Source organism: Diadema antillarum, unplaced genomic scaffold, assembly GCF_040938485.1.
Source record: "Diadema antillarum isolate AM-2024a unplaced genomic scaffold, OU_Dant_1.0 scf00000133, whole genome shotgun sequence".
Taxonomy (NCBI): domain Eukaryota; kingdom Metazoa; phylum Echinodermata; class Echinoidea; order Diadematoida; family Diadematidae; genus Diadema; species Diadema antillarum.
Window position 1 is genome coordinate 1,789,487 of NW_027271022.1, and position 144,179 is coordinate 1,933,665.

The 144,179-nt window shown below is 37.9% G+C and overlaps 4 protein-coding genes and 1 long non-coding RNA gene across 5 annotated transcripts; 2 read left to right on the plus strand and 3 right to left on the minus strand.

Annotated features, from left to right (window-relative positions):
• Window positions 1-6,405: 6,405 nt before the first annotated feature.
• Window positions 6,406-8,180, minus strand: LOC139720803 (uncharacterized). Its single transcript, XM_071632141.1, has 2 exons — window positions 7,517-8,180; window positions 6,406-7,469 (listed from the first exon to the last, which is right to left on the minus strand). Exons 1-2 carry the CDS (start codon window positions 8,178-8,180, stop codon window positions 6,406-6,408), a joined length of 1,728 nt encoding a protein of 575 aa, XP_071488242.1.
• Window positions 8,181-25,203: 17,023 nt separating this feature from the next.
• On the minus strand, window positions 25,204-36,161 carry LOC139720804 (metal cation symporter ZIP14-like). Its single transcript, XM_071632143.1, has 8 exons — window positions 36,144-36,161; window positions 35,608-35,623; window positions 33,677-33,846; window positions 32,184-32,309; window positions 31,335-31,496; window positions 28,240-28,567; window positions 25,925-26,112; window positions 25,204-25,353 (listed from the first exon to the last, which is right to left on the minus strand). The coding sequence occupies exons 1-8, from the start codon at window positions 36,159-36,161 to the stop codon at window positions 25,204-25,206; spliced, it is 1,158 nt and encodes a 385-aa protein (XP_071488244.1).
• A 5,107-nt stretch (window positions 36,162-41,268) lies between these two features.
• LOC139720769 (uncharacterized) lies at window positions 41,269-42,248 on the plus strand. Its single transcript, XM_071632112.1, has one exon. It carries the CDS (start codon window positions 41,337-41,339, stop codon window positions 42,108-42,110), a length of 774 nt encoding a protein of 257 aa, XP_071488213.1. The 5' UTR covers window positions 41,269-41,336; the 3' UTR covers window positions 42,111-42,248.
• Window positions 42,249-59,065: 16,817 nt separating this feature from the next.
• Window positions 59,066-62,226, plus strand: LOC139720805 (neuronal acetylcholine receptor subunit alpha-5-like). The gene is made up of 4 exons (XM_071632144.1): window positions 59,066-59,106; window positions 59,909-60,630; window positions 61,677-61,786; window positions 62,095-62,226. Exons 1-4 carry the CDS (start codon window positions 59,066-59,068, stop codon window positions 62,224-62,226), a joined length of 1,005 nt encoding a protein of 334 aa, XP_071488245.1.
• Window positions 62,227-79,807: 17,581 nt separating this feature from the next.
• LOC139720770 (uncharacterized) lies at window positions 79,808-82,170 on the minus strand. The gene is made up of 4 exons (XR_011710186.1): window positions 82,014-82,170; window positions 81,412-81,556; window positions 80,541-80,632; window positions 79,808-79,901 (listed from the first exon to the last, which is right to left on the minus strand). It is a non-coding gene; the product is annotated as an uncharacterized lncRNA (long non-coding RNA).
• Window positions 82,171-144,179: the final 62,009 nt, after the last annotated feature.

Consider the following 144,179-nt stretch of genomic DNA (forward strand, 5'->3'; position numbering starts at 1 on the left):
TAGTAGAAAAAAGTCTTTCAGGTTCCTGTGCCATTAGTAAGGACTGGTGTATTGCATAATATAATAACTATCGTCAAACATATAGAGCCCCATTATTGAAGTAGACAACAGAAAAAAAGAAGAAGAAGAAGAAGAAGAAGAAGAAAAAAAAAAACAGTGCCCAATCCCAACAGACTTATATTTGTATCATTATGATAATATGACCGCCGTCACCCACACATCGTCGTTGGTGTCGTGTTAAAGTCACGTGATATCATGACGTCACAAGTAAAAACCCAGATGTAAAATATTTCACCCATGAGTCATAGTAAGAGATTTACACTGAAAAAAATATTATACCAATGACGATAGAGCAATTAGTTAAACTAGCAATCAAGAAGAATTTAATTGGCTTTCAGGTTAATCAAATAAGTTGCTCCATTCTTAAAACTTTATACAGACCGATGTTGAATACCAATCCTTCATCCCTGATCATTAAGGGGTCTGAATATGAGTTACAAAATTATACATTGCGGTAACTACAACAACAGGTTTGTAGCGCCCTTTTAGCAGAAACCAGACAAAAGGAATATTTGAACAGTACAGTAAGGACTACGGTGCAATGACGTTCACGTCATGTGATCCCTCGCTAAGCGCAGCTTTTTTATTTTTTATTTTTGCACACGCTTATAAGTAATACCGTTTAAACCCAGTCGTATATATGCATGTGTGTTCTGTGGGATGCGCTTCCCCAATACTAGTATCTACCTTCTGCATGCACGTCTTGGAAGTGAAAATAGCGTTAGAGGGGTTACAGTTTAATTTTCTTGAAGGTTTTCCATCTTAACTAATGTTGTACGAAGGATATATATGTGGTGATAGTGAAGTATTTGCCAGTATGTAAAGTATGTAACGTTTTTAGAGTTTGCGTAGGATCTAATTTACGTCTGCGAATGTGTTCTGTTGCTAGAGTTTGTTGAATAAGGGACGTAAACAAGAGTGTATTGTTCCCAACAAATAGAGAATACTTATTCATACACTGTCTGTGCTAAGACATACGGAATGAAACACTTCCGGTCTTGACTGAAGTAACAGGGAGCTTTAGATGTGTTGGCGCGGACGTTTTAAGAAAAGCAGCTTTAGATTACGCCGAGACGCAACCTTTAAAAAATAAAATGGCGCCCCCATAGTGATCGGTGCATGGAGTAGCGTGCTCTCTACGTCGTGAATTTAGCGGACGTAACAATAACACAGAACGCGTAGTGAAAACTCAGACGACGCGAGCAGCAGCAGCTGATGAATATATCGACTTTGATACGCGATTGTGAGCATGCTCGTAACAGGTTTTTTTTTTCTTCTTCTCTGAACGTCGCCGTCGGGAAAATCCAAAGTTCCCTAATAATGAATTCATGCTCTTCAAGAAGAAGTTAACCCAGCATCGCGTCCTGTGCTAGCTCTATGACGACTATGGTGATCAAAAAGGGAAGGCCATACATATTGAAACGCTATAATATTACTGCTGGGTTACGTTCGCAATCACATGGCCTGCCCAATGCTGCCGACGCGACGTAATTGTGCAATTGTTCTATTTGAAATAAAGCATTTCTGTATGATATATTATCAGCATTTTTTTCTCATCAATGGAATGGAATTTTGGCTGAAAGATAAGGAAAGACATAAGAAATAGTTCCTAAATATTTTGTCGTATAAGAATAAAGAAGCATAATAAGAGTCGAAAGAGATTAAGAACGTTGATATCATGACACCGAGTTATATTGTGTAAGATGTATCCTAAACGTATCTTTAGCAATGTTTAAACCGATAATATTGAATGAAATGAAAAAAAAAAACACTAGTAGAGACATTCTAAGGATCTAAGGATTGTTGTTAATGAAATATGCGGCACTGTAAACGGTGTATGCAGTTTATACAGCAGTATTCCATAATAATATGTTCGTCAGTGGTACGTAGGAGTATACTTCAGAAATATCTCCTGAATTGCAAATATTACTAATACAGATCATGCTGTCATAAATATGGTTACAGCTCATTATTCCGAAGGTTCGTTGTTCCGAAGGCTCTTTACTCCTAAGATTCGTTATTCCGAAGAGTCATCGTTCCGAATTTCATTTTTCGGATTAACCAATCTTCGGAATAACGAACCTTCGGAATAACGCCACAAATTTTCAGATTAAAGAACCCTTTTTCATTTTCGGATTAACGAACCTCTAGGTAAAGGGAATTGCGTTTTGCGGATCAACGACCCTTCGGAATAACGACCCTTCGGAATAGCGAACCTTCGGAACAACGAAGAGCACCCATAATGATACAAAATGCGTGTCTTTTCACTTGTCTAATTTCTTTAGGCCAAATTTATTGCTTTTAATCCTATTTCTCCTGGTGTGTTGGATTGTTAATCAGATGCGCCAACAGACACATCGCCACAACAGACAGGGCTTGCATGTGCCTCATTGTGGAATGATGTTTGTGTGTTTTATATTGACACTGTATTCTTTGGAATACCCTTCCATCAATCAAGAGTAGTAAGATTTTAAGTCAATTTAAAAGGCTTCATAAAAAATGTATTTTGAGTAAATGTACCTAAACCTACATGTATAAATTATGCATTGATTCCGCCTCTGCCTCTTTTCTTCCCTTTTCATTGTATCTTCCGCCTTTGATTTATCATTTGAATTTTTCTGATTGTTGCTCAGTTGAGATGTAATGATTGTTTATATTGGATCATATCTAGCAAGCATCTTGTGTGCTTTTTTTGATCTCTCCTTTCAAAATGTTATGTTTTGAACTGGAAATAAATGAATGAAAAATTGTGATAATGTTTGTATATATTATACATATATAAACATACACACACATTCATATACATATAAATAGATAAATATATATATATATATATATGTACACACACATATATATATAATATATATATATATATATGTATATATATATACATATTGTTCATAAAGAGAAAAACATCATTTGGTGTCAGGTATGATTTCGTGCAACTTTTTGCAATTTATTTTCTGACTCCATTGCTTATCTCATATAAAGTATAATCATAGAGACTATACACTTGGAATGGTTGTTTCTTGTATACGTACAAGAACATAACAAGAGGTATTCCGTAATATATCAGTCAGGTACATAATATTATCATTATGAGTATTGGAATCTTTCCATTTCAAATCTTCATTATTTTTTCCCTCAAAACATCACCATAGAGTAACTTTTATAGTTTAATACAACAATGAAATAATCATGATAACTCATATTAACCCCCTAGTGATCGATTTGTGTTTAACTTCAAACTATACACAAGACATTTTAGGAATTGTTCAATGATACCATTAACCCAAAAATCAACTAAATTCTTGGACGCTGTTAAAATGACATGCATAACATTTGAATATATCGGTAAAGGGGTTTATTCATGCATGATCCAATTAAAATCAATGCATTTCACTCATTGTCTTGTTTACATCTGTGCAGAGGTCCCACATTACTAGCACTTATAAATATGAAACGTTTAATTTTGATATATGCAACTTTTGCTAGGCTGTAGCTCGTCATATATTTTCGTACTTGCTGTAGCCCTTCTGTTAGTTCCTTTTTGAGGAATATCTCATCTTAATATTGCCATGGGAACTATTATGTTTTTGTTGTTTCTTGTGTTTGTGATGTGATGTAATGTATTTTGTTAGGCAGCTCACCACAAGCTCTGTTTTTTTGAGGTTCTGCCTTCCTTGTACAATTTTATGTATGTGATTCACAACATGAAAAAAGATGGAAAATACATGTTTTACAAACTTAACTAACTTAACTTAAGATTATTCTAACCTTAGACTTCAACTGGATACATGCACTATAAAATTGAAAGAAATAAATAGTTTATTCAATTGAATCTACTTTAGGATATATATTCAATATGCCTTTAATGGATGGAATATGCCCGAATTTGCTGGAGATTACCAAAGTGATAGCAATATATATTCCAAAAAAAAAAATGAAATACGCAGTTCACAAACTAAATCCAAACACCTAATCAATTTCAAAAGTAGAAGAAATGCATGGTATATAAAAAAAATAAATTTCATTACTGATAGTGAACAGCACCCGTAATCAATCGTTATTGGTTTTAGGGGGGGGGGGAATTCTACTAATTAGGTTTCTGTGCAGGTAAATAAAGGCTACAAAACAACTTTCACAAAAAGTGAAAGTTATTACAACATTAATGGACCTTAGTATCAAACGCCTTTGATACTCGGTCCGTTGATCATTTAACTCTGCTCTATAAAATGTTAGATAATTAAGGTATACAAGACCCAGCTTACTCTTAGTTGAAGAGTTACGTTTTTGATAGGCAAAATGTTTTTGTACAAGGTAACGATTCACCCATTTCAGATATCTAACGTGCAGTCCCAAGGCTCAATGTTGCCCCCTACACGATGTAATGTATATAAATGGTGAAATAAACTAATCGTCCATTTTTAATTTCATTACATTTGCGGCTGACACTTCTCCTCTAATTTCCCGTAAGAATCGTAATAACTTTTTTTTTCAGATATTAAAATCGGAATTGTAAATAGAAAAGTCAATTCATCTTGGTTTAAATGCAACAGAATATCGCTGAATATTGGTAAAGCAAATTCCATACATTTTCAAATTACATACTCCAGTGTTCATCGGTCCACAATTTGATTAGGACATAAAGATTGATGGTGTATACTAAGATAAGAGGATTATGCTAATAATTGATAATCTATAAAGCTGGAAAGATAATATTTATGAAATTTTCATGATTAGCCAAAGGAACAGGCCTCTGTGTTGGGGTAAAACGTATTTTGCCTCCAAAATCCAATTCGGTTTTAACACTTTATAGTCCTTTACTATTACCCTAGCAAAAATGTGCTGCGATCTCACATGGGGAAGTTATTGTGTACATCCAAACTGAAAATTATTATTACGATGGAGGAATTGATTGTTCCTGGTTACAAAGCATGGAATTGGAAACAATGCAAGGAGATTTTTAAACCATTTCTGCGGCAATGGGTCAAATGTGCACAAAGTTTGCACATATGCCTATGGACATGAAATAAACGGGACACATAGAGGATTGCAATGCACACCGGCCATGTGCAGCATAGATGGCTTTTGATAATTTTTTGCAAAGAATACACATTCTCTGTTGAGGCTGGATGAACGTGGTTCATTGGAGAAGCTCAGTTGCAAGTCGGTTTCAAGAGGTCAGCAATGACCTTTAACTGTACAGTACTCTCCGCATAATCGGGTAGGCTCTAGCAGCGCGTTTCTTACCTAATTAAGCGGCGTACCCTATTAACAGAAGAATACGTCTCATTAGAATTGACACACACAATGTGTATGCACATAATGCATTGTACACGGCACCAAACGCCAACACTGTATGCTTAACACGCGTGCTTGCACGGAACATTATACTTACACCTTACATTTGCTCAGACACGAGCAAAAATTTACACGCGTGCTTGCACGGCACATTATACTTAAATACCTTACATTTGCTCAGACACGAGTAAAAATTTACACTTTTTTATGGACAAATAATATGTTTTCAGAAAACTTTGTCGTTTGAATATGGACTCCTCGCTATTAAACAAGCAGGCGTTTGCCAAAATGAACACTTCTCTCACGTAGAACGTCGGGTTATTTTCCGAGAAATAACTGGGGGAAAGCAAAATTATGGAGCTGGAGCATGACCTGATTTTCGTTGCAAACTTCTCGTATTGTGATATGTTGTTGCGGAGCAAGGGAGGAACGCAAGTGTGTTCAACTCCTGACTGACTATGTAAATGTGAGTGCCAGCTACATGTGTAATGTTCGTTTACATGTGGCAAGTCGGTACTGGTACACGCATTTTCATGTTTAATCACTCGCAAAAAGATCGGCCTTCTTTGCAAATTAAGCAGAGAATGCGATTAGCCGTGGAAATTTTGACATTCATGGTTTCTTAAAGTATTATATCTGCGATAAAATGTGGGCAGAAATTAGATTAGACGGAAATTATTTACCCGTTTATGCGGAGAGGCAACCCGATTATCAGGAAATTTTAATGTGCATTGGAACTGATTTTGACATTTCTTCCCAAATAAACGGAGTACCCGTTTAAGCAATACCCGATTACGCGGAGAGTACTGTCTAATTAAATGTTTGTTGAACTGTCAACTGACTTCTTCCAGTAGCAAATTCTATTGTTTGACATCAGCCGTCTTTATCTCTCATATTAGAATTAAACATTTGTGTAATGTATTATTGTAATTGATGTTAATGTTTTGGCTATGATATTGGAATTTTTCTATTTTGATATTGTACTATACTTGACGTGAAACAAACTTTAAGATATGGATCTCTGAGAAACTTGCAAAGAGTTTAGAAGGCGTATGCTTTCCGAAAAACAAGAATATTCCTGGCATCACAAGCAATCAATTTACCGCTGTGTGTCAGAATGACGTCAGACATTGCAATGTGATCACGCCTCTTCGTTTTGCTCAGCTCTCCCGACAAATGAAAGGAGGCGACTTCTCTTACAACTCCGCCATCTACCGACATCTGGTCGATCACGCACAGTTCCGTACTCTTGACATAGCAAGAAACGTAGAGGGCGCTTGTCACGGGATCTACCGCAACATTTCGGATGGTCTTGCTGTGTGTGATTTCTCGACGTCCGCCTCGTCCGTCCACTACTAACAGCGTGTTGTCCCACATACCACGATGTGCAACTATATCCCCCGTGGGAAGCACTCCTCTTATTCGGATCTTGTCCTGAATTGTAATCGTGTCGAGGATTTCTCCATCCCTGTGATTCAGGACGTGTATGGTGGACTGACCGGTCTCGGCAACGAGAATCACCCCATGAGGATCGCCTCGATGAACTGCGACATCCACCACTGCAAAGCCCTGTGCCGTGTTGCTCGGTAGAGTGTGTTCCTTCACCAACTGCCACTTCCTGTCGTAGATGCTTACGAGGCTACTGTAACCCGTTGATGCGCCTATTAGACACGATTTTCCGCAAGCAATCTTCTCGTCATCCAGAACTACGCACGATACGATACAATCACCATTTTGACCCTCCGCCACCTTCTCAGTCTTTTTGGTGTTCATGTCAGTGACGTATGTACCTGCATTAGCGAAATCGGAAACAACCACCTCGTCCTCGCTGATGTATCCCACAATTCCAGGGAACTTCACCTCTTGAGGTATTGCTATTGTGTCGGTCAATTCCCAAAGGCCCCAATCGATTCTGCTGTCATGAATATTGTCTCCATTACCTTTTAGAAAACGAACCGTTTGTACAGTGCGCGCTATACTGTCGACCGTGTCCTTCGATGCGCGTTTTTCATGAAAGTCAATCAGTGACGTCATGAGCTTCTGCCCATCGTCTAAAAGTTTCTCATTATCAAGCATCAAATCTTCTGATTGGTGTAGCGCCTCCTCTGTAAAGAGCAGTGTATCTTGCGCCTCTTGTAGAAGATCGTCTAACTTGACGACTGATTTGTCTTGTACGGTAGTTCTTTAAGCGAATCCAACAACTGGCACGACTTTTGTTGGACTAATTCTTGACTTCTCTTTGCGAGGTCACTCAGGTTTTTAAGTTGCAGCTCCAGCTTTTCTTTAATCTTTCGAATCTCATCATCCGCATCCTGAATCAAATCCTGCTCCTCTTTCCATACAGTTTCGCGATCTTTTTGTAAGACATCTTTCACGAAAAGTTTCACTTCCTCAGCTACCGATTCGAAATGTTTCCTAGCGTCGAATATGCTGTCGGTGATATGATCGGCATGCTTCCGCCATGAAACAATCCCGTCTGTCGTCTGATCAGACAAACTGGTTATTTTTTCCTTTCTCTCCATTATGACGTCGTAGAGGTCCATTAGAAAGCATGGAGGTTGGTGGCGGACCGTGATACACGAACTGCAAACGCCTACGTCATGCGAACGACAAAAGAAATCCATGTCTGTCTCGTGTTTCTCGCATCGCAATTTTGTTCGGGACTTCTTTGTCTTATTTGTAGCGCCCTCTACGTTCTTGAAACATATTCGATGGCACAAGTTCTTTTCTTTATTCACATCGAGAATGCCATCCGTTGCTCCTTTGCAGCCAGCGCCTTGGAGAGCGTCCTCTACGTCCCCAAAACCAGATGCCATCTTGAATCGGGAGTGTGAAGTATGGCTGGAAAATTGAAGAAGACAGTCTTAACATGAATGGGTTACGAAAATCATTGATGTTCTTAGATATAGGAAATACAAGCATAACGCCTCCAGGAAAGTTTTATTTTGTTTCTTTTTTATTTCATTGTAATGATAATGATGATGATGATAATAAAGATAACAGTTATGATTACCATCATTATAATACAAATAATAATAATAATTATCATTATTACTATCGTTATCATTGTTATTATCATTATCATTATTATCAATATTACTATTACTTTTATTGAAAAGTTTTCCGGTGGTATGGGGCCCGGGACTCAGTCGGTGAATTGCCGTCAAAGATCCCCTGCCTGGCGGGAAAGTTTGATGTGAAGTCGACGGTGATTGTCAGCTTTAACCGATAGAGGGGCCGCAGCCCCCGCTAGACAAGTTCCCGGGTACCCGGGGGCCGGAGAAGCAATTGACAGGTCTGGCGAAAAATGAACGATTATTTCAATTCGGGAATGGTTTATCAGCATGGTGCTTTTTGGTAAGTTAAGATCAAAATATAAATCTATCTGTACTCTGTGCTACAAGCATGCTGTTCTTGAATTAATTCTTTTCCGTACATAGTAAACCATTGTGTGTTACTGGGGGCACAGTGTAGTTCCAAGCAATTCTTCGTCTGTTTGTTTTTTAGTCCGATCAAACGCACAAGCAACAACTCATCAACATATCACAAGTTTAAATATAAGTATTTATGCAATTTCAGTCACATTGATTTACCTGAATTCCTTATAGATGATAAATATCGTTGTATTGAGTATACAACTTATTGTAAAAGCTAACAATACTACTACAGTTGCCCTCCACGTTGTGTCCAAATGAAAATCTGGAATAAATTCATTCTTCAACTATGTATTTCGCTCTTGTGTAATGGATATTCATATGTGTACAGGCTTTATAGGCAACGTGCTAACAGCAGACGACTGCTTTTAAAGGATTTTCAACAGTGCGCACTTCCTTAGTCCGGAAGTTCTCCGGAAGTTCTTCTTTAGATATCCGCAAGGGAATTGGGTGACCAAAAATATAGTGAGGATACAAAAGTCATCTTCGTTATAATCTAAAACACCAACAAGACCAGTTATAGTGTCTGATAGCGTATTTAGATATGATCAATAATAAACTACATGATGCAATATTATAGATAATGAGTCTGTTGAGAGTAAAAATATGCTTTGTCAGCTTGGGATGACATCAAAAGGTAGAGCGTCTAAAACCTACTTTTAGAAGTTATATTTTGAGTCATGTAGGCAAAGGGTAACCTGAGGCCATATACATCACGTAGTTAAAGGACAAGTTCACCTTAATATACATGTGGACTGAGTGAATGCAGCACACATCAGTGAAAATTTGAGGAGAATCAGACAATCCCTTCAAAAGTTTGCAACCATCGTTGGATGAGAAGACTACTGCAGCTTGTGGTGTTGCATACGTACAATGATATAAAGAAAATATGAAGAAAATTCGACATATTTTCACTTTCTCGCACAATAAGAGAGCACGTGCCTTTCCTGAAGTAAAGGTATGATACCTTCAACGTAATATGCCAGTAGCAAGTCCAGGGAAAACGTACTTTTTTTTTGAAAAAATGAAATTTTCTTCAATTCCCTTAATATTTTTCTGCGTTCAACGCATGTGACATCACAAAGTGCAGAAATCATAACATTTAAGAACGGATTGTCTGATTTTCCTCAAACTTTCACTGATGTGTTCACTGATATTACTGCATTAACAGCAAAGCTTCAAGATAGATGCCTCATTGGTGTCGGTCCATACCCTGCGTAACTATGGAGAGAGAGAGAGAGAGAGAGAGAGAGAGAGGAAAAAAGCCTGGCATATATATAATATTATATACATATATAATATATATATGTATAAAAAAAAAATATATATATATATATATACATATATATAATATATATATATATATATATATATATATATATATATATATATGTGACTGTGCACCTCAAAACGAACATAAAGTCGCACACACTGATTTTGCGTGAGGACTGAAAATAAGTGAAATGGGTCAACCTAGCCGAACTTGACTTTTTCATATTTTCTGAAAGAGAGGGTCTTCTTTTACATTATGCTAAAATTTGGTATCATAAAATGGGCAGGAAAGTGTGTTTTTTAAGCAGTTTTTCTCGAACATTTTTGGTGGAATAGTGTGATTAGGTGTGTCTTTAGAATCCCCTTTTCATTTCTGAAAAACCTTGTCCACACTCTTCACTTTCAACTCTAATAACTTTTGAAAGGATAGTGCTACTGCTTTGAAAGTTGGCATTAATTATGGACAGAATGTGTTAATGAGGCTCGCCTAATTTCAGTTTAATCTAATAATCCCTTCATTGTTGTTACTCTGGTGGTTTACTTCCTGTTTTTTGTCCCATTCATCGCACAGCCAGCACGGTTTGGTAAAGATTAAGCGCTTGAATAGACACTGTACTTCAGAGCCTCTTTTCTCAGTTCACACTTTTCCTGAGTTTGTGCTTTCTTTCCAATATTTAGATAGGTTAGGAGAGTCCATTTGATTTGAGTTATACATCATTTTAAAGCTTAAAGTCTGTTCTATCAGAATATGGTCTTAACTAAAAATTCATGTCTGGCGACTTTTTGTTTGTTTTGAGGTGCAGGGTCACATATATATATATATATATATATATTGTAACGAAATTCGATTTAACCGTTCGATTATAATTTGTCATAATCGATTGTGCCGGCAGCGTAGAAAAGGGGCACTATCGGAACGTTGGGCAAATGCTGTAATGTGGTAGTGCATTATTATGAGTTTTAATATTCATTATTAGATATGTGGTTACTTATTTGTCATGGGCAAGTTTGGGTTATTTAATACCAACTCCGGTTTAGACCGATGATACATGCCGAATTATAGTAACCATGTACAAGAAATACTGTTAAAACGTGTGATCATTGTACGACTTTTGTAACCACACCAACATTGTTAATAATTTGAACGACTACTGCGGATATTTCCTGCGTAACTTACGGTCGTGCAAGATTGCCTCCTCAGTCCGCGATAGGAGGAGAGGCATATAAAGTGGCCGTTGTGTGACATAATCCGCAACAAGTAGCCCGTGTATGATACATTTCTAATGTGTTGTTAATGTTCTCTTAATTATGTAATAAACTGTACATATGTTCCTGAATAGCTGACTTCACTGTGTCTTCTTGAGGTTTCTACCGCAATGCAACAGCGTAGATGGTGGTGGTACGCGTTCCTGAGTTGGAGCGCCTTTCCTGAGAAGACCAACTAGCAAGTCATTGGATTTCGGGTATAATGGTAATGTGACTTGTCGCATAGTACGTGCCCAATCCAAGTTCCAGTCGTCGCCGTTGGATTTCGGGTATAATGGTAATGTGACTTGTCACATAGTCCGTGCCCAATCCAAGTTCCAGTCGTCGCCGTTGGATTTCGGGAATAGTGGTAATGTGACTTGTCGCATATGCCCTGTGCCCAATCCAAGTTCCAGTCGTCGCCTGAGGAAGTTGGTAACGGTGCGATAAAACACTTTACCCTGTGCCATCAACGATACCTGTGCCACCATATGGTTGTGAAAGGTGTCCCACGTTAGCGTGACTGATTTGGTAGCAAAACTTGGTAGCAGCACTTGGTAGCAAGAGTTGGTAGCAGAACTTGGTAGCAAAAGTTGGTAACAAACTAGGCGTACCAATTTAACACCCTCTACAAGTGACGCTTGGGAGTGACATATTTTAAGTGATGCTGAACTTGGTATGTGTGCCGCTTGTGTTGGTGAGCTGCTTCTGACACAACATAATACATGGTAGCGTACAGACTAGTAGCTTTAATAATTTACAGGGATCGTTGTAAACTGCAACAAAACGAACCCCGCCTACTCGGCCATCCTGACACGGCTCGCGGAGACATTTGTGCAAACAGTCAAATACACTCTCTTAATTCACGACGAGAAGGCGAGTTCGTCACAATATATATATATATATATATATATATATATATATATATATATATATATGTATATATATATTGCACGTGGCTGCAGCTTAATTAATTCATAGCAATGTTATGAATTAATGAAGCGATATAATGCATGACTGTTATAAAATCATCCCGCACGGCATTATGGGGTATTGAGATATCGGAATAATATCGTTCATAGAATATATGACGGTCAATTTGTGCTTTCCGGGCATGAATGAGGCAAATTGGAATAAAATGACTCTGAAACGGCAGTTACGAAATTGTGTTATAGGAAGTGATATTAGTGTCAGTGTGTTAAATTTGATTATAGAGATGGATTATCTGTATTTGCAAGATGTTATTCTTGGCAGAATGAGAGCTACATTACATTATTACCACGAATTTGCCTACAGACTTGAAAAGTTTACGTGGTATTTCGATCTGCACAATGTGTCAAAATTGATAACAGCACTCGACGGGAGAAAATTTGTTGACTTGACATGAAAGTCAACCAAATAAAAGCAAAAGAAAATGTGAAATCAATGTCGTCCAGCTGGTAATGCGAGCTTTATTACAGTAAGTTATGAAAACAGTTTAGCTTTGCTCAAAAATCGAATAATACATGTATAATTGTACATATATGTATTATTGTTATTGTATAACATGTATAATGCATAATTATAATTATGTATAACATAATGGCCATCGAACACCACAAATAGTCTTAAAGATTATTTTCTTTCAATTTAAACGAATTGTGCTGAGATACAAACAAATTTTAACACGGCGCATTTAACAAGAACATTCATATCATGACAGTTGCAAATTTCTGGAGAAACAGAGATAAGATTTTGATGCCTAATTATGTGAAAGGATTAATACCGGGAAAAAGTATGATCGACAGTGGTAGGGAATTTTAAGTAGGCCTATACTGTAAGTCATGTAAGTATTTGTTTTTGTGCATGTACGTATGTGTGGTTCTTCAATGTCGAAATACTATTATCAATATGAAAAGACCAACGTGTTCTACTAACAATGAATTGCAAGATATGTTTTCCTTTATGGATTGCAAAAGCCTCGTTGACGTCTTCCACACGTCATTATTGTTTTTGTTTTCTTTATATTTTGTGAGATTCTTTTTTCTGTGGTCAACCACGGAAAGTGTATGTTCAAAATAAACTGTACATGTAACAACTGTGTAACGTAAATTATGAATGACTTTCATGAGGAAATGAGGAAACAAAATCCAACTGAAACTGAAAAGGACTTTGGACTTGTGAAATGAGGAAAAAATTGCATCCTTCACAAAAACACGTGCCATATATACTGCTGTTTTTCTTTTTTTTTAATGTCTAAGATATCCTGGTTGAGACATTTTCTTTTAATGTTACAAAGTTTACATTACTCTTAGACAAGATATGACATGGATACCCAACAAGTATTTTGATATTTTTTGCTTGCTTCTTTTGTTTTGATAAAGATAATAATGATGGAATCTTTCAAGGCGTCGTGTCTGTTACACAGTGATATTCAGGCCTGGCGCAGAGTGGGGAGACCCCTTTTTAACATCGCTACATTAGGAGAGAACCACGACTGGAATGAAAACATAGACGTATTCTGCAACAAAAACAACAACAACAAAAACAACAACAACAAAAACAACAACAACAACAACAGTGGCGGATCCGGGGGGGGGGGGGGGGGGGGGGGGCGCAACCGGCGCACGCCCCCCTTTATTTTTTGTTAAAAACAAAAGAAATAAAAAGAAAAAAATGAAATGAAACCGGAAGTGGCACCAGAAATATTAGTCACGCCCCCCCCCCTCTACAGAATTCCTGGATCCGCCCCTGAACAACAACAAGAGCAGCAGCAACAAACACAAAGCGTTTCGAGTTCTTTCTTGAAAAGAGAGAATGATGGTCTCCATTCTCAGTTTGTTCACAGGCAACGATTTCCAGAGAGATGAACCAGACCTGGAGATCGCTCTGTTTCCCGTTGAATGACGTGTTAGGGAGAATTTGAAGAGCATTAGCAGGGTATAATTAGCGATATATTAAAAGAATTCTGACTTTTTTCTTTCTTCACCAACTTCAATTATACATACAGTGAGGTATTAAGTTACCATCTATATTACTTACTATTAAAGCAGTTTACAGAGGCACATAAAAGAGACAAGATGTTTAAGGTAATGACAATTCGGCATCAGACATAGAAGAAAAGTTGAGCACGGTGAGCGTGGAAACGCCTCTTATCCTGCGTCCAAGCATATCAAATTAATTGAAACGAAAAATATATATTTGAATTCCAATAACCAATGTTCAGGTCGTTAAAGCAATATGTGGCAGTATCTGTGTCATACCACATTATACGAAAGACGAAGGGAAATATTACAAGGAGGGGTTCCAACTGCATAATATGAAATGACACGAAAATATGGTCTCTTGCTTGTAGCACCGTCTCATCGTGTGACCACATCTCCTAACGTCTTGGGCCCAAATCTCATAAATGTCATAGTCATTCTAAACTCGTATCTAATCTTTCCTTGATGAGGAATGTGAACCAGTTCAACCACTGAAAAAAACAAACAAACAAACCATAACATCTGTCCATAAAGATCTAAACATCGATCCCTTTCTGTGTAGCATGTAATGAAATCACACTCTGCCCATAGCGTGATACAAATGTAATATCAACTTCGTTCAAGATATGTAAACTTTTAGGAAGACAGCTTTCTGTATTCACACGATTGATACAAGACAGAATTTCTGTGTTTGTTATTAACTAAGGATTAACGAGCAATGGTAGAAGAAGGATGCCCTTCCGTGTCTGGTTAATGCTGCAAAGTAACCGCAGCTTGTCAAGTAAAAGAAAAGACAAAAATGTTGAAACATGAGAATTGGGAGTTGTATTTGATATCCACTCAAAGTATTCATGGACCAATATTAATGTTTATCAATCTCTCATCAGAGTGAGATTGGCTCGAAAGAAGACAGTACGAAAAGGAGATGTAAAGATATTCTGCGGTCCCGTCACGACTAGTCCACACTGTTGATGTGTGTTTTTTTTTTATCCGCGTTTCTGTGGCGTAACGCCCTTTATTGTCGTTTTTATGTAACCGTTTCGTATTGCTCTGCAAAAAAAATCCAGAACCTATGATGGACTAGGTCACAATGCCGTCTGTTGCGACACGGATTGTCGCCCCTACACGGATTGTCGCCTCCTGCTCGGGGCGACAATCCGTGACGGGCACTGGCGGCACGGATTGTCGCCCCGTCACGGATTGTCGCCTGGCGACAATCCGTGACGCTTGTGCAGTTCCCAGTTTTTGACCTCGAAGGCGACAATCCGTGTTGGCAAAAAATTTGTTGCGACACGGATTGTCGCCCCGTCACGGATTTTCGCCCCGGGCTCGGGGTGGTTCCTCCGTTGTTAAGCTTTGGTGGGATGGGTATGACTGGTAAGTAATATGCGTATGTGTGTGTGTGTGTGTGTGTGTGTGTGTGTGTGTGTGTGTGTATTGTGAGCTGCATGATATGTGATGTGTATTGTGAGCTGCATGATATGTGATGTGTATTGTGAGCTGCATGATATATGATGTGTAATGATTTGTTGTGTGTGTGTGTGTGTGTGTGTGTGTGTGTGTGTGTATGTGTGTGTGTTTGGAGTATAATAATACAATATGTAGAAACTGTGCACGTGTGGTGGTTGGGGTGCTGTTCGTTATTCCGAAGTTTCGCTATTCCGAAGGTTCGTTGTTCCGAAGGGTCCTTAATCCAAAACACGCAAATTCCCTATACCTTGAGGTTCGTTAATCCGAAAATGAAAAAGGGTTCGTTAAACCGAAAATTTGTGGCGTTATTCCGAAGGTTCGTTATTCCGAAGATCGGTTAATCCGAAAATGAAATTCGGAACAATGAACCTTCGGAATAACGAATCTTAGGAATAAAGAGCCTTCGGATTAACGAACCTTCGGAATAACGAGCTGTAACCTTTGTAGTGGTAGGCCTAGTGGTTTGTTTGTCTGTGTGTATACGTGCGCCTGTATGCTTACGTGTGTATGTGGAATATAGTGGCGCTACTGTGGCAATACAAACGCCTTCAGAGTAATATGAGCACGTGTTTAAAGGATTCACACCAGCGTTGATCTAAAAATAGTATGGGTGTGTCAACCAATATCAGCGGTGAGGCGGGCTAGGCGAGAGAGAGACCGAGAGAAAATACATACGAGAGAGGTACCCTCCCCAAATGTTATTTGTCTTTGTTCATTTTTCACTGCAGTCATTTTCTTCCATCAGTCTTATAAACTAGAACGTCCATACCACTATTCTTTGTCCCAGAATAGGTTTGGCATGCTTTATGCATGAGCGAATAATTTCCAAACGCCGTAAAAAAGTTGTCAATCGTTAGTTGATTTTAGCACAAACGAACTGCCTTTGCACACCGCTAATACATACGTAATACAAACAAACACCAGCAAACACTCAAACAAATCCTCATAATGCAAATAAACCAACTCAACACTTTTTTCCTTGGTATTTATTGATTTCATACAAATCATTCATAAATCGATTCATTCTGGGTGTAACATGAACAAAAAAAAAAGTTACAAATGGCAATTCGAAACACAAACAAATCCTTTTGTCAATTCATACCATAAATAATCTCACTTCAACATAGATAACTCGATTATAGACCAACCCTACTAATAATTTCTTCACGAGAAAGTTTTGACATGTAGGGCCCTACCAAACCTATATTTTTTGAATATATTGGTTTGGATCATGTAATACCTTCTTACTTACAAGGGCATATACATTAAAAAAACACAAATACATTACACAATTCTAGAATGAAATCAGTCATAAAAAACCAGACCACCCCCTCCCCTCCCCAACCGAAACAAATCTAGGGCCTACATCTATCCTAAATATTAAATCCTACCAACATCTGTCATACTATTCATAACTATCCTTCTTCAAATCCAATCCCCAACCCACCAACCCCTGATTAAACAAAACCTAAATCATCCCACACCCACATTCACTAACCCAAATACATACATACACACACACACACACACACACACACACACACGAAGGTTCGTTATTCCGAAGTTTCGTTTTTTTCCGAGGCTTCGTTTTTTAATATCCGAAACACACAATTCCCTATACCTAGAGGTTCGTTGATCCAAAAATGAAATTCGGAATAACGAACGTTCGGAATAATGAGCCTTCGGACGAATGAGCCTTCGGACGAATGAGCCTTCGGACGAATGAGCCTTCAGAATAACAAACTTGCAATAACGAAATGTAACCCCCTTCCCACATACCGACGCACACCCGAACCGATACCACATTCCTTCCTGATGAAACGACTTCCCAATGTTGATAAATAAGACATAATGGACCGTATGCAGAAAAGCAGCATCCGCCCGCACGCAAGCTCCACTCCGAATTCATATACAAGTCTGCCAGACAAACTCATCAAATTCAAAGCTGCTGATAAAATCAATATCAACGTTTATGCCAGCAACAGCTTACTAGGTATCCCTCCCCACGCGCAGCTAAAAAACACATACGCAAAAAACTGACATAATAAACACATTCTTCCATCACACACACACACACACACACACACACACACACACACACACACGAAAAAACGGACACTAAATTATCATGTGCACGCGCACATACACACTTCCTTGAAACCTCACCATGACTTTTTACATGGCATGTTTGCATGGATGTAGCCATGTAAGTTATGTGTTAGTATTTCAATGATTATGTCCAGAACGATATTACCCAGCAAAATGTGCTTCGAATGCGGGCGACAATCCGTGCCGCCAGCCCTCGTCACGGATTGTCGCCAGGCGACAATCCGTGACGGGGGCGACAATCCGTGCCGCCAACGCCCGTCACGGATTGTCGCCACGAGCAGGAGGCGACAATCCGTGTAGGGGCGACAATCCGTGTCGCAACAGCCGTCCAATCGATGGTTTATAAGACAATGATAACACCTCTCCATCAAACAGAGATGTGTTTTAAAACATGAGGGAAAGAGAGAGAGACTGATGAGAAAAAAAAACACACACACATTGATTCTCGAAACTCACTTAACACGCAATGTTCTGCATAAGTAAATTCAAATATAAAAGCAAATTCATATCCACAACAATGCACTCCTCGATTTTCTTGTATTCATGATAGACATTCATTTGATTACTTGGTGGTAAAATTCTAATTGTCTTTCAGAGTAATTGACCTAACTGTTTTTTCGTTGTTTTTTTCTCCCTCTCCTCATAATTTTGGTTAACTAATTTTTTGATTTCGTAAAGGATGATGCTATTATATTGATTATATTTTGTTTTTCTTTCCGTTGGAGGTTATACCATTGTCAACATTTTAAAAGAAGTCGCGACATTATCACTGCCCCCCCCCCCCCCAAGGAAAAACGCAGTATCTACATCCAGCTCTATTTCTCAACAACCGAGATATTCACCATTTTATATTTTTGCCAAAGCCCCTGGAAAATAAACTTTTTTGAAAAATTCCTTCACTGTGGAATTTTAGTCTATCTAGCTACCAATTTTCCTGGAAAATATCATTTTGTGTTTTTGTTTTGTTTTTAAGTTATTGATGAAAATGTAGATACTTTGGGGAAACCCCATGCAATTGACTGATTTCCCCAAGGAAAAACGCAGTATCTACAATGGAACGAATTTCCCCAAAGAAAAACGCAGTATCTACAGCGGAATGACTAACCTTCTGTCATAATTATGTATGAATGTAGATCTATACATCATTGTACAAGTATTCATGATGCACCATCCTCAACCTTGGGCCCATTTATGCCCTGATTACAGAGCAGGCTTCATAACATTAACAAATAACAGATCATTCTTGGAACGTTTTGCTTTTTCAGATTGCAGCTCAAACCTAAAAAGTAAAACATTCCCAGACCGATCTAGCTGTAACTTTACACGTTTAATATGAAGCTTGCCACGGCTGTAATGTGGTGCTACATGGCCTAGCCGCTAACTAGCATCTAGATCTAGATCTGTACAGTCTAGGCTAGAGTCTGTCTAGATCTAGAACAAAATAAATTTAAATTAGATGTCTGGACCTAGATCGATCTAGACTAGTGTTTATGTATCGTTTATTCTAGGCTGGCTACGTAGCAGGCTACACGAGTCTACAGCCTTGGGCTAGCTATTATACGTGCATGATACTGACAAAAAAAAAAATAGTCTAACACTTAACGACTTGGTAGAAGGTTTACTCTAGTCTAAGCCCTACACGAGATAGGACTCTTTAATAAAAAAAAAAAATACATCTACGTCTAGATCGAAGTTACATTCGCTCTCTAGGCCTATTCCTTCTGGATCAAACCAAAGTTTTTTTATGTCATGTAAATTTGTAAATTTTTTTTACTTGCAAGTTGTAACGTTAGCATGCAGCATTGAATGCATGCATTTTACGCAACCCAGTCTCAGTAGTGTTAGGGTATAGATAAGAATTAGAATACAACTTATTTTAAACTGTCTCTATTTTGTCCATTTACCTATTTTTCACATAATCTACAGTGTATTGTCAGCTATTTAGACCCTCTAATTTTAAGACAGTATGGTGGAGTAGATAATTAGGATTTAGAATTAGACCTAGACTTTTGACTAAGGATTCTAAGTGGTTAAGTTTTAGTTTTAGACTTCTTACTTATATAGTTTTATAAACAGGCTTGCCCTATCATTAGGCCTTTTCTAGTCCTACACTAGATCTTTCTTTAGACTTTCGGAATACGGACCCTGAAAGTTCTGATTAACGTTAAGTCTAACTTTAGAAAAGAGACGGAAGACAGTGAGCTAGGACTCAAACGTTTATGACTGTCTAGACAAGTCTTAGATTTAGACTTAGATCTACAGGGTCTAACATGTTACATAACCTGACGTTTATCCAACACAACACAAATAGGTCTAGTCCTATTGCCTTTCGCCGAAACTTTCGGATTCGGAGCCTGAGGAATTTTGACTAGGGTCCAGGCCTAACAAAGTTACTTCACAACAATTTAATATTGAAATAGTACGGAAGATGTTCATCATCGTGGTAGAATATGAAAGAATAAAGCTGACCGTTTGTCACACGAAGCGAGGTAAACACAATTATTATCAGACTGTATAGGACCTTTTAGCCGCGCAGTAAAAAATACGTATCGGGTCCGCTCAAATTTTACCGTTCAATATCAGAGCATTGCATAGGCCTACGTATTAATGCTCCATAGGCTACCGTTGTTCCCGGTCGTTCGGGAATTCACCGTATTCTGGGTCCCGTCTATTGCGTATGCGCCGCGCGCGATACCCATTGTTCTTCTATGCATCACAAGCTAACGTTAGAGCGTTACACTAGCTGTAAAGCGGGTATCCCATTGGTTTGTATGTAAAACTTGCAGACGATGGATCGCGAAGGCGTCGCTCGATGTAGGCCTACGTATAACGTACATAACAGTACGTGTTGTGTTGATATTGCGCGAGATTTGAAACACTTTGCGAAGGGTTTGCGAACTGGCAGCCTCCAGGTCCAGATTTCCTTCGTTAACCGAGGACGATTTCAGTTTTATTTTGCGAGACAAAGACGCCGAAAACACAAGAAAGGCTACGAACAAAGCGGTCACGATCGTATCTGCGGGAAAAAGGTCAAAAGGAGGACTTTGAAAAGCTTGACAAAACCACGCTGACATCGTTGTTGGGAAGGTTTTACTTGGAAGCAAGGAAAGCTGATGGGGACTTCTACAAGACGACCTTACTTTCTGGCATCCGTGCTGGTCTCAATCGCTACTTGAAAGACGCGTATCATCATGGAATCATAGATATAATCAAAGACAACGAATTTGCCAATTCAAATGTATCCTATCGAGCAGCGACTGTGCAGGTAAAGAAACTAGGCAAGGGGGATGTTGTGCACCACTCCTCGATTGATGAAAATGACATCGCAACACTGTACCAATCAGGAACCTTTGACCAGTCCACTCCAGCTGGTTTGCAGAGAAAGGTATGGTTTGAACTTATCATCTACATCTGTAGGAGAGGCCGTGAAAACCTAAGGGACTTGAAACAGGATCATTTTCATGTTTACGTTGACTCAGATGGCCGTGAATACGTAGCTCAAGCTAGAGATGAGCTGACAAAAAAAGCTCGAGAGGATTGTAGATCTACATGAATTGATGGGGGTAGAATGTAGGAAACAGGATGACATGTGCCCCGTTGTATCTTTCAAAAAGTACATTTCTAAGCTCAACCCTGATTGTGAAGCATTCTTTCAAACCCCTAAGTCGGTCACACCATCCACAGGACCGTGGTACAAGAAGTGTCCACTGGGTGTCAACACACTAGGTACTATGATGGTGCAGATTTCTAAAGCTGCAAACTTGTCAAGAGAGAACACAAATCACTGCCTTAGGGCTACATGTATTACGATATTGGACAAGACTGGCTTTCAATCGAGGGAGATTTGTCAGGTTTCCGGTCATAGAAACGAAGGAAGCCTTGATTCATATGTAGGCCGAGTTGGTGACGACAAGAAATATGACATCTCCAATGCCTTGTCAAGAGCCATAGGTAAGGAACCAGACCCAAAACGCTCTAAACCTGAAAAGCCATCAACCTCAAGAAGGTCAACGATGCCAGCAACTGTGAGTGAAGCTCCAATACTTCCACTGACACTGGAAACTGGAGAAAGTGAGGCTGCATGTGTTGCATCTGGGGCTCAAATTGATAAAAAGGTGAACTTTGATTTATCGTACTCTCTGACCAGCTCCCAAGACGTCGAGGAAACACACCACACTGAGTCTCAAGTTTTGTGTGAGGAGATAAATTAGGACTGTGCTGATTCAACAGCAGAAGTAAACAACACAAGAGCTTGCAGTTCCGTTGCTAACGTAAGCAGATCTACTCTCACTCATACAACAACTTCAAAAACTAAGAGTAGATCTATGCGATTTCAACAGAGCCCTTTTGTGCTCAACAATTGCAATGTGACAATTAACTACTACTCAAAGTAACTTTCTGGAACACTTATGACCTGTAAATACGTTGGTGTTACTACGTAGGACATGTTCTGCAAGTTTGGAATTTCGCGCATTCACCTTTGCATTCGGATTGGACCTGGCTGGAGTTGCAGCCATTTTTTTTTTTACAGTATACAATGTGCACATCTAGACGCCTGTGTGTCTCAAGCAAGACTTTCACCCTTGGATACCGGTAAGTCAAATTCTGCTGTACATAGATAATGTTTATAGATAATAATAATTATATCGGACGGCTTCAATTCATGGGAAACCAGGGAATTTTGCACTCGTTAGGACCAATATTGCACTCATCTTCGACTGGTGCAATATTGGTCCCAACTCGTGCAATATTCCCTGGTATCCCATTCATAGCCATCCAATATAATATAAATGTATGCATTTGTGTTTACCTCGCTTCGTGTGGCAAACATGCATTTGTGTTTACCTCGCTTCGCGTGACTAGCGATCAGCTTTATTCTTTCAATATCAAAATAGTTTTGAATAACTTACTCATTATCTGCAGATAATTTTTCTTGAGGGTAGGCTCGCGAGTAATTCCCCCCCCCCCCCCGACAACATTTTGTTTTAATCCAAGTACACACTCCCACTGTATGCTGACTAGCCGGGCCCTTTGCAGCTGACTACGTGCTCAGTGCAGCTAGCTGCAAGCTGTCAGTGTTGTGCTGTATTGTTTTAATGTGCACTCGGTTAGTCTTAATCACACACTGTGTTTTATATAAGGATCACAATCTCATCAAGATATTTACTAATCATTATTGTTTCTTTTAGATATTTTGAACACTATGTTTTATTATTGAGCAAGTATATTTAAAGAAAGTAATTTATGTTCAAATTACAGAACAACCGGCAAAGTATTCACATATATGAATAACAGTGTCTGGTAATTAAGACTAGCTTTGTAGATACTGCGTTTTTCCTTGGGGAAATATTCATCATGTAGATACTGCGTTTTTCCTTGGGGAAAGTGCAAGTTAAGTTTAGATACTGCGTTTGGCAGTTACGGAAAAGTAGCTTTCCAAACATCTTTCAAAAATCTGAATATGTCATATGAAGAAGGATTGCCCACTGACAATATTTATGCAAAAAAGTGAAAATCGACAAAAATGTCAGATACTGCGTTTTTCCTGGGGGGGGGGGGGGGGGGGGCAGATCATTCACCGATTGCAGGCTTGCATTAGTACAGTCTATGTCTGATTTATACAGGGCCGGCCCAGTGTTTTCAAAAGGCTTAGTGTGGGGGCCCACTTCCGGGTTTCATAAGCTAACAAGCAAAAAAAAAAAAAAAAAAAAGGGCTTCAGAGAAAAAATATAACCTTACCGCCGCCATACTTCAAGATCCCTATCAACAATTCGTATATCTATTTTAGTGCCACTTACATACTTCCGGGTTAAAAAAAAGTGTGGGGGCCCAAAGTGATGACACCTTATGTATTCCTTTGTATGGTGCACAAAAAGTGTGTGGGCCCGAGCCCCCACGGCCCCCACAGCTGCGCCGGCCATGTTATAAATGTACACAATTTGATAAGAATTTTCCTTACATCTCAAAGGAAGATTCTGAAAGAAATTGACATGACAGTGAACAAAATGTTGTGTAATATATACACAAGCATGTACAAAATTAATAAACAAACGAACTTAATGATACTGACAATGCGTTCTTGGATAATAAAGTTTATAAAAGGAAATGACCGTACCTTAGTTTGTACACATAAAAACAGCACTGCACCAAGTAAAAACAACATCGTCAGCATTTTCTCTGCTAAACAGATGAAGAGTTTTGTGTTGTTTGAAGGTTTTCATGGTGAAGTAAATGAGGGAGAAAGATTTGCGGTGACACCATGTGTATGTACTCCTTAACCGGATCGTTGTTTTGCAGAAGAGCCTAGAAAGAGGAGAAATGAACAGGGAAGCGACATATGGGGGTTGTGAGGAGGGCAAAAAGTGAAGAGTGGGGAACAGTAACGGGCTAGAAGTTGAAGTTGCACTAGTGGAGACGGTAGAGAAAGGAACACAGAGAGTGGCAAGGAAGAATAGTGTGAGAATCAAGTAAGAAAGATGAATAGAAGGGAAGAGGAAGGAGTTGAATGTTGGAGAATCATGGAGATAGGGGAGAGCAGTGAAGATTCATGAAACCAAGAGAAGAACGAAGTCGGCGAACAGTGTGGCTATGGAAAGCGGAATCAGTGGGGAAAGGAAGAATAATCTTTCGAAGGAAGGGTAAGTAGAGGAGAGATGAGAATATGTTGAGAAAAGGGAGAGGATTAATCCCATTGGTTACTATCAACAATCATCTCCGTGTAAGGCGTGTCAAATTGTTCATGAGTAATGTCCAAGAGCGTTCTTAAACCGTCTTAAGGAGCTGCTTGACACACGGGTCGTGTCACATCTTTTACTATCAAGGTGATTACTGAGTACACGCAGAATTCGTGCCACGCCCAGCCTCTCCCCAACCTCATTTCCTTACAATCCCTCAGAATATGCCAAACGGGTTTTACAGAGGCTGGGGTAGAGGAGGAGGTATCGGAAAGAACCTTTAGGAACTGTACAGTATTGGTAGAGGTGAGGATTCAGCTTGTAACGTTTTGCGAGGTATATAGAAACCACTCTAGGAAATGTTAAAGAGTATACAATTCTAAGGGGAATTGAAAGTTTATTTGGTAAAACTTGCTTTTGAAATGACTGAGATATCTAAAAACAAGGTAAAACAAAGAGATCCTCATATAGGTCGTGGCCTTCCATTTTTATTAGGATCGCTTTTTTTTTTGATATCTCGGTCATTTAAAGACCGATTTTCATCAAATTACCGTTGACTCCTTCTTGAAATTATACTCTTATTCATATTTCATGAAAGGATTTTTATTTATCTCACCAAAAAAATGTTGCAAAACTAACGTTATAGGTCTCGACCAAAACTATACAATCTATTTAAAACTGTATTCGCCCGGCAAAGAGCGCCAGCAAGAGTATGATGAGGAAGCCCGTCACGAGACCAGCATTCTGTAGCAGAAGGACCTTGAAGCTCGTCTGGCTCTTGCCATCGGCATCATCGCCTCCTGCATTGTTTATTTCCGGCAGCTGGAGGATAGAAACCAGAAGCGGTTTGGCGAAGAACAGTGTTTAAAACATACTTTAAGAAAGAGATGTTTGGCTCATTGCAGTCTCGTTATAACGAACACAATTGTAAGGAAACTGTGGTTAAAACGAAGCAAAAATTCAGGTCCCCGAAAACTTATTCAAATATTTGTATATTTTATGACTGCTTAGCTATATCAAAGTTCTGATGTAACGAAAGAAAACTGCCTGTCCCGAGGACTTCCTCATAACGGAGTCGCCTGTGAAGGTTTATCCAATTGAGAAACGAACTTTGAAAGAGTTACAGATGGAGGCTACCATGCAAATAATATAAGGAATAAAATTACGTCAGAATGAATAAGTCAGTTTTAAAAAATATTACAGCTCGAAATAACATTTATGTTAGTAGTTCAGATCGATGGTTCAGTGGTTTAAATTTTAGGAGAATAAATAGTAAAAGTGCAGTGCTAAAAACTATTTTTGATAACAATAAGGGTTTCATTCTACTTGAAGCAGTTTCGCCCTTTACACTAAAACATCTCGAACATCTTTCAAAGCAAACAAGTGGACGTACCATGTCAACCAATGATATGTAGAGGAACATTCCACCTGCAAGAGCAAAAATCCATTCGCTGGCCTGGAAGTTTTGTCCCAAGACTAGCCCGAGAATGAGACCGAGATAACAGGTGCAAGCAGACAGGAAGTTGGCCAGAACGGCCTGTTTGACAGACATCCCAGAATTCAACAGGATGGCGAAATCACCTGTGAGGAGAACGTTGCACATGTTTGTAGTTCTGGACACACATTTCAACATTAAGTTATTAACTGATTACTTAACCACCCTTTCATCATTTGATGCTTTGATCCTTGATATTAAAGAATTATACTTGGGAACTTAAAAAGTTTCGTTCAGTTAAAAAAATTAATGGCTTTGAACTTTTCCAAGATATTTAGAGGCTTTTCTATGGAATGTTAGATAGCGTACTATTCTAAGGGAAATTGACATTTCATTTGATGACTTAGATATAAAATAAAAAATGGTAAGACGACGAGATCCTAATAAAAGTCGTGGCCCTCGCGTTTCATGATGGTTTGCTTCTTTGGATATCTCACCCATTTGTCAAGACCAATTTTCATCAAATAAAAAGTGAATTCATCTATAAATTGCATGTTCTTTCATCTTTAGTAAGGTGTTTCTCATAATTTAACAAACACGAACACACATAAAGAAGTTGGAAACGTGCACTCTATTTGAACCGAAACCATAATATCACTTTAGATAGAGTACTTTACAAGACTAGGTTCTATCTTATTCAGCTGTTCTGTCAGTAAAATGGTGCACTTTTGGTGGGGGTTAAGTAGCTCGGCAAGACGCCGTCTTGGTAGTTGAGCGTCTTGGCGTTTACAAAGAAAGTCACTTTGTGAAAACAATTACAAGGCGTTTCATCACCTCGAAACCGAGTTAACATTACTTGGGGGTTGCGTAACAATATATACATATTTTCCAAGTTGATTTTTGTAACAAAGTCGTTATGGTTTCTCGATTTCTCTATGGAACCCATGCTGAAGCTTGCCTGCTTTTACAATTGCATGTTGTTGGTTTTTGGGTTTTTTTTTTTTGGTTTTTTGTCTTGTAGTACACTGCATCATGATTCATACCTCATTTGTTAATGAATCCGCGATTTTGATTGTTTGAAATTTGGTGCAAACAACTGCAAACTTCAAGGACCGTCGTAAAAAGGCTTTAAACCCCCACTGTACTAAACCGCCCTCTATTTTTTTTTCGTTTAAATCCGTACATATATTTTGCATTACATTCAATGATTTGAACTTCCATTGTTTAAAAGTTGAACTGATAGAATAATGTATTACCTTGTATTACCGGTATGTATTTTCTTTCATTGATAGAAAAATAAATATTAATTGAATAATGAGAAATAAAATATTTCGAAATGGTACTCATGTTCATGTATATTGCAAACGCTTGCCTTGCTCAGTATGAGAAGCGATCCTTGTACAAACGGGATCGCAGTGCAAACACAATGCGTATTATTTTGTGTGCGTTGGGCGTTGCAGTAAAACTTCCATTAGGCGTTTTCACATCAGCCCGATGTTTCGAAATAGCGCGCTATTTTCTGACTTGGGAAATTATCCCGATAGCGAAATAGCGCGCTATTTGATAATGTGAACACAAATTAGCGCGCTAATTGTATCGCTCTGATCGGGAAAATTTCTCGAGTCCAACTGGGGAAAGTTCTGAAATATCGGGATAGTAGCGCACTATTTGATAATAGGCGTTTTCACATCTGCCCGATGTTTCGAAATAGCGCGCTATTTTCTGACTTGGGAAATAGGAAAATATCTGGAGCTTGGATTTTTATCGGGCTGATGTGAAAACGCCTGAAGTGAAAACGACTCGAGAAATTAGCGCGATGCATCCCATCATGCCTAGCGTGTGTGACCCGATCGATCGAGGCAAACTGCACACAAATCATGAGGAATTTTTGAGAGGGCACACACATTACTGATGGTGTTTGCACATACTCAGCTGTCGAATTAGCTCGAAAAAAAAATTCGGGCTAATTCTCTTCGGGCTGATGTGAATAAGAAATGAAATAGCGCGCTAATTCGCAATCGCGAAAAATATCTCGAGCTTTGATTTTCATCGGGCTGAAGTGAAAACGCCTATTAGGCGTTTTCACATCAGCCCGAAAAAAAATCCAAGCTCGAGATATTTTTTAACTTCCCAAGTCAGAAAATAGTGCGCTATTTCGAAACATCGGGCTGATGTGAAAACGCCTATTGATTCCATTTGGTATGAACACATGGGGACTGCTGAATGCACATTGCGCGCATTATTATGATAATTGTGTATGATGGTATTATTACCTAATTCATGGGGAAACTCTTCACAGATGACAGCCACGGAAGTGCTTATCCCCTGGTAGACGGAGCTCGTGAAGGACGCTCCTATGGCCAGACCGTCTATAAAGTTGTGCAGCCCGTCACCAAATATTATCATGTAGGCCACGATAGCGATCCTGTCTTTGACGTCACGAACGACTTTCAGAGAGCCGTCGTGGGAGGCGCTGTCACCTTCACCCCCGTCTTTGCTTTGGCACTCCCTGTCTTGTTCACTGAGCAGCTCTAATTCGTTTGCTTGCACGTCGTCTACGTCTTCTACATCCCTATGGGAGATGGCACTGGGCAACATATCCTTCGAAGAGGTTTGAGAAAAATGAAAAAAATGATGCCATGGTGGCAACGGGCAACAGTTTCTTTAAAGGAGACCTCCGGAAGATTTTCAGATTTTAACAGTTGAACAACGATAAATTACTTAAACTGAGTACAGAGTTTCAGACTTTAAAGTGATTGGGATGAGAAATAAGGATGTATTCAAAATTTATAACAAATTGCAATGAACAGGGATGATGACAGGCAGCCCTACCATAAGAATGCGTGAGTTGGGGCTCAAGGAAACAGAACAAAAGCAGAAGGTATAGTATATGCATACTTTCTACACATGTGAACTTGTCAAGTAAGCGGTATTGTAATGGAATTACACTGCTATGTTCTTTTTAATACGTGAGGCTCCTATGTCATCAACACTATTCAATGTAATTTGTTTATGATTTTTCAGAGTATTGGTTTCTCTGCTCAAAGACCAAAATTAATTCCACAAAATTGTATACGTGGAGCCATCGATTTATGTACTTCGTGAGTGAGATTATGAAAGTCGTCTTGAATGCCCCTATAAAAAGACCCGAGGAAACATGCCACGATGGCACTGCGTGGACAACATTTCTCTTGAACAGATATAACAAATGTTAATAAAATGATACCACGATGGCACTGGGCAACATTTTCCTTTGAACAGACATGTGGAAGTGATATCATCATGACACTAAATGAGCAACATTTCCGTGAAAGAGAACTGAGGAAACGATGCCGCAATGGCACTGCATGGGCAACATTTCTCTTAAAAAGACATAATGGAATAATACAATGGTAACACTGGGTAATATATCCTTTTAAGAGACACGAGAAAATGATACTACGAATGCACTAAATGAGCAACATTTCCGTGAAACAGAACTGAGGAAACGATGCCACAATGGCACTGCATGGACAACATTTCTCTGAAGAGACATAATAGAATTGTACGATGATCACACTAGGAAACATTTCTTTTGAAGAAACATAATATATTGGTACCATTATGACACTAGGCAACATTTCCTTTGAAGAGACATGTCAAGTGATATCACGATGGTATTGGCCAACATGGAGAGACATGAGAAAATACAATGATATCATGATGGCAGTGGGCAACATATTAATCGAAAAGACATGGCAAAATGATATAATTTTGGCACCTAGAGGGCAATATCCGACTGGAAGAAACGTAAGGAAATTATGGCATAATGGCACTGGACCATTTTTCCTGTAAAGACACATGAGAAAATGATACGATGATGGCAACGGTCACTATTTTCTTCGAAGAGACATGAGGGAATGATACCATGGTGTCACTCCAATATCAATCGAAGAGACATGGAGAAATGATATAATATCGGCACCTCGAGGGCAACATTCGTTTGGAAGAAACATGAGGAAAATATGCCATAATGGCACTGGAGAACGTTTCCCTCGAAGAGGAATGAGACAGCGGTACAATGATGGCGCTAGTCACTAAGAGGGAGCACATTTCTTATTTAAAGTGATTGACCCAAAGAAAGCATAAATTAATACCTCTTCAGAAAAAAAAATATTTGTGTAGTAACCCACTATTGATGACTGCATGGCCTCATAATATTTCCGTTGAAAACGTGATAAGTATGTAGAAAATGCAAAGTCCATGACTTTCTTCTTTTCTTCTTTTTGAGTGATTAATTCTATTTTCTTGAAATCATTGCTATATATATACATATATACATATATATATATATATATATATATATATATATATATAATAAATTATATATCATATATATATATTGTGTGTGAGTCTTTTTTTGGGGGGGGGGGATGGGGCAAGATCGGAGTAGTTTTATATTTAGTTTAAGTGCACATAACATTGAGGTGCACCTGGGTATGTGACGTAATAATGTGGTGCTACCGTACAGACATTGGTTATAACCAACCTATAAAACGGGCTCTCGTAAACGCTGATCGCGTGAGAAGATTGTGCGTTTTAACAAACATGAACTTTGGCGCAATATGTATAAATGCCGTTGGTGATAAATTCAAAAATCAACATGGGCAACTGCCCAAGAGGAAAACTTCCACCTAGCTGTAATGAGCCAACACTGACTGAATGATAATGTTTTAAGAGTAATATGTAGAGTACATAAGTCTGGGTCTATCTGTGTTTCTGCATGTCATGGGGTTAGATCCGACGTTTTGATTTCTCATTTTAAAAACAAGACGTTGCTGGCATTCCTATGAAGCTGGAGCTCCTTCTGCGTTATCTATGTTAATTTGTAATCGCATTTTGACTACAAATTATTGTAGCAATAATGTTATGCAATTACAAAGTGTGTTAAACGGCAATGAGTATAGTGGTATGGCAGATCCGGGTCTGATAGACTTGTTCGCATGTTGTAGAAACGAATGTTAATAATACATGGGTCTTCACAGCTCTGCTTGGACCACTTTCTGTGTATTCGTCCGAGCATAACTCATAGGCTAATGCCTCCTGAAATGATAGGCTATGTTTAGGTGTTGTTGTTGATGATGATGATGATGATGACCAATATGTCGACGATGTCTACCATCAAAATTTGCTAGATTATCATTATCCTTTTTTAATCGGGTGCTCGCGCATAGTTCTTTAGGTAGGCCTACGTCCACGATACATTACAAGTGAATGAATATAACTGTATGAATTTCAGAAGAAAGTAAGATCTGAATCGTAGCTGTAAAATCTATCGGGTAACTAAGGGATCATTACTTTATTTAAAGACAACAAAACAATTTAATACCTGAGTGTTGTTACCATCTCTGATACCATTGGTTGCCATGGTATCCACCTGGGGGGTCTGTAAGTATTTGACTCGGTCACTATTCGAGTCGAGATGGTGCATTGCCGTAACATGGATGCTGGACTGTGATGGCACGCGCTCGTCGTTTAATCGTGCTCTCTCCTACAGATCCAGATTCATTGAAAATTCATGGAGAGTTTGATCTCAAAATGTGCTAAGCGCCATTTTTCAACATTTTAATGAAAGTGCATCAGACGATCGAGCATAATAAAACATTTCCAGTGATACCTCATCTGTAACATAACTACAAATATTTTCGAAGTGAAGTTTAAAAACATAGAGTATTTTCTTATTACTGTAGCTTTTTTTGACAGCTTCAATAAAGAATTCTCATCTTTAAATTAAGATATTCAACTCGTCATTCGATAAAACTCTTATTTATTACTTTTATCTGAGCATTTATATCTTAATTTAATTGTCTAGTATTTACAGGGTGGCTCTATCAGTGAGAGGAACACGGTTGTTTGTGAAGGCCCTGTGTGGACAATAAATACTTATATTCATAACCACCCAAACATCTATAATATCAACAGAAACAACTATGATGCATGTAACATACATAACTGTGCACAAATCATAGATATATAATCATAAAACAATAGAAAATCAATAGAATATGTGACTGAAAAATATTTCAACGAATTATAATAACGATAATAATACTCTTTATATTGTACAGCAGTGAAGGCTGTTTAAAAGGTACCAAGAAGACACGATGGGTATCAAAGCATAGCAGGAGCCAAAAAGAAATATGGTAATCGTAAGTGTTTGTTTATGAGTTCCACTTACCAATCTCCTGTTGCCTATAATCTTGAGGATTCGCTCCGTGTTAAAGAAGATGTAGATGGCTAAAATGACCAACATATTTTTCCAAATGTAGCGATGACCGTCGTGTTCTGCTGTCATTCCGTGAGCCTGGAAACACAACGTTAAAAGTTTAAAAGCTCAAAGTTTGCAGTTAGCAGAAAAGTTCATCCTGGACCGTTACCAAACGCAAATACACATTTGGCCATGGTGAGAAATCGTTTGGCCTCTAAAATGAAATAATGTTACAAACGCAAGCAGAAAAAAAAAAATCTGACCAGAATGAATACGTACACACCTGAACCTGGCATAAAACCGAAGGATAATTCAACTTGGGGATAAATGCGAGGGATCACCGAAGTGATGCAGCTTTTTGAGTATGTAACAAACGCAAACAGAAAAACTGACCAGAAATGAATGTTATTTATCAGTGGAAAGCTACAGAAGCTATAGCAGTGTGTTTGTGTGTGGCACACACAAACACACTGCTATAGCTTCTGACCATTGAGAATTTAGGGTTTTGGGGACGAACACTGAACTACGGCTTTCTGTACAACTCATCCGGAGGTCTCGGGTTCGAATCCCGATGGAATCCATTTTCTTTGCTCAATTTTCCACTATAAAATAATATTGGCAGAGTAGCGATTATATCTCAAGCCTCATACCGGCGATGGCTGGTTAAAATGAATATAGTTATCATTAACGTATCAGGGTAATTACCCCCGGCTAAATACTGATTAGTGATTAGGTTAGAGTAGAGATTAGGATAAGGGTTAGGTTAAGGGTTACAGTTTGGGTTAGGGTTATTATTAGGTTCAGGACTAGAGGATTAGGGTTAGGGTCAGTGGAAGGGTCCGGGGTAATTGCAAAGGGGGTAATTTCCCTAGGGCCATTATTAAAGCACCGAGGCTCGCGTTAATCTTCCTTATTACGGATGAGGAAAACAAATTAAAACAATGTGCGCACGCATTCCGTTATATTGCTTTTTCTGTGCGACAACAATAAAATAAGCAATTACATCAAAAGTGGTCTCCCAACACCCATTCCTGGTTGTCCAGGCCACCACTAATATGGATCTTGATATAATATGCATTTGCATGAATGCATCCATTGTTATACCTTTCAATAAATTCTTAGACTTCCCCTTTGATGAAAACAACGCATTGTTTTGCTGCTGACGTATTTATCATTTTGTCCCCTCCTCCCACCCCCCCCCCCTCCAAAAAAAAAAGTATATCTGTTTTGGATGGTGACACAATGCTGCGATAATTGCTCCAGTGGTATTTTCTCCAAGGAACTACATGGATAGGTTTATGTTTGTGATAGGGTTTTAGATTTAGTCCGATGTGAGGATTAAAGGATTTGGGTTAGGGTTATGTTGCTGGGTAGAATCTATGTTTGGCTTTAATAGCGTGCAGAATTTTTATAGGAGCAATTGTCATGATTGTCGCAGGAACGAAAGTCGCTTTGGATATTACCTCTGGAATAAGGCTGAGGATGGCGCTGCCACAAAGAGTGCCCACTGCCAGAGCAATGAGGAACATAAGGACGGTCTTGTACAGTTTCTTGTTCATGAGCGGGACAATCCATACCCCAGCGAGAGCACCCAAGTTTATCAGAGTGACGAAGAGGAACCCGTAGCCCCATGCTGGATACAACAAGGAGGGAAGAAAGAGATGATAATAGCAATGACGCTCCACGTTGGAAGTACCTCAATTGGATTCAATTCGACTTAATTCAATTCAGTTCAATTCAGTTTAATTAAATTTAATTTAGTTTGAGTCAATTCAACTGAGTGTAAATCAAATCAGAGTATATCTGATTTTCAACAAAACGAACGAAAATGTGGCGATACATAATGATTATAATAATGATAATAATGATAATAATAATAATATATCAATTTATAAAGCGCAAAACTTATAGACATATATTCTTCTGCGCTGCAAAGTGAAATTGAACGGCAAAACGAAATCTTTTTAAACAAAATGGCAGGCTTGTCATCATAATGACAGTTAAGTTGGAGACATTTTCTCCAGAAGACGTTGGGATCCACTGATAATAAGTGCTTGTTTGGGTCCATAAGAAATCAAAATGCATGGATTTGGACTAGAGAACCATTCACATAATGACAATTGAAAAAAAGAAAGAAGATAAGCCCACACTTAAAACAAAGAGAATCAACACAGGACATGGACCTGAAATATAATATTATTGTAAGACATAATATAGAGAGTAGTGACAGAGCGACGAGAGAGAGAGAGAGAGAGAGAGAGAGAGAGAGAGAGAGAAAGGAACGGGTGGGGAGGGGGGGTTGTTTCCTTCCAGTTGTTACATGTTGGCACATTAACACCTACGTTGAATGCAACTACACTTTTTATGGAACAGAATAGAATATGAACGTTTTTTTTTTTCAAGTTCATATTTCTCATTGAACATTTCTCTAAGAATGAGTAAGAATGATATACCACGTAAAATGTAATTTAGTAGCTATCAACCTAGTAGGGGATTTAACAAAATCGTTTTTCACTCACAAGGCACACATCACGTAAAAATAATTATTAAAAAAAAAAAAATCATTTCATGTGTACATGCTCTGTCACATAACAATGAAAAATCAAACGGAACGTGTTCGCTCATGCGTAAGATTTTTCTTTGTGTTGATCTATGTAGTTGATAGCTAATTAGATTACCTTAAATTTGGTATATAATACAGTGATTTTTATCAATGTGAACTGGAAAGGTGTTTACTTTTTTTCTGAGTGTAAGATGAGGAGATTATTCCGTCGTGTAAAGAGTCTGTCCATTACAAATGATTTGATATCAATGATATTGTTAAAAGCCTTAATTCGTTGCCATTGGATTAATGTATACTATTAGTAGATAACTGATATACTCGCAAAGATATAATGTATAGCGGATAGGGTGCAGATGTTTATTTACACTCAATACAAGGAACGTTTGTGTTTGAAACCAGTCGACGTATACACGAGCTGACATGAACGTTATTTCCGTAAACCCACCTATATAACATACATCGACATTACAATGTATTGGTTTAAAAGGTACATTACGGAAATTCCTTCATAAGTTTATTTTGCGTCTGATTTTTACGAAAGTTTTATTGCTTACTTCGATTAAAGGTGAATCTGAACATGGTGTGTGGACTCGTTTTGAGCAAACAAAATAAACAGCAAGGGCAAAGTGCCTTTCAATTCTAGCTTTACACTCTTGTGAACATACAGAGGATAAATATTTCATAGGTTGTTATTCATATCGAAAGGAGCCAAAACGCATTTATTTCATTTGATAGAGTAGGAGGTAAAATATTTATAGATTACAGTTTTTAGGTTTCATTTTAAAAGTTTTGAAAAGTTTGTAGCAAATTGCATTTGACTTTTTCACTCACCTTCAGCAGTAGACACCTCTGTGACAAGAGAAAAGAAAAGAAAAAGCCAACAGATTATTATAAAATTGAATTTGTGAGCTAAAAGTCACGTTTGCTATTCAGAAAATTATTACAAATGTTAGCAAATCATTGTAACACTGCTGAATAGCGAAACTTCATATCGCGAGACAGAAATCAGAAGTTGCATATATTGGTAATCATGAACTCACGGGGTCATCCCAAGAGACCGACACCTACGATTCACACAGCCCACGAATTCGACATTAAAAACATGTCCATGAGTCATACAACTCACGAGTCATACAGCCCATGAGTTCGACACTAGGCAAATAAAGCCAATGAGTATTACACTAGGTACAAACAGCGCACGAGTTCGACAGATGCAACACAGGCCCTGTTTGCTTATTGACGAACTCATGAGCTGTATGACTCGTGGGCTGTATAACTCATGGGCTGTATGACTCGTGGCCTGTATGGCTCGTGGGTGTCGGTCTCGTGACGTGCACCCGAAATCAAATTGGTAACTTTCCACTTACCGTTGGCATGAACGACATCTGTAATCAAAAGAAACGCAGAAAACAAATCTTATATATAGTTGTTATGAAACGAAATCGCAGTCCCAAATTGCATTATTCTCGCGTAGTCTCCTAATATCATTCCAACATCTGAAATACATATTGGATAAATTGGATAATTACCCAGGGCGTCAAATTGGTAATTAAAGACATGAAATAAAATAGAGACTGCCTGGAAAGATCAAATATATTTATGTTTATATAAATGTATGCATACTGACAACAAGGTATAACAAGGCTGGCATATTTGTTTAAAGGGATGGTACAGTTTCGGTGGAGATGAAAATTGGGCTTTAACTTTTTTTTTTTGCGAGATAATAAGAAAACACTTATGAAATAGTACAGAGCATACCATTTTAAGAGGAATTCAAAGTTTATTTGATGAAAATCGGGTTTGGAATAGCAGAAACATCAAAAAAAAAAAGTAAAACAAAACGATCGTCTCAGCCATTTCAAAATCAATTTTCATCAAATAAACGTTGAAATCCTCATGAAATTACATGTTCTTTCGTATTTTATAAGAGGTTTCTCACTATCTCACCAAAAAAAAAAATGATAAAAACCTGAAGTTAAGTCTCAACCAAAACTATACGACCCCTTTTAAGCCTTCTTTGCAGAGGTTGCGCCGCGATTTAAGGAGGGAACTTATAAAGCCTTTGCAAGCATCGGTGAAATTAAATGATTTGAAAGAATTATGACCACTTAATTACATGATTGTATTAAATTGACGTACAATTCAGTCTTTGTGAAGCACTTTCTTGAGTAGAGAACACTGCCAGATGTACACTAACAGCAGCAGCTGAAACTGAATGTTTATTTAAAAAAATGTATTCTATAAAACAATGATAGTGCAGAGATATTCTACAGAACTCTCTAGATATAAAAAAAAAATCAAATAGAAGTATACATATTTACCAGTTCTGTTTGATTCCATTCTATGAGAACAATTTTATCGCTGTACCAGAACGTGTAGGTGACGATATCAGAGTCTCTATTGATTGGGAAAGAGAAATAGGCAAAAACAGCTAGATTATGATCGAAACGTCAATATTCATAACTACCATTCGCTCTCTAAGTCCGAAAGAAATGTGTAAAACAATTATTTCCCATATTTTTTTTTTCATTTTCATTTTTGTATTGCATTGACATCTTATATCTGTTGTAAATGATTGCTATCATGTTAGATATTAAACATTAGATTTGTGAAGAATTTTCTTCGTCGGAAGAGATATCTAAAGAATAAGAGTGACAGAGGTACAAAGCCAATATCAAGTGTCGCTTGCAAACGTCCAATTTTGTGTCAACCAACTCCAGAAACTTCATTGTAAAAATACAAGAGCACACATAAATATTCTCACGTCATAGGGCCACTAAGTATGCAACGTGCAATGTGTTTGGTGTGCATTTCTGATGAACAACAGCACAGAAGAATACTCCAGCTCATCTGGGAAAGAAATATAATGAATTAATACAGCAGGTAGATCACTTAGTGTCGAACAATGACGTAAGAATTCTTTATTTTCAACTCCGCTTAACACTGACTTATTCTTTATTCTTTACGTGGACAAGATGTTATGCATTAACTCTTTATGTGCCACGTTCGCACGTCCGACTCAGTCGACGGCGTGCCAGCTTCGCATATTCTGCTCAAACGCACTAATCCGCCTAATCCGATCGATAAATCGCCAAATGCCGCGGTACAATGAAAGCGTTTCTTACGCTTCCGTACATATATAACTTGCACTTCATGTAGTGATTGACTATCAAGAGGTGTTCTCTACTGGATTTAAGAGTAATTTCTAAGTTTCTGGCACTGTTTTGTGTGCAAAAGTCATACCTTTGCAGTTATGTACCTCCTGGTCATGTGAAAGTAAAACAACCAATATAGATTTGTCATACAATAATACATCAAAGCAAAGCTTGGCATTTTCTCTACAGCTTTACTCACTATAAGCCCCAGCTGAACAGAAATCTAAAGAAGTTACATAGACTTGAAAAACAGAATGTTTTCTCGAAGCATGGAACCGTTTGTGTCTCAGAATAATGTGGCACAAAGGGGGTTTCGACCATGGCACGTGAAGAGTTAAACCACAACGTGATATCAATCAATGCTATTCCGGAACTCAGTTTTGATAACCTGATATGTAATGCAGATTGCGAAGTTTTCGCACGAAAACAAGAATTAAAAAGCAAATTTTCATGAAGAAGTATACGATTGTATGGAGTTATCATTATTATTATTATTATTATTATTATTATTATTATTATTATTATTATTATTATTATTATTATTATCATTATTATTATTATTATCATTATTATTATTATTATTATCATTATTATTATTGTAATAATACAGACATCTTTACTCCATAGGGAAGGGGAGTTGAGATAGTGTCCCTAAAAAAAAAAGATGAATAATAGGTTACAGGCAACTAGCTAAATAATCTCCAAAAATCCCTAGTTTTCGTCTTATTTTTAAAAGCAGTTCGTTTCAATTCTTCCAAAAGATTTGGCAACTATCAGACGACGGTGTTATGGTATGCAGTAGTATTTAACTTGATTGAACCTGGAAATGGATTTTCCCATAAAATAGATAATAATAAAACCCTTGTCTGCAAAATATGTCATGCTCGTGTTTGGATAATATTATTCTTAAATTAAGTAATTTCAATCAAAGTCACTCACAGCTTCTGCACCTCAGTCTGGGACGCCGGTAATTCAGATGAAGAACCACAAAAACTCAGCTTGCCAGCCAGGTGACTGATACCTATCGAGCTGGAGTGATCGCGTCTGGATTTTGTCAGTTTCCCATACTCTATGCTTATCCTTGAAAACCACTTGTGATGGCAATTGAAAGAGTGACTTCCGAAGTCATTAACACCAGGATTTTTGTTGTTTTTGTTTGAGGCAAATCCCTGTTTTATTTGGGGTATATGCTTACCCTCTATGTGCTGAATCGTACACGGTTCCAGAACGAATATGCAATGCGTCAAAACTACATTTTCCCGTAGCAGAACTATGTATCATTACGTCATGATTGTGAGCGTACAGATAAAGACACTTACAAGTTGAGTACTGTTTGATGATCCAACTATCACGTCCCCTCTACTCACATACTCTGATATATGTAAATATTATCATTGTCATAACTCAACTGACAACAGTGAAAAATCGTCTGTTAGCATATGAAGTGTCAATTCGAAGGGCTTTCATCAAAATCCACATGCTTTAGAGAACCTCGGTTTTTACTGAGGTTGGACTTTGCGATTTATTTATGTATTTGTTTTTAATCGAATCCTAGCCCACGGGGAAGATTCGAAAAGCATAATAATATGAACATCGAAGTGTATGCTCATCGGGAACGGTCGGCTGCGTGTAGAGATTCTTCGGTTATATGTATACTTACATAGAGATCAGTGATAAACTAGCTGTACACAATTCGTTACGGAGATTCTCGAATATATCCGATATCCATATCCATATAGTATCTCCATGCTACTGGATCTATAATCATGATCTTTTTTAAAATCAACGAGATAATCCTCGCTGTGGATGTGTATGATTTTTAGGTGATAGTACAACACGTAAACTATGTGGGTGGGTTTCGTGTGCTTAATAGTATAGTCTGTCTATCAGATGTGCTGACTAACAAAACTCGCCCTTACAAGAAACTATGTAGCCTATTATATATATATATATATATATATATATATATATATATATATATATACACACACACACACACGCATACACACACACACACACACACACACAAATATATATTATTTTATAGGTGTGTGTTTGCTTTAAACACCTTATGTTTCGATTCCCAGCGGAAAAAAGATTTTCAATCTCGTGCACTTAAAAAAAAGTAACAGTAAGATTAATGATAATTTCAAATCTAGCACCGTTTTCTATTTTCTCCTATCTCATGACCAGATATGAACATACTGCACATATACACACACACTCCCATACATTTGACTACATGGCAGATATATTTATATTCATATGCATTGTAAATACGGATAGACCTGGTGAGATGGAAGAGTTTCTTCCAATATAAATCTACAATGTTAATTTCTCTATTCTTAAAGGGTGGGGCAAAGCTGTAGTGTTTGTTAAAAAAGAAACACATGTTTCATGTTGTTGTTGCTGTTGTTGTTTTTTCACTTGTGTGTATCATCAATTCTCTTGCAGGATTGTTATAAAGCAAATCACGTGCTGTTTTGGAATCCGGACTAGATCTCCTTCACAATTAAATCTGCCATTGTAATTTTTTCTTCTATTTTTTTTTTTGCATTTGAGGTACGTTATTTTCCACATTACTGCACATATTGACAATCACGTTATCCATTAGAATCCAAAATACACTCAACATGATTATTTTGACGGGAAAAATGATTAAAGGATACATCAGTGATACCAACCAAAATAGTTACGTATTCTTCTTATTCCAATGTCCTCAAATCCTGTGTGGTTGCATTTCAAACTGATGTAAAATCTTAACTCTGCTTTCAAATCTTCTATTAAATAGTCTATTTTGAAAAAGCATTTGTTTTCTTCATTGTGTTCTCTGACATAATTCCTGTATTTAAAACAATGAATTTGACATAATAAAAAAAAGTTTGCTAATTTAATCTTTTTGTTACCTATATCATATCCGAGAATAAGAACTTTTTCATTGATATCAATTACAAGATTACTTGCATTTCAGCAAAAAAAAAAAAAAAAAAATGACAAGTGGTTTCTTTACAATTTACAAGATGGACTGAGACGCTATGGACTGAGACGCACGCGGCAATTTCGTTTGTCTCGCAAAAGTAACAAAATTTCACCAAATTGGGACGTCTACTTCATTTTTTCGGGTCTCACATTCTAACAAAACGACAAAGTTAGAAACATCGCCTGAGGATGGACCAACAAAAATCTGCTCGGCCGCAACGGTTAGCCGCTACAAAGGCAAAAAACTATGGTCCTTATGTGAGAAAACCCGCAACCCAGGTACGTGCAAACAGCCCGTCAAGTCCGAACCCGAAGGTCACTAACCCTGCGCCCATGACTCTGGCCGCTTCCCAGCGAGAGTCGTTGGAAGGCCAAACAGCCAGCGATGCGGAATCTGTTGAACTGGTGCCTGATGACGTCACAAATATGGCTGTCGCATCCACGACGGTAACCAACCCAACGCACCCAGATCGAGGCACCACTATGCCCGCCGACAAGGAAGCACCGGCCTCTGCACCTCCCAATGTGCAAACCCCTGGAAGCTTGGACGCATATTTCAAGGAAGCTACCAGCGGATTCAATAAAATGATCCAAGACGCTGTCGACAAGTTCCTTGGGAAGTTGAGCGATCTTGAGGCCAACATTGAAGCTTCTATCCAATTTGAGAGCAAACGGGTCGATGATCTCGAAGTCAAACAAAAGGAAATGGAAGGTAGAATGAAAAGAATGGAAAAAGAAATTGCCGAACTCCGCTCCGAAGTATTGAAGAACAAAGCGGAAACAAACAAAACCGAAAGAATATCTAGGAGGAATAACATCCGCATCGTGGGAATCCCTGAAACACCAAATGACCAGAGGGAAGACTGCGCCCACATCGTCGAAGACATCCTGCGGTCCAAATTCAAGATGACCACAAAGGTGGAGCGAGCTCATCGTGATGGTCGCAAGGTGGAAGGTCGTCCCAGGCACATCTTGATAAAGTTTCTCTCATACAGAGAAAAAGTAGATGTCATCCGTCGTGCCAGGGAAATCCTAAAGGACGAGCGATATTTCATGATCGACGACTTGACGCAGACTGACCTGGAAGAAAAACAGAAATGGAAGAAACAAGTCCAAGAAATGTACAGCAAAGGTACCAAGTTGAGATTCTATGCCGGAAAATGGCGCCAAACCGGAGGCGCTCCCTTTAATTTCGAGTGAGTAGTCATCTCCTATATACATTTCTTATAACTTCAACTGAAGTTTTGTGTACCCTACAGAGAAGATTAGTAACATTGGCCCAGTTGTACATGATTATGATATGACAGATACTTATTGTCCAGCATGAGTAACTCAGAAATCATAGTTTTAGGTATACCTACTGCACTAAAAAAATTCTTACAACCTCAACTGAAGTTTTGTGTAGCCTACAGAGAAGATCAGTAACATTGGCCCAGTTGTACATGATGATGCTATGATAGATACTTATTGTCCTACATGAGTAACTCAGAAATTATATTTTAGGTATACTTATTGCACTAAAAAATTCTTATAACTTCAACTGAAGTTTTGTGTACCCTACAGAGAAGATCAGTAACATTGGCCCAGTTGTACATGATGATGCTATGATAGATACTTATTGTCCTACATGAGTAACTCAGAAATTATATTTTAGGTATACTTATTGCACTAAAAAATTCTTATAACTTCAACTGAAGTTTTGTGTACCCTACAGAGAAGATCAGTAACATTGGCCCAGTTGTACATGATGATGCTATGATAGATACTTATTGTCCTACATGAGCAACTCAGAAATTATATTCTAGGTATATCTATTGCACTCAAGAAGTCAATGATGTTGGTTTAACTAAAATGTGCGTATTGGTTTTTCATTAGGTATACCTATTGTGATCAAAAATTCAATGACGTTGGTTTGGTTAAAATATGCGCACTGGTTTCCTTATAAAAACACACCGGTTTTTGCATGATTACAAATATTCCGGTTTTTCATTACACTAAATTGAAGTGGTAGAAGTAAATGAATCCAAAGTTTACTAGAATTGCTGTCAACGTACAGTGCCAAATGTATATTAAGATACTAAAGTGAAATGGTAGAAGACAATGAATCCAAAATGTACTAGAATTGCTGTCAACTTGCAGTGCCAAATGTATATCAAGATACTGTATTTTTCTTCTTTTTTTTTCTCCTTTTGTTCAGGATGGCATCTGCAAATGGGTACCATCCGAACTGAATACAATATCAGCCGAGTATTATATTTTTCTCTACTTGTGCAATGAACCGGCTGCACAGTGTATTACAGCAGGTGTGATTTGCTCAAATTTGGTTTGTGTCTTGAACCAGTTGCACAGTGTATTACAACCCTTCAGCAGTTAACGTACGCAAGCTACATTTCTCTATCATAAATGAAACACGCTTAAGCATGACTATTCAGTTTGTATAGTTGCCCAGGGTGAATTATACAGTCGGATCTTTTTGTTCAGTATGGCATCTGCAAATGGGTGCCATCTGAACTGAATTCAGTATCAGCCGAGTATCACATTTTTCTCCACTCACGCAATGAATCGGCTGCACAGTGTATTACAGCAGGTGTAACTTGCTCAAATTTGGTGTGTCTTGGTTACTAGTGTTGCCCCTGGCAACCTTGTTCTTATCCTAAATCATGTAAAGAGTTCCTCAGTGTTAGTCTTGTTGGCGCATAGGGAGTGGGTGATGTTTTGCTCTCCAACTGTGGGAGAGGAGAAATCCGTATTGAATGAATGATAAAAAAACCCGGTTGACTTATATGTTCCTGGTAAACAAGTCCATTACTGGTTTCCTCCAAATGGATTCCTCAAGTATAGGTTTCCTTTTAGGCTGTAGGAGTTTTACCTGGCCGACATGACGGTTGTCAAGTCACTTCATTGTGATTAGAGTCTGCACGATGTCATGATCCATCCCAACCAAATCTAAATGTATGAAGTGATAAATATATATATATATATATATATATATATATATATATATATATATATATATGTATACACATATATATTTCAATCAATAGTAGCTCAATTCAGAACCTTAACAGCCGATGTTTTGAAAATAGAGCTACATGTATTAGTATGCTCCCAAATTACCCAACCTTTTAGCAGTCAACGTACGCAAGCTATACACACTTCATTATCATTAATGCAAAACGCTTAAGCATTTTATGCAGATTGTTTAGTCAACTAGGGTGATTTGTCCAGTCTGTTTTTTTTTTTCTATTCAGAATGGCATCTACAAAGGGTGCTGTCTGAACTGAATACAGTATCAGCCGAGTGTTATATTCTTCTCCACTCATGCAGTGGACCGGCTGCACAGTGTATTACAGCAGGTGTGACTTGCTCAAATTTGGTTTGTGTCTTGAACCAGTTGCACAGTGTATTACAACCCTTCAGCAGTTAACGTACGCAAGCTACATTTCACTATCATTAATGAAACACGCTTAAGCATGACTATTCAGTTTGTATAGTTGCCCAGGGTGAATTATACAGTCGGATCTTTTTGTTCAGTATGGCATCTGCAAATGGGTGCCATCTGAACTGAATTCAGTATCAGCCGAGTATCACATTTTTCTCCACTCACGCAATGAATCGGCTGCACAGTGTATTACAGCAGGTGTAGCTTGCTCAAATTTGGTGTGTTTTGGTTACTAGTGTTGCCCCTGGCAACCTTGTTCTTATCCTAAATCATGTAAAGAGTTCCTCAGTGTTAGTCTTGTTGGCGCATAGGGAGTGGGTGATGTTTTGCTCTCCAACTGTGGGAGAGGAGAAATCCGTATTGAATGAATGATAAAAAAACCCGGTTGACTTATATATGTTCCTGGTAAACAAGTCCATTACTGGTTTCCTCCAAATGGATTCCTCAAGTATAGGTTTCCTTTTAGGCTGTAGGAGTTTTACCTGGCCGACATGACGGTTGTCAAGTCACTTCATTGTGATTAGAGTCTGCACGATGTCATGATCCATCCCAACCAAATCTAAATGTATGAAGTGATAAATATATATATATATATGTATACACATATATATTTCAATCAATAGTAGCTCAATTCAGAACCTTAACAGCCGATTTTTTGAAAATAGAGCTACATGTATTAGTATGCTCCCAAATTACCCAACCTTTTAGCAGTCAACGTACGCAAGCTATACACACTTCATTATCATTAATGCAAAACGCTTAAGCATTTTATGCAGATTGTTTAGTCAACTAGGGTGATTTGTCCAGTCTGGTTTTTTTTTTTTCTATTCAGAATGGCATCTACAAAGGGTGCTATCTGAACTGAATACAGTATCAGCCGAGTGTTATATTCTTCTCCACTCATGCAGTGGACCGGCTGTCTGTACAATGTATTTATAATATGTTAACCTGTATTTTGTTGGAATTTGGTGTGTGCTTTGTTCGCTATAGAGTTTTACTTGGCAACCGTGTACTTGCACCATATAGTGATGGTTGGCGGTACCAGGGTGTTGGTCTTCTTGGGGCATAGGGATGGGGTGATCTTTTGCTCCGTAGTTATGGAACAGGAGAAATCCGTATAAATGATAAAAACGGTTTATTCATAGATGTTCCTTGTGAACAAGCCCGTTGCTGGTTCTTTCCAAATTGATTCCTCGGGCAAGGATTCCCTTACGCTGTAGCTGCCTGAGATCTGTACCCTGCAGGCATGATGGTTGTCAGATCAATTTATTGTAATCTAGAGCCTGCACGGGATTAGGATTCATTGTAGTTAAATTTATGGTTATATCATAGTGTATGTGATAAATATATTGATATGATTGCCGGAATTTTATTGCGATTAGATCCAGCACGGGATATGGTCCGTGACAACCAAATCCACGCCTACCGCATTATCCATGTGAGAGATATTTGTTATGATTCTCAATATTCATCAAACCCACCTGCAATTAAAGTTTTTTTTTTTGTTGTTGTTGATAAATACCCTTAAGATATAATGATAGTAAGTTATATCCTTTTGTTGAGATATAGTTTTTTTTTTTCTGATTAATTGACATCAGCCGAATGCTATATTTTTCTCCACTCACGCAGTGGACAGGTTGCACAGTGTATTATAATACAATTGGCGTGACAATAGGCCCTACATAATTCTGTTAACCTGCATTTCGTTCGAATTTGGCGTGTGCCTTGCGCTTTAGAGTTGCCCTTGGCAACCGTGTACCTGCCCTATGTAGTAACTGTTGGCGGTCCCAGCGTGTGGATCTTGTTGTTGTTGTTGATATATACCCTTTACGATAACGACAATAAGTTAATAAAATGTGTTTGGGTGTTTTTCTTTTTCTCTCTCACTCTCTCTTGGTCGAAATATTTTTCTGATTAATTGGCATACCAATTCAGAACTCAATCAGCTGATGTTTTAAATATCTAGGTATGCTCCCAAATTACTCAACCTTTTAGCAGTCAACGTACACAAGCTAAATTTCATTATCATTATTGAAACACGCTTAAGCATCTTATACAGGTTGTATAGTTATCCAGGGTGAATTGTTCAGTTTGTTCTTCTTGTTCAGGGTGGCATCTGCCAACGGGTGCCGACAGTATCAGCCGAGTATTGTATTCTTCTCCACTCACGCAGTGGACCGGCTGCACAGTTTAATACAATTTATTACAACATACTATGTCAATTTGTAACTTGTTCGAATTTGGTGTGTGCTTTGTTCGCTATAGAGTTGCTCTTGGCAACCGTGTATTTGCCCTACATGTTCTTTTTGTCCAGGATGGCATCTGCCAACGGGTGCCATCAGAACTGACAGTATCAGCCGAGTATTGTATTCTTCTCCACTCACGCAGTGGACCGGCTGCACAGTTTAATACAGTTTATTACAATATATTATGTCAACTTGTAACTTGCTCGAATTTGGTGTGTGCCTTGTTCGCTACAGAGTTGCCCTTGGCAACCATGTATTTGCCCTATATAATATACTGGCCGTCGGCGGTCCCAGCGTGTTTGTCTTTTTGGGGCATAGGGACGGGTGATCTTTTGCGCTGCAGTTATGGGAGAGGAGGAATCCGTATAGAATTAATGATAAAAACGGTTATTTTTTTTTTTCATTTCTTGTAAAATTGATTCTTCGGGTAAGGATTTCCTTCCTAGAGCTGCCCTTGGGAACCTAGTATTTGCTCTATATACTGGCGGTTGGCGGTCCCTATAAGACTTGAGATGTCTTCTCTTCTGTCATAACACAATACGTATTACATACATGTGTTCCCTCTATTGATCGGATATAGAACAATTACCGGAGTTTTATTATAACTTATTTTGAATATTAGTATTCATGCTTATGGCAAACTGTTCTCTTTATGTTTGTGCCTACTTAGATCGTATTAATGTTATGTATAGGACGATCCTATTTTCCTTTGTAGACAACGTTATATTACGAGACAACGATAAAATGTGTAACTGCAATATTGCAACAATCTCCACAGTCAAATTGTTCTATACTGCCCTCTACAGGTGCCCTCGTGGACTCAAGCAACGGACAACACGCTCACCCTTTAATACGCAATTCTATAGACACAGCATTCAATTCAATTAATGATGATGACTTTTTTGATTTGGCAGGACCTTCTTTTGAACAAAACGAATCAAATATCAATCAAAATGACAATTTTTTTGATAATTATGTTTCTGACGGTTTTAATTCATCGCCGCAAGAATTAGACTATGATTTTGACACAGAGAACCAATTGCAAAGTCCGTCTTCTGAATATCTTACTCAATCCCAATTTACCAATGTTGTCAAGGAATATGATAGTACTACTTTTTCTCTTTTACATTTTAATATTAGAAGTATTAATAAGCATTTTGAAGAATTGAGGTTATTTTTAAATAGTCCCATCATGCATAATATCTCGGCGGTAGGTTTAACCGAAACCTGGCTCTCTCATGACTCCAGTCTTCCCTTCGCTCTCGACGGGTACGATTTAGTGGTTAATAACAGACAAAATAGGGTAGGTGGAGGCGTTGCCATATATGTTAAACAAAATTATGATTATGTAGTCCGCGATGAGTTCACCAGTATGACTGATTTTTTTGAGTCTTTATTTATTGAAATCACAGTTCCAGGCAGCAAAAATATAATCATAGGTGTAGTATATAGACCACCAAACGCGAATACTAAATCATTTTTAGATTATTTTTCCGATCTGGTTAAAAACCCACTTTTTATCAACAAAAATTGTTTTATAATGAGTGATTTTAATATAGATTTGCTAAAACAGAATAATATGTCGCAAGATTTTTTGGAAATATTTTTGTCTGCCTCTTTTTTACCCTTAATATCTAAACCCACACGTATAGTTAATGAATCTGTTTCTTTAATTGATAACATTTTTTGTAACATTCTTCCTCCTCCTGATTCTTTTGTAGTACTCTCAGATATCACCGATCATTTCCCTATCTCGACTGGTTTTTCTTTAAATGGAGCAGTTGATAATAAAAACAACAATATATTTAAACGAAGAATTACTCATGAAAGTATAGCCAGGCTAGGTGCTAGCTTAGACACCGCAGACTGGTCCTGTATCTTTGATACAGATGATGTTAATTTGTCTTATGAATATTTTATGAAGATTTTTATCCAACATTTGGACATTTGTATTCCAAAACGTAGAGAAAAATCAGCTAATTACAAAAAAATACCCAGGCTCCCATGGATTTCAAAATCGCTCCTGCGTTCAATAAATAGAAAGAATAATTTATATTACAGATTTAAAATGAAACGTACTGAGCAATCAAAGTTGAAATACACTAGTTACAAAAATACTTTGACGAAAATTATACGAATAGAAAAAAAAAAATATTATACTAATCAGTTACAATTTTACAGGCATGATATGCAAAATACATGGAAAGTTTTAAAGCAAGCCATGAATATATCAAATGTTAAGTCAAATATTACAAAAATTAGATTTGATGGTGAAATTCTTGAAGATTCTCAACAAATTTGTGATGTTTTGAATAACCATTTTTCTTCAATTGGGGAAAGCCTGGCAAGTAATATTCCTCCCTCCACAAAACATTTTTCCGAATTTTTGGGTCCCCCAAATTCTAGTTCAATATTTTTTTAATCCAACATACACTCAGGAGATAATTAATATTGTCTCTGATTTCAGTTCCAAAAAAAGTGCTGGACACGATGACATCAGCAATTTTCTTTTAAAGGGGGTAATATCGTCAATTGCGGATCCCTTAGCTCATATATTTAATCTATCCCTTTTTAATGGCACCTTCCCCGAAAGTATGAAAATAGCAAAAGTCATCCCCTTGTTTAAAAAAGGTGACAAATTAGATGTAAATAATTACCGACCAATTTCTTTGTTAAGTGCATTGTCAAAAATTCTTGAAAAATTATTTATAAAAGAACTATTAATTTCTTTAAATTTAATCACATATTTACGAATTTTCAATTTGGATTTAGGGAGAAACATAGCACCACACATGCATTATTGAGTTTTATAGAAAAAGTGGCACATGCTATCGATAAATCTTCTCATTTGATAGGTTTGTTCCTGGACTTCTCCAAGGCCTTCGACACCATCAATCATGATATTTTACTTAACAAATTACACCATTATGGAGTGCGTGGGAAGGCCTTGGAGTGGTTCAGGAGCTACCTCATGAACAGGAAACAATATGTTTCTTTAAATGGTTGTAATTCACAAATATTAAATATTAAATGTGGGGTGCCACAGGGAAGTTTATTAGGTCCACTGTTGTTTACTATTTACATAAATGATTTTTGTAGATCATCAGATGTTCTTTCTTTTATTCTTTTTGCAGACGACTCAAATCTATTTTTTTCACACAATAATCTTTTTACCTTTGTTAATACAATAAATTTAGAATTAGAAAATGTTGCCCAGTGGATAAAAGCAAATAAGCTATCTCTTAACCTTCAAAAAACAAAATATATGCTCTTTAGTAATTCTACTGAGGCATTACCTGTTGATATTGTTTTAGATGGTACTCCACTCGAAAATGTCTCCCATATAAAATTTCTTGGAGTAACAGTTGACAATAAGCTGTCCTGGAAATTTCATATTGACAGTATATGTAAAATTATTTCACGTAATATTGGTATAATTAATAAGCTTAAGTTTTGTTTTCCTTTGTCGTCCCTGCTCGTATTATATTCATCCTTAATATTGCCATATTTAAGTTACGGTATTCTCGCGTGGGGAAATACATATAAAACATTCTTAGATAAATTACTTTTATTGCAAAAGAAATCACTCCGTGTTATATGTCATACTCCATTTTTGTCCCATACTGACCCACTATTTTATGAGCATAAAATATTGAAAATTAATGATTTGTATTTGTTTAATCTAGGACAATTTATGTATAATTATAATAAAAATAATCTCCCAAATATATTTGAAACAATGTTTCAAAGAAATCAATCCATTCATAATTATCCAACACGGCGATCAAATGATTTCCATTTGCCATTTCTGAGAACTTTGTTGGCTCAAAACACATTTATTTACGACGGGCCAAAGTACTGGAATTCACTTCCCAGTAACATTACTACTGCTCAATCTCTGAATTCCTTTAAGAATAAATTAAAACCATTTTTATTGCAACTTTACAACATCCAACAGAGTTAGTTTCCCTTTATCATCTCAGTCAAGTCATCATTTTTTTTTTACATAAGTCCTCCTACTAAACTATGTCCCTCTCTGTGTTCTAAATATAACGATGTGTTTTTTTTTTCTCCTGCATTCTTACCAACATAACTACGTATAAAAAATGTTTTGCATTACATTCAATCCAGCTTGTATTTTATCACTTATTTTACATTATGAAATCCAGACTTATGTACCTTTTCAAGTTTTGTTCTGTATCACAAATATCCCGTGTATACGCAATGTACATAAAGTTCTTTGTTCATTTTGATGGAGGTGAAAATAAAGTTGAAAGTTGAAAGTTAAAATTACAAAAAATCCATAAATCATCATTCAAAATTTCTCATTTGAACAAATTATCTTTACCGGGCAATATTCGATGAAAAAGCTTGAAATTGAATTGCTTTATTCTATCATCATTAATCTGATGAAACGTATATTGCAAAACCCTTTTCCAATCAAAATCACAGGGTAGATCCAAATAACCTTGCCAGAAGTATACACACGGGGGTTCTTGTTTTTTCTTACGTAGAAACTATCTGTAATAGTGTTCAGCTGACGTTTTCCGAACACTGATTTTATCACCTGTTGACAACTCAATAACATCAAATTCTTCTCCTGCCATTGTAATATGCACAACTGTAATACACTGTGAATTGATTGAGTGTTGGGTGTGATCCATTGAAGTATAACTTGTTAATGCACTTGAAAGTTTCAATTTATTGAAATGATAACCACTTCAACTATTAAAGTCAAGAACTTGAAAACTATAGTTTTAAAATGTCATGCTGTGTGCACAGGCCGAACGGCATCTTACTGGTATTCTGGCATATACGAGACTGTTCAGCGAATTTTTGAAGTGCTTTTCCATAGTGGTCTGGCGTCGTATTAAACCCTTACAGGTCCACGGTCGCACCCCCACACACAAAACCACACACACACACTCACACACACACACACACACACACACACACACACACACACACAACATGCAGTACAGCCGGAAGATGACAAAAGTATTTCATACAATAGCGGGCATTCATTTCTTTATAAAAAAAAAAAAATGCTGGTCAGATACGCGAGATGGACTTGGTATAGTGTTTCATAGTGGAGTGAGATATTTAAGCTAAAATAGGCTGATGAAGATATTCCACAGACACCCAGCTAACTAAAATTAGGCCATTTTTATCATCCCCTTTACAAAAACCGGTTTGAACCGAGCGATTACAGTGAAACTAAACCCTCATATACATGTGGGTGAAGAAATTGCAGCAATAGTAGTAGAACATATTAGTGAGTGCCTAAGGAAAATCAGACACTTAAGAATTGTTAAAATTTACCCCAAAAAAATGATAGCATTATAATCATTAAAATCATCATCAATTAATTCTAATACTTTTTGCCATTTTTTTCCATTCGTGGTGTCATAGAGTGTTGAAATTGAAGATTCGTCATTAAAAAACGCATCACCAAACAAACATGTATTTTTAAACGGATTTTCCTGATTTTCTCAAATTGATGTGCTAGTAATATTATTTACATTCACTCAATAACATATCTAACTTTCACTCTACATTAGTGTCAACCGTTCCTACATTGTATACTCAGACGATTTGGCGTAGCATTTCGTTTTGGAGAGTGAATTGATCAACCTTGACCATTTTGATAGAGATGCCATTTTGAAAATCATACTTAGAAAAAAAACACACAACAACATCTAATAAACAAATAAACAACATCAAAGAGGATACTTTCATTCATAAGTTGTTGTTGATGTTGTGTGCGTCTCTCTCTCTCTGTCTTGTTTTGTTTTGTTTGTTTGTTTGTTTGTTTGTTTGTTTGTTGTTGTTGTTGTTGTTGTTGTTGTTTTGTTTTGTTTTGTTTTTTTTTTTTTTTGGGGGGGGGGGGGTTGCATAAAAGGCACCGTCTGATAAACCTGAACGATTACTACTAGCCAATACCCACACGAGTGGACCGGGTGTAATATTATATGATTGGCGATTAGTGACCGGCTGATGAAGATGCACGTTTGAAACATATGAAAATAAGCGAGGACAACAACAACAACAACAATGACAGCAGCAACGACAACATCAACGATAAAATGCCCACAACCAGATGAAATTAGTCATGAAGGTATACCGTTTTACCTTACCCTATAGCCACTAATGGCAGCCAGGTCGTACATGAGTAATTTTTTTCAAGGTTCATATCATAAAGATATTTCAACAAAATTATTGTTGCATCATTATTGTACACTGAGCAAGAATAAGGAGTGGATATAAACACAAATTCTTGAATTCTAAATTTTTGTTCTGTTTTGATCTTATTCATTGAGCAACAAAATAGTCAGATTTAAGAACTGCCGATAAATACAATGAAAGAGCGAAGAAAAACAAATCAAATTAATTTACAGGGCAGCGGAGACTGGGGCGTCACCCTCCCTCACACTCCCTCTCCCTCCTAGCACGAAGATACTATCTTTAAGTGTATGTAAAGGAACATAAAAATCTTAAATGAGATTGTGAATGATATTTTCGTAGGTCAAAAGCCAAAAATAGTAGTATTAATGTATGGCGAAAATGTTTGAATTTGCAAGAAAGTATCACTTTTTTTCCGCTATGCATGACGTCGTCTTCTATACTGCGTCACCATGCATTTCTCCACGTTCACCCCACATCTTCGTTTCTTCCTCTGACACCCTCCAGATCAGGTTACACCAGAACAAAATTGTCTAAGATAGGCAGCGAATATTGCTTCTTTAATCCCCTCTCCCAAACACTCGGGACACTATCCTAGCCTACAGAAATATGAATGTGCATTCAGAAAGTCAAAGTACAATAAGAAGTCAAAAGTTGAATCAAGGGATAAAGATTATTGTAAAATGGGTTCAAGAATGTAGCCAATTGGAAGCGCTGAAATAAGTCACGTGTGCGTACATTATTTTCTTACTAACATGCACGGCCTGACGTCACAATGTTTACACTAGCAGTGCGCACTCAATCAGCTGTTACAAGTGCGTCACGCGCTACTATACGCGCTGTCAATCCTGTAAACAACTTCTAGTTCGGGCTGCCAGCCGGCCTTTCTTGTGCATACCATGTGGCGTACGTATACTCTTATACGTACAGTACTTATATGTGCGGGATTTCCGGTCCGAGTGCGACGTGCGTAAATGTTTGGGACGAACATCTTCGGACATCTTGACTTTTGAGCGAGTGCTACATGTAGCTGACTGGTATTGACCCACAAAGGTACGTGAAAAATTCTGTTAGTTTTCAACCCATTTTATAAAACAAATGATGCACAGGATTATTTCGTGGCGTTAGTGAAGGTGCGGCGCACTCTCACTAACGCACTCTATCCTGTGCATCATTTGTGTACAAACTGAGACACTAGGATGGACTCAAAGAGGTTGTATACGAATCTCTTGGACGCACACAGTGTCAATGTGGATTGTATACGGTAAGTGACCATCCTCAGATACATTAATCAGTTTGAGTGCTCGTCCTTCGATGTTTCCATGGCACTATCAATACGCTTCACAAGTCAGTCCAACGTTTTGTGTATAAGGGACTCGTAACTCATTACCCCCAACATTGCCATTTTCCTCGGCGAGACAAAAGTGAACGTACCCCCCTTTGTCGGTACTCTGGTGTGGCAACATCTCTGGAGCCAGCATGTGGTTAATATGGGCTGGCCTCTTATGTCTCCTAGTATCAGATGGCCATGCTATTAATGGTAAGTTCCTGTCCTAAATATGTATATCCTATATGTGAAAAAAACTTGTAAAACGTGCAAAATGGCACTCATGTCAGTGTATTCCATAATCCGTATTCCAGAATGGATGAAACTCGTAACACGTAGGATCTGCTCATAGTATATTTCCTGTATTTAACGGAGTTGGGTGTGGTTTACTTCAGAAATAAAGTGTAATGTAACCTCAAAACTCTTACAAATCAGACAAGAACTTCCGTCGTGCCTTCAGTGAATGAATGGTCCTTATATGTTATTGGTCGGAGCATCGCACGACGTCAGTTTTAAATCCAGTTTCTGATTTACAACATTTGCAGGTTATATTATTTTTCATATTTCAGCAGGTTTCACGGAAAACAGTTTTACGTAAAAAATCTGAAATGACTCTTTACCATATTACGTAAAGTGTTCTCGTGTCCTGAAATAGCTTTACTATACAACTCTGTTTACAATGTGACATGATGTCCGCTACCCTTTTCTTTCATAACCTTTTTTTTTTGGATTCGTAGATACTTAATTCTTTCTTTTCTGCATTACATGACTCCAATTATGAGACTAATTTCTCTCTTTCCATCTGAGAGTCATTCCGTGCATTAAAATGTCTTTATGTTTCCCATTCCCGACTTGCGTATTTTATTTTTTATACCATAGGCTTTAGATGTAGGCTTTAAATGTAAGTTACGCTATGCTAGGCAACGTGTCTGTAATTTGAGTACAGAAGGTAGATTTGCATTCAAAAAAATAAAGAGAAATCCATAGTGAACTGATACTGATAGTAAAAATTATTACAGCGAGGTTTCGAAAGGAAAGGATCCTGCTTCAGCTGAAAAATTCTTCTGACATCGCAAAATTGTGTATTCAGTCAACTTGTAGGAATATCATCTTTATCAATAAAGTGTCATTGACAATTTATGAGAGAAAAATAGAAAAGTGTGTTCTTAATGTATGGATTTTATGCCTTCTTGGTTTAATAATTCGGTCAATCGTCTCCTTCACGTTGGAAAAATACTATACTTTTCGTTAGGCTTAAATCTGTCATAAATTTGTCGTCAGATTTTTCTGAAAAATATTATTATTTTACTAACCGTTCTGCATTCGATGTTCCTACGTATCATATCGGGGGCAACATTCTAACCTCTAAACATAATCACAACAATGATAACTTGTCAAGAAGCAGGTTTGCTGACCTATACTTGAAATAGCCTTTATTTGGTTTTGTTTTCTCATAGTAAAGCCCTTGCTAATGGAGAACGTGGTATGAAATGAATATTTTTTATTGTCCATTACAATCGTGCTGGACTCTCTTTGGCAGTCCATGAACAAGGCATTATTTCGCTGTCCTTTAAGCAAAAGGAAAATTCACACACAATAATTGGCAAGCTTTAGCGTTCGTATTTGCAAAGCTTCGGCTGATAAGTTCTTATCTACTCGATAATGGGTCGGAAATGAACGCGTTGTTCTGAATTATGTAACGGCCGTCGTATGACAATGAAATGGCCTGATAATAAGACAAAAGTTTATTGACACAAGACAGATATTTACTCATTTTCTAAAACTCTAATTAGGCTAATGGGACTCTCCTTCCGTAAAATTCGTACTTTCCCTGATGTACGAACAATTTTCACCCTCGCAGTTTTACTAATATATTGTTCGACAATTCTTCATTGTCTTACTCCACAAGAAAAAATAAATTTCATAAGACTTTCCGCTCAAAGAATCATGTATACCGTATGTCCCCAAAACAGTTACAACCGGACCCTCCTCAATGATAACTTTAAAAATAGTGAATCAATCCAAATACAATTTCAGGGCATGAAAATATAACTTATTACCCACATCTTACAGAAAACGTCATTCGATTTGCTTCAGCGGACAAAGAGAAATGAGGAATTTTGTAGAGCATATCAGGAATCCTCTCACTCCAAGCTCTGTCCATTGTGTTCACACATTGTGCAGATCCAAGAGCATCCAGGTGCTAAACTTGAAAGTATCAGATCAGGATCAGATTGATCCTGATAATGTAAATCACGGAATCAGAAATAAAAATTTTAGTTTAAAACGCAAAACCGCATCCTAAATCATGTACATCTAGTGTATGTATGATTCAGGTTTTTATTAATTATTGTGTATCGCCTCTACTTTCATCTCTTTTGTTGCGACAGATCAGACATGGTCCAGCCAGGGTCAGCTGATGCATGACTTACTTGATACTGGATATGACGTCAGAATAATTCCGGGTGTTGCTGGGCAACCGGTGAAAGTTCGCATTACCTTTTACTTATCATCCATCCTCCATTTGGTAAGAAGCGATATCATAGATAACATCAAATACGATCCCTAGTATAATTAGTATAATTTCATACATTTGATGTTAAGCACGTATAATCCCAATACATAAATCATTATTGCAGGTAGCTCGTGCAAGTCAATACGACTGCATAATAGAAAATGAAGGAGACATAGTGTACGCAATATCAATCAGTAGAACTGAGGTACATGCTCCAAACAATATTGCATCATACTCTAGTCCCACCACCCTACAGACTGTAGACTACCAGGAAACGATTTATTTAATTGGACATTCTACCTTCGAAATCATCCGCTTTGTCTCACTTGTTTTGGTTTTGTATAATTATGCTTTTATCGAAAGGCGGATAAAGATATAATTCTTTAATCATTTCTCTCCTTTGTAGAGAATACATGTTGGAAATATCAGAAACCGGAATACCTTTGCCATTATCTTTTCATAAAAATGTGATATTTGAAGTCATTTCTTTCTAGATCAGAAGTACTATATGCGTAAGTCTTACACTATCATAAAGAGAATCGTGTATGGATAAGTAACTATTGGGATTCTTAATACTACTATTTAAAGTTGTATTTGAAATTTCCGTCCGCCAGTGAGAAGTATTTGAGGATCCTTACATACAAATCAATGCAGAAAATGTAATGCAGTCAGTTCATACTTCATTTATTTTCTTTAACAATCAGGATGAAAGAAATCAAGTTTTCCATGGCTCCTCATACATTAAAGTGGTGAGTTGATATTGTAGGAACAACAAAAGACTCCTCAACTCTGTTCATTTGTAAGGGTGTCAACATCTTAGACTGCTACACCTCTTTCACCTATCTCACTTTTCACCGGTCGTAATTACAAATATGAGACATACGTGATGAGTGAAACACGCTTGGACAGTCGAAAGTGATAGCCGGTGATGTTTTATAGGGGATGACTAGTATCTGATCAGTGGGAATCAGTGGAATACTCGGGGATGATTGTTCCAATTCTTGTGGGATTCATTTAAGAGTACATTATGTATCTATTGTTGTGTGAAGTTATTTGCTTCAGAACGGTGTCATATTCAAGTAATGTGCAGTTTAATGCTCCATCACTGTACAGGCATGCTAGCCTGGAACCATTAAACTGCACATTACTTGAATATGAGACCATTCTGAAGCAAATAATTTTTTACACAACGATAGATATATAATGTACTCTTAAATGAATCCCACAAGAATTTGAACAATCATCCCCAGCATTCCCACTGATTTCCACTGGTCAGCTTCTAGCCATCCCCTTTAAGGTAAAATTAAATTGATAAAAGCACGCAGATAAACAAAATGAATCGTCTAGATAACAGCCTTTCCAAGCTCTTGATACATCACTCTATGTGAACCATGAAACCGATTAGCCACCACTGGAAGGTTAAGATACTGTTTACCATTTGGAACAATGATTTAGAAAGTTTTCGAGATGTCACATTTGATGCACACGTGTAGGTCAGTTGTTTTAAAAAACATCCTACCCTATTAAAAAATCGTAATATATCCTAAAATATAAGAAGATATCACTGTATTTCCCAATAAACCATATCTGTAGATGGTTTAGTCTAGAAACATCTTTTTTAATTTAACTATTGTTTCACATTTTTACATCGGTTGTTTTTATTCCTAACCCATATTTTAGAATTGTTTGGAAGAGCTGAACCTGAGTTTTTGTTTCATCTGCACATATTAGATAATAACTTTATTTGTTGCATCAATCGCGTACTATTGACAGCCTCTCAAAATGTGTGCAATGTACGATTGTTTAAATTAACAAAATCGTTGTCTCTGCTTCATGACATGAACGCATCATTCATGGTAATGTTACTATTTCGTAAGGACTTCTTTTTTTTTTTTACTTTTAAACCGCGGCTTGAAAAATCTTATGGTTTATACACAATGTACTTGGTTTTGAAATTACATAATTCTTTAGATTAATCGTAATTTCGATAAGGTAATTATCTCAATCACCAAAGGAAAAAAAAATAAAGGAAACGTTGATGGGAATAAGCAATAAGAAGTGGCTTTTCACCAATTTTTTAGTGTGATCTGTGAATAGTCAGCCCGATGATTTAAAAAAAATGCAATCGAGGATTTCAAAACACAACCGACGAAGAGTAGCTGGGACTAGAAAAAAAAAATCAGCTAAAATATGTATGGAAACGCGAAATCACAAACTATTTGATATACCCTCTACAGACGATGGAACTCCCATAGGCAACCTTTAATCCTTAGGTCTATAAATAGCAACCACTATTTTTCCCATGAATGTCAGGTGAATAAGTCAGTAATTCTATTTGTAATTGTTAATTTTCTGTTGTTCTCTTTGACCAAGAATTGGAATGATTCTCGCCTTACTTGGGATCCGGCCGATTATGGCAACATCAGTCGTGTATATGTCCCAATGGAATCCGTATGGACCCCGCCGATGCTGATCTTCAACTCGTAAGTGCTGCCGATTTGACAACAAAACATTTTTAAACACCAGCTCGAGGTGACTTGCCACTGGGCTTACAATCCGTGACGATAAAAATGACACTGTATCTCAGAACACCATCAATCCATCAACATTTTTTTTTTTATTAGCCAGCTGCACCTAATAGGTACAGCGCACCCCCGTTATAATGAACACGGATATAACGAAATTCCCGTTAAAACAAAGTAAAAATTCAGGCCGCGCCTTATTCGGCTCTATGTCTTTATTATTTAGATATATCGAAATTTCCATAATAACGAAAGAAATCTGCAAGTCCCGAGAACTTTATTATGACCGGAGTCCACTGTATTGCTCATCGTTACGATATGAAAATCCACGCCGAGTAATCAAATTCGATCTACCGCCGAGAAAGGGAGACCTAACGAAGTTCTAAACGTCAATTTGATATAAACATCCACAAGGGGGAACAATAGCGCAATCAATACGTTATACACACCATTTTCAGCAAATAACAGTTATTTCGCTTTGCTCGTCATTTCCTCCTAATACTATTGTTCATCCATGGACACGATAAAAGCAATGTCGTTCATGTATTTTATTCTAACTAAAAACAAACAAACAAACAAACAAATGAAGTCTATGAAAAACAAGCATTTTGTCACAAACATAGAAAATAAGGGACAATGATAACAACATCTGCCTTTTTCACTTTTGAAGGGTTCCTGTGTAATAAACCGATTCACCCTGTATCCACAATGCAAAATGGAACAAATGGAGACATTCAATTCGTTTTGTATCCTGTAATATCAGAATTGCCTCTCACTCGGCTGAGAGTCCCCTGCAGCCGGGCGCTTCGAAGGTTGCAGTAAACCAAGATGGCTCTGCCCAGATCCAAACCTCCCTTCTCCACTCCACCACCTGCGACATCAACCTCAGGGCGTTCCCCTTCGACTCGCACGTGTGCGTCGTGATCTTCGCCTCGCAGGGTCTCCGTAGCGACATCTTCAAGTTCGAGCCGGCGCAGGTCCTGTCTCTGGACGATACTTATCCGCAGTGGCTCTTGACGGCTCTTTCCGCGGACGCTGTAGAAGAAAGCGATCAACTGCACAACGAAACCTTCTCCTTCCTGAACGTGCGGTTCACCCTGGAACGACTGCCCGACTTCTTCCTTCGTATGGTCGCCGCGCCCCTACAGCTGCTGAACGCGCTTGCTCTGATCACTTTCCTCATCCCTCTGAAAAGTGGTGAGCGAGTATCCTCTTGCCTCTCCCTCGTCCTCGGACAAACGGTATTTCACATCATCATTGCCGACATCCTACCGAGGACTTCGCGGGCTGACAGCGAACCGATCCTCATCAACTTCGTCCTGTCCTCGTTCCTCAACCTGGTCTGCATTACTGCAGGATCGGCCATGACAGTGAACCTTAGTTTCCAATCTTGGCGAATTCGGAATCGTACCTCGAGATATATAGTTTTCCACGTCCTTGCTGCAATTGCCCTCATGAAATTACCACAGAGTCGGTGTAAAAATGGTAAAGAGAATGTGTCTTTTTTTGGATATCTTAAATTCCTAAAATAAGAACAATTGTCAGATCTAGAGAACAGTGGTCTTATCTTGTAGGGCTTGATAGCTAAAACGGGTTAAGCTCCAGTTTTGATATTTTCAAAATAGGTCCATCAGAAAATAAATCCAAAGAAAACCTCTCCAATCCCTGGAAGGAACACAGTGTCCCACAGTGTAGAAACACAGTGTGCAATCTCTTCACCTTCTTAAATTCGAGCGTTTTAACAATGTAAACATATAAATTCACTGTGTGAAACAAAGTAGTACTATGTGAACACTTTATGAAAACCACACCACAGTGAGAAATCATCTTCACACTGCTAGATTCGAGCGTTTTCACACTGTCGACTATGTGAACAGACTTTGAACACACTGTGGGACACTGTTTTTTTCCCCGTAATGATGATGCCTGACTTGCTTTGCGAAAGTATTAAACCCAAATCGTTTATAATCCCATTTGTTTTTAGCACATGTGGTGTATGTCAAATTGACAAAAAACGGAGTTACCTCTTGTAACGTTGAAAAACTTCAGTTTGTAAATTGGGTCAACCAAGTGCAAAAACATTCACCTTTTCAACACAGACTGGAATCGTTATATGATATTTATTCTCTTATTTTTATACAGGTCCAGTTGCATAGATTCTATTTCTCATGACTGAAAAAAACCCAAACAATGGAACCATTGCATACGTGAGATAATGAAACCATCAGTCCATTGATTGATGCTAAATTCAAAACATAAACACCAGGGCCCAATTTCATAAAAGATGTTAGGATAGCAACTTTTGCTTGGATGGCATTTTCACAAAGCAACAGCCAATCAGGATGTTTGATTCTTATCGTTACCATGGTAATTGTCATTACAGCGAGAGTTGCTATCATAATTACATTTTTATGAGATGGGGTCCTAAACTGTGTAAAGGTAGACATTTCTTTTGCGAGTTACAGCGCCGATCGTGTATAAATTAGCTTGTTTATTCATGTCGTTTGCACCTTCTTTTTTCATCTGTACAGATGCTAGTCAAGTTGAGAAGATGAGCCGAAAGGAATGTAAACAAGATGAAGTCGAAAAGAGCAGCGACATTCCATTGGATACAGGAGACCTCTCGTCACCTAGGGAGGAGGTACGTGAGTTATATATATATATATATATATATATATATATATATATATACATATATACATATATATATATATATATATATAATAAATAAATATATATATATATATATATATATCTATATATATATATATATATACATTTATTATATCTATGTTTGTGTGTGTTGTTATTAACGCCTGAATAGCAATTGAAATAAAGAGAAACGTGCAAGGTCTTTGTGATCCCTCAGGAGGTTTTGTTGTCGTTATTCTTTTGTTAGAACTTGGGGTGGAAATGAAATCAATTGAACCTTTGTCTTTCTGTGTCTAGATGACTGACATGGAGTTCCTGGCGGCTTGTCTGGATCGTATCTTTTCCTTCTGCGCCCTGATTGCTTTCCTGTTGCCCAACATCGCGGCTTTCGAGATTGTCAAGAACAGTTTGCGAATCATGGTCAGATAGACGGTTCCATGACATTTTCTCCTTCGATAATTGCTCCCATGAAATCTCTCCATGCTAGGCCAAACATAAATTCCCCTCACTAACAAAACCTGCATCCTTATCTTCATCCTCACATGAACTCTTTATGTGCCATCGTATAAACCCTCTGTGCGCCACATTATTCTGAGACAGCAATGTTCAATTCAATTCAATTCAATTCAATTCAATTCAATTCAATTCAATTCAATTCAATTCAATTCAATTCCATTCCATTCAATTCAATTCAATACAAATGTTGTCATGCTTCGGGAAGACATTCTGCTTTTCACATCCATGTAACTTTTATAGATTTTTGTTTAGCTGGACCTGTAGTAAGCAAAGTTGTAGACAAAATGCCCAGCTTTGCTTTGATGTAAATTGTATGACAAATCTCTTATTGCTTTTCTTTCAAATGACCAGGAACTACATTATTGTGAAAAGTCATGACTTTGGCACACAAAATAACGTGGTCTTTGGCGATTTTATCGATTGGTTTGGGCGGGTTTATGCGTTTGAGCAGAATATGCTAAGGTGGCACGCCGTCAACTGTGTCGGGCATGCGAACGTGGCACATAAAGAGTTAAACGTATTTAAAACCCAATCACAACCCTAAGTTCTTGGATAAAAAAGAGCAAACTTCATGTCGTTTCACATATGTGACTAAAGGTGATCAAACGTTTTTAACATTTCATTTGTGCAGCATTGTTTATAACACATTTTTTTTTTTCTGGTGAAAGGATGGAATAGTTTTGGTTGAAATGGGAATTCAAGTTGTAACTTTTTAGAGATAATTACAAAATTTTGAAAGAGCCTACAGTTCTAAGAGGAATCCAAACTTTATTTGATGAAAATCGGTTTTGAAATGGCTGAGATATCAAAAATCAAACAAAACAAAGTGATCCTAATCAAAGGTGGGACCCACCATATATTAGGACCTTTATGCTTTTGGATATCTCAGAAATATCAAATCAGATTTGGTTCAAATGAACGGTGATTTCCCCTTAGAATTGCGTGCTCTTTAATATTTCATATAAGAAGTTTCTAGGTATCACGTAAAAAAAAAACTTTGAATTCCCCTCAGTAAAAACTACAATCCGACCTGTCCTATCCGGCCAACCTTTATTCGGATCTATCTATAATCCGGATGCGATCTCACCGTGATTTCTTTTCTTTTCTTTTTTGTTACTGTATAATAACGGGGAAAAAGGGGATTTCAAACTCAAACAAAATTTGACACAAACTCACATGAATTACATATTATTCTCAAAATAATTGACATACAGTCACATCTAATTTTCATTCATCTAACATGCATTCAGACATTCTCCACCCCTAAATCACTGCAAGAAAATAGACAAAAATTTTTTCATAGAATTAGGGCGCGGTACAAGCGATCGTTCTTCGGCAGCTATGTCTATTAAACATTGAGTCTCCCGTATCCGGCCAAATCCCTTATCCGGGTAAGCTCCGGTCCCGACATGTCCGGATAGGAAATGTCGGATTGTATAATAATCTTGATTATGAACTTGGCTCCTCACGGAATGCTCCACTGTCTAAAAGATAAAAAGAATAGAGAAAGAAAGAAATGATACATTCATTACCTCATTTACAATGGGGGCAATTAACTGGGGTAGGAAACATAATTATAAGTTTGATAAATTCTCTGAACAATGAGGTTTTAAGGTTTGCACTCATGATGCATTTCTTTTTTTGCCTGTGTGACGTTCTTCCGTTTGTAATCCTAACTTAACTGTGGCTGCTAATCGATTAAAGGAATGAATGAAGTTACCATAAACTTAGGAGTAATTGAATTATAATCGCATGAAATGTTTAGTTTGCCTATCTAATAACAATCATGATAAAGACTAACTTCTAAACAAAATACAGAAGACTCGTAAGATAGATGCTTTAAATGACAAATACAGTGTACTATTACAACTACCTATTTTGTATAATATTAATGTATCTTTCTATGCCGTAAGAACACAACTCTTTCTGTATGTCTATGTGAATAGAAGTATGTATGAATTTTACAAAATATGTATTGGTTTTTACGTATATGTAGATGTAATGTGGAAATGAAAACGATTTTACAAGTCATTTCCGGGGCACCAAGACCATTTCAAACTGTTAGTATGATTGGATCATTATCATTCATTTATGCATAATAGTCAATTCCGATGCCAGGAAACAGTTCCCTGTGCCACTTCTGCTTATTCGTTACACAAAACTATCACTGCCCTAGCTAATCGTCTCTGTGGGCTTTGACTTTTGATGGATGCATTGATCTGTCGACATGAGCTGTCTTACCTCTTTCCACCCTATTTCCAATTTCCCCCTTATCCTCCTCTTCCTTCTTCTTCCTTTTTCCTCGTTTTTTTTTTTCCCCCAGCACTCTTTGTAGTTGCAAGCTCTTCATTCCATATTTTCCCCTTCCCTCTGAGGTGCCAACATAGTACAAATATAGTGTTGTCTAAGCTGGTACTTCCATTTTGTTTTCGCAGAATAAATATAAGTAGGTCTGTATATATATCATACCTCTTCTTGTACTGAAGATAAACATGAACATATTGTTATTCTTTGCTTCCAGTGTGTCATTTAGATGAAATGCATATCTAATTTCTCACATCACTTTGCACATTTTGCTGTGAAAAGTAGAGTTTGAATTGACTTAAATTGAATATGTAGGGTTATCGACTTGAGTTTACGTGTTCTTAGACTGTCTGCCTATCCATAATAGAGGCCGAGAGAAAGGTGGCAAAATAAAAGATGTGGTATAACACATACACAATTTTGGTACATCTAACATTTATATATATATATATATATATATATATATATGTGACCGTGCACCTCAAAACGAACATAAAGTCGCACACACTGGTTTTGCGTGAGAACTGAAAATAAGTGAAATGGGTCAACCTAGCCGAACTTGACTTTTTCATATTTTCTGAAAGAGCGGGTCTTCTATTACATTATGCTGAAATTTGGTATCATAAAACGGGCAGGAAAGTGTGTTTTTTTAGCAGTTTATCTCGAACATTTTTGGTAGAATAGTGTGAGTATAGGTGTGTCTTTAGAATCCCTTTTTCATTTCTGAAAAACCTTGTCCACACTCTTCACTTTCAACTCTAATAACTTTTGAAAGGATAGTGCTACTGCTTTGAAAGTTGGCATTAGTTATGGACAGAATGTGTTAATGAGGCATGTTTAATTTCAGTTTAATCTGATAATCTCTTCATTGTTGTTACTCTGGTGGTTTACTTCCTGTTTTTTGTCCCATTCATCGCACAGCCAGCACGATTTGGTAAAGATTAAGCGCTTGAATAGACACTGCACTTCAGAGCCTCTTTTCTCAGTTCACACTTTTCCTGAGTTTGTGTTTTCTTTCCAATATTTAGATAGGTTAGGAGAGTCCATTTGATTTGAATTATACATCATTTTAAAGCTTAAAGTCTGCTCTTTCAGAATATGGTCTTAACTAAAAATTCATGTCTGGCGACTTTTTGTTTGTTTTGAGGTGCAGGGTCACATATATATATATATATATATATATATATATATGTATATAGGGGGGGGGGGCGACAAGACCTCGTATCTGCAAAATGTGAAATGTTCAGGAGAGCCAAAAACATGGCGGCCAAAGCACTGCAGCGAATGGGATAGCCTTTCCTTTGACATGCCGTGGTGGCTCCATTTTTGGAGTAAGACAGTTGGGATTTGGACAGGACATCACTTAACCCATTATTTGACCATTAATCCAAAAAAGTCCTTTTCACCAAAATTGCAGATACAAGGTCTTGTCACCCCTATATATATATATATATATATATATATATATATATATGCATATGTATATATATATGTATATATATATATATATACATATATATATATATATATATATATATATGTATATATATATATATACATATATATATATATACATATATATATATTCGATGTGAAATTCAATCGAGGTAAAAATGAAATAATGTATCAGTTTCGATGACGGAAAAAATAGTTCTACTTGTGTATCTTAAAATTGCGTCTTCTTGTAGTGCCTGGCACACTCCAATGACGTATACATATGAAAGTTGTATTTACTTATATGTGAATATATACATGAACATATGTATGTATGTATGTATGTATGTCGATATTCCTGTAGACGTGTACGCCCATATGCCAACAAAAAGAATTTCCTAAATGGACAATAAATGATTCTGAATCTAAATCTCAATATGTATTCTACGTGAACTGCAAAGCTGAATACAATGCATTGTAGGATTTGTAAGTTTTACGCCGTGATGTCTTAGACTGCTCTCGTTTCTTCAGTGTTGTTTGTTGACGTTCTTGTTCTGCCATAGTTGCAATTCCTTAAGATTTCTCCAGCCTGCTTGATGTAATACAGTTCCAAATAATCAGGTGGCCTTTATGATAGTAAAATTAACGGTGCACGTCGAATTAAAGCACCGAATTTGCACAGATGATCCCTCAGGGCTTACTCATTGACAATACAGTAGGAGCCCTCTGCTTTTTTTAAATGTATTTTTTATAATACAAATGGTGAATTTAATTTTCCATATATTTCGAACTCCGTATGCATCGATTCATTGCGTTTGGCTTCCTTAATGGTATACAGTCATAAAGTCCTTTCCGGAACCCTTTAAAATCCACATTTGTGTATGTTTTCTGAGAGATTATTCATTTATTATTCTTAGAAATGTTATTTCTTCATCATCCATTGCTGATGACTGATTAAACAAAGTCGATTTTCACTCATTTTACAAACTGCACCCGCACTCAGTTTCCGAACTTTGGTCGAACTCTAGCCAAACACCGCGTGCTAATAGTGACGTCATTTTAAGGAGAGTTCATAGTACTTTTGCATTTTTGAGTAAACAAACTACTGCTCGAATCTTGAGAAATTTTAGCAAAATGGCCGAAGCTGACTCCTTTAAACAATGACGAACCTGATTTTGTAATGGAGTTTGAAGTCGAAGAGGATCATCCTGAGGATGGAGACAACTCTTCTTCTGACGATTCGGAATTTTCTGATGAGGATTAAGGAAAAATTAGGAGAGGGATTTGAAGAAAACGAAGAGGAAGACGCTGAAAACGAAGAGCTGCAGCAGCCGCTGGGTAATCAAAATGACGGCGCCGGCGGAGGTGAAGATGGCGATCCGATAGCAGCTGCGGAGCTTGGTGTGGAATTAGACATCGCTCGGAAAGATCCGGCAAATGCATAAAATTGGTACGTTTTTCTCTAATTCTATTGTGGAAATTTCACATCATTACTGTACTTAGAATGGCACAGTGGAGCATCATGAGTTGAATGACTGCAGTCAACCGTGGAAAACTTAGCATCAAAGTCCACACTTTTTTTTTTTCCTGCTGATCTATCTCCATAGTCTGAAGCAGAGGTAGCACTGGGACCGCACGCAGGAGAGCGAATTGTGGCAATTGAATTGAATCAATTTCCAAATTTTGGAATGATTTGGATATAGAAATAATGCAATCCCAGTTTCTGAATTCATCTAAGCATAAACAAAAACTACTTTTTCTGAATTCATACTTATAGCTAATCTTCAATCCTCCTCGACATTCCACTATGTAACATGTGCCTCGCTCGCGATTTCTTATTATACCCTGGACCTTCTTGTGCATATGTGTATTTCTGCTATTGTACACTGTATCTGACTTGTTCCTCGCTCGGGTGATCACGCAACTCTCCAGAAGTTTTGTGAAGCGGACATTGTTTTCTTTATCTTTTCTTTTTTTTAATTCTTCGACGTTTATAATTATTTACCCAATTTACAAATTGTCAATTGTAAATATCAAGTAAGAACTAATCTCACATCAGCATCTGGGAATCTACACTCTACAAGCTATGCTATGTAGATTCCTCATATTTCACATGTTAAGTTGTCTTAAATGCTGTACTTGACAATTCATCCATGCTTTTGTACTCTTATGTTTATGGTTTATTTATTTGTTGAAATGTGGAATATGGAACAATCAAAAACAAACAAACAAATTGAGAAATAGATTGATTTTTTTCGTCACTGCTGATGAGATATCTGAGTGACTGATTGACAATTGATAGAAATTATGATGTCCTAATAAATACAGTAAGATAACTAGATTCTAGCCACTGAACTCTGAATATTCTTTTGACATAGTGTACGAATTCTTCTTACTATAGATTATATCAATGCAACGTGGGCTGCTGATTTTGTTCTTACATTATAGTGATTATATCACATAACTTTATATTAGAAGATTTTATTCAAACTTGTCCAGACATCATAACTCGAAAAGCAATCGCTACCCCATTTTTGCTATTTCTTAGCAGGGGCGGCGCAGCCGTGGGGGCCGTGGAGGGTCGGGCCCCCACACTTTTTGTGCACCATACAAAGGAATACATAAGGTGTCATCACTTTGGACCCCCACACTTTTTTCAACCCGGACTAAAATGGGAGGGGAGAGAATGAGCTGAGGACTTTTTTTTTTTTTGGTTGCTTGTCAGCTGAAGAAACCCGGAAGTGGACGGGAACGGGAGAGACCTTTTTTTTTTTTTTTTTTTTTTTTTTTTTTTTTTTTTTTTTTTTTTTGCTTGTTAGCTCATGAAACCCGGAAGTGGTCCCCCACACTTTTGAAAACAGTGCGCCGGCCCTGCTCAGTTTGATGACCTTACCCATTTTCAACCAGGGTAGGTTTCATACATGACGAGATGTTAGCGATAACTGCAACATCCCTGCTGCGGTACTACACTACAGCCATAGTGTACATCGTTGGCACAAGTCTGTTGGCGCTGACAGCTGTGACCTGATGTACGTGTGTGTAATGCACGCGAAGTACTCAGTCACTGGTTGTCAATCATGAGCTGCCAGGATCAGACACATCAAACTGGAATAAATAGGCAGGAAACTAGATTCACCTCTAGTCTATGCTATTTGGATCAAGCTAACCAGGAAGGTGGTAAGTGATAGAATGAGTTCTCACTCTCGCTTTTGTAGCTTGGTTCGTCGATTTTATTTTCATCTGTAATCTATGGGAGGATAGGTCCTAACCATAGATGGCTAGTCTAGCTAACGTCAGGAAACTGCAAACTATCTTCTACAAAGTTGATACACGCTCCGACATGCAGTCAGGGAAACTCTCGACTCTCCAAGATCACGTAAAATACCACTTTTTCGAGATCGGTGCGTTCAATTGTGTGTGGAAGAGCGCGGTGGCCTTTGCATTGTGTTCTCTTTTCAGCCGTTTTTGTTTTCAGATATGCTCGTAAGCCATGCAGTCCAAGTTGCAAGTGCCAGTGTATTAAAAATGATCATTTCTGTGTGTATGCACCGTTTATAGTATACTTGCTCAATACACATGTGTTAAGGATACATGATACACATTGCTGCGGTCTTCGATCACCAGCAATACCCCCTCTAAATCCCTCTTTCTCCCTCTCTCTCCCCCTTTCACTCTCCCTCTCTCCTTCACTCTCTCCCTCTCACATAATATCTACCGGAAAAGTAACACTTTCCCTCCAAAATAAGAATGAAATTTGACCGAAACTTGGTTAGAAAATAATCGTCGAAAAATCACATACCGGTACACAACATCGCGTTGCACTGCTCGCAGCGCAGCTAGCTAGCTCGAACAACTTTGGAATGTCACGTGACATTTCTCCGTACACTGACGTCACTAGTAAATATGGAGTTTCTCAGTTCCGAAGAATCTGAGAAATTTTGCTCACAACAAAATTACCTTTCGAATGAGGTGTAATTTTCAAACACATTCGAAATTACCTGTCGAATGAGATGGAAATATACCCGACATATTGTTTCTTCTGTATTAAGCGTTAAAGGTGTTATATCCTCAATAATTCCAGATCGTTTGACTCATATTTTTGATTCGTCAACTTCTCATAGTATGTTTCTTGATAAAATGAAACTGGCTAGAGTAATTCAAATAAATAAGAAAGGCGACAAATAAGATGTCAGTAGTTATTGCCCAATCTCTTTATCTTCTCTGACTAAAGTATTAGAAAAATAATTTTAATTAAAACTATTGAATTTTTTATTCTGCATAAGATGTTTAGCAATTCCCAATTTGGATTTCGAAAAAAAACCCACAAACAAACAAACAAACATATTACTATTCATGCAGTTCTTCATTCAATTGACAAAGTGGTTAATGCAATTGACAACCACTCTAATTTAATTAGTGTTATTTGTGACCCGCTGCAACAAAAGGATCCGAAAGCTGGAGGAGAACAATTTTCTGAAAATGGCATGACATTATTTCCTTACTCTTCTACTTTAATTTCATATATAGCACAACTCATGAAAATACTCGATTGAGGAGATATCGATGATTTCATTAGCGCATGTCAAGTGCTTGAGGAAATCAGAGTTTCGAAAAACACGCCTTCAAAGTTTTCTTTCCAATGCTATCATGATCAAGGGGAGGCGAGACAGTTTTCACCGCTTGACAATAAAGGCATGCTCCTAGCGACCTCTGCGATGTTAATTCAAGCTTAGCGCCAGCGGTCTACGCACGACCAATCAGTGATCAGGATGCCATGCACTGACCAATAAGATCACTCCCTCGTTGCTAGGGGCGGAGTCTAGCTGCGGCGCTAAATCTAAACTTCGGACACGTTTCTGTTACGTTGAAAGTAGGTAAATCATGGCCCAGAAAAACGCTGAATTCATGCCTTTGCTTTGATCATTTAGCTTCGAAATTTTGGCAGATGATAGACAAAACAATGCCAACATCAGAAATTTGATTGTTTTGACCAATTATGATAATGTGACTTCAAACTCGATTTTCTTGGCTCAGCCGTCAGCAACTTTAGGATCCTTTTGTTGTAAAGAGTCACATTTTTGACTCTGCACCTCAAAACAGACAAAAAGTCGCCAGACATGAATTTTTAGTTAAGACCATATTCTGAAAGAGCAGACTTTAAGCTTTAAATTGATGTATAACTCAAATCAAATGGACTCTCCTAACCTATCTAAATATTGGAAAGTAAGCACAAACTCAGAAAAAGTGTGAATTGAGAAAAGAGGCTCTGAAGTACAGTGTTTAATCTTTACCAAACCGTGCTGGCTGTGCTATGAATGGGACAAAAAAACAGGAAGTAAACCACCAGAGTAACAACAATGAAGGGATTATTAGATTAATATGAAATTTAGCATGCCTCATTAACACATTCTGTCTATAATTATTGCCAACTTTCAAAGCAGTAGCTTTATCCTTTTGAAAGTTATTAGAGTTGAAAGTGAAGAGTGTGGACAAGGTTTTTCAGAAATGAAAAAGGGATTCTAAAGACACACATAATCACACTATTCTACCAAAAATGTTCGAGATAAACTGCTAAAAAACACACTTTCCTGCCCATTTTATGATACTAAATTTTAGAATAATGTAATTGAAAACCCGCGCTTTCAGAAAATATGAAAAAGTTCGGCTAGGTTGACCCTTTTCACTTATTTTCAGTCCTCAGGCAAAATCAGTGTGTGCGACTTTATGTTCGTTTTGAGGTGCACGGTCACATTTGGACTTCTATATTCCTTCGATACAATTAATCATAACATTTTACCTAGCAAATTATCGCACCGCATGGAACGGGGAAGGCCTCGGATAAGTAAATAGTTATTTAGGTAACTGAAAACAATTTGAAATAATTCCAGATAGTAAATTCAGTTACAAGATATAAAAAAGTGCCGTTCCTCAGGGAAGTCTTTTAGGACCTTTGTTCTTCTGTACACGAGGACATTAACCCACTAAAAAAAAAGCCATCCGGTATTTATGGTGTCATTTCCGGGCGCGCTTAATAGTGGTCATACCCCATGATATGTATTCCTATCTATTAAGCGAAAAAAGAAAAAGAAAAAATAAGGGGACCGAGCCCCACCTCCCTATACACGAGCGAGTTCGTTTATGCACAGGGTGAATAATAATGGCTCGAGTACACTACCTTAGGGCACATCAGATGTGATGTGTGATGTAGTTGACACGTGCCCATTTATAACAGAATCTGCCTTGAGAAGATAACAAATGTAACTATATAAAGCACAATCACGAACACCATGAAATGTTTTATTCATTGAACAAAATAAAGGAAAACAAACAGACACACACACACACAAACACACACACACACACACAAAGAGGAGATCATATGAAACGCCTTCAAAAAGTCTAATGTTACTACAAAACTGCAGACATATCCTGCCTTTCAGTGCGGCTATTATTATTTAGCGAGTTCTAGGAGTGCAGGGATAGTTTGCCCCCAAACCAAGCTTATTTTCACGAAAGGATATTGCATGCTTAAATGAATGAAGGATATTGCTTGTTGGATGTGTCTGTTTAGCGACAAACTGTCCGAATTCTTTCGATGTAGGCAACATGGTTCAAATCAGCCCAAAGTTTTGAGAACTTCCAGGATTTATACTCTTAAACAATGTTTGTTTCCTCGCTAATCTCAGTTCATCAGATCCATGGTCTCCCGACAATGAGGGATTTTGTTATAATGTGCAAACGATTTACCAATGCATCCGAATGAGCCTTTAATCGCATTATAGGCTACATAGCAAGGAGTATAATCCACTCCAGTTATTTTCGTTCGCAGTACCTCCTGTACTATTTTCCACGTATCATTCTCAGTCACCGGAGTGAAATATAAAATAAATCACCGCATCTAGCGTAAAAAAAAAGAAACTGCTGAAAATATACATGCCCTCTACTTGCGAGCCTACAGAGCAGAATAGAGCTAAACGGGAATGAGCTTTCGATCCTAGCAGAATCTTCGTCATAGGTAAAATGATGAGGATTCTGTCTGGATTGAAAGCTCAGAACAATGTATCTTTTCATATAGAATGAATTTTTGTTCATTTTTGAGCAGATTTCAGGTTTTAATGAAGTTGTTAAATGACTGTGAAATCATGATACTCAATAAAGACAATCTAAAATGTCCATTTTGAGAAAAAAAAATGTTTTAAGTTTACTATCTGCAATTGATTCATTGTAAGGTTCTGATCTTTTGAATGTTCGAAGATTTAAAGCATGGTATCAAACAATCCCACCAATTTTCTATCGAGCTGCAGTTATCTCTTTTTGTTACAAATACTGTGTTTGCTACACGCACTCTTGCTTATACCCCCATCTCACTAGACGGCGATTCCGCTACGATCATAAAAAATCGACAAAGCGCGGCGGATCGTGGCTTGATCGCTTTAAATCTTCTCCATCGTATCTTGAGCGGTTCAGAAGAGCGGGGGGTCGCCACCATGGCCATGGTCGGCGACCTCGCTACGGAAGTTTTGAACATGTCCAAGACTTCCGTAGTGAGGTCGCCGTGGTTTTAGAGCGTATCACAATCGCCTCACGAGCGCATTAAAAGCGCCACATTCGTAACTCTGTCGGAGTAGCAACGCGTTAGGCGTAACTCAAGCGCATCGAAAGCGGTCCCCATCGCCTATGGAAATTACCACTTTTACAGTATTACGTAATAGGAACCAACCATAAACGAAAGAAAATGATGCACAGACCAGGAAGGTGGACGTGGAGAAAAGCGTATCATTTTTCCACGTACACTCAGTACGAATCTACTCTGTCTATTAAATTGTTTGTTTGTCATATACCATCGCATGTCAATGAAAGTAAATTTAGTTGTAATCTTTCAAATATATCTTCAAAAAATTGTCTCATTGTAGGATACGATTTGTAGTTTGCTCGTAAGACGGTTCTTTGATATGATATACACATTTTACCCTTTTAATTGAAGGGATGACTTAACTAATAGTGCAATTTCTTATCAGGTTCTAACTGGTATGTTCCAGAATGATAAGATGTAAGGGTAAAACCATATTCTGCATATCCATGTTGGTTTGACACTGACATCTGCCTGAAGAAATTCAATCATGAAACCCATTTTATACCCCATTCGCTTGAGATCGTAGCATGAGCCCGGAGTAAACGTATCACTGTCGCTTCGATCGTATCACTGTTGCAGCGACGTCTTGATAAGCGTACGAACATCGCAATACGATCGCCTTGATCGCAGAAGCAGCGCGTCTCGTCTGCTAGGAAAAGCGGCATAAACGTGGCAGCGTCGTAGCAATATCGTGGCAATGTCGTCTACAGCGAAGGTTGAGCGTAGAGAAACCGTAGTGTACTCTCTAAAAAAGAAAGAGTGAATTTTCACTCGATTTTCACTCCCCTTGGTAGTGACGTCAAGGATCACTAGAAGTGGAGTGAATTTCGAGTGAACAGAAATTTCACTCCAAAAGAGAGTGAAAAAAGACGGAAATGTTTTTGCTCGGATGTTCACTCCTTTCTCACTCTAAATTCACTCCTGAGGTATTTCACTCTTTTGTCAGTCGTTTTTCACTCCTTTCTCACTCTCAATTCACTCCTATTGTATTCACTCTTCTTTAACTCCGGAGGTTTTTCACTCCTTTTTCACTCTTTTTTTCAATCCTTTTTCAATCTTTTTTCAATCCCAAACGGAATTACACTCTACATGAGCACACATCTCTATCATCATTGATCACAGCACTCAGTGCACTACTTATTCAACCCTGGAAGAAAAGTGACAATATAGTGATGAATTTGTGAATAATCTAGGTGGTCTGGAGCCATTTTTGGAATAATGAATACCAATCAAACTAATACAAACAAAAACAGCAAGCACCGTTCATAATACAGATATTTGTTAATATTAATGCATGTATTTAGAAGCCAACGATCCACCACTGGTAGCCCAGTGAATTGCCAACTTTGTGTTCCAGTTTTGAAAGTAATTCTTACCCGAGCTGGATCAATACATGAAACTGAATAAATATAAGCTAGTAATCCAAATGGCTGTTGTTTCATTCTTTCTTATCAATTTATTCTTTCTTTAAGTAGCATTGAGGGGGATATAAGAAGATAATGTACTAATGCTACGCATGTTATGTTTTTTTTTTTTTTTTAATGAGCTGATTCTCTATAATAAATGTGTGATGTCCACTGGATCACCTGAAATTTAAAAAAAAAAGGAATATTCCTCTTGAAATATCTAAACTTCAACTGCAGAGCAGTACACCATTACAAACAGTCTTCATGTGCTGAGTATCTGGTTTTCCATGAATTATGTGGCCAATAATAATTATACACATATTTTTATCATTTAAGAACAACTGTCACCATAATCATCACAAGGTCCCTGTAAATATGCTATTCTAGCTGTCATTCCCAAAGCTCTACAAATGGAGAGTTTGTTTGCAAAAACTGCTAAGTCCATATGTGCCAAATGGAGATATTTGCGATTAAAGGTCAAGAAAAATAAAGAGAATAATAAGAAAATGTTTGCTTCTTTTGATCATAACTTCAAAAATGTACCTTTATATGTAGTGACCAATATATAATTTAAAAGGTATTATTTTGTACTTTATGACAGAGACCGTACTTCAAAATCTTCAAAAATGGACATATCGGTTTTTGTGAACAAACTCTTCAAATATTAACATCACACATTTCCCCGAAAATATGCCAAATTCATGAAGTTTGTGCAAAAGTGAAAAAATTTACAAGTACCCTTCCTGAACATGTCTAATTTTCGACTACAAGTGAATATAATTATTGCATGTTCAATGATAAGCTACAAAAGACTTGCAAAGTATAGTCACCATTATCTATATTATAATACAAAAACAATTACACATGTACTAGGGATTGTGATTGCTTCGAAAAATTGACAAAAATACAAAAATTTTCAATACTGCATGGTTAATCAAGTTTGGATCCTCTGTCATGTAACACAGTGATGCTCTACAAGTACATTGTATAAATACCTAAACATACTCGATCAGAGAAGCATGGTCTTGACTTTAAGTAGGCTTTAGGTGGGGTATTTATGTAGATGATAGAGCCAGAGGGGGGCCTCCCTGGAACCCCCCAGACCTCGGCCATCAACTGTGCGATCATTACAAAATCCACACACAAATTGCCTGTGACATAATCTATAAAACGGTAATGTTGATTTTCAACAACAACAAATAAAAGTACCTTGGCTAAATTATGCTAATTTGAGCATGAAATCAGACCATTTGCCATAAATAAAGTTCCAAAAAGGCACATTTTTTGTTTTTTGTGTAAATATTCTTTCTAGTGTCCATAGCAAATGAAAGAGAAAAAACTGTGCCATCAAAAAATTCTGAAGTATTTATTTTTTTTTCTATTTACTCATGTATTTCTTTGTTTCTTACTTTTTGTTTTTCATTGCCTTTTCAATGAAATTTGTCAGCAACACATCCAGCATGAAAATATTCATGTTATTGATTACAATCAATAACCCCCCAAAATAATCATGCCTTCATGAAATTTGGCATGGAATGTCAAAGGGAAGGAGGGTTCATAGCCCCCCCCCCCCCTCAACCGGGCCTACTATTTATGGAAACAGAATTGCAATCAATACAGTTGACACAACATGTATCATATCATTGATCTTCTTCACCTAAATAAGGCATCATTGTACAATATTGAACACTTGTAATCCTTTCGAGTTTTGCCAGATGTAGCAACAACTAATGCATGCAAACTGAATTTCTTATAGAGTGATTTCATGTGACGTCATGTTGGCCACCATAATGGTGGCTTCCATAGAAATGGTGGCGTCCATAGCAAAGGCGATCAATATTCATTCATGCATGCCTCTCTAACAAAGGTGTTCTTTTGCCTTAGGTTTCCCTGAAGTAAACATTGCTGCAGCTTTTGTATGCAGTCTTGATTTCTAGTCGGTTTAGGCAATTGACTTCACTAGGCTGCGTTCACATAGAAGTATACGGTATTTGCTATTCGCTATTCGCTATTCGGGCACCCAGTACACCATCACCCGCACTGTCAACTCGCCATCCCATGCAGTGAGGATTTCTTCCTCCTACATCCCAGCAAATCTTATTAACAATTTCTAAACTGCATCAGAATGTCAGTCTACATGCTTATTTTTGCTAAAGGGCAAATCCAGACCAAAACTGTCCTTATTTCATAAACGAGAGACGGTATACGCTGCAAGAAAATCGAACAAGCTCATTTCCCACTTTGCTATACTATTCTATGCTATTCGGTACATTCAAATAGTGCCCTCTTATGTGAACCGGTGTTAGGAAATCCTATCGTTCGATTCAAGCTATTCGCGTGCCTCGAAAACGAGCCCCAAATACCCAAATAGTATACTTCTATGTGAACGCAGCCTTATGGTGGGCAATTGTGACATCACTGCTAACACTCTATATCAAAATATGATTGTCAGTTGCAGGTTATCTTAATAATTTGTTACGAGATCAAGGGAAGAATTATCCATAAGTTTGACTTGGCACATTAGTGAACTAATCTATTTAACTCCATCTACTCTAATGCCGTGGATTTATCAATGATGGGCTGCAGATGTTTCGTGGAAAAAGAAGTTGAACCAATTGAGCTTCTACCCACAAGTTTTTCAAAGTACAGTACATCAATTACATAAAGGTGAAAATGTACAAAATAACTCTGGGTCCCGTAACGCTAGGGATCAATGATTCCCATCAATTTTGTTTCATTTTTTTAAAAGATTTTTCCCCCTACTCCAATGAAGATGGATGCAATAAATTTGAGCACATGCATATTGTACTGCATCAATGCTAATCAAAGGGGTGACAAAGGTATGTGGTAACTTAATCACAACATGGAGACATGATCTTCATCCCAACAGCATGGATGACCATTGGAAGATTCTACTATTTAGCTGCTATTTGTAGCATTCCCCCCCCCCCCCCAAAAAAAAAAAAAAAAAATGAGGGAAAGAAAAAAAATTACATGCGAGTGTCTGTCAACACTTTTCTCTCTTGAATATCACACCATAAAAAGGTTTTATTAAAGCAAGTCAGAATTGCCTGGAGAGAAGGGGGTGCTTAATCATGAGCGCAGCAAGATTCGTATCATGCGGAATGCCAAGCTGTGTGTGGCCAAACATTCTTTGATATGCTTGGAACACCTCACAGATGAATGTATTGATTAACATGTGGCCATGAAGAGGAGATTTTTTTGACTATATAAGTCAAAACTATTTTCAGTTACAAGTATATACAACAATAAACAATTTAAAACATTAACAATCACACATTCTATGCAACAAACATGAGTGTATGCAAGGGGGGGTTGGGAGGGTCGTACGACCCCCCCAAATTTTTAAAAGGTCCACTTTTTGTGACAGACATTTATGTTTTTCGAGGGCTTTTTACCCTGTATACAACAGGGGAAAAAAGTGACCAGGTGGTGTTCTAGCAAATTGTCAAAAACGTCGTAAATTTCGTAACTTAGTTTTAATCTGCCATAACTTATTTCTTAGGCTTAAGCCGCGCTGCCATGTTTATTGATTTTCCTGTCTCCCATCAGCAACTCATCGAACTAGTTGCCTAGACTACACACTGACAGCCGGCCTTATTACTCGCGCCTTACCCTATGACAACCGCGGCCGTTTGAATTATGGCCTAACCTATATTGTCCTGTAAGGAGAATGTTATAATTCATACTCATGTTTTCAACTCCTGTCCTTTTGGATTGAGATTGAAGTGCATATTCTACTTTCTTACTACGTTTGGAGGCAAAGTTAGGCAGGATTGACTAGCTCTGGGAGTATCGTCAACTCTGGAATACTTGTATTAAATGGTCCGCAAAACTTTTTACTATATACTCTAGGATTTAATAGGAAGGTGTAGCTAGTCAGCAACTTTTTTTAAATGCAGTTTTCAACTTACCGATTGACAAACTTGTAAGTGACCAACTCAGGTTTTATCACCAGTTTTAACATAAATGAGTTTTTCTAAGTATGCCGAAAAAGTCACTTTTGTATGCACCAAATGGCCCCATTTTAAGATATAAAATTCAAAACTCCCCACCGTGGGAGGGGGACACCCCCTCCCACACCCTCCCCCGCTTGGTCGCTCCGCTCCCTCGCAAAGGTGAAGGTTCAAAAATTGTGATTACGACCCCCAAGAAAAAATCCTGGCTACACCCCTGGACCAACTCAGGTTTTATCACCAGTTTTAACATAAATGGGTTCTTTTCTAAGTATGCCGAAAAAGTCACTTTTGTATGCACCAAATGGCCCCATTTTAAGATATAAAATTCAAAAACTCCCTACCGTGGGAGGGGGGACACCCCCCTCGGTCGGTCCGCTCCCTCGCAAAAGGTCCAAAAATTGTGATTACGACCCCCCCAGAAAAAATCCTGGATACACCCCTGACAAACTCTTTTCGTCGGCAAGCCCAGTTCTACTTTTAATGTTGAAGTGCTGCAGTACATCCTGGTAACAGCTTCATGCTAAACTACCGCTGAGCCTGATGAGGCTGACTCTTCAACAAGAATGTAAGTTCCAACGTCAGAGGAGCATATGCTGTATCTCAAAAGAGGAAAAAGCAAGGGTATTTAGACCTACACACCGATGGTAGCTGTCTCTTCTCATTGGGCTTCTAATCTAACGTTGGAATGGTGCTCGGTCAATGGGCTTGGTGAGAGCTGCAACTACTCTCTCTCTCTCTCTCTCTGCCTGAGGTGATGTGTGGTGTCATAGCTCCTCAAGGTCTTCAAACGATACTCAATGAATCCATGATCCTTGCCATACAGGTATACTCCTGAAATATAAAAATGCATTGTAAGTCATAGCTTTTTCTAGAGTCTCAACAAATTTGACTTTGGCACAGAGTTGACTATAACTGATGAAGATCTGATAGCAGTCGAAATACATGTAGCACGACTTGGCATTCTTATGGAAGAAAACGAGAATAGGTTTATTATAAATGAACGGCGCAACTGGCATGTGGAACTTAAGTTACATTACGTTACGTTGAAGTTAACGTTCATCGAACCCAAGTCATGGAATCAGGCCAATCTGCACACAACTTTATTAGACATCTATGAGAAGGTACATCACAATCCCCACATTGCCTGTATATTTGCACAATGAGTTTATTAAGAAATAGATGCAATTTCCCTGTAAAGGCCATTTTTTTTTTTTTTTTTTTTTTGGGGGGGGGGGGGGGGAGGTCATGCCCATAATCTGAAAAACTTTGGGTCCTTGCCCCCTAACTAAACAAGGATGATCAACTCCTCGTTTGGTTGCTTAATTCTGTCCACTAGCTCTTGAGAAAAGTTGAAAATGTTGAAGTTTTTGCAAGCTAGATGAATAAGATACCATGTGTGTCACTTAATCTTTCTGCTAAAGAGGGCTAAAAATAGTTGTAGATCACATAAACTTACGAGTATAAACTTACATGTCCTTTTGCATCTTGTGTGGTGTCTCACAAAGTGGGGTACTGCATCGCAACTGCCTTGGCCACAACATCCTTTGCTCACTACTTGGTATCTGAATTTAAAAAGAAAGCAAGAAAAATGTTAATCATATTCTACGACGCAAAAATCAAAAATTTGGCCCTCATTTTAATCTTTTAAGGGGCTGAACTATTTTTATGTTTTTTTATCTTGGCATTAATTTCTATTGCTATTCAGTACCACTGTTTCAAGTACATTTATTGCTACTTGAGCCAGATATCAGTTAATACATATGAACATTTCATGCAGATAGGTTAAGTGTGAATGTGCACAGTTAGTAGAAAAATTTATACAAGATGTGATTATCCATTGAACTTCATGGCACATCAACTCCCACTTTTTTTATTAATTAATCATTGTGATGATTAAATCATAAGTATTGGGACTATTATCAAATCAATATACATGTGGCCCGATGGGGCTACCACGAAAATAAGTCAGCGTGGAGTCTTGTACGTACACTCTGTTTACATGTTTTATACAAGTATACCAGTCTTTATTTTTAAATCTATAACCATCACTTCATTAACAATGTTACACTTACCGGTCCCTTCTACTTTCTTTCCTTTTTTTTTTTTTTTTTTTTTTTGGGGGGGGGGGGGCAAATTTTAGTCTGCTTTTCTCTATACTTGAAAAGACCAAAAAAAAAAAAACACAAAACCAAATGAACAGGCAAATTACATGGTTATATATTGGATGGAAATGTACATTGTAGTACAAGACATGACAATGGGAAACTGGTATTCCAGACCAATTTTCAAATTATAATAATAATATATGAATAATAATAATATTTTACATAATTGAACTTACGCTGTACAGTTTTCTGCTTCCATTTTCAACAACAAATATGCTGCAATGATCTTGATGTGCAGATGTCTCCTCAGAACAGTCAGAACTCCTTCCCTCAGCTTTTGAAGTATCTCTTCCCCCTTGAAGTGATGTGTGTGTTGAATTCCTGGGCAAATAAGTAAAATTTAATGGTTTTATGAATAATACAAATGGCATGAGGATAGTAGGTTCCTCCAGTTTACATTATAAACTTGAAGAGCAAAATCATTTAACATACATATTTGACATAAGCAACAGCTCTACTTTCAAATAGACAACTCAAGACTGACCATAACATGGTTTTCACTTCTGTCGATACGGCAAGTACACGGTACACATTTTTCTTAAATACAAGTACTAACCTGTCAAGACATTCATTGTCAGAGGGAAGGACAGCTCCAAAACTGCTCCATGAAGTATCTTGAAAATCATTTCTTCAAACAAAATAAAACCAACCAAGCATTCAGTCTCTTAATGTAGCCTCTTATGTAATTACTAAGACTCTAGAATGTAAAATAAATATAAATCAATTTCAAACTAGTCTCCCTTCATTAATCATTGTGGAAAACAACAGAATAGCTTACAGCAGGGTTAATGCAATGGAAGTCCATATCTCAGAGGCTCCTTCGCTGATGTTGGCCCGGTGTTTCCAGCATTCGTCAACCCTGAATTCAATGGCTAGTCGTTGTATGACCACATCTGGTACTTTGCAATCTGGTGATCTGCACCCTCTTCGTGTGACAGAGACTGTAGAGCTATCAATATCTGTCTTTGTTCTCCAAATGATGACCCCTACACCGAGTTCGTCCTTTAAATCACCATCACTCCCGAAGAGCTGTCATGTCTACGTCCTTATCTGGAGGAAAGTATGAAAACACAAGGTTCAGAAATGGATGTAGAACTCATTTCCACAAGACCATGCAGTTGTTTTGTCCACACAAATACTAAGTGAGCACCAATACAAAAGCTAGTAGGCCTAATTACTTTTTTAGCTACATCAGCATATTTAATGTTAGAATTAAAGACCCAAAGATGATCTCTGCCAAATTTCAATACCTAAGGTCACCTGTAACTTTCATAAAAAACAATGTTGAAAATAGTACCAGTCGTCGTCTGCTACAAGGGGATCGATCTCCATGATGTGTGAGCACGCTGATCTTCAGATAGAAGTGCGATGTCACAGTGGACCAACACTTAACACGAACAGTTCACGCATCATACTTCTTACCTAGTACATAGTAGATGATCACGACACATGACGTGGGAGCTAGTGTACGTGGTATTCTTCCAGCTGTTTGGATGCTCAAATGTAGCGGCAAATAAAAGTCCTTTTTACTACAGTGTATATAATGAACAATAATCATAAAAATCACCAAATTTCACCATTCTTTATTACCGTACTGATCGAGATCACCATCTCGTCTGGCAACACAGACCAGTGTCAGTGATTCGGCTGTCAACTCAACAATAGCAATGTAGAGAACGTGTCTGGCGCTAGGCGCTTCTAATGTATTGCTTTAATTAGCACAGCTCAGTAACAGTTAGGACCCTATAGTATAAGTTCGATCTCTACACTCGACCACAGTAATCTCTGTGTGATGATATGCTTACGAATGTCACTTCAATGACCAACGACCAACGTTTCATTCATCACTCTTTTTTTTTGTGAATAGTTCAAGCCCTAGATCCCAACGTGTACAATTAAAGTGTTGTCTAAAGACTCAACGTAGGCCTATTATTAGATCCCAACACCTAGCGTGTACCATCAGCTGAGTTTCGGCCTCGGATTCTAGCTGTTCGTAAGGTGTTCTAAATATGACCAGCCCCATATAGCTAACTGTGTACAAACCATTGTACCGTACATTAATTGTTCGAAGGAATGCCAGTACGGGCCCGGGGTTATTCGTATAGAACCCTAAAGGTAACTTACATAAATGGTCGTTTACGGAGAGGTATAATTAGATCGATCTATGGTTTGCTTACCTTCAAAAATGTGAATAATATCTCCGCCCCACTCAATTTGAAGACAGACATTTTCTCCCGTCCATCACGACATCCAGTCTCAGATTCTCACGATTGCACTTACAGTACACGCACGTAAATCTGTGATCCTATGCATAATACACGCACAGCTAGCACACAGCACGCAATTGCACACAGGGTCACAGTCCACGCACAGGCGACGCGTCGCTCTTCAGGTAAACCTGCCCGCGCCCAAGCCAGGGGAAATTGCGGCTGGTGATTGGCTTAGAGTAAACACATGACAGGGGAATTCTCAATTTCTATTGGCCTAGCCAAATGCGTTTAATTATGTATTCACTCAGAATTCACTCGGCTTAATTTTCACTCGGAATTCACTCGGCGAATGGGTTTCACACAAATTTCACTCGTTACAAGAGTGAAATTCACTCGACAACGAGTGAAAGTCACTCTTAATTGAGTGAAATTTTATTCACTCCTTCCGAGGAGTGAATTATTCACTCGAAATTTTTTAGAGAGTAATCGCCTAGGAGGCCAAAAATAGAGACGGACGGCGATCACGCCACGATTTGTTATATCGTCACAGATCGCCATGGTCGCCATGGTCGCCTTCCTAGTGAGATGAGGGCCCAAGCGAATCAAATATGTTACACGGTTTTCCACGATTCAGATACCGTTGCCAATCAGCGTACACTTAAAGGGATAGTACAATATTGGTAGAGATGAGAATTGGGCTTTTAACTTTTTGCGAGATACCAAGAAAACACTTATGATAATAGTACAGAGCATACCACTTTAAGAGGAATTCAAAGTTTACTTGATGAAAATCGGGTTTGGAATGAATGAAACGTCCAAAAACAAAGTAAAACAAAGCGATCGTAATAAAGTGTGGGTCCCACATTTTATCAGAATCGCTCTTTTTTGGATATCTCAGCCATTTCAAAACCAATTTTCGTCGAATAAACGTTGAATTCCTCATAGAATTACGTGCTCTTTCATATTTCATGAGAGGTTTCTCATTATCTCATCCAAAAATGTTAGAAACCTGAAATTATGTCTCAACCAAAACTGTACGATCCCTTTAAGTTCTACCGCTATACCATTCATTATCATCTCATTCTATACATGATGTCCAGTATCTGTATTATTATCCATGAAGACTTTTGTTTTGACATCCTCTCTCATGGTATGTTTCTAAGACAGTTTTAAGTCATTCAATCCATTCCTCTTAGCCTTTGTCAGTATCATTCACTTGACGAACGTATCCATATCTACCTTCATACGTCTTTCCTAAATTTAGCTTCGGTTTCCTTTAAATTACGAGAACAAACATATTTGTATTTCTTTTGCATGTGACCTTTTCCAGTCGTTACACCAACCAGATTATAATGTTCCAAACTTCATTCAATTCAATTACATTACATCTTATCGCATAAGGAGAGTTCCAAATGGACTTCTGTCCAAGACTTAGTGAATGTACTCGAATGTCTTGTGCAGAACGTAGCTAAGCTTTAATATGTTTATTAAAGGAATATCAACAATTGGACGATGATTTTGCTGAAAAGAAGTCACAAAGCAAATACACAATCAAAGCATCTTTATTCCATTTGCTGTATTACGACAAGTGACTTTTTGGCCATGGTCAGAGGGCTGATGGTCTTCCGGGTTGCCATTGGGTCGATTGTCGCTATCTTGCTTCGGATTAAGCCCTGTGATGGTCACTGTAGGCCCTGAAAATGTCATGAAGTCCAGACTTCCTGAGGCATGGTAACGAAGCCGGGCCGGATCCAGGAATTCCGTAAAAAAAAAAAAAAAGGGGGCGGGGGGGGGGGGGGGAAGCGGGGAGGGGGAGGAGGAAACAATATTTCTGGTGCTACTTCCGGGTTTCATCTTATTTTTTTATTTCTTTTGTTTTAAGAAAATAAAAGGGGGGCGATTGCCCCGTGCGCCCCCCTCTGGATCTGCAACTGCGAAGGACTCAATCCAACTGGAACAGCGTGTCGAGGTACAGTGCGATATTGGATGGAGTTGATATATATATTATGCGCAGGCCCGAAGTCAGATAGCGTCATATTTGGCATTGTAGTGCTATTGTGTGTTTTGTTGCTGTTGTTGTTGTTGTTGCTGTTGTTGTTGTTGTTTTTTTTTTTCGTCTAGTTTTTTGTCAGTCGCTTAATTTTGCTGGAGCAAGGAAGTACATGTTACTACAAGCTGTCGCAGTCGACCAGTGGGCTCTTAATAAACCTCGGAGGAAGCATCAAGACGAAAACAAGGCCACTTAACGCAACAAGAAGCCAGAATGTCACATGATACGAGCCGTAAGTTTTGGCGATCATACCTGTAAATTAAATGCAGAGAAATAGCAGATTTCAGTGAACCCATGAAGTTCCGCATGATTCTCTGATAGCTATTAGTCCTGTAACTGTCTCTTCATTGTGCTTGACTTTTATGCGAAAGAATCAGCAAACATAACATGACAGAAATATGAGGTGTTAAGATCGCAACTACTGATCTTTAAATAATTGTGACAGTGCACCTCAAAACAAACAAAAAGTCGCCAGACATGAATTTTAAGTTAAGATCATATTCTGAAAGAGCAGACCTTAAGCTTTAAAATGATGTATAACTCAAATCAAATGGACTCTCCTAACCTATCTGAATATTGGAAAGAAAGCACAAACTCAGGAAAAGTGTGAACTGAGAAAAGAGGCTCTGAAGTGCAGTGTCTATTCAAGCGCTTAATCTTTACCAAACCGTGCTGGCTGTGCAATGAATGGGACAAAAAACAGGAAGTAAACCACCAGAGTAACAACAATGAAGGGATTATCAGATTAAACTGAAATTAAGCATGCCTCATTAACACATTCTGTCCATAATTAATGCCAACTTTCAAAGCAGTAGCTCTATCCTTTCAAAAGTTATTAGAGTCGAAGGTGAAGAGTGTGGACAAGGTTTTTCAGAAATGAAAAAGGGATTCTAAAGACACACGTAATCACACTATTCTACAAAAAATGTTCGAGATAAACCGCTAAAAACACTTTCCTGCCCGTTTTATGATCCCAAATTTTAGCATAATGTAAAAGAAGACCGGCTCTTTCAGAAAATATGAAAAAGTCAAGTTCGGCTAGGTTGACCCATTTCACTTATTTTCAGTCCTCACGCAAAATCAGTGTGTGCGACTTTATGTTCGTTTTGAGTTGCACGGTCACATATACAAACATGTAAGAAACAATGGAACCATTGGGACTCGAACCTGTCATCTACTGATAATGACAGGTTCGAGTCCCACTGATCCTTTTTTTTTTCTGACATGCTCGTTACTTGATCAGCAGTTGCGATCTTAACAAATGTACTTTGTAGAGGGAGACAAATTGAAGACACTCACACCTAAACCTTCACCCCTCTGACTAATATCTTGCTTTCTTGACCAAAAACTATTTTGGTGTGAAAATTTTATATCTTATACAGCCAAAGTGTGATTCTCCGGAGTTCTTCCAGATTATATGATTTGATTGCAATCAGAGTTTTGATATTAATGAAGTTCCTCTTCTTTTCATTTTTTTTTCTTGTTTTTCTTGGGCTTCGCGGTAAATCTTGGATAATAAATGAGAATACGTTATGTCTGTGTGTGCCTGTTTCGCATAAATCAACCTACACAAATCAAACTGAACTCTATGAATAATAATTTGGACCAAAAACACATTTTATAGATATTATAATTTTGCATCAATATCATATTAGACATGATATATACATTTAATAAAACGTACACGTAAAATATACGGAATACACAAATTAATGCAGAGTCATCTTACCGATGGAGAAGGGTCCAAGGAATGAGCCAATGACCTTCGCAATGTTTAATATGGCAAGCAGCGATGGGAAGTGAGAGAGCGGAGAACGAGCTCTGGTTACGACTACCAACAAATTGGCGTTCACTGCTATGCAGAGAGCCGTGAAGAATACTGAGACATGCATCATGACGTAATTGAATACGAGTAGGTCGAGAAGTAGAGACAGAGTACCCACGGTAGTCATGACAAGGACAATGTCGTTGGGTGAAATGTACCGGGAGGCAGCCCCGCTGAAAGCTCGGCCCAAGAACGTGGCGATCGCTGCTGAGAAGGAGAGATATATTGCGTGCGAGGACGAGATCCCTCTATCCATGGCCCTCGGAATGACACAGGAATACCACGACCCGCCCAACATCGCCACTGAACAAACACATAGCAGGATAATATTTTGACATGGATCTTGATAATATAAGGACTTTTTCAAAGTTCAATCATACGTGATGACAAGGAATTCTTCTCAATATCTTCAGCGTCCTTGCCTTCAGTGCTTCCAAAAGATAATTCGCCGGAGGGCATACTGTTGCTGTCAGTCTCACCCTCTTGCTCCTGAATGAGAGAAGTTCCGCATTCGTCACCCTTGTCGTCTTCAGAATTAACGTTAACATTCAGTGACATTATTAACGGTAGATCATTTCCCATAAGAGCGCCAATGATAGCGAAAGTACCCCTCCATCCGTAGACTTTCAGCAGGAAATCGCTCATTAGTGGAACCACCACCATGCCTACGGCGTAGCCAGATTTTCCAATGCCGTAGTACGTGCTGAAACGACTTGGCTGTACGTTACTCAGTCCGATGACAGCAAGCATTGTAACAACACCCCTTCCGAGGCCTGAAATAAAGAACAAATTGCAATTTGAACAACAGTTTCAGATCTGCTGACTTCATCCAGTTAAAAAAAAAAAAAAAAATACGTCGAAATGAGAGAACTCTGTGAAGCATTCTGTACAATGAACGCTTATTACTTCGAAAAGGAACCGGTAAAATCAAAGCACAAATCAGTGCCTGTATCAAATGTTTCACTTTGTCTATCAATGTTTGTTTTTCTGTATATCGATTTCAGCTATTTTACAGTTTACAAAACCTTCAGAGAAGATACCATGATCTTAATGAGCAGATGGATATAATAATTGTTTTAAAGTTGCGTAATGTTCATATCGTAATGTGAGCATTGTATTTACTCCCGGAGATAACATCCGAGATGCCGTATGGCTTTTGAACTTACTGCTTATTGACTGCGAAATTATTGGGAAGGCTTTGAAATGCGTAAGAAAAATAGCGGGAAAAAATACCTCATTTGTATAACTGATCTTAATACAAACATTCCACAGAGATTTTCTTTTTCTCATCGGTCACTCGTCGGAAGCAACGTTTGTTTCTTCCGGTCACCGGTCATCATCTGAAGTGTGTCGGATCGCAGTCTGAAAAGCCCGACTAGTGTTGATCGACCATCAGGTCAATGTCAGACATTTCAGGCGTGATCCGATCAGGCAAGATCGTCCGATGAGGATCGCGCTGTACATGTCTGACACTGACTGATAGTCGTCCACACCAAGTTGAATTCATAAGGCTACGACCCGATACACTTCAGTGAGTGGCCGGAAAAACAAACAAACAAACAAACAAACAAACAAACAAACAAACAAACAAACTTTGCTTCCGATGTGACCGATGAGAACAAATCTCTGTTGAATTGGGGTATTTAAAAAAGAATGTGACTGTTACACCACCATTTCACAGAGATTCTTTTTTCCCGTCTGTCACTCGTTGAAAGCAAAGTTTTGGTTCCGGTTACCAACCGAAGTCGCAGTCTGACGAATCCGAATCGCATCAGATCAGTGTCACATAATGTCGGGCGAGTATCCTATGAGGTAAAATCGTCCGATGAGGATCACCCGAGACAAGTCTCATGCTGACATAGTTATAGTCGACTGACAGAGGTCGGATTCATCAGACTGCGATCTGATACACTTCGGTGGGCGGCCGGAAGCAACAAACTTTACTTCCGAAGAGTGACTGATCAGAAAAAATCTCTGAGGATTTGAGGTATTAGAAAGAAACGAAAGATGTGACTGTTACGCATTTTGCAGGATGATGCTTACTTCCAAAAAAAAGATACTTCTCATTTCTTACCAGACGAAGTTACCGCGGCAATTAAAAAGGAGCTGCTTGTTGATAGAGAAGCAAGGACAATGCCCATCGACGAGGTAACAGCTCCGAGAACCAGAAGAACCCTTCGGCATTTCTTGTAGTCGTACAGGTAAGCAATGACTGGACCTGCGTTTAAAAACGAGCAAACAAGCCAGCAATCAAACAAACAAACAAACAAACAAGCAAACAAACAAACACACAAACAATCAAACAAACAAACAAAAGATGAAAGAAACGCCCCATAACAGATTATGTGTAGAATCTGAAGTATAATTTAACACAGTTAATTCGGTTAATGTATCTTCATTTTCAACAAACAATATTAATATGCAGAACCTAGCATGTTAAAAATCGATGTGATGCGAAAATGAAATCACGTTGATCGTGCTACTTTAATTAAAAATACTCTGCGTTAAAAGTGAAGTCATGAGTAAATAAATCGCCGCGTGGAGAGCCCTGGTAATGACTGCTTGGTTTAATCTGTTGTTATTATTATGCAGTCCTGATATGACGTTAGGATGAGCAAGATTCAGTGTTTGGCAGTACTCATCAGCGCTATGGATGACAAAGAGTTTGCAATCACCTTACTATAATTATAGGCTTTTGGGATATGCTTGTGCGACATTTTTTTTTTTACAGTTTGCTCATCGTTGTTTTAAATTTCATCACGAAGTTTTCTCCACAATGTATAATTATTTTATGATTCCACAATTACTGTATTTCACTCTTCTCAGTCTTCTCTGATTGGCTTATGAAACCTTATTCTCTGTCACCAAAGAAAGAGAAATCGTTATGAACTCACCGAAAAAATGAATACAAACTGAATTGAATTGAATTGATGTGAGGTTGATCATTTTAGTGACAATTCGGATCGCACAAGTTACAAACACAGTTAGATGCAATTGGACATTTTTTGGAGTTCTGATTTGTTTAAATTTCACATTCATTCCGCGGCTATCTAGTTGCACCCGAGTGCATTTTAATAGTACCAACTCTCGCCATATTCGGCCAGCGCAGGTAACAACCATACATTCTAGGGCTGCACAGTGGCATGCTTGCACGGTTTCGTAAATCCTAATTGGTTAAAACCTTACATACATTCCGTGGCTGCACAGTTGTATACCGGTAATACTGATGGTTAATATTCATGGTTGTACATGTTTTGTGACATAACATAGACATTACGAGATCATACACTCATATACGAATATACGTCATGTGAATGATACACGTCATATTAATTATACAATGATATTTTTTTTTTCGGCTTGGTGGAATACGACTTATTATCAGGGTAATTTTAACACCAAAACGTCCCATATCCTCAAATCAACTGATTACGGATATAGACGTTGAAGCAAAGTTCGTCGAAATTGCACTGAAATTACACAGTTGTAAATAATTTCCATTTATGCATCATTATCAGTATGAAAGTTCCGAGTATTTTTGATGTAAATGTCAGTGTCAATGTTTTCAAACAAATCTGGGTATTTTGATATCGTTGTTAGCGATATTGGAAAGAACAATTGTTGTATGATTTCATAAGGGCGATAAAAGGTAAGTATGGCCTACACACTAGCGTGATAATATATTATTTGTGTCCTACATAAGAGTCCGTATGTTCACGGTGTTAGATCATCGCTTTGCATATTATCAAAATCTATCAAAACCATTCTCTTTGATTAATAATCACGACCGGGATTTGAGGTAGGGGACAAGTTATCCGGATATTAAGCAATACCTTCGACGTTTAAGTCTCACCTGGACAGAATATTGCAGCCTTGTAGAGACCAAACATGGTTCCTGTCTCCAGAGCGGTCAGTTCCAGTGCAACAGTGATGTCTGGTAGGCAGATCCCGAGGAGTTTAACAACTCCGTTGGTAAAACAAGTTTGCAAAAAGAGGACCAACGCGTACTTGAGGACATGGATATCTTCGGACGACAACCCCATGGCTGTATAGGTATTCTGTCGCGGTATAGCCGATTCTTTTCGGAAAAGTGAAGGTGAAGTCTGGCTACTTTTAATTGGTTTTTATAAAGCAGGGTCATAAATGCCGATTTATCGGTGCCTACTAATGTCGACGAAGGACAATTTATCAATTGATTGCAATGAAAAACAACTCAGCGAGAGATTTCACTGTAAAAATGTAAACATACCAAGCAGAGCATTGCGCGTCAAGAAACATAACGACCAAGGTGAAGTAGATACACGCATGATGTTGATGGATTTCATACAATAGTAGTTTTCACTTCATGAAATATCGGTGCCAGATGTACGATGTGACAAACAAAAGCATGCAATTACTGCAAAGGAGTACCACAGCCATCTCTGCAATCAGCGGCGGTGATCTCATGAATGCAACGAAAGGGGGATGGGGGGGGGGGGGGGGGGTACAAAAGACGAAATAGTATAAAGCATCGCACGAGAAAATTTCGCCGGATGATACATTATTGCACATTCATCCCCATACAAAAGATTTTTTTTTTCTTTCCTGGGGGAAGAGGCAATGGTTTTCTCAGCGCTCACCCGAACAGTCGTAAGTGTCAACGGTGCGCTAGAACACGATTTCGAGAAAAACGCGTTACTAGATCACCAGAAGTCTCGCGTCTTTCATCTATCATGAAGTTGCCATGTATTTTCGACTTTAATAGCTATAAGACTCTGTATAGCACAACAGAAAACAAAGGTCAAGGGCGCCTGAAGCGGGGGGGGGGGGGACCAACGTTCACCAAACCAAAGTTTATAACTGAAAATGCGAAATTATCGCCCCTAACGGGGCGAAAATTATAATCAATTATTTACATACATTATAATATCTACACTAATATTTACTCATGAGTAAATTTAGTGTATAGATGGTAGCCTCGCGTCCTCGAGTGTGCCACCTGAAACATACCTATATATTTTCCCTTCCTTCTACGCTTTCTAGCAATATAATAATAATTTTCATTGCTCGAACAGTGCGAATACATATCAGACGAATGGCAAAGTGAAAGTGGCTCGCTCGCTCTACCCAAACATAATAAAGTAAACTGTTTTCATAAGCTATGATCACAGTCCTTCGCAGGGATCTTTTTACTACGTTATATTCCTAGAAATTAGAATTAAAATGTTCTGTAAACGAAATTTTTTATACTCTGTTTTTACAAAAAGTCCCTACCATGATATCCCCTACCACACTCTCCTCCGCTCAGTCGCTTCGCTCCTTCGCCGAGGATCTGCACACCGTCACATAATGTACCCCCTATATTATAATTGTAGTCCTTCACACTAATTTCGCCATGTTTAATTCCTTAGAAATGTGCTTTTAAATGCTCTATAAACGCGACTTTTCTACTCTGTTTTTACAAAAATTCCCTACCGTGGGAGGGGGCATCGCTCCTCCCACACCCTCCCCCGGCTCGGTCGCTTCGCTCCCTCGCCGAGGATCTCACACCGTCGCATAAATAATGTCCCCTGTCCCGTATGTTATAATCATAGTCCTTCGCACTAATTTTTTCACTATGTTTAATTTCCTTGAAATTTACTTTTAGATGGTCTATAAACGCGACTTTTGTACTCTGTTTTTACCAAAAGTCCATACCCTGGGAGGGAGTATCCCCCGTCCCACACCCTCGCCGAGGATCTAACACGGTCACATAAATAATACCCCCGTATGTTATAATCATAGGTCTTGACACTAAATTTTTCCACTATGTGTTATTTCCTATAAATTTGCTTTTCAATGCTGTATAAACGCGACTTTTCTACTCTGTGTTTACAAAATATCCCTACTGTGGTGCCACCGCTCGGTCGCTTCGCTCCCTCGCCAGGGATTTCACACCGTCACATAATGTGCCCCCATCGACATCCCCCCCGAAAAACCAAAAGTGTTCCGCCGCGCATGACAGTGGTAGGTACGTGAGGAATTGCCATGAACTCTGTAATATCGTATGTACCCCCCCCCAAGAAAAAAAAAAGAAAAGAAAAAATACAACGGGGCCGTCCGCAGTGATATCTTTAAAAACATTGCATCAATCTAAATACAAATTGAGGGTATGAAACTAAACCTGTATAACTCATTGCCCTCATCTTACAGAAAACCCCATTCGATTTGCTTCAGTGGTCAAAGAGAAATGAGGAATTTTGTAATGGATGTCGGGAATCTCTTCCCTCCAAGTTCTGTCTATTATTCCCACACAAAATCATCGAAGTACTAAACATGGAAGAACCAAACTCATGACATGCTTTACAACAATCCACATTTCTCTGTAACTTCTTGACCAAATCTAATGGGGATTTCCTCAAAATAGAGCTAAAATGCTATGTTTTAAGACCCTGACGTAGCATTTAAAAAAAATAATCAAATTGGGTGTTATCAATGCGAAAATCTGATTGTATTTTTTTAAAGGACATATTGCATTTTGTCCCCAAAAATTACAATCAGATTTTCGAATTGATAACACCCAATATGATTGACCTATCTAAGTGCGACTTCAGGGTCTTAGAATATAACATCTTAGCTCATTTTGCTGAAAACCCCATTCAATTTGGTTAAGCGGTCACAGAGAAATTTGGATTGTTGTAAAGCATATGATGAGTCTGATTCTTCCAATTTTAGCAATTAATTGCTCTTGTGTGTGAATAATAGACAGAATTTGGAGGGAAGAGATTGTTGACATCCTCTACAAAATTCATCATTTCTCTTTGGCCACTGAAGCAAATCGAATAGGGTTTTCTGTTAGATGTGGGAATTGAGTTATAGCTTTATACCCTAAATTTGTTATCAGATTGATTCACTCTTTTTAAAGATATCATTGCGAAGGGTCCTGTTGTAATTTCTCTTTTTTGGACATACTGTACAATATCGCTTCATGTAATCCTCCACGCAGTATGCTCCCATTGAACCAGTCAGAGTCAGGAATAGAGAAAGTGGATAAAGCGCCTTTTGCAATAGCGCCTCTTGGTTGAAAGCGTGAATTTCATGTTTGAATTTCTCATATTTCCTGAAACAATTTTGATTAAATTCTACTTGCTTTAAATACACACGAAAAAACTCTATTCAAATCAAAAAAAAAAATGCGGATCGATAAAAATAGAATTTCGCACCCATTTGTAAGCAAGCTCTTTATTTATTGTGACTCATTCTAGTTATGATACAACTGATTCCACGGCATGTCCAATTGTGTGAAGCTGTCCGTTACTGAAATCAATTTTTTTTCTTTTGTTTTTTCTTTATCAATAACTTTATCACTGACATTCAGTTGACTCTTTTCGGATTCAACTGGTTGAATATATATATATATATATATATATATATATATATATCCTTTTTATTTGCTCCCCCTCTTTACGAAATTCCTGGATCCGCCCCTGAACAGGGTAAACTTACCCAAATTTGTGTCGTCCTTTGGGAGTATCGCGATCATGCAAAATCCCCGCTGCGCTCGCGTCGCATACTGGTATATCTGTCGTGAAAAATCGTTTTCTGGGATGCGACGGTGAGCGTACACTCGTAACTTAGTAGGGCCCTGGTGTGAATATGTTTGATATTGGTAGTCCTGCCTTTAGTCCAGTCAAAATACGACAAAAAGTGGGTTAACCCACAACTAATTGCAACAGAAACGATTCCACTTGCATTTGACCCGGAAGAGCTATTAAAATAACGTATTAAAAGTTCCCTAAAATTCGAGTGGTGGATCAGTGTCTAATTTGCATAAATTCAAAATGGCCGCCATACAACCTGTTTATGCCTATATCTCGGGATACGTAACTAATAGAAAGTAAATTCCGGTTTCTAAACCTATGTTTTTTAGGTCAAGGAATACAATTATGTTATCTGTAGCAACTTTCAAGCATCCATTTATATAGTTTTTGCATATATTTGCATATAATTATATGCAAAATGGCCGCCATATTGCCTGTGCAAGCCCGTATCTTCGTATACCATTAATGAAGTACACTCAGGAATAAGTCGCTATATATCTGGACCTAAAACCCACAAAAAAATATATTCTAGTGTCTAAACCTATGTTTTTTTTAGGTCAGGGAATACAATTATGATATTAGCAGTAACTTTCAAGCTTCCCTCTATACATTTTTTGCATATATTTGCATTTAATAAATGCAAAATTGCCGCCATAATTCCTCTACAGGCTTATATCTCTATCTGTAAAAGGTACCCAGTGGTGGTGTCTATGGTCTTAATTTTGCTGCTGAAAGTCACTGTTGTAGAAAACGTTCCAATCAGGAATAATTACCTATATTTCACTAAACATTTGCATATATTTATACATAAATCTATTCAAATTAAGAGTAGCTTATATCCATAAGCTACTCTACAAAAGTTTCATGAGTTTGGACATTTGTTTAGAGAATGTTCTTGTCATATCAGGGTACCATGTCACTCACTCACTTTCTGAATAAAAGACCCAGGGGTCCAGCCCTCACTGAGTATCTCAAGTTCACCTTCCATCCATTCTTACAGACTTTTACTTGGGAGAGAGGAAATTGGAAGACTTTGGGAACCTCTAGGGCCATATCTACAAGCCTTTAGGGACCTCCATGGTCCAGGGAGGCATGATGTTCATATATTCATGACACTAGCAATAAATGCACCTACAGTACTAAGTTTGTTGAAAATTTGACCATATATGTTTTCAAAAAGAGGATCAAAAATCAAAAGTGGCCCCCAATAATTTGGTCCCAGCCCCAAGGCGTGCGCACCTATAAGTAATATTTAAGGTGCCTTTCGGCATCCTGTGGCCTGGGGTGGAGGGGGGGGGGGGGGGTTGGAGTATATATGTGACTCTGCACCTCAAAACAAACAAAAAGTCGCCAAACATGAATTTTTAGTTAAGACCATATTCTGAAAGAGCAGACTTTAAGCTTTAAAATGATGTATAACTTAAATCAAATGGACTCTCCTAACCTATGTAAATATTGGAAAGTAAGCACAAACTCAGGAAAAGTGTGAACTGAGAAAAGAGGCTCTGAAGTACAGTGTCTATTCAAGCGCTTAATCTTTACCAAACAGTGCTGGCTGTGCGATGAATGGGACAAAAAACAGGAAGTAAACCACTAGAGTAACAACAATGAAAAAATTATGAAATTAAACTGAAATTGAGCATGCCTCATTAACACATTCTGTCCATAATTAATGCCAACTTTCAAAGCAGTAGCACTATCCTTTCAAAAGTTATTAGAGTTGAAAGTGAAGAGTGTGGACAAGGTTTTTCAGAAATGAAAAAAGGATTCTAAAGACACACCTAATCACACTAAATTCTACCAAAAATGTTCGAGATAAACTGCTTAAAAAACACACTTTCCTGTCCGTTTTATGATACGAAACTTTAGCATAATGTAAAAGAAGACCCGCCCTTTCAGAAAATATGAAAAAGTCAAGTTCGGCTAGGTTGACCCATTTCACTTCTTTTCAGTCCTCACGCAAAATCAGTGTGTGCGACTTTATGTTCGTTTTGAGGTGCACGGTCACATATATATATATATATATATATATATATATATATATACAATAGATGACGAAGTATGGTGGTAATGCATTTCAGTTCAACAGTGCTATTTATTCAGACCAAATTCTCGACGGATACATTCGTCTTCCTCAGGATCGACAATGACAATTGTGAAGAAAGACGAATGTTTTCGTCGAAAATTTGGTCTGAATAAATAGCACTGTTGGACTGAAATGCATTACCACCCTAATTCGTCATCTTTTCTGTACTGGTACTAACACATGGATTACAAGTATCATATATATATATATATATATATATATATATATATATATATACATATATACAATGTGTAATATTTCGAAAACAAGTTAAACTGCGAAAGTAAACTTAAATCTATATGCAATCTCCAAGATATTCAACTTTGTACATTATACCTAGCTCTGTTACACTTGGTTCTACTTTTGTGTGTGTGTGTGCGTGTGTGTGTGTGAGGGTGTATGTGTGAGGGGAGTTTTTTTTTATAATAGATTCCTTAATTTCGGGGTTCTGGGACCTTTTGGACATGGTGTCTATTTGAACACCTTGAAAGTCTATCATCCTTGGGATGCTACTTGCCTAGTCTGTTGAAAATCTGTCATTACATGGGTTTTTTAAAGAGAACCTGGAAATGGTTTTTGAAAATGTATGCATGACCGACGACCGGACAGTAGAATATAAATGATGGCTATTTCCAATATTAGCTTGAACCTTTTTTGCTGTCTTGAACCTTTGGCTAAGATGAGTTTAAAATCTAATGGATCAAAGTCACTTGATTTCAAGAAAACTTTCTTTCGTTTCCTGTACATTATTTTCATTTTCTAGCTTGTGATAATACAGATACTAAGGTATGTAATGTGATCTCTCAAAATAGAGATCAATGATAAAAGTGAAAAACGAGTATAGCTTACACTCACAGTGTTTTATGTGTTTACCACAAATTCTGGACTAGGATGGTGTGAAATTGCAGTTGATTAATTTAAAGCAAACAGGATCTCGGCTCCATTTCATACTGAAGCGAGGTAAGTCTCACGTTTGTTGCACACTGTGTCGATGTCTTTCGAGAATGCTTCTTATTCCTAGTCACCAATTAGAACAGCATAATCTCACTCCTCACATATTTTAGAAATACAACATTACAAGTGTCTGATATATGGCCCGCATCTGACACTGGTATGGGTTGTGTGCAGTCAAATCTGCTTACCCTGCAACTATACACTGCCAGTTGCTAACATCCTGTCTTGCAGTTGCATCAGACTTTCTTCAGGAGTTCCTTAATAGCTGCAGCTTTGTCTGTAGTGATCAGAACATATTTGATTTTTTGATTAAACATCTTCCTCAAATCGTCCCAATTCCAATGATTGCATGTCATTTCCCTTCCACTGTTTAACTTGAAGAAAAGCTGCTACCGAGGTGGAGGGAAGGGACCTTTTGGAAGGGTTAGGAACAGAAAATGATGTTATGTATTTTCTTTTTTATCTGACTTAAGACTGCTTTTTCGCCAGCAAAACTGAATTCAGCCTTCATGCTGCTCGCATTTCTGAAAAACAACAACTGTGTGTTGGTGAAAATGTTATTAGTGCGAAGCCTCAATGCAATAGGAAACATTTCTTTTAATAAAGCTGCAGATACAACACGAAAAATGGTAAAAGTAAGACTTATAAGAATTTATATGTGTTGTATGAGCTTGAAGCCAATGAGAAGGATGCTGTTTGTATTGATCGACTGATGAATCCAGAGTACTAGTAATAGAACTGTTAAAGGACATTCCAGACGATTTTCATAATTTCACATCATGTAGTACATAAATCGACAACTCCATGTATAGATTTGTGGAATTTATTGTGGTTCTTGATCAGAGAAACAAGACCTTAAATAAATTACACTGAACAAGGATGATGACATTGGAGGTTCACATATTTCAGAAATGTAGCAGTGTAATTCCATTACAATACCACCTGCTTGCGAGTTCACCCGTGTATAATCTATGCATGCCTTCTTCTTTTGTTCTGCTTCCTTGAGTCCCAATTAAAGCATTCTTATGGTGACTCTGCCATGTCATCATCCTTGTTCATTTCAATTTGTTCTAAATTTTGAAAATATTCTTATTCTTCAACCCAGTTATCATAAATTCTGAAACTCTGTCCTCTGTATAACTAATAGTTATTCAAATGTAAAAATCTGAAAGTCATCCGGAGGTCTCCTTTAAGGCATTTCCTTTTTTTTTTCTTTTTCTTTGTATCTGGCTGTAAATCACAATGTTTTACATTTTCAGTGAGTCACTGGGTGAAACCGTGCAAGAATATGACAAAATCCACTTCCATACAAATTATCACGGTCATATGTTGCTCATTGATAAACATGCCTTTACCAAAAGTTTTGCAACAAAGGACACAAGTATCAACTAAACATGGATGTAAATCATCGCAGGTAAGAAAAAAGATGTTTGAAAAAACCCTGCTGAATTATTTAAGACCAATTTTTGTGTACCGTAAGCACACTTTGAAAGCTATATGAGATATGTCCAAACTCATGAAACTTTTGTAGAGTAGCTTATGGATAATCATGAACTTGATGATATGCCCCCCCCCCCCCTCTGGCAAAAAAAAAAAGAGAGAAGAAATAAAGAATTGCAACATAGACACAAGTAATAAGCAGTAGACATGAGGGCAAATTACAAAACATAATACATTAAATATCATGCAATCATGAAATATTTTAACGATTCCTACTACATAATTTCAGACTTTAATATTTGTGTACCTATTGAGCACACTTTGGAAGATAAGTTGAATTTACAGTTAAATAAAGGTATGTTCTATTCGATGCTACTTACAGTTGTTTTCTGTTTTGAGGCTGTATCTCAAGAAAATGTGAGTACAATGTAATACAATACTTTTGATAAATGCAAGAATATACACACTAGGAGTAGGATAATCATCAATGTTTTAAATGGTATTATAACAATTTTCCCTTGATATCTTGGATGAGACATTACAGTACAATTAACGTTCTGCAGCTTGTATTCGTATATCTGAAATCATATTCACAGTAGTAATTTGAATAGATTTATGTATAAACATATATGCAAATTTTTAGTGAAATATAGGTAACTATTCCTGAGTGGAACGTATTCTACATCAGTGATTCTCAACAGTAAAATTAAGACCACAGACACCATCACTAGGTACCTTTTACAGATAGAAATATAAGCCTGTAGTGGCACTACGGCGGTCATTTTGCATTTAATTGAATGCAAATATATGCAAAAACTGTATAAAGGGAAGTTTGAAAGTTACTGCTTATATCATAATTGTATTCCCTGACCTAAAAAAAACAGCTATAGGTTTAGACACCAGAATCTATTTTCTGCGGGTTTTATGTCCAGATAGCGACTTATTCCTGAGTGTACTACATTAATGATATACGAAGATACGGGCTTGCGCAGGCAATATGGCGGCCATTTTGCATGTAATTATATGCAAATATATGCAAAAACTATATAAAAGGATGTTTGAAAGTTGCTATACATAACATAATTGTATTCCTTGACCTAAAAAACATAGGATTAGACACCGGAATTTACTTTCTGTGGGTTATATATCCCCAGATATAGGCATAAATAGGTTGTATGGCGGCCATTTTGAATTTATGCAAATTAGACACTGATCCACCACTCGAATTTTAGGGAACTTTTAATATGTTATTTTGATAGCTCTTCCGGGTCAAATGCAAGTGGAATCGTTTCTGTTGCAATTAGTTGTGGGTCATTTCATATTTTGACTGGACTACTTGGGCACCGAGGACTACTATTCAAACATATCCGTATAAACACTCTTATCAACACACTGAATACCGAAGTGTCAAAGATATCACCGTGGTTCAAGTGCAATAAGTTGTCACTGAATGTTGATAAGACCTTTTTTATGGATTCTAAGCGCCCTCAGTCCCGTACCAATTACAAAATAGATAATTGATAATGTAATTATTAAGGAAAAGAAATCCACCCAGTTCTTAGGTGTTATTCTGGATTCAACTTTGATTTGGAATGAACATATTCAAAAAATATGTACTTCGATTTCAAAAGTGATTGGTATACATTATAGGTTGAAGTCAATTTTAACAAAGAACGTTATTTTAACTTTGTAGAATTCGTTCGTTTTACCGCATATCAATGATTGTAATGTTGTATGGTTCATCTGTAACATATCCAGAATTGATTTGTTATTTCATTTGCAGAAAAAAGCCGCCCGAATTTGTACACATTCACCTTATTAACCAATACCGATCCTCTATTTCAACAACTGAAAATAGTAAAAGTAAATGATTTTCATTATTCCAGCCGCTATCTTTATGTTCACATATATCAACAAATTACTACCGTTCTTCCATGATACTTTTATCTCATACAGTAAACTACACTCCTATGCCACTCGTTATTGCAATAACATGCATTTAAATAACCCGAAGCTGCTTGTCGCTCAAAGATCTGTTCAACACCACTTACCGGATGGAATTCTCTGCCCGAACGAATTAAAGCTTGCACATCACTTTTTGTTTCCTTTTAAAGCAAACATGAAAAAGAACATTATATCAAATTATGAGGGTAAGCTAATATCCGACTACTGTAACAAAAAGCAAAATATATCAATTGTAATATTTTGATACATCCAGCCCCTGTCTCCTTACATCAAACTATTCAATAAACATATTTAAAATTTGTTATCTTAAAAGGCACCTAGTACAGCGCGCCTGCTGGGCTCATCCACTTCACTGCACCAGCACTCATCTCACTCACCCCATTATCTATTATAGTGTCTATACGATTTTTGTCATCGCAATCTGATGCCAGAATGACTCTGTGTTCTTTTTTTCTATAAGTATACAATATGATGTATGTTTTGCCCATTTTCCTTTTTTTTTCTTCTCTTTTAGGGCTATCGTATCTTCAAGCTATATGCTTATTTGACGACAGTCTTCAGCATTCACACTTCCAATACATGCGCCATAATTCAGTCAGATCATTTGATTCAATATACCCCGAGTGGTCCCCAGTTGACGTGTTCTCTTATTCTCTTCTTAAATCTGTACACGTATATCTCAGCTGTGTTCGGACGTACACACTGCATGTTAGATTGCCTTGAATATAAAAAGAAATGACTGTATTTCATTTGTAATATAAATTCAATACAGAAAATGCCCAATAAATTAATTTCAATTGAATTGAATTGAGCTACAATGCTCTTGCAATATAAACTGTGATACACGTGTTTTTTAAATTTATCTTTGTAAGGTCTAGACTTAAAACATTATATTCTGAAATTTGACCCCATTTGAGGAATATGGTCATGGAGTCTCACAGGGGTTTCGGCTGGTCCCATTGTTATTTATTCTATACACAATCAAGCAGAATACAAATATATGTATCTATGATACGTTTCTGGGTTTATCTGTCACTGCTACGCAGATGGCACACAGATTTATTTGTTGTTCACACTCTATTGACGCACTTGTTCAGCGGTAAAACATCTGTCATAATTCTGGAAGTATGTGTTAATTATGTACGTGAATGGATGCTGTAAAACAAACTCACGCTTTTTGACATAAGGCGACTGAACTGTTATTGAGTGGCACATCGAAGCATGTGTCTAAATTTCATTTCATATCAGTTGGAATAGTGTCAATAATAACATCTATCTTCCACCGTAAGGAATCTTGGAGTGTTTTTGGCTAGCATCACAGTGTGTAATACATCATTTTACCATATGTGACCCTGCACCACAAAACAAACAAAAAGTCGCCAGACATGGATTTTCAGTTAAGGGTATAGAGCATACTCTAAGCTTTAAAATGATGTATAACTCATTTGAAATTGACTCCCCTAACCTATCTAAATACTGGAAAGAAAGCACAAATCCTGGGGAGGTGTGAACTGAGTAAAGAGGCTCTGAAGTACAATGTCTATTCAAGCGATTAATCTTTACCTATCCGTGCTAGTCGTGCAATCAAATGGACAAAACACACGAAGTAAACCACCGGAGCAACAACAATGAAGGGATTATCAAATTAAACTGAAATCGAGCATGTTTTATTAACACATTCTGTCCATGATAATGCAAACTTTCAAAGCAGTAGCCCTATCCTTTCAAAAGTTATTAGACTTGAAAGTGAGGAGTGTGTAAAAGATTTCAAGAAAATGAAAAGGGGACTCTGAGACATACCTGATTATGCCTTTCTCCCCAAAAAGGGGTTGTAGAAAAACTGCTGGAAACGCACTTTTCTATTTATGTTATGATCCCAAGCTAAAGAATAATGTAGAAGAAGGATAGTTCTTTCAGAAAACATGAAAAAACTCAAGAGTGACTCAATTGACCCATATCACTATTTTTTGAGTGCTCATGTAAAATCAAGGAGTGCGACTTTTTGTTCGTATTGTGATGCACAGTCACATATTATGATACAAATTCTAATCTTAGATGTGTCTAGAAATATTTCCATGAGAATCGCATGAAAATAATTGTCTTTGCATGCATTATTAGTAAGTTAGATTATTATAACGGTTTATCATGTGGACTCCCTGATTCTCAAGTTGGGCGCCTGCAACGGGTCCAAATCTCCTGTGGAAGGCTGATCTGTAACAAACCCAGATTCTCGATGATTACTTCTCTTCTGAGAGAGTTGCCCTGGCTTCCGATTCGCCAACGAATATCTTTTAAGATTTTGTTTATTGTATACAAGGCACTCATCGGTCAAGCTCCTGCCTTATGGTTACATCACTAAACTCCTAATGCTTAAAGGGACTGTACAGTAAAGGTTGAGGTGAGGATTTAGGTTTATAACATATTTTGGTGAGATGAGAAACCTCTTATGAAATATAAGAGCATGTTATTTCAAGAAGAATTCAATATTCATATGATGAAAGTTGGTTTTGCAATGGCTGAGATGTCCAAAACAGAGCGATCCCGATAAAAGGTGGGACCAACCTTCCATTACGATCGCCTTGTTGTACCTTATTTCTGCATGTCTCAGCCATTCCCTAACCGATTTTCATCAAATGAACTTTGAATTTCTCGATGAAATGTATGCTCTCTACCACTTCGTAAGTGGTTTCTTGGTATCTCGTTACAATAATGTTGAAAGCCAAGTACTCATCTCCATCAAAACTATACCATCTCTTAAAATCTCATAAACACACACTCATAATATGTGCAGTTCTGAAGACAGACACTTTCACAAAGCCCAAGATAGAACACAAAAATAACATTAAGAGATCGAGCATTGGCCTGTACGGCTCCCAATTTTTATTCTTTGTCCCCTCACATTTTGTATTTATCACATTTATCGTAGTCAAATCTCATAGACACTTAGGCCTAGACCCATTGTTAATGTTGTTCCCACTGTTCTTCCTTTTACAGTTTCATAGGCAACCCTGATCAGGACGAAATATGATAAAAATCTGCTTATTTATGAAATAATTTGATTGATCCTGTCCAAATTTATCCAGGCTTGCTATAGTAAATAAGGAGATGTTTATGGGTGTTTGGGTTTATGGGTGTTTACTCTATATGTTTGACACTGCAGTGTGTGGTGACAGCGCCTTCAGTGCTCTAACCTTTTGTAAAGGTAGTTCGCTAAAATTTCAGCACACGCGCACACAATGCGCGACCGACGAGCTGCGAGATATAGTTAGCTTTTTGCACAGGCAGCTCGCTATAATTTCAGCACACGAACACAAAACGCGCGACCGACGAGCTGCGAGATGTCCCGACCGATCACTGTGTGCGAACCGCCTTTGCAAAAGGCTAATGAGTGTTCCGACTTGGATGCCACGTCACATTTTTTGAATGTGCTCTATCAGGCACATTTCATGTCTGAGATTGATTTTTCAACTTTGCTATGGAGGTTCATGTTGGGGGGGGGGGGGGATGGGGGAGGATTTAGCTAACAAAGTTTGTTATTGACAACGCCCTCATTGTTCTGCTCACTACATTTGGCAGGGGAGAGGTGAATAATACTATGATGATACACGCAATTTCTATACAGAGAAAGAGAGAGAGAGAGAGAGAGAGAGAGAGAATATTGATAGAAAAAACTCGAGTCTTATCTATCAAACTAATTTCCCGGACAGTATGTAATTTCGCCGGATTTTTTTGGAGAGTATCAAAATTATACATTTTTGGAAAGGTTTTTGCATAAGCAATCAGGAAAACAATGTTTCCATTTGCGCCGAAATCTATTTGGCAGCCATCTTGGATTTTTTCCAAAATGGCTGCCGTAAAACATGTTTTCTTCAATAAATCGGCTTCTAAATAATCCAGAAATTTGATTTTGACAGCAAAACTACCATTTTCAGGGCCAAGAAATCCAATGGTAGCAAAATGGATAAGCTGAATTTAACAATAACCTCACATAACTGACATTTTCAATTTTATTAATTGTTTTACAAGTGACCAGGCATAAACATTGCAATAAGTTAGTGTCCATGGCTGTGGGACCAGATATGCTCATCATAAGAGAAATGGATTTAATGTCTTAGGCATCTAAGAAGAATTCCAATGGCAGAGGAAACTGCATTGATTAAAAAACGAATCAGATTCAACTCTGAACTTGCCTGACTGACATTTCCTATTTAATTGCCTGTATCAAGTAATCAGATATAAATGTTCCACTACTCGAAATCGGTCGAGGCGTTTTAGGCTGTGCTAAAACTGCCACCCCCCCCCCCCAATTCTTGGCCATCAGTAGCATCATCGCGAAGTAATTTGGCATGCATGACACCAGTAATCTATACACGAATTTGTCATTAGATTTTTTGAAACAATAAATTTTCAGTCTTTGATTATCAATTAATTATGCAAATTAATCCCAAAAATCATATTTAGTCTAATTAGATAATTGAGAGTCCACTTTTTGGTTCGTATATTTGTTGTAGCATATTCAACAATTGTACATCATAACACATTTCTGAAAGTCATTTCATTTCAAATGTATTTTATTATCTTTTATTTTCTTATATAATTTATATTTTGTTCTTGCGTTTTGTTTTTCTTTTTATTGCAAATTGACACTGACCATTTTTCTAAAGTAATCAGCATAAAATTAATAATCAAGGTGATTAATTGTATCGGGTTTTATAAGTTGTGTCTAACCAAAGAACAAGCATGATCCTCCTGACAGAATTGGTTTAATCTCTTAGGCAGCCAACTTTCTTTCCATCTCATCTCAATCATTGTCATCGTCAGTTTGATTTTTGGTCTGAATGCCCTCATTATTTTGACACTCGCTGTACAGAAACAGAATGGTTTAAAAATCTTTGCTGTAGATTCAACCATAAACTGACAGGTTCTATTTCATTAATTGTTCTACAAGTAATCAGACTTAAATGTCCACTTTTGTAGTTAGTGTCCATTACAAACCAATGTACCCCTAATGACAAATATAGGTTTATTCTTTGAAGCAACAACTTTCTCCTCATTAATCATAATCTCCATTATCGCCACCCTTCAGTCCATACATTAATTGTGCTTGCTTGTTCTCGTCATTGTGACACTCAGTGCCGCACCAGCAAAGACATCGAGGGGAAACAAATAATAAGCTAGAATCAATCATAAACTCTCACCTGAATTACTGTTTTCCGATTCATTGATTATTGTACAAATCCTGCGTAAATGTTCCACAGAGGAGAAAACATGCTCTTCATGATAGAAATTGTTTAAATCTTAGAGGAAACCATTTTTTATATCAAAAAGAAATCCAATGGTAAAAGCTGATAGCCATACTGCAGAGGATCAAACTGAGGATCCAGCAGAGCAATGCTGGCGGGTCCTTTCACTCTGGATTGGATATGGACTCCTAGGATAATGATAAACTCACAGCTCCAAGGGTGGAAGGTTGCTTGTCAATTTCTCCCCTATGCTTGCAGAAGAGATGCCATCGCAGTTCCGAGATAGTCCTGATGTGGATGCATTTGGGTTAGTAAGCTGCACAGACAAAGCTTGTTAGAGTAGCCAGCAATCCAATTTCAGTCCCGTCGTCCCCTGTGAAAAGCATCTACAGAGAACTGATTACATCTCTTCTGCCTTCATATAAACTTGCAGCCAGGTTGCTATTCTTATCATATTCCAGTGTTGTCAGCACCAGTGAACGCATAGAAGATTGGCCCTATGGCTCTCCAAGGTTCTATCCCTGCCGGAAAAACCACATAGTGTACCACATAGTCACCACAGTGTGAAACACACTGTGTTCACACAGTCAATCCACTGCGTTAATTTGGAACACTTTTTAATACAGTGAACCACTCAGTGGAACACAGTGTGACAACACTATGAACCACACTGTTACCACAGTGTGATCTCAACCGATCAACCACAGTGTGGTTCATAGTGTAGTCACAGAGTGTTCACTGTGTGGTTCACTGTATTAAAAAGTGTTCCAAATTAACGCAGTGGAATGACTGTATGAACACAGTGTGTTTCACACTGTGGTGAAAGTGTTTCACTATGTGTTTCACTGTGTGTTTCACTGTGTGTTTTCGCTGTGTGTTTCACTACGTGGTTCACTGTGTGTTTTCACTATGTGTTTCACTACGTGGTTCACTGTGTGTTTCACTGTGTGCTTCACTACGTGATTCACTGTGTGTTTAACTGTGTGTTTCACTACGTGGTTCACTGTGTGTTTCACTATATGCTTCACTGTATGTTCACTGTGTGTTTCACTGTGTGTTTCACTATATGCTTCACTGTGTGTTTTCACTGTGTGTTTCACTATATGTTTTATGACAGAAGTCACTTTTTATCTCTCACACATTAACTTCCGTCACTCTGGGGTTTCTTTCACACAATGACTGTTCAGCCACACTGTGTATTTGTCACCCAGTGAATTTCCTGCCACACTATGGTACCTTTCACACAGTGACCTCTACTGCCACACCGTTACCTTTCACACAGCGATCTCTCTGCACAATGTGGTATCTTTCACTCAGTGAGCTCTCCATCCAAACAAACACCACACTGTGTACACTCTGTGGAGATTTTCCATACAGTTACCACACTGTGAGTACTCTGGGGTAGTTTTACATCCAGACTCAACACTGTGTACACTCTATGGTGATTTTGCATCCAGTCTTCACACTGTGAACACTCCGTGGTGAGTTTCTTTCCAGTGCTGTCACATTGTCTAGTAGCTCTAATGCAGTTTACAGAATGAGTTATTTCCAATAATTAATTCATTCGTTGTGAAGAAATAGAAATACAGAAAATTTCATGAAAATGACAAGCTTTCTTGGTTATGGCCCAATTCCTGAATACTTTGATCCGCTTTAAAGAACAAGTTCACCTTCACAGACATGTGTGTTTAGTGAATGCAGCAATATCAGTAAAACACATCAGTGAAAGTTTCAGGAAAATCAGACAATCCGTTCAAAAGTTATGAACTTTTGAAGTTTCTGCTCACTGAAGGCCGGATGAGAAGACTACTATAGCTTGTGATGTCACATTCATGATTACAACGATATAAAGAAAACATAAAGGAAATTCATCATATTTTCACTTTCCTCGCTTAATAAAAGTTCTTTTAAATTCAACTCTTTTAGAAGGCAAAAAAAATAATATTACCCTTAACATACGTCTGTGACAAGGTGAGGAAATGTACACTTGTTTCAAAAAGTGAAATTTTGTGAAATTCTCTTTTTATTTTCTTTATGTATTGCAAGCTGTGACATCATACACTGTAGCAGTCTTCACATTAAGCAGTAACTGCGCAGATACTTTAAAAATTCATAACTTTTAAACGGATTGTCCGATTTCCCCCAAACTTTCACTAATTTGGTCAACTGATATTGTTGCATTCACGCAATCCACATGTATTTGAAGGTGAAGTTGTCCTTTAACTAATGAGATTTCATGTTGTCAACCCCCCCAGATTGTTAAGATGCAGTCTTGCAGAGCACTACTTACACTTTAAAGGAGAAGACAAAAGTGCGCAAATGTGTACTCTGCATCAATACACTAATTTAATATCAAAATCAAAAACACTTCTCTTATAATACAAAATCAATCACAGTATAAATGATTTACAAAAATAAGAGGAAAATATAATCAAATATCAAAACGTACTTTATTCTGTAATTGCCCACAAAATATTCTTTCAGTTTTATGAAAGAAAAAGCTATGTATCAATGACAATTTGCATGACTATTATGAAATATAAGTTTGCTTCATTTCCTGTTATTACAAACCAATTTAGGAATATGTTACAGCAGCGAGCTCTCGTAGTACATATCTTTATATTTCCTTTATCAAAACAAACAAACACACAAATATAATCTTACTTTCAGGGCAATAACAATTTAACAGACCAATCTTTGGTACATTTACCTCATTAACAGCCACATCTGGGCGAGCGAAAACCTTTTAATGATGGTTTCTTGGTGCAATCAAGTATGTTATAGGGCTTGATTTGACTGATTAAAATCATTACAGATGATGACTTCTAAATGAGGTGTGATCTTATCAGTAAGACTGAGATCTGTGCACAGTTCAACACCAATTATGGTACTATGACTGGTAACCAGCTTTGTTTGCAGGCAGGTTTATTGATTACAATTTGAATCACTGATAATCAATTCTTTTTATCGATATTATACCTAGTCAAGGCTACAAATGTTATTAACTTTTGGGCCCGAAACCAGAAATTGACTTCATAACCAACCCATGACCTCTACCCCCCCCCCCAAAAAAAAAAAAGCGAAAAGAAAAAACACGCTATGGAAAAAATCCATTTGTGCTAGGCATGCTAAATCACCTTATACTCAACAAAAGGTTTCGTATGACTCACTGAACTGTATAGCTGTTCCAGGAAGGAATGTTGAGATATTGTATAGTTACCAAAATTCGAGTTGTATTTGGTTTATCTACTGCGATGGATTTGGATGTACTGCGAAGCCGTACAAATCACACTTCCTTTTGGGTGAAGAGTATCCCACCGGGGCCAGGACTACCTTTGATCAGGATTGCTGGCGCGGTTGTAGCATTCCCAGTTGAGCCAAGCCATCGGTCAGTATGTCCGAATCTTCTGTACAGCATGAAAAAGAAAGATTGAAGACAGTATTAATGATGATAAAAGCACGCAGTGTCATGTACTATTAGCACATAAAATAATCGATATTAGGTTTATATGTTTCATAATCTAAATCTTACAACAAAATTTCATTTGCTTGTATACAGTTATGTAAAGTAATAATAAAAATATGTACCATATTACTACAACAGGAAAAGGAAAAGTTTTGTAAAATTGTTTAATCACAGGTGTCATATTTGGTGCATTGCAATGCCTGCTAATCTACAGGGGTAATTACCCTCTATAATAGTAATAGTAACAATAATTATGATAATAATAATAACAATAATAACATGAAATATCTATTTAGCACTTAATACAACATGTTTCAAAAGCGCTTTACAATGCTTAACAACCAAACAAACAACCAAACAATATCCATAAACTGCAATCAATCACAACTTTATACGTTTTCAAAAAGCCAGTGAAAGGCAGAACAATCAAAGTCAAAGTAAATGTACAATGTATTTATGTTTTGCACAAACTTCACTGCATATGTACCACACTCGACTCAAACAATTTAGTGAGAAGTCATTTAAAACTTTTGAAGATTGCAGTTTCATTTCTGATACACTGTTCAACGTTGTTGTTTTTTAATATGGTATTATCATTACTTCTCTCGTATGGATGTTTCTTGTATAACTTGCCAGGGTGTACTCTCTCTTAGCTATCATGTTGTCTTTTAAATTTTTGAAGATTTTGCTCGCAAATATTCAATCAATAATACTTCGATTTCCCTCGAAGTACTTGTCTCGAAATCCTGTCTCGGACATTCCGTTGCCAATGAGGTGAAATGCTTTAGCATACCGTAGAACATGGTATACTGCCGTCGGGTATTCATTTGAATTACAGAAATAAAAACAGCAAATTGTTGTTCAATAAAAAAAGAGACCTCCTTTGTTACATATGTCCGGAGAAAATGAAATGATGAACCATCTGAATTACAATACCTTCTTAACTGAGTCACCACCTGACTCATAAGAATGCATCTCCTGGTCATTTGGGGACGTAGATGGGGTCGAGATCGAGACAGGCATAAATGTGGAGTGAGAACATTGTTGTGGAGAACCAGACAGTCCGTGATGGTACTAGTAAGGGAGGGGGTGTCATTGTAATTCTGAAGAACGGAACAGAAGCTGAGCCGGAGAAGGCAAAGTCATCTTTACTTTTCTTTGATGGTATGGGCGCTGTACGTGCTGCAGAAGACCGGTGATCTCTTTGCTTCTATCGGCTGTGCATTCTCCAGAGCAGACAAAATATTTTCCTCCAGGACTGAAATAAAAACAATAACAAATTTTTGCGTTATTAGGTTTGAGGATCATTTTGTTTTCCATCTTCTCAACATCGCTTTTTTTTTCTTGCACTTGCAGACTATGCATTTACCCTCCATCCATACGTAACTGTTAGGCCACATCACACAATGCACAATGGTATCTGGTGTACATCTCACCATAACAACACCAGTGGTAACTTCATTTTTCTTGGCATTCTGTCCATAACTTTCTTACAGTGGTTTTAATCAAACTTATCATTATCATCCCCCCGTCCCAGTTTTTTGTCTTTTCACTAGAGTCTAAAAAATGTTTTCTTAACATCGCAGCATAATTATATTTCCTGAGACGTACTCAAGTTTCCTTCTTGCAGTTAGATTGATCACATTTAAAAAAAAGAAAAGGTTCACCTTGAGTCTAATCCGATAAAAAAAGTTGTTAATTAACATGTGACAGCCCGTTATCAAACTGTTCTGGTAATAACACACGTTTTCCTATTGAAACCTGTCCGAGTATATACTCGGCACTATTATGATGACGAAGTAGAGAACTATAGCTAGGGGTTCTTAATTAGTTTACTAATAAATTCTAACGTTACATTGATTTGATGGACTCACCATTTCATGTATAGGCCACATGAAAACACTCGCATGGCTGCATCCTACGTTGCCAGGCTGCCTGGTATACCTGTCGCTGTCGCTCAGCCGTATCCGAACGTCACATGCAACATGACTTGCTTTTAGTTTTGCCAGGTCAAAATGGGTTACCACTCACTTTTGATTCTTTAGCTTTAGCACTGCACATAATTTGCACACTGTCCAAGTTTGTAAAGGAACGAAAACACGATGAAACCACCAAACGTATGAGCAAACTATGCGTTCATCAATGGCCAAGGACGATACGTACACTGTACGCATACCAGGGAGGTGGAAGAAAGACAACCTCCCTGCATTACGGAGTGGTTAGACTGGGTACACAGTTCAAAATGACGGTTAAATCTCTGCCGAGCCGCTTGTTTTGTAAGACGTCAAGGGGTCAAACCACTGTGAGATCTCTACGTAGCGTACAGCGTAGAGATAAGTACATAGAGGTCAGCGGTGGGTCAAACAAACTAGAACCATGGTCCACCGCACCAGAACCGTAATCATGCAGATATTGTGTGTTCGCTATGTATATGCAGGGTGTATGTGTTGTGTGCGAGTACGACTATGAGGGGTATTGTTTGTGTGAGTGCGGTGCGTCCAAATCCCATGAGGTTTTCTAGTCAGGCTGCAGCACTGCCTTCAGGTTTAAATGCGCAAGTAGAGTTGTAATCACAATCATGTCTCCCAAGTCTCGTAGAAAGATATTGAAGAACACAATCGCAAATGCATTATGTTGGATCTGTGTTAATATCGTACCTGTTGGAGAGTTATATCCGGACTAATTATTCTTGCAATCACCTTCCGGCAAAAGATTCATCAAATGTTGTGCGATTGCAAGCTTGTGTTGTTTCTTTCAATTGATTAATACTGGCATAAATTATTTACATTGCAGAATCATACCATTTCAGTAATCCCGAGTTTTGACGCTATTTCTCTGTAATGTAAATTTTCCTGGGTGTCTTCTTCTTATGTTTATTCTGCATCCTTCAGTCCTGAAGATTACTGAAAATCTTATGTGTTGATTTAATGTGTACGATAATTATGTCAAAAAGACACGTTGTCTCTACATGACTCAGAGATTTTGCCTCTGTGTGGAGACTATGTGTATCTATGTGAACACTGCGAGGTGATGCCTCTGTGTGAGAGATATCTCCTCGGGGTGGAGACTGTGACTATGTGAACAAAGCGTGTTGACACTGACTCTGTGTGACAGATCTCTTCACCGTGTGGCAACTATGTGTCCATCCATTCCCACTCTGTGACAAATCTTACCACAGTGTGGCAACTATGTGTCCATACTATTCGCTGTGTGGCAGATCTCTTCACAGTGTGGCAACTATGTGGCCGTACATTCCCACTGTGTGGCAGATCTCTCCACAGTGTGGCAACTATGTGTCCATCCATTCTACTGTGTGACAGATCTCCCAACAGTGTGGCAACTATGTGTCCATACATTTCCGCTGTGTGGCAGATCTCTCCACAGTGTGGCAACTATGTGTCCGTGTATTCCCTCTGTGTGACAGATCTCTCCACATTGTGGCAATTATGTGTCCATCACATTTCCACTGTGTGACAGATTTATTCACAGTGTGGCAACTATGTGTCCATACATTTTCACTGTGTGACAGATCTCTCCACAGTGTGGCAACTGTGTGTCCATGCATTCCCTCTGTACGACGACGACTTCCACATAGTGAATACTATGTGAGACTCTATGATTACTGTGTGTTAGCTTTATTCCACTATGTGAAAGTCCTGATCACCCTGTGGTGACTCTGTGAAACTGTGGGAACGAAGCTGCTCATACAGTTGTTACCATTCCACTGTATGAAAACTATGTGACAACCCATGATGATACACATAGTGAGAGTAATCACGATGTGGCAAAGGTATGACCACACTGTGGCCACTATGTGTTCATACAGTCAACTGTGTGGTCACTCTATGAACACACTGTGTTGACGCTGTGTTCTTTCCGGCAGGGATATATCCATAGCTCAGAGGACATGAATATGGACGTGTTCTGCAGGATGAGCTCGAAGTTTGCTATTAATAAACACCAGTGACTATTATTGCTATGACTTTCAGGACACTAACAGTGTGCAAGAATCTTCAGTTAATTGATTGAGGCACACTTAATCAGAAGAAGATGGAAGAAGAAGAAGAAGGAGGAGGAGGATATTCTGTGTCTGTAGAGAAGAAAACCTCTGCATTTAATGAGTTTCGCTGTGATGCTAAGACAGCATGGAAGATCAACAGTGTGTCTAATTTTCAGTATTCTTATCCTCGAATATAAGTCTTTTGTTGCTCCTGGTACGCACTGAAGAAGAGATGATGACATGTTTATGTGTTGTACTGTAGTACCCTAGAGTCTTGAAGCAAGATAGTTGGTCAGGTTTGCCTTTGACTTGCTTTGTAAAAGGAATCCAGCTGCTCGTTGGAATATTTTGTGTCATCTCTGACCTGGCACTGGGTTGATCAGCATTTCTGGTTGCAGAGACAAAACATAGGATTGCTTCGACTTTATGGAGGTAATTCACCATTGCCTTGAATATTGTACTTTAATATATGTTTTTGTTCCTCACATTCTTCGAAAGCCGTGATTTATCACTTTGCTCAAAGCCTCAAGTATCGGCCGTAATCTGGCAGAACTCCCTAAGTCGATTTTGGTCGATTTTCAGGTTTTGAGTGTTTTGTGTGTTTTTTCTCATGCTCTTTCAAGTGGGCCAAAAAATAAGTTGTGAATCGGTACAGAAAGTTATTTTTAGAAAGTAATTTTGGCAAAATTCCTGAGGAGAGAGGGCGATTAATCTGGCAGAACTGCGTAAGTCGAGATTCGAAATGAATTTTCCGATGTTAATCAGGCAGAACTGCGTAAGTCGACTTACGACAACGCTTGGACCAAGGTGTTCCTGCATCCCGCACGGACATGGTATATCTTAACACGCGCGTGCGCGACCTTGGTAGTGACGAACGCGCTACGCGTTCAGGCTAGCAGTGCCTAGCTAGCTAGCTAGACACGTCGTACGTGGTACGGCTACGTGTATTGTACACGACGACAGTCGCGCTAAAGCAATAACCCTCGTTACTCTTGGGGGAAATTGCCACTTTCTTTCCCTTCATAGACTGGCAGGCTTCAAAACAGGTCAATATGCGGTATGCCTTACTATTAAGTTTTGCTACAATCTAATGCTTTTTAAGCCTAGAGCATTTCTAGATCTAACAAACGTTATAGTTTGCATCTTGTCTGACATCACGCTCCAGTCAACTTTAGGCCTACTTAGTACTGCTGCAGCACTTGTCCATTGTTAGTGTACGTGAAATCAATGTACTGTGCGGTAGCGTAGGTCACGCGAACAACAATATCTGTAATCCATTGACCATAGCTTCTTATTTTGTTTTTCATTGTAATAAGCGGTTAGTGGGCTTGGATCTATGGGACTGATCTCGAGAAGTTTAATGAATATCTGGGATACCGTCCATAACGATGGCATTTTCGATCCAATCCTACAGACGTCAGAAATTGACCAATACTAACACTTTTACAGTTTACTTTTTAATACGGGTACCGTACCGGTACTCTCAGTAGAGTTGTGCAGTAGGGGCCTACTAGACTACTGGGGCCTACCGTTACTTAACTTAGGCTGAATCGCCGGTTATTCTGTCTTTACTCAGTTTTCTATTTTTTCTAGATTTGATTCGGCCAGACATTCTTGAAATCTGTAATATGAAGAATCTAGAATCTACAGGTTAAACGCTAAATTATAAACATTTAGCCCTAGAAATAGATCTGAAACTTAGATTTTGATCCGTGTTCTATACATTACTACTTGTACTAGGCCTAGTACTACTAGACATTATAGGCTATAGACTTTATAGTCTTACCGTTAGTCATTATAGATAGGCAGGTTAGGCTTTACGTTGTTCTTAGATCTACTATAACATTAGTACCTTCTAGGCCTAGATCCCCAATAAACAGTCTAGCTGTAGATTTAGCCCCTACCTGGATATAGAGTCTAGATCTAGAGTCTAGACTAGAAAATCTAGAAACTCATTTTTATTGATCTACTAGTCTGTTATAATGACGCCCCAAAATAGACGTCTGGATGTTACATAGACCTAGACAATCGAGTAGACAGAGTTCGAGAGTTCTCGTACGTTTTTAATAGGCCTGCGTAGATAGTAACGGTTAGAACACTACTACCCTAACGTTAGTACTGTAGTGACAATAAGGCCTACAGTAGGAGTCGACACAAACGAGAACTAGGGTCTATTTTTTTTTATTTTCTAATAAAGCTGTAAATAAACTTTTAGTCAGGCCTAGCTCCTAGTATTCTTTAGTTTAAATATTTAGAGTTTAGGCCTTCAGCCAAAAGGGTCTAGGCTTACTCTTACTTTGGGCATAGAGTAGGAATACTAGGATAATGAGATCAGTAGGCCTATCGTATGCAGATTCCTACGTACCGCTCTACTAGTCTCTAGATGTCTAGTGTATCGTTAGGCCTGAATAGACTACGGTCTAGACGGTCTACAGTGTAGTACCTGTAGTCTTGATGAACAATATAGCTTAACATCTAGAACCTAGTCTAATATTATTCTTAATCCAAATGCAATGCTTCATGAGATCGACAATAACCCAAGCAGCAGCCAGGCTTTTGATGTATAGCAGTACTTCTTGTGCCGCTAAATAATACTGAAACATGAACACAGACTGACAACATTTGGGGAAAGCAAGTTATTTTCCACATACAAATGAATGGATAAAATGAAATTAAATGTGAATCAATAATGATGACTTTATACAATACAAATATTTCAACAAAATTGTACTCGATCTAAAATATTCATTGTTTTGACACTGAATCCGCTGAATAGTGAGAGGATGGATGGTAAAATACGATAGACAACCCGCAGAAAATAGACCGAGATACGTAGTTCTGGTTGATAAACCACGTGTTTATCAGCCAGAACTGCGTATCTCTAGGAGATACGCAGTTCTGGCTGATAAGCACGTGGTTGACCACGAAAAGAGATACGTAGTTCTGCCTGATGAAACACGTGCTTATCAGGCAGAACTGCGTAACTCCTAGAGATACGCAGTTCTGCCTGAAAAACCCCCCGCATGGCCGAAAACTTACGCAGTTCTGGCTGATCAACCCGGGCACGTGACCAGAGATACGCAGTTCTGCCAGATTACGATCGCAAAAATTTGGCGACGATTAATCTGGCAGAACTGCGTAAGTTTTTTAAATTGGTAATTTTTACTACTTAAAAAGGTCAAATTGTCATTTTTTTGCCGGAAATAAATTCTTTAGACCAATTATGACCGAGAAAAGAGGAAAAATGCAACTCATCGTATCTCAGTTTAGAAAGGTGTAACATTGAATCTTTAAACCCGATTTCTGGCGTAATGTGTTAAAGGAGATACGCAGTTCTGCCAGATTACGGCCGGTATAGAGTGGTGTTTGCTTTTTTTGCTTCGTTTCAGCTTCAACTTGGTCTGTTGCCTTCAGACTGACCTCTTTCAGTTATAGGATTTCCTTGAACTTTTCCAGCGCCATTTCATAGACGGGCACCCTATAAAGTGTGCATTTCAGGATTTGCCTTATTGTTGCAGACCTAGAAATATGAACTTCTATAATACAGAAGATGATGCTGAGATATATCATAACCCAGCATCATCAATGCCAAGAGGCACCAATAGCGCATACAGTAGCAAAGACAACATGAGGTCCTCCCAGTCATGGGACAACTGGGCATTTCAGGTTATGTCTGGTTGGTATGGCTCCTGTCTGTGTCAGTGGCTTGCTTTCAGACATGTTTGAATCGCTCAGCCTGGAATATTGATTGATGTTTCCTCTACTTCCATGAAGTTGCAACAATCAATCTGTAGTTCTTTCAGGTGGTAGCATTCTGAGAAGCCTTTACATCAGGTAACAATGTTGGTCTCCTCTCTTTGCAAGTTGTGGTCTTGACTTGACAAAATGTAGTATATCTACATGGTGTGGAGTGGTAGATAGACTCTAGGCTATGCCAGTCGATGAGGATGCTGCAACCGGTTCTCCAGTAAACTCTGCCTTCAGCATGTTCAGGCTGTTATACCATTAATCGTGCCGTGGGTGGTTCCTTTCTCATCAGCAGTGTCCTCTGACAAGTCTGTGATATCTATGTTGTGAAGAACGCAAGGCACCCTTGAAGAATGGTGGTATATACAGACCATGGAACATTCTGGTGATTTGCACAAAACCATTGGCAAAGCCCTGTTCCAATTAACAGAATACAGCGATAAGACACAAGATACACGCAGGCGTATGTAAACCCTATTTTTTATGAGATCCGTCAGCATTAATGTTATTATCCCTCTTGTCATACCACACCCCTTTGGTCTGTCCCATACACGGAAGAAAACTTTTACGCAGTGATTCCTACATAACACTTTAGCGACTTATATCACAAGTTGCCCCAACATCACCATAAATTCAGCTCAGTGCTACCTGCCTACAACATCTCATGGCATTCAAATCAAAGACAAACTTAACCGTAACTAGGCCTCGACGTTTCATGACTTTTTTCTTTCAAGTCTCCCGCATCTTTCGACACCAAATTTGCGATGCCCGGGCGCGTGATTCCGAAGTTGCGAATAAATATGTATGTGCATGTCAGCCCGAAAATTGCTCAAAAACGTGAATTTGTGTACAATTTCAATGCAAAATGTGCTTTCAGGCAAATTTCATAAAAGCATGATTATTTTGGGGTTTCATTGATTAAAATCAATTAATTACATGTTTTCTTGTTCGGAACAATGTCGCGGACAAGTTTCATCGAAAAAACAACGAAAAACATAAAGTTTAAAAAACAATGAAATACATAAGAAATTAAAAAAACAATAAAATACTTAAGAAATTTCTCCTGGTGGCACATTTTTTGGGTTTTATATTTGCTCAAGACGCTAAAAAGCATATTTACACAAAAAATGTGCCCATTTTGAGCTTTATTTAGTAATTTAAACCAAATTATCAGATTTCATGCACTGATATTACGTAATCCGTTCAAAATTAATAATTATTTGCAAAAAATGCTATAGGAAATGTCTCAACACACATGAAACTAGGATCATTGGAATCTCTGACCCTGAAAATGGTAGTTTAGCTGTCAAAATAAAAGCCCTATGTCACTTAGAAGTCGAGATATATTAACAAAAATATTGTGTATGGCGGCCATTTTGTAAAATCCAAGATGACGGCCATAAAAAGTTCGGCGCAAATGGAAACATTGTTTTTCTGATTGCTTATACTATAACGATTCCAAAAATGTATAGTTTTCATACTCTCCACAAAAATCCGACGAAAGTTAAAATTGTAACATAAGGAACCCGACTAGGCTAGGAGTACAGGCATTCTTGCTTTCACTTTGGAAATCCGGTATTCCAGGGATACGACGATTATTCCGTGTCCTCCATCTTCATTCGTGTGCAAGTCACGATGAAGCCACATGCCACATTGTTTTGATGATCAGGTCTGATGTGTATAACATTATTTTTTCCACTTATGCTTACATTATCAGTGTCATTTCAATTTCATTTTTTATGATTCTAATATAAAGCAGCCGTATCAGCCTTCGAACTGCTGGATTGTTATTTTATTTTATTTTTTTAATCATTTTTGTGTTTAAGGAGGGAGCGCGGTATGTAGGTCATTTTTGCTCATGTTGATTTGCATCCAGGTGGTGAGGCATGCTTAATCTTATTTATTTGTGTGTTTGTTTAACATTTATCATCAGCTTTTACAAGTTCTTTTTTTCCCCCAGGGTTTTTGCACCTACTCATAATCTTGATATTATCTGAGAAATCATTCCACATCTAAGAACACCTTTATTCTAAACCTCTGCGTTTAAAATCAGTTGAAATTGTACATAACTCCTTCGGACTACTGCTCTCCTTTGGGTTGTTGGTATCCAACTGCCACCACATTGTAGAGCATTTTGCTCTCCTTGATCAGGATCAAGGGATAATGGGGCTTACTAAACAGACGGTGTCATTTTACATTGTTGTTTTGAAATATGTGGCTTTTGAGGGTGAATAACAATGCAGTTGAAGGTTTGTCTGAAAGAAAAGAATAATTGTCTAGCAAACACCAAGAAAATCTAATCAAATTTGGATGAGAATAAATAAGTTATGACATTTTGAGGTTTCGTTCATTTTTCTGGAAACAGTTCGTGAACATTCAATACGAATATGCAAATAGTGAAATATAGTTTTATTAATATTCTTTATTCTTTTTTTTACAATTACAGCAAACGTTGAACATAGATATTCACTTTTCCAGTTTATCATTCAGGCGCAATTTCGCCCGTATCTCAAATTCTGATAATTCTAGGTCTAACTGGTCATTATTTAACCCGCAACACACATTTCCCATAGACACCTGCCCGAGTGTATATACTCGGGACTCGTTCTTAACGGGTTAAGTTATTCAACCAGGAATAATATCATATTTTACACATACAACAAAGAAACAATGAATATTTGTCATTACTTTTGTTCACTAGCAATACAAAATTGAGGAAATGACATCACCAACTCATGTTCTGAAGAGATGAATGAAACTCCACACTGTCATAATTTCCCTATGTTTTCTCTTGGTCCAAAAAAAAAAAACAAATTTGTTTTGTTATAATCATACTTGTATGATTTTAGTCTTTCCTATCAGACTAAAGCAAGGTTCCTACTTTAATAGCCGAGTTGGAGTCTCGAGTTGTGCCGTGAACTTGCGTGGTCTCGCGTGAAATTTGTCAGTTGTCTCACCTCCCTGGTTTTAATGAGCTGCGCATGAGAGATCTACGAGACAACATCGAGTTTATTACGATAGCTATACGAGTGTTCCGAGGGTGATGCGAGTCACACCGATCTTTGTGTGAATTGTTATGACCTGTGTACGACTTAAACCGAGCTTTCATCGAGTTGTAAGAGATTGTTACGAGCGCGTTACGAGCTCGTTAGGAGTTTGTGCGATCCCTGCTGTTCTCCCTTTTTCTTCTACTGGGACCTGGGACCCATTTCATAAACGAGAGGATATGATAACAACTCCTGCTGAAATTTTAGTTGACATGGCAACAACAAGAATCCAGCTTCCTGACTATAGTTGTTGGTACTGGAAGTTGCCATTCCAGCAAGAGTCGCTATCTCAACATCTTTTATGAAATGGCGCCCTGTTCTTGTGGGTCTTGTTTAGAGGCTTGGTTTTCTGACTCTCTCTGTAGCTCATCACGGGTGATCTCTTCTGTTTCTACTGTCTCTTTCTGCTTTTCTACCTCTACTTCTACCACTGCTTGATTGATCGCCATTTCCTTCTCCGCTTTTTTCTCGGATTTCTTGAGCCGCGAGGCACGTTTTTTTATTCTTAATTTCTAACTTAGTTCTAGAAATGTAATGGCCATGACCTATAGGGTTGAATGAATGTCTCTTGTCTTGAAAACGCTGGGAAAATGTGAATAATTCCACATTAATGGGTCAGTGCAATGTACTTTGAGCTAGTACAAAACTCGTTGTAAGTCGCAGAGCTCGATCTAAACTCGCACCTTACTCGACGGCAATTCCCCCTTTCACATACTTGTAGTTTAGAGTCGTAGTGCTCTTCAAAACTTGAGCAGAACTCGCATATTACACTTGATGGTGGCGAGTTGTACGAAGATTTCATCGCGAGCTTCGTACGAGTATTGATAGTTTGTTACGAGCAGAACGAGTATATTACGAGTTTAAAAGAGTTCAACACGAGTTACTTCGAGTTAGGGAAAATTTTGAACATGTTCAAAATTTTTGGAACTACTCGCGAGCTCACGGGGAGTTATGCAGATTCACTACGAGTTACGCGAGTTATCGCGAGTTATCCCGAGTTACATGAAGAGCTTTACGCGAGTTATCGCGAGTGCCCCTTTGAAGCAACTCGCCACAACTCGCCAAAGCTCGGCACTGTTATTCGGCTTAGTGGGAACCCTGCTTAAAGATAATATAATATATATATAAATATAATATAATACTGCGGCGAGTCAAACTAACGGCTCCGGTACGAAACCATCATTGCATGATTACTAAGACATGAGAGTACTTTGGGGCGAGTAAGTCTCACAGTGTTAGTTATATGAAAGGTACTTTAACCTGAAACACAAGCTAAGACAAAGAAATTCAGGGAAACTTTTGAGGTACCAAAACTTTATCTTTAAGATAACTGGATTAGTACATGTATTGTCCTTAAAACTCATTTTCCCACGAAATCTCTGAGTTTTCTACCCATGGGACATCACCGCAGCTCGCAGGAGCTCGCTCCCCCTCGCACCAGCTTTACAGTAGTCACTAATATAACCTTAACTGGAGTTAAACTATTTTTACATAATTACAATATGTATATCATTATGCTTACATAGAGATGTGTCAAACCATCCGACTGTCAGTCTCTAATTACATGTACAGGGTAAAAGTGACCGAGCATCACAAAATAAAAAAAAAAAGTCGCACACACAGATTTTGAGTCAGGACTCAAAATAGGTGAGATGGGCTAACATAGGAAATCTTGAGTTTTTAATATTTTTTATAAAGAGCAAGGCTTCGTTCATATCAAGGTAAAGTTTGGGATCATAAAGCGAATGAGAAATCCGTTTTTCAGCAGTTTATCGAAAACTTTTTTTTTTGGTAGAAAGGGTAATTTGGTGAGTCTTATAGTCCCTTTTTTATTTCTTGAACACCCTTTCTACACATTCACTTTCAACTCTAACAACTTCTGAATGAATGACGCTACTGCTTTGAAAGATGAAATTAGTCAGGGATAGAATATTTTGGTTAAACCTGACCAATTTCAATCTAATATGCTAATCTCTTTGTTGTTAATGCTGCGGAGTTTCACATCGTGTGTTTTTGTCCCATTCACTGCACATCTAGCATGGCTCGGGAAAGATTAAGCACTTGAATAGAGCCTATACTGTAGGGCCTCTTTCCACAGAATGTGTATTCCTTTCAATAGTTAGATGGATGGATGGTCCATTTTATTAAGATATTAGTCTGCTCTTTCAGAATCTGTCCTTAACTATTCACAGCCATGCCTGGCGACTTTTTGTTGGTTATGTGGTGCAGGGTCGTAAATGATCTATAAGATGAGTGGCCTTGTTGCACAATCTTGCCACTTCTGTGCCTCCAATTTCACATCACTTCAGTTACATCTCGCTTTGCTTCCCATAGGAGCTGCGATTTTAATTACTGTAACAAGTAACAAGTAAAGATGCAAAATATTATCTTCACTATTTTCCACAGTTTATCAGAGTACTTTACTGATATGAAAATAACATCAACATCAACATCAACAACAAGAACAAGAACAAGAACAACAACAACGACGACGACGAAGCATAACTAAGCTTCTTGCTCTGCGACCGCTGAATCTTGGCCACCGTCAGTATATTGATGTCCTGTTCTGCGATTACTTTGTTTCGGCATGAGCCTTTGATTGCGGTAATAGTCATTACAATTCCTCAAAATGTACACACCAATCCTGAAGAACTCTGGAAGTAAGGTACCCAAGGTAAAGGGGGGGGGGCAATATTTCTGGTGCTACTTCGTCTTAGGCAAGGAAATAGATGTTTAATACTGCAAGCTGTCGCAGTCGACCAGTGGGCTCTTAATACACCTTGGAGGAATCATCAAGACGAAAACAAGGCCACTTAACGCAACAAGGAGCCAGAATGTCCCATGATACGAGCCGCAGGCCTTGACCATCATACCTGTAAAATGAATGCAGTGAAATAGCAGATTTCAGTGAACCCATGAAGTTCCGCATGATTCTATGAAAACGATTAGTCTCGTAACTCTCTCTTTATTGTGCTTGACTTCTATGAGAAAGAATCAGCAAACATACCATGACAGTAAATATCAGGTCTGAGTGTCTTCAATTTGTCTCCCTCTACAAATGAAATTTGTTTCCCTCTACAAATGAAATTTGTTAAGGTCGCAACTACTGATCTGTAAATTAACAAACATGTGAAAAATGCAACCAGTGGGAGTGGAACCTTTCATCTACTGATAACAGGTTTGAGTCCCGCTGATCTTTTTTTTTCTGACATGTTCGTTACTTGATCAGCAGTTGCGATCTTAACAAATTTACTTTGTAGAGGGAGACAAAATGAAGACACTCACACCTGAACCTTCACCCCCCCCCCCCGACTAATATCTTTCTTTCATGACCAAAAAATATTTTGGTGTAAGAATCTTATATCTTACGGATGGAATGTGATTATGCGAAGTTTTTTCTACTTTCTATGAGGTGATTAATGTAATCAGAGTTTTGATATTAATGAAGTTCCTCTTCTTCTCATTGTTATTTTCTTCTTGTTTTTTTCCGAATTCATGGTAAATCTTGGACAATAAATGAAAATAGTTTATGTGTGTGTGCTTTGCGCAAATTAATCTACACAAACCAAACTGAACTCCATGAACATAAATTTGGACCAAAAACATGTCATGATTATGTATCATAATTTTATATCGATATCACATTATATAACATTTATGAAACGTACAGGTAAAGTATACAGAATACACAAATCAGTGCAGGCAAACTTACCGATAGAGAAGGGTCCAAGGAATGAGCCAATGACCTTAGCAATGTTTGATAGGGCAAGCAGGAATGGGAAGTGAGAGAGCGGAGAACGAGCTCTGCTTACGACTACCAACAAATTGGCGTTCACTGCTATGCAGAGAGCCGTGAAGAATACTAAGACAAGCATCATGACGTAATTGAATACGAGTAGGTCGAGAAGTAGAGATAGAGTACCCACGGTAGTCATGACAAGGACAATGTCGTTGGGTGAAATGTACCGGGAGGCAGCCCCGCTGAAAGCTCGGCCCAAGAACGTGGCGATCGCTGCTGAGAAGGCGAGATATATTGCGTGCGAGGACGAGATCCCTCTATCCATGGCCCTCGGAATGACATAGGAATACCACGACCCGTCCAGCATCGCCACTGAACAAACACATAGCAGGATAATATTTTGACATGGATCTTGATAATATAAGGACTTTTTCCAAAGTTCAATCATACGTGATGGCAAGGAATTTTTCATAATATTTCCAGCGCTCTTGCCTTCAGTGCTTCCAAAAGATAATTCGCCGGAGGGCATACTGTTGCTGGTAGTCTCATCCCCTTGCTCCTGAATGAGAGAAGTTCTGCATTCGTCACCCTTGTCGTCTTCAGATTGAACGTCAACGTTCAGTGACATTATCAACGGCAAGTCGTTTCCCATAAGAGCGCCAATGATAGCGAAAGTACCCCTCCATCCGTAGACTTTCAGTAGAAAATCGCTCATGAGTGGAATCACCACCATGCCTACGGCGTAGCCAGATTTTCCAATGCCGTAGTACGTGCTGAAACGACTTGGCTGTACGTTACTCAGTCCGATGACAGCAAGCATTGTGACAACACCCCTTCCGAGGCCTCAAATAAAGACAAAACATGCAATTTTAGCCACAGTTTCAGATCTTTTTGACTTCATCCAGTAAAAAGTAACGTCGAAATGAGAGAATTCTGTGAAGCATTCTGTACAACGAACGCTCGTTATTCCGAAAAGGTACCGGTGAAATTAAAGCAACAAATCAGTAACTGTATCAAATAATGTTATACTTTGTATATCAATGTTTGTTTTTCTGTATATCAATTTCAGCTAGTTTACAGTTTACAAAACCACCAGAGAAGATACTATGATCTTAATGAGCAGATGGATATACTATTTGTTTTAAACATAGGCGTAATTTTCATATTGTTTATTAGGGCATGGTATTTACTCCTGGAGAGTAACATCCAACATGCCGTATGACTTTTTACCTTACTGCTTTCATAGACTGCGAAATTATTGGGAAGGCTATGAAATGTGTGAGAAAAATAGCGGACAAAAGAAAAAAAAAAGCTCATTTGTATAACTGATCTTGATACAAACATTCCACAGAGATTTTCTTTTTCTCATCGATCACTCGTCGGGAAGTAACGTTTGTTGCTTCCGGCCATTAACTGAAGTGTGTCGGATCGCGGTCTGAATAGCCCAGCTTGTGCTGAACGACTATCAGGGCAATGTTAGATACTTCAGCCGTAATCCGATCAGGCAATATCGTCCGATGAGGATAGCGCGCTACATGTCTGACACTGCCCTGATAGTCGTCCACAACAAGTTAAATTCATATGACTACGACCCGATACAATTCGGGAAGTGGCCGAAAAAACCCTAAACAAACAAACTTTGCTTCCGATGTGACCGATGAGAACAAATCTCTGTTGAATTGGGGTATTCGAAAGAAATGAAGGATGTGACTGTTACTCCCTCATTCCACAGAAACTCTTTTTTTTTTCTCATCGGTCAATCGTTGAAAGCAAAGTTGTTTAGTTCCGGTTACTAACCGAAGTCGCAGTCTGACGAATCCGACTCGCGCTGTTCGCCTATCAGTTCAGTGTCACATATGCCCGAATTCATGAAGGTGGTACAAATGAAACCAATGGTTTAAACCATGGACAAAATCCATGGAGCGCCAAATGTCGCACGGAATATTTCATTCTAAAATTGGTCATTTCATTGACAAAATGACCGTTTCGTTAACGAAGTTATCATTTCGTGGACGAAATGTTCATTTAGTTACAAAATGTTGGCATTTCGTTACAAAATAATCATTTCATCGAGGAAATAACTGATTTCGTAACAAAATATTCCATGCGACACTTGGCGTTCCATGGTTTTTGTCCATGGTTTAAACCATGGTTTCATTTGTACCACCTTCGTGAATTCGGGCCATAATGTCAGGAGATGATCCGAGATGATTTAAGATCGGGCAAGATCGTCCGATGAGGATCGCGCGCTACATGTCTGACACTGCCCTGACAGTCGTCCACAACAAGTTAAATTCATATGACTACGACCCGATACAATTCGGGAAGTGGCCGAAAAAAAAAAACCCTAAACAAACAAACTTTGCTTCCGATGTGACCGATAAGAACAAATCTCTGTTGAATTGGGGTATTAGAAAGAAATGAAGGATGTGACTGCTACACCCTCATTCCACAGAAATTGTTTTTTTTTTCTCATCGGTCAATCGTTGAAAGCAAAGTTGTTTAGTTCCGGTCACAAACCGAAGTCGCAGTCTGACGAATCCGACTCGCGCTGTTCGCCTATCAGTTCAGTGTCACATATGTCGGGCGATGATCCGAGATGATTTAAGATGGTCTGATAATGATCACGCGCGACAAGTCTCATGGTGACATAATTATAGTCGACTGATACAAGTCGGATTCATCAGACTGCGATCAGATACACTTCGGTGGGCGGCCGGAGGCAACAAACTTTGCTTCCGAAGAGTGACCGATCAGAAAAAAATAAATCTCTGTGGAATTTGGGGTATTAGAAAGAAATAAAAAGATGTTACTGTTACGCATTTTGCGTGATGATGCTTACTCCAAAAAAGATGCTTCTAATTTCTCACCAGACAAAGTTACCGCGGCAATTAAAAAGGAGCTGCTTGTTGATACAGAAGCAATGACAATGCCAACCGACGCGGTAACAGCTCCGAGAACCAGCAGAACCCTTCGGCATTTCTTGTTGTCGTACAGGTAAGCAATGACTGGACCTGCGTTTAGAGGGTGTGTACAGTTCTGGTTGAGGTGAGGATTTAGCTTTTAATATTTTACGAGATATTCAGAAACCGCTCTATGAAATATCAAAGTGCATGCAATTCTACGAGGTATCAACAGTTTATTTGAAAATCGGTTTTGAAATGGCCGAGATATCCAAAAAAGAAGGTGAAACAAAGAGATCCTAATAAATGTCGTGGCCTGTCGCCTTTTTATTATCACCTTTTTTGTGGATATCTCTGCCATTTGAAAACCCATTTTTATCAAATAAACGTTGAATCCTTCATAAAACAACATGCTCATTCATATTTCATGAGAGGTTTCTCATTATCTCACTTCGGAATGCTGTAAGCATGAATCCCCACGTCAAGCAATACTGTACAGTCCCTTTAAAAACAAACAAACACACAAGCCCCCCCCCCCCAAAAAAAAAACAAAACAAAACAAAACAAAACAAAAAAAAACAAACAAACAAACAAACAAAGAAATAAACAAACAAAGACAAACGCCCCATAGCAGATTATGTGTGGAATCTAGAATATATTCTACACAGTTAATTCGTTTAATTTATTTTTTTTAATTTCAAACAACAATATCAGTATGCACATCATAGCATGTTAAGAATCTGTGTGATGCGAAAATGGAATCACGTTGAGCGTGCTACTAGTACTTTAATTTAAGATACTGTGCGTTAAAAGTGAAGTCATGAGAGAACGGATCGCCGCGTGGAGAGCCCTGGTAATGACTGCTTGGTTTAATCTGTTGTTATTATTATGCAGTCCTGAAATGACGTTGGGCTGATTAAGATTCAGTGTTGGGCAGTACTCATCAGCGCTTTGAATGACAAAAAGTTTGCAACCACCTTATCATAAGGCTTTCGGAATATTCTTGCGCGACATTTTCCCAGATTGTTTAGCGTTATCTTCAATTTCATCACTAAGTTTTCACCACAATGTATGATTACTTCATGGTTCCACAATTACTGCATTTCTCTCTTCTCATTTTCCTTTGATTGGCTTATGAAACCTTATTCTCTGTTACCAAACATGCCAAAGAAAGTGAAATCATTATGTTCTCATCGAAGAAAATAATACGGCAATTTGAAATGAATTGAATTGAATTGATGCGTGGTTGTTCATTTATGACACTTCTGATCTCGAAAGTTACAAACACAGGTACATGCAGTTGGACAATTTCTGGGGTTTTGATTTGTTTAAAATTCACATCGATTCCGCAGTTGTGTAGTTGCATGCTTGCACGGTTTCGTAAATCCTAATTAGTTAAAACCTTACATACAATCCGTGGCTCCACAGTTGTACTATGGTTGTACATGTTTTGTGACATAACATAGGCATTGCGAGATCATACACTCAGATACGAATATACGTCGTGTGAATGATATACGTCATAACTATACAATGATGCTTTTTTTTTCTAATTGGTGGAATAAGACCTATAGATGATCACACGACTTGTCATCTGTGTAATTTTGGCACCAAAACGTCCCACATCCTCCAATCAAGTGATTACGGACATAGACGTTGAAGCAAAGTTCGTCGAAATTACACCGAAGTTACACAGTTGTAACTAATGTTGTTGTTAGCAATATTGGAAAGAACATTTGTTGTATGATTTCATATGGGCAATGAAACGTCAGGTAGGGCCTACACACTAGCGTGATAATAATATCATTTTTGTCCAACATAAAAGTCTGTATGTTCATGTTGTTAGATCATCGCTTTACACCTCATTAAAAACTATCAAAGCCATTCTTTGTGGTTAGTAATCACGCGACCACGGTTTTGAGGTAGGGGACAGTTATCCGGACAAGCAATATACGTTCGACGTTCAAGTCTCACCTGGGCAGAAAATAGCAGCCTTGTAGAGACCAAACATGGTTCCTGTTTCCAGAGCAGTCAGTTCCAGTGCAACGGTCATGTCTGGCAGGCAGATCCCGAGGAGTTTAACAACTCCGTTTGTAAAACAAGTTTGCAAAAAAAGGACCAACGCGTACTTGAGGGCAAGGATATCTTCTGACGACAATCCCATGACTGTAGGTATTCTGTCGCGTTATAGTTTTCTTCTCTTTCGGTGAAGTCCGTGTCTGGCGATTTTTTGTTGGTTTTTGTAAAGCAGAGTCACAAATTCTGATTAATCGGTGCTTACTAATGTCGACGAAGAACCCGCAATGAAAAACAACTCAATAAGAGAATTTTTTTTTGTTCCTTTCCTGGGGGAAGAGGTAATGCTATTGTCAGCGCTGACCCGAACCGTCGTATATGTCGACGGTGCGCTAGAACACTATTTCGAGAAAAACGCGTACTTATTATAGATCAACAGAAGTCTCGGGTCTTTCATCTATTATAAAGTTGTCATGGATTTTCTACTTAGCTATTTGGTTCTGTACGGCACGACAGACAATGGTGGTAAGAGTGTGAGGAATTGCCATGAACTGTGTAGTACGGTATTGTTGCATGCAGTCATCCATGTACGTAGGATATGCTCTCATTGGTTAGAGCAGCAAAGCATTGGTGGCGTTCTTGAACCACTCAGAGTAACGGGTAAGTAACGGGTGACCACGTATCATGGAGCTCTATGTGCATACACTCGACTAGTCAAGCAGACCATGCGCCTGACACTAAGCAAATAAGGCCCATGAGTCCAACACCAGCCAAACAAAGCCAACGAGCTTGATACTAGGTAAACAAGGCCCACGACTTCAACGCTAAAAAAGGCTCATGAACCCGACATATTCGTCGATTAATTGGTCGATTAATTCGTCTTCTATGTTATCATTCATTTTTTATGTAATATGCCGATGATTCAAACATGTTTTATTACCATGATAACATAGATACGGTAATATCCACACTTAATGCAGATTTACCAAATGTATCAAAAGGGTCTAAGGATAATAAATCATCACTTAATATTGATTTTAAAAAAAGTCATATTTATTTCAAACATTTGAAAACAGTCATAAATGATTTGGTAGATAATATAAGGATTTTTTATATTTTTGTTTTTATTAGAACAAATTGAGATCAATTACAACATGTACAACAATCAGTATATGATTACAAATCACAGCAAAACAAAAAGGTTACACAAAATAGAAAAATACATCAGCAAAAATATAAACCCTTAATTAACATCATCCTTCCCCCTGCCCCTCCCTCCCCCCCCCCAAAAAAAAAGCAAAGTGATGATTTTATATAAGTTTAATCAAAACAAATTTAAATGATTTAGTAAATATTAGAAAATTTACCCCAAAAAAATCATAACAAAATGCAGTAGTTTTCTTAGCAAGTAAATGATTACATTGATGGACACCAGATGGTCAGTAAAGCAATATACATGTATAAGATTTTCAATTACTACATCAAATAAATTGAATTATACAGTTACTAAAGTTGGGTTGTATGGCAAAATATCAAATATGATGTCCACAATCAAGTATTGCTAAGATAAACATTAACAGAGTGCAGTATCATTGCAAAAAAGAAACACGAAATCTCAACAAATTATCTTTTTTGAACATAAAATAAAACAAGCATATTCTATTGTTCTTATGTGTTGACTATAAAGAAAGAATTATATATCAAATCGCCATTTTTGGAAATGTGCAGGTAACTTATTTATTTTCTTGGCTATGGAATATTCTAGCTCCTGTTGTTTTTTAACAAGGCTTTAAACAAAGCATAATTTGGCAGATTATTCTTAAATTTGCAAATATAAATATGATACTTCAAAAGTAAAAACGAATATGTAGTAAATCTATCAGTTGAAATTCGAAACATTTTGTCAAAATTAGTGACATTTATTTGAACATTATTTTGGGAAATTTTGGAAAAAAGAGCTAACCAAATAGGAATAACCTTTTCACACTCACAAAATAAGTAAACCATTGTTTCCTCACTTTTATCACAAAATACACAATTAGGTGAGTCTTTGGACTTAATCTTAAAAAGGAAATCATTCAATGCAATAGCTTTATGAAAAATCTTAAAATAAAATGATCTAAATTTAGTATTAATGGTACAAAAAAAATGCTCTTTGAACTTTTTCCCAGTTAATGGTCACCGGTATGAATAAACATTTATCCCAGTAAGCATATCTTTTGTCAGGAGTGTGCAATCCCAATAATAAATTGTACGTATTCTTCGGGACTTTTTTTAAAACCCAATAGTTTGTGTACAATTGTTTTATGAACACCAACAATATCAGGGTCAAAATTCCCCAACAACTCTTCCGGAATGTTTCTAACTAAAAAATTGTATTTCCTTCTGTCTGTTTCTGGGACCCCAAAATCTAACACAAGCTCTTCAAAGAGTTTATGACCTGCAAGAGGTTGATTTAACAAATCTGACAATGTTAACACATTCTTATCATACCACACCGGATAATCAAGGTACTCTTTAGATTTTGAACGAATGAATTTGTTATACCACACAAATTGACAACCACTCAAATGTAAAAATGTGTTACCAAAAAGAAAATCAACTGAGGCTTCCTCTCTAAATAAATACCACATTTTCAATGCTTCAGATAATAGTATATTACCAAGACATCTTAAAACACTCTCTGGAGCATGAGATTTCCACAGAATTTGGACATCTTGGTTATACTTTAAAAAAAAAAGCTACTTCAATATTTTTCCATGGGGCATCAAAATTCTCATCTAGTAGATGTTTTACCCATACCATTTTTTGAGCACATGCAAAAGAAAAAGGGTCAGTCATTCTAACACCTGCCTGGGTATAATCATTACACATTATCTTTCGTTGAACTCTTTCATTACCACCATTCCATATGAATTCAAAAAATAGATAATATAAGGATTTATACTGTAGGTCTACTTCTTGAATGTAAAAGTTCCATTAAATTTGTAGGCGTTTTTATTGATGGCAACTTAACTTTGAATGATCGTATGGTACAACCTATATTTCTAGAACTAGTGTATTGGTATTCTTTCAAAGATGAAACGTTATCTTCAAGAACACACTCTATTATGTTTTGCAACTCCTTAATCTTACCATACGTATTGTAATCTAGTGTTGGCTACGAGTGCAAAGACTAAACTCAATTCTGTTTAGTTATTACAAAAAAGCCATTCGCATCTGTAATGGTTCACAATACTTAGCCCACACCAATCTTCTTTTTTATCAATTAAACACACTGAATATATTTGATACAAAACATTTCAGTCTTTGCTTTTTATGTTAAACTATTTGGACGGGTGTTTCACACCGGGATTTGCGTAGAGTTGCGTAGAATTGCGTAGAGTTGCATAGCGACTACGCCGAAATCGCCTGCGTACTCATTGAAAATAATTGTGGTGATCCACGCACGATTTGCGTAGTCCCGGCGTAGGATTACGTATGGTTGCGTAGGAAGCGCGTATCAACGTAGCTTATTCGGCGTGTAGCGAGCGTAGAGTTGCGTACATAAACGTAAGTCGGGCGTACAGGCCGCGTAGAGTTGCTTACAGTTGCGGGAAGTTGCGTACCTCGGGCGTATGCACAAATTAATGAAACTGCAGAGCTACTTCAGCATAGCTTTATGCATCTTATTCCACTTATTGTCTGCTGTTCAATCATGATATGATGGGGAGGTTAAATCCTTTGCTGGATCTTCAGTTCTCCAGCATTTAGCTGTCCTAGAAACAGCATTCGCATGAATACGAATGTTTTGCAAAATAAAAGAGAAAAGAGAAGAAAATGAGATATTGCAAGAATCAGAATTAAGAAGTGTCTGCGTCAAATCTCGGATCGAACGGCGACCAAGAGGCAATACGAACATCTGATGAAAAAAACTGCATGCCGCCGATGTTTCTTTATTTATCAATTTCATGTGAATGGAGCCACAGGCGTTCAATGAACTCCTGAGAGGAAATGCACCGAAAATTACATAATAAGATACCCATTTCAGGAAATCTTTAGAACTTAGTTTCAACCTTGCTATAACCCACACTTGATCAAGATGACCAGCAGCATTATTATGAAATAACTTCAGGTTCGTGGAGACACAATGCCCATCTGCCAGACATGGAATAACTGTAGCGTGGCAGCACAAACAGAACAGCAAATGAGCAAAGGAACCACCTCATGGTGCCATGAGAAGATGAGATAGCCATCATTTATATCAGTGTGACTAAATGGCATTTACAATTGCAGTAGCTTCCTCTTATTATTGGGCATCCAAGCCACCAATAACATGAGGAGACAACATGTCTTTATACCGATTTCCCTGATGCTCCTCCAGAAATCTTCACTAGCCTGCCAACTTTATCTCGTTGAGTTTTCACTCATGTCTGCGTGCGCCAGCCTGGTTGACCACTATTATTGTAGCCTACCTTCCACCCCAATCTCCATTTTTTTTATGACTGATATAGCAGCTTCTTAGCCTCCTTGTTATAGTCTTCACAAGCCTGATCATAGAGCATCGGTTGCTATTGAACCCACTCCATTAGAACGTGTACCCTTTCTTTGTCAGTTGAAACTAATAAGGATGGAAACACGTTCTGTTTCCTGTACTTCGGTGATTTTGAGAACTTCCCGGGGGAGCTTCATTGCAACATTAGTTCACACAGTGCTGGCGAATTACCTGCATCTTGATCACTACAGGTATGCGAATAATGAGCAGGAGAAGAGCTCTTGCCCCTACAACAGAAATTTGCTCTTCCTTTTCGGCCTTTTGCAGTCATTAGACCTACAATAATGAAGACTCGAAGAGTACAGGAAGATACATTCACCAGCCATTCAGAGTCCAGTGGGATGAATGATATCATGCAGTTTTCAAACATGGATCACATTGGAATGCCAAATTTTCATCAAAATTAATAGTCTACGCAGTTGTAAGCAACACTACGTAAATGTACGCCAGGTCTACGCAAGTTTACGCAAATGTCTACGTAACAGTAGGCAACACTACGCCATGTCATACGCGAGCTGAAAAAGTGCCTTCGTGTGAACACGGTTTGATGGCGTACTGCTGCGTGTAAATGGCGCACATTTGCGTAGTGTTGCGCAGACTTGCGTAAAACCTGCGTATCAGTGCTCTACGCGGTAGCTACGCGAAAAAAATAAACATGCTTAATTTTTTTTTTTTTTTTTGCGTACATCTCGCGTACGTATTCTGCGTACCTCGGCGTACTCTTCCGTGGAGTTGCGTACTCACAGCATACAGATGCGTAGTGTTGCGTAGTCACTACGCAACCCTACGCAACCCTACGCAACTCTACGCATCTCTACGTAAAGCTCGGTGTGAAACCCCTACACTTTCCACGATTTCTTTAAACTAAATGATACTGTTCATTCTTTTCCCACTTGTAATTCGCAGAATGTTCATTTAGTAAATCCCAAATTATTTATTGCACAACAATTTATAAGACATAATAGACCAAACCTTTGGAACACACTCTCAGATTATGTTAAATCATGGAAAACGTTATATTCTTTTAAGACTAGATTGACAACTATGTTACTGTCAGATTGCAATCTATGAACATAGCATCTGAATAAAGATTTTTTTTTGTGTGTGTGATCACATCTTTTTTTCCCCTGCACATGCTGTAAATTGGATTGAAACTACAGCAAATATATGCAATGTTTCTGTGTCTATTATTTCATTTCAGTTCCATTTTCCTCACCATCATTACCATCACTTTCATCTTCATCATCACATATTTTTCTCATCATTTCCCTGTCATCATCGTTACCATCATAATTCACTTTCGATTTGTCTCTATGCACTAGAATATAAAACATAATGCATTTACAGTGTATTATATTTGGTAGTATTTCCACATTCCGCGAACAATACATGAAGAGCTTGCTTCCAAAAGGCGCCAAATCCATTGAAAAATAATGGATTTAGCGCCTTTTGGAAGCAAGCTCTTCATATGTGTATTATGTAAATAGGTCTCCGGGTTGCCCCCTGTTCAAACTTTTGCTTATAGTGGCAGTTACTCTTCCGCATAATTTTTCAAGTAATAATTTTGAAATTTAGTAATACCATATATATTTTGTTTCATTTACTCATTTATTTTCCTTGTTTGAATCATGTACCTGTACAATGCAATCTGCTTACTGATAGTTTATGTGATATTAATGAAAAGAATCTTGATTTATGTATAAAATTGTGTTGGAAGAAAAATCAAACAAACAAACAAACAAACAAACATACATATTAAGGCCCTCGATGTAATGGCCGTCTTTTGGGAATATTTTGTTACGTATAAAAGAAGCGGGCGAGCCGCCACCCGACCCCCCCCCCCCCCTCTCCCGTGGTTCCACCGGCCAGCCTGTGGGGGGGGGGGGGGGTTCCCCCTTCCCCCTTTCTTTACTTTTCGCCAGATCCTAGAAATGCATGCTAGCTGGAACCAACCAGAGGACTCTTGATAAACCGTGGAGGAAGCATCAAGACGAAAACAAGGCTGCCAAGCACAACGTGGAGCCAGAAGGACCAGTAATACGATCCGCTGGTCTTGGCGATCACACCTGTTAAGGCGAATAGAGGGAATTAGCATAGATTGTTGCAAGTCCATGAAGTTTTATTTTAGTGCGATGGTTATGATTATTTCTGTTTGATTTCGTTTGATTATCAAATTATGAAATCCTAAACTATTCAACTATTTTGAGTTCTCACGGACAACGAGGACATGCGGCTTTTTGTCGGTTTTGCGATGCATGGTCATATTGTCTGTGTGTATACAACTATGTGGGTTTTTGTATTTCTACAGACAATCCTATCAGAAATAAAAATTGCAGATACACTGCTTTGGTCGACAATGAATTTAGGTGAAAACGTAATTAAAAAGCATTGCATATCTATATAACTTCCTACACATAAAATTATACGATTCCTGGGACATCAACTGAACAAAAATTTAATGCATGAAGAAAATCAATGCGATGAGTTCTTACCAATTAAGAAGGGTCCAAGGAAGCAGCCAATGACCTTAGCAATGTTTGATATCCCGAGTAGCAGTGGGAATTGAGAGAGTGGAGACCGAGATCTGCTTATGACGATCAACAAATTTGCGTTCGTTGATACACAGAGCGAGATGAAGAATGATGACAACAACATCACAAGATAACTGAATACGAGAAGGTCGAGAAGCAGAGAAAGAATGCCGCAAGTAACATTACGAGGACAATGTCGTTGGGAGCGATGTATTGTGAGGCAACCCCGCTGAAGGCTCGGCCAAGAAACGATGCAATAGCTGCTGAGAAGGCGAGATATACGGCAAGCGATGACGAGATTCCTCGATCCATATCCCTTGGAATGAGGAAAGCGTACCAAGACTCGCCAAACATCGAGGAGAAACAAATAGATAGAAGCACGATGTTTTGACATGGATCATGATAAAACACGGACTCTTTCCAAAGTCTGACTATGTTCGATAGCAAGGTATCATTCTGAATTTCTCCAGAGTGTTTGTTTTCCATGCTTCCATCAGGTGTTATCACACTGCTCGAACAAGATGGATTATCGCCGGAGGACACTCTTTTGTGAACAGTGTCCTCTCCTTGCTCATGAGAGGGACAACCCCTGCATTCGTCACCTCTGTTTTCTTCAGGCTTAAGGTCGATATCTACGGCACGGTGTTGGCCATAAGAGCACCAACGATGCTCATTGCACCCCTCCATCCGTAGACTTTCAGCAGGAAATCGCTCATTAGTGGAACCACCACCATACCGACGGCGTAGCCAGATTTTCCAATACCGTAGTACGTGCTGAAACGACTTGGTTGAGCGTTGCTCAGTCCGATCGTAACAAACATCGTAATAATGCCACTTCCGAAACCTAAAAGAAAGAGTTGAGGGCAAATCAAATTGTTAATTTGATGTTATAATATTGGTTGAGACGAGGATTCAGTTTTTTTTTTGGAGATACTAAAAAATCACTGAGATATTTTTGAACATACAGTGATATCTTCTAAGATGTATTCAAAGTGTATTTAATGAGAATCGTCCTTGGAATGACTGAGCCATTTAAGAACAATAAGTACCTTAATAATTACAGCCAAGCAAGATTTTCAGTACCATCTTCAACAAATTACATTGAACAGTGTTGATAAAGCCTCACATATTTTAGAATTGTAGCAGTCATACCGCTTGACAATGCGCATATGTAAAATCTATGCATGCCTTCTTCTTTTGTTCTGCTTCCTTGAACTCCAACTCATGCATTGTTATGGTAAGGCTATAATGTCATCATCCTTGTTTATTGCAATTTGTTCAAAGAAAATAAAACAAATCTTATTTCTCATCCCAATCATTAGAGATTCTGAAATTCTTTCTCAGTATAACCAATTTGTAGTATTGTTGCTCAGATTCAAAATCATCCGCAAGTCTCCTTTAACAAATCCTTTACAGAAGTGAACAAGGTCTGGACCTGTTAAAGGATATCATTAAGAATACAACTGTAAACCCCGGCGCGGGGCGCTGTAACCAGTAACAGCACCCCGAAGACCTGTATGCAATTTTCGGGGGAGAAGTAGAATAATCAAGTGCTCTGCGATGCTTGCAATACAGTAAACAGCCCATCGTTCAAAACGAAACTTGGATTCGCAACGATAAGCCACAAGGTGTAATACCATATTGTTGAATATTGTAGGCAACTATGTACCACTTACCATTTACCTCCGAAAACAAGTTTAATTGTCATCATCTTTGAGACCATCTCCGCGAGATGCGAATCGCCATTTTGATCATATCACGTAAATAAAATGATCTGCGCATGCGCGAATGAATATGCATTTCAGATCTCAGCAAGCCGTTCAGTTTTTTTTTTTTTTTTCCACACGCATTATACATGGGGGCACTGTGGCATAGTGGATAAGACTCCCGACTCCCGATCGGAGGACCCGAGTTCGAATTCGCCCAGTGCTTACGTCCTTGGACAAGATGTTATTACCCACTCTGTCCCTCTCGACCAAGGTGTATGAATGGGTTCCTGGCAACGCTAGGGTAAGAATGATAGCAGGGCCCTCTGGTAGAGCAGTGGCACCACTAAAGAGGGTACCCTGGGTAAATAAGACCTTATTATTATAATTATTACATTGTGTATTATAATGGGTCTAGAGCAATTACCTCCTGGGCAATTACCCCGGACCCTTCCCCTGACCCTTATCCTAATCCTGAACCTAATCCTAACCCTAACCCAAACTCCTAACCCTAAACCTAACCCTAATCTTTACTCTAACCCTACCATTAACAAGTATCTAGCCGGGGAGGTAATTGCCCTCTGGGGGTAATTTCTCAGATACGATTATAAAATACCCGATCGACCACAAGGCTGTTGGTGCATGCGCTGTGTAAGTTGTACTACGATTTGCGATACGAAGTGTGGAAGGACTAAAACCTCGGATAAAATCTTTCGCCGGGCTCTTTAAACAGATCGTGTTGTAAATTGATTTCGGCGGCTCTGACTGTAAGTATCTTATCTAACAGTACGGCTATGATTTTCAGTGTAAAAGGGTTTCTTCTATAGCCATATGGCTGCCATGCGACCCCTACTCGGTACATGTTGGGGTCGCCTATCCATGATTGTGATAATTATTTTTGTAGAATAGACGTTTTCTTCAGAGAGTCAGAAGGTTAATAAGTGTGGACGTGCTATGGTGCTTTTATGACTACCATACTACGTTTAGGGTTGTGAAACTGAACTGTGTGCAAAATAATCGTCGAATCTGACAAGTACGTCTCAAGATACCAATATAAGAAATGATTATGTTCGTCCATGATGTTTATACATGTACTTCCATAGAGATCCTGCTGGAACGAGCACAGTATCTCACACTCACAGTGTGTTTACATTGTGGACTAGGTGGAAATTCTCGAACTTTTCGGCGTAAAGTTGTTTTCTCAATGTGGTGTGGCTTTTCACAAAGAGTTAACATTGTAAATGTTATTTATCTTCATTTTAACACTTTAGTTTGGCGATTCCCAATGTACTCACAACGTCAAAACACTCCAATTTACAGCTTGAAGAGATTCCAAACTCTCTGTTCGCGATGTGTTCACAATGTGTTTCACACGTGCGATTCACACTGTGCTATATTGTGTTCTTTCCTGCAGGGAATACGTGTATTACCTGACAAAGCTACCGAAGCAATGAAAATTGAGCTCCTTGTTGACAAAGAAGCTAGAATGATGCCGGTTGACATGAACACTGCTCAAGTAAGAAGAAGAACCCTTCGGCCGATGTTGTAGTGGTACAAATAGGCGAGGAGGGGACCTGTGTTTGGAAAACGATTCAAAAAGCGTCTGTGTTTACTTTTTAATAATAGTATAATGACAACAAAAAACAATACTACTACTACTACTACTAATAATAATAATAAGTATTATAACAACAACAACAATAATGATACTACTAATGATAATAATAATGATGCAAATAATAGTGGCCTCTTATAATGCGCTGAAGTGCATCAAGAATGATGCTCACGGTGCTCTTACATAACCAGCATGATCAGTACATAATGCAACCATACAATATTCAAATACGATAACTTATCAGAGCAAATGAAATACAAACAAAAACAAAATTTTGTGGAGTGTAATTTTACACTATGGTCAATTCCGCTTTCATAAAGCCGAATAAAATGAGACAAGGGCGTTTCAACAATAAAAAAAAAAATAATCGAAATTGACTTTTTAAATAACACTGCGGAACTTTAGAGATTAATTATAGCACATGCATGAAAATATGTACCAACAATTATATGTAAGCTGGACAAGGTGATCCTATCTCAAAAGGAATGGCTAGTAACTGATCAGTGGGAATTAGTGGTAATACTGGGGGATGATTGTTCCAAGCCTTGTGGGATTCATTTAAGTGCAAATTATATGTCTATTGTTATGTGCAAACTATTTCCTTCAGAATAGTCTAATACTCAAGTAATTTGCAGTTACATGTACCATCACTGTACAGGTATGCTAACCTGGAAGCATTAAACTGCAAATTACTTATATATGAGACCACTTCTGAAGCAATTGATTTTCACGCAAGATTAGATATATAATGTACTCTTCAATGAATCCCACAAAGATTGGAACAATCATCCCCCAGCATTCCCACTGATTCCCACTGATCAGTTACTAGCCATCCCGTTTGAAAGTAACCGCACTTTGATCACATTAACGTCGGATGCTTGGAAAATCAACTACTTTCAATAAATAATACTGCTAAGACTTATTTTGCTACAACTACCTTAACCTGAAAACAAAGTATATTGCAATCGAAACAAAATCTGCAAAATTGTAAGTGTTAATACAAATATTTAATTGTTTTCCAAGACATTTTGTTTTATCACTCGTTTTCTGAACTCTTCAAATTTACTAACATGGCGTCCCTGTTCATAAAGAAATCCATGCAAAAACGCTCCCCAACTCTAAATAAGAAATCAATTCATTTCATGTGAGTTTCATTACTAAAACCGAAACATAGAAATAAACATGAACTAAGGACGCATAAACGATACTTGACTATCACTTCCAACCTGGACATAAAATAGCAGCCTTGTAGAGTCCGAACATGATCCTCGTGTCCATGGCGGTCAGGTCCAGAGCCACGGTGATGTCTGGTAGACAGATACCAAGGCATTTCACGACTCCAGTCATAAAACAAGTTTGCCAAACAAGTGCCAGCGCGTACTTGAGGGCGAGAATGTCTTCACTAGACAGTGGCATTGTTTTGGCTCTCTTGACACGTTAGATTGGAAGTTTTCACGGAACACAAGAAACCCAGTGACGCGCCGCGTTCGACTTACTCGTACGGAGTGGAGTTGAAATAGATGTTAAACTGCCAGGTGTTATAAATACTCCACGATCATAATGTTGTAATGTTTAAGGTTAAATTTCCTTCAAAAGTCGTGGAACAAGTATCTATATAAAACCACCAGGGAATCTTTCTGATAGCCTATAATTGCCTTAGCGCTGTTAGACAAAGACAAACAAGTCAAGTAGATCAGTGCGCAACATGAGACGAGAGCAAAGACGAGATAACACCTGAATGAACACATGGTATCGACGGTAGTACAGTACTCTCCACATAATCGCGTAGGCTCGAGCAGAGCGTTTCTTACCCGATTAAGCGGAGTACCCGATTAACAGAAGAACATGTCTCATTCACAATTGACACACACAATGTGTTTGTATATTGTACACTGCACCAAACACCTACACTGTATGCTTAACATGCGTTCGTGCTCGGCACATTATATACATACCTATACTTGCTCAGTCACGAGCAATAATTTACACTCTTTTTATGGACAAATATGTCTTCAGAAAACTTTGTTGTTTGACTATGGATTCCTCGCTAACACACAGACGTTTTCCGAAAAGAATACATACTGGTACATGTGTTTTCATGTTTAATCACTCCACAAATGATCGGTCTTCTTGGCAAATTAAGCAGAGAATACATTAGCAGTGGAAAGTTTTGGCATTCATGATTTCTTAAAGTGTTAAATCTGCGATAAAATGTGGGTAGAAATTAGATTAGACGAAAATTATTTACCCATTTATGCGGAGAGGCAACCCGATTATCAGGTAATTTTCATGTGCATTGGAACTGATTTTGACATTATTACCCAATTAAACGGAGTACCCGTTTAAGCGATACCCGATTACGCGGAGAGTACTGTAGTACAGCATAATGTCAATGCAAACAACGATATGAATTTAACAAAATCATTCTATTGCAGCAATGGAGCGAAACGCTTGATTGCAACTGCGCGACAGTCATAATCAGTACATGTATTATTGTTTTTATTTATTTATCATCATCATTATTTTTTTTCGTATTGATCTGCACGCACGTCACGATCCCAAGGCATGGCCATACATCATTGTGCCTATTGCTCGTGTGTATGGCTGATCATTAACATGCATTCCTTGTATGATTACCCTACATTTGTCTGTTGGCAAAATTAATTTTTAATTAACTCTGACGTTTCACTGACATTAGATAGGGTGTTTCCGTGTTGACTGTAAATCCCTTTATTTGTCAGATTGACTTGAATCTAAGATCTGGGATGAACAAGGTACCTTATTGTTTAATGTGTATAGAAATAGTTTCATTTGATAGCCATGCAAACAAAAGGGCCTGCTAAGAACGAGATATCAACATTATAGCATCATTAATGACACCATCATCGATTAGATTTCCTATTGCATACGTCGTTTATTATAACTCACTTCACCATGTAGTGATTTCATGATGATCAACATTTAATTATGTAAGTCAAGTGTATTAATACGTGTAAGAGCGGCTGTACGTGTATTATACTCTTGTAATATCATTGTTTGTATTTGTATTTGCTTCATGACACTATACTTTATGTACACATTTTTATGCTATACGTTGCAAAAAGTCTGTATCATGTTTGGATATGGAACAAATAAAGGACATGAAATTAAATAGGAGTTTGGGCCTACCAATCGCTTGAGTGGAATGAACATAGTTATTACATGTGTTAAAGTACAATCGCAGAATAACATAAAACTGCATGATGAAAAGAAGTCCTTTATTTCTGAGAGACTGCTCTTTTGCTGTAAAGGTAAATCGTTTAGCCTGAGCTAGAACATTGGATGTCGTATGAAAGAACATAATCTAATATAATGTAAATGTAACAATTTAATTAAAAAAACATAAATTATCGTGTTTGATTCAATTCGATTCAGTTCAATTCATCTATTTCATTTTTTCAGCAAAATATAACATAAAATAAATCAGGAATTATAACATAAGCATACATTCAACTGTGCAAAAGGATAAACAGTACTTAATAGAGGAAGAAAAAAACAAATGAAATACCGGCAAAATACAAAGTTATGTTTGAAAAAAAAAGATTTGAGAGGTCTAATAAAAGCATGCTTGTATACTGTGAACAATATAAAGAATTCTTATATGAAAACACTTGTTTACAAAGACAGGATAGAACAAAGCAGGAGAGATTATTTGTGACCCTGCATCACAAAACGCATAGAAAGTCGCCAGACATGAAATTTCAGTTAAGAGCATATTCTAAAAGAGCAGACTTTAAGCTTTAAAATGATCTACAACTCCCAATCAAATAGACTCTTCAAACCTATCTAATTATTGGAAAGAAAACACACTCAGGAAAAGTGTGAACTGAGAAAAGAGGCTCTGAAGTGCCGTGTCTATTTAAGCGCTAAAATCTGTATCAAGCCTTGCTGGCTGTGCAATGAATGGTACAAAAAACACGATGTAAACCACCAGAGTAACAACAATGAAGAGACTGGTTATCAGATTGAAATGAAATTGAGTGTGCCTTATAATTAATACATTCTGATCATAATTGATGCAAACTTTCAAAGCAGTTGCATCATTCTTGCAAAGGTTATCAGAGTTGAAAGTGAAGAGTGCGTAAAAAGTTTTTAAGAGATGAAAATTGGACTCTTTAAACATGACTGTACTCCTTTCTACCAAAAATAAAATGTTAAAGATAAACTGCTAAAAGAAACACACTTTCCTGCCCGTTTTAAGATCCCAAATCTTAGCATAATGTAGAAAAAGACTTGCTCTTTCAGAAAATATGAACAAGTCAAGATTGG

What these genes read in the sequence shown, in the direction of transcription:
- LOC139720803 (XM_071632141.1), bottom strand. Translation starts at nt 8,180, where the DNA reads ATGGCATCTGGTTTTGGGGACGTAGAGGACGCTCTCCAAGGCGCTGGC. An exon ending in CAAGACAAATCAGTCGTCAA is followed by an intron (nt 7,470 to 7,516) that starts GTTAGACGATCT and finishes TGCTCTTTACAG; the next exon opens with AGGAGGCGCTACACCAATCA.
- LOC139720804 (XM_071632143.1), bottom strand. An exon ending in TCCTCAGCCTTATTCCAGAG is followed by an intron (nt 32,310 to 33,676) that starts GTAATATCCAAA and finishes TTGTGTTTCCAG; the next exon opens with GCTCACGGAATGACAGCAGA. An exon ending in TTATAGGCAACAGGAGATTG is followed by an intron (nt 31,497 to 32,183) that starts GTAAGTGGAACT and finishes CTGGATCTGTAG; the next exon opens with GAGAGAGCACGATTAAACGA.
- LOC139720769 (XM_071632112.1), top strand. Translation starts at nt 41,337, where the DNA reads ATGGCTGTCGCATCCACGACGGTAACCAACCCAACGCACCCAGATCGA.
- LOC139720805 (XM_071632144.1), top strand. Translation starts at nt 59,066, where the DNA reads ATGGAATCCGTATGGACCCCGCCGATGCTGATCTTCAACTC. An exon ending in ACAGAGTCGGTGTAAAAATG is followed by an intron (nt 60,631 to 61,676) that starts GTAAAGAGAATG and finishes TCATCTGTACAG; the next exon opens with ATGCTAGTCAAGTTGAGAAG. An exon ending in TCTCGTCACCTAGGGAGGAG is followed by an intron (nt 61,787 to 62,094) that starts GTACGTGAGTTA and finishes TTCTGTGTCTAG; the next exon opens with ATGACTGACATGGAGTTCCT.